At 33.0% G+C, this 134,358-nt stretch overlaps 13 protein-coding genes, 3 long non-coding RNA genes, 1 other non-coding gene and 1 pseudogene across 40 annotated transcripts; 8 read left to right on the forward strand and 10 right to left on the reverse strand.

The window, feature by feature from the left end:
• Window positions 1-786: 786 nt before the first annotated feature.
• On the reverse strand, window positions 787-2,455 carry LOC7465826 (leucoanthocyanidin dioxygenase). Its single transcript, XM_002304416.4, has 2 exons — window positions 1,832-2,455; window positions 787-1,551 (listed from the first exon to the last, which is right to left on the reverse strand). Exons 1-2 carry the CDS (start codon window positions 2,341-2,343, stop codon window positions 978-980), a joined length of 1,086 nt encoding a protein of 361 aa, XP_002304452.1. The 5' UTR covers window positions 2,344-2,455; the 3' UTR covers window positions 787-977.
• Window positions 2,456-8,298: 5,843 nt separating this feature from the next.
• On the forward strand, window positions 8,299-11,313 carry LOC7479243 (PGR5-like protein 1A, chloroplastic). Of its 2 annotated transcripts, none has more exons than XM_006385685.3 (11): window positions 8,299-8,600; window positions 8,858-8,973; window positions 9,087-9,183; window positions 9,317-9,417; window positions 9,682-9,738; window positions 9,896-9,972; window positions 10,200-10,251; window positions 10,453-10,563; window positions 10,672-10,769; window positions 10,855-10,930; window positions 11,088-11,313. In XM_006385685.3, the coding sequence occupies exons 1-10, from the start codon at window positions 8,396-8,398 to the stop codon at window positions 10,922-10,924; spliced, it is 984 nt and encodes a 327-aa protein (XP_006385747.3). In that variant the 5' UTR covers window positions 8,299-8,395; the 3' UTR covers window positions 10,925-10,930; window positions 11,088-11,313. The 2 variants fall into 2 exon arrangements, with proteins under 2 accessions (XP_006385747.3, XP_052307059.1); XM_052451099.1 differs by having other exon boundaries at window positions 11,145-11,313.
• Window positions 11,314-13,253: 1,940 nt separating this feature from the next.
• On the reverse strand, window positions 13,254-15,494 carry LOC7465827 (histone deacetylase complex subunit SAP18). Its single transcript, XM_006385687.3, has 6 exons — window positions 15,302-15,494; window positions 15,167-15,199; window positions 14,131-14,241; window positions 13,896-13,991; window positions 13,592-13,660; window positions 13,254-13,509 (listed from the first exon to the last, which is right to left on the reverse strand). The coding sequence occupies exons 1-6, from the start codon at window positions 15,440-15,442 to the stop codon at window positions 13,477-13,479; spliced, it is 483 nt and encodes a 160-aa protein (XP_006385749.2). The 5' UTR covers window positions 15,443-15,494; the 3' UTR covers window positions 13,254-13,476.
• A 3,069-nt stretch (window positions 15,495-18,563) lies between these two features.
• LOC7479244 (uncharacterized) lies at window positions 18,564-20,095 on the forward strand. Its single transcript, XM_002303518.3, has one exon. The coding sequence runs from the start codon at window positions 18,990-18,992 to the stop codon at window positions 19,920-19,922; it is 933 nt and encodes a 310-aa protein (XP_002303554.1). The 5' UTR covers window positions 18,564-18,989; the 3' UTR covers window positions 19,923-20,095.
• A 751-nt stretch (window positions 20,096-20,846) lies between these two features.
• LOC112326814 (uncharacterized) lies at window positions 20,847-21,544 on the forward strand. The gene is made up of 2 exons (XR_002980717.2): window positions 20,847-20,937; window positions 21,041-21,544. It is a non-coding gene; the product is annotated as an uncharacterized LOC112326814 (long non-coding RNA).
• Window positions 21,545-25,028: 3,484 nt separating this feature from the next.
• Window positions 25,029-29,168, forward strand: LOC7465828 (protein FIZZY-RELATED 2). Its single transcript, XM_002303519.4, has 10 exons — window positions 25,029-25,689; window positions 25,814-25,936; window positions 26,035-26,139; window positions 27,025-27,204; window positions 27,434-27,496; window positions 27,595-27,789; window positions 27,984-28,085; window positions 28,166-28,228; window positions 28,353-28,421; window positions 28,693-29,168. Exons 1-10 carry the CDS (start codon window positions 25,165-25,167, stop codon window positions 28,744-28,746), a joined length of 1,479 nt encoding a protein of 492 aa, XP_002303555.1. The 5' UTR covers window positions 25,029-25,164; the 3' UTR covers window positions 28,747-29,168.
• A 114-nt stretch (window positions 29,169-29,282) lies between these two features.
• On the reverse strand, window positions 29,283-31,164 carry LOC7465829 (protein STAY-GREEN homolog, chloroplastic). The gene is made up of 4 exons (XM_052451279.1): window positions 30,704-31,164; window positions 30,428-30,601; window positions 29,958-30,125; window positions 29,283-29,863 (listed from the first exon to the last, which is right to left on the reverse strand). The coding sequence occupies exons 1-4, from the start codon at window positions 30,824-30,826 to the stop codon at window positions 29,519-29,521; spliced, it is 810 nt and encodes a 269-aa protein (XP_052307239.1). The 5' UTR covers window positions 30,827-31,164; the 3' UTR covers window positions 29,283-29,518.
• A 5,824-nt stretch (window positions 31,165-36,988) lies between these two features.
• LOC7479245 (agamous-like MADS-box protein AGL19) lies at window positions 36,989-43,022 on the reverse strand. 5 transcript variants are annotated; one of them, XM_024596706.2, is made up of 9 exons: window positions 42,857-43,022; window positions 42,697-42,768; window positions 42,300-42,489; window positions 39,233-39,314; window positions 38,810-38,871; window positions 38,623-38,722; window positions 38,085-38,126; window positions 37,926-37,967; window positions 36,989-37,472 (listed from the first exon to the last, which is right to left on the reverse strand). In XM_024596706.2, the coding sequence occupies exons 3-9, from the start codon at window positions 42,479-42,481 to the stop codon at window positions 37,344-37,346; spliced, it is 639 nt and encodes a 212-aa protein (XP_024452474.1). In that variant the 5' UTR covers window positions 42,482-42,489; window positions 42,697-42,768; window positions 42,857-43,022; the 3' UTR covers window positions 36,989-37,343. The 5 variants fall into 5 exon arrangements, with proteins under 5 accessions (XP_024452474.1, XP_024452475.1, XP_052307240.1 ...); XM_024596707.2 differs by having other exon boundaries at window positions 42,685-42,768; XM_052451280.1 differs by adding an exon at window positions 39,934-40,009 and having other exon boundaries at window positions 42,697-43,014.
• Window positions 43,023-49,926: 6,904 nt separating this feature from the next.
• On the forward strand, window positions 49,927-58,673 carry LOC7479246 (uncharacterized). 6 transcript variants are annotated; one of them, XM_024597808.2, is made up of 12 exons: window positions 49,927-50,251; window positions 51,477-51,589; window positions 51,685-51,791; window positions 51,861-51,948; window positions 55,032-56,094; window positions 56,219-56,273; window positions 56,389-56,470; window positions 56,642-56,722; window positions 57,102-57,206; window positions 57,306-57,355; window positions 57,478-57,613; window positions 58,324-58,673. In XM_024597808.2, exons 1-12 carry the CDS (start codon window positions 50,053-50,055, stop codon window positions 58,411-58,413), a joined length of 2,169 nt encoding a protein of 722 aa, XP_024453576.2. In that variant the 5' UTR covers window positions 49,927-50,052; the 3' UTR covers window positions 58,414-58,673. The 6 variants fall into 6 exon arrangements, 5 of the variants coding, with proteins under 5 accessions (XP_024453576.2, XP_052307469.1, XP_024453574.2 ...); XM_024597806.2 differs by having other exon boundaries at window positions 49,928-50,251; window positions 51,477-51,595; XM_024597807.2 differs by having other exon boundaries at window positions 49,929-50,251; window positions 51,477-51,595; window positions 58,327-58,673.
• An 8,974-nt stretch (window positions 58,674-67,647) lies between these two features.
• Window positions 67,648-69,327, forward strand: LOC7465830 (bifunctional dTDP-4-dehydrorhamnose 3,5-epimerase/dTDP-4-dehydrorhamnose reductase). The gene is made up of 2 exons (XM_002303521.3): window positions 67,648-68,246; window positions 68,608-69,327. Exons 1-2 carry the CDS (start codon window positions 67,791-67,793, stop codon window positions 69,058-69,060), a joined length of 909 nt encoding a protein of 302 aa, XP_002303557.1. The 5' UTR covers window positions 67,648-67,790; the 3' UTR covers window positions 69,061-69,327.
• Window positions 69,328-69,883: 556 nt separating this feature from the next.
• On the reverse strand, window positions 69,884-72,769 carry LOC7465831 (subtilisin-like protease SBT4.3). 2 transcript variants are annotated; one of them, XM_024597582.2, is made up of 8 exons: window positions 72,688-72,769; window positions 72,461-72,601; window positions 72,273-72,372; window positions 71,683-72,196; window positions 71,260-71,585; window positions 71,050-71,161; window positions 70,745-70,958; window positions 69,884-70,647 (listed from the first exon to the last, which is right to left on the reverse strand). In XM_024597582.2, exons 2-8 carry the CDS (start codon window positions 72,528-72,530, stop codon window positions 70,007-70,009), a joined length of 1,977 nt encoding a protein of 658 aa, XP_024453350.2. In that variant the 5' UTR covers window positions 72,531-72,601; window positions 72,688-72,769; the 3' UTR covers window positions 69,884-70,006. The 2 variants fall into 2 exon arrangements, with proteins under 2 accessions (XP_024453350.2, XP_052307713.1); XM_052451753.1 differs by having other exon boundaries at window positions 72,461-72,768.
• Window positions 72,770-73,845: 1,076 nt separating this feature from the next.
• LOC112326948 (transcription factor TCP9-like) lies at window positions 73,846-75,497 on the reverse strand (annotated as a pseudogene).
• Window positions 75,498-76,328: 831 nt separating this feature from the next.
• On the reverse strand, window positions 76,329-97,022 carry LOC7479248 (hydroxymethylglutaryl-CoA synthase). Of its 6 annotated transcripts, none has more exons than XM_052451758.1 (12): window positions 96,785-97,022; window positions 95,433-95,539; window positions 95,199-95,331; window positions 94,538-94,681; window positions 94,174-94,332; window positions 93,979-94,052; window positions 93,803-93,878; window positions 78,179-78,234; window positions 77,987-78,074; window positions 77,461-77,601; window positions 77,177-77,326; window positions 76,329-76,728 (listed from the first exon to the last, which is right to left on the reverse strand). In XM_052451758.1, the coding sequence occupies exons 1-12, from the start codon at window positions 96,845-96,847 to the stop codon at window positions 76,525-76,527; spliced, it is 1,395 nt and encodes a 464-aa protein (XP_052307718.1). In that variant the 5' UTR covers window positions 96,848-97,022; the 3' UTR covers window positions 76,329-76,524. The 6 variants fall into 6 exon arrangements, with proteins under 6 accessions (XP_052307718.1, XP_052307717.1, XP_052307716.1 ...); XM_052451757.1 differs by lacking the exons at window positions 93,803-93,878; window positions 93,979-94,052 and adding exons at window positions 78,337-78,412; window positions 78,513-78,586 and having other exon boundaries at window positions 96,785-97,017; XM_052451756.1 differs by lacking the exons at window positions 93,803-93,878; window positions 93,979-94,052; window positions 94,174-94,332; window positions 94,538-94,681 and adding exons at window positions 78,337-78,412; window positions 78,513-78,586; window positions 78,708-78,866; window positions 79,073-79,216 and having other exon boundaries at window positions 96,785-97,004.
• LOC112327022 (uncharacterized) lies at window positions 91,527-92,174 on the forward strand. Its single transcript, XR_002981065.2, has 2 exons — window positions 91,527-91,852; window positions 91,939-92,174. It is a non-coding gene; the product is annotated as an uncharacterized LOC112327022 (long non-coding RNA).
• A 3,497-nt stretch (window positions 97,023-100,519) lies between the features above and the next one.
• LOC7479250 (uncharacterized) lies at window positions 100,520-102,864 on the reverse strand. Its single transcript, XM_024596919.2, has one exon. It carries the CDS (start codon window positions 102,581-102,583, stop codon window positions 100,664-100,666), a length of 1,920 nt encoding a protein of 639 aa, XP_024452687.1. The 5' UTR covers window positions 102,584-102,864; the 3' UTR covers window positions 100,520-100,663.
• A 5,226-nt stretch (window positions 102,865-108,090) lies between these two features.
• TRNAL-CAA (transfer RNA leucine (anticodon CAA)) lies at window positions 108,091-108,174 on the reverse strand. The gene has a single exon. It is a non-coding gene; the product is annotated as a tRNA-Leu (tRNA).
• A 3,983-nt stretch (window positions 108,175-112,157) lies between these two features.
• LOC127905126 (uncharacterized) lies at window positions 112,158-112,693 on the forward strand. The gene is made up of 2 exons (XR_008058844.1): window positions 112,158-112,324; window positions 112,434-112,693. It is a non-coding gene; the product is annotated as an uncharacterized LOC127905126 (long non-coding RNA).
• A 3,827-nt stretch (window positions 112,694-116,520) lies between these two features.
• LOC7479251 (SPX domain-containing membrane protein At4g22990) lies at window positions 116,521-124,174 on the reverse strand. 8 transcript variants are annotated; one of them, XM_024597377.2, is made up of 14 exons: window positions 123,913-124,174; window positions 123,740-123,810; window positions 123,574-123,613; window positions 122,403-122,470; window positions 122,245-122,303; window positions 121,564-121,684; window positions 120,997-121,308; window positions 120,761-120,868; window positions 120,164-120,615; window positions 119,427-119,728; window positions 118,552-118,736; window positions 117,714-117,904; window positions 117,449-117,582; window positions 116,521-116,911 (listed from the first exon to the last, which is right to left on the reverse strand). In XM_024597377.2, exons 5-14 carry the CDS (start codon window positions 122,295-122,297, stop codon window positions 116,673-116,675), a joined length of 2,097 nt encoding a protein of 698 aa, XP_024453145.1. In that variant the 5' UTR covers window positions 122,298-122,303; window positions 122,403-122,470; window positions 123,574-123,613; window positions 123,740-123,810; window positions 123,913-124,174; the 3' UTR covers window positions 116,521-116,672. The 8 variants fall into 8 exon arrangements, with proteins under 8 accessions (XP_024453145.1, XP_024453143.1, XP_024453146.1 ...); XM_024597375.2 differs by having other exon boundaries at window positions 123,513-123,613; XM_024597378.2 differs by lacking the exon at window positions 123,574-123,613.
• Window positions 124,175-134,358: the final 10,184 nt, after the last annotated feature.

The raw sequence follows: 134,358 nt of genomic DNA on the forward strand, positions 1-134,358 counted from the left end.
ATTTGTCAAAACTTTTAGTGTTGAGATCGTTTTGTATTTTAATATCAAAGCGTGGGGCGGAAGTAAAATTATGAATAAAGACAAAATAAATTAAACTAAGATAAGAATCTACGAGATGTGTTATTTTTTGTATTTGAAAGAGAATCTGTAAGTGTTTTTAGAACAATAAAAGTTGGAATTTTAGCTAAAAATGAAGTATAAACACCAGAGTGTAAGTTAGCATGAGATTTATATAGTTCAGTGAAGATATGAGAGATAAATTTGGGTTTAAAAGTTGGTATTTCGGCATATTTTTTTATGTGTTTGGGAAGAAAATAATAAATAGTAAAATTAGTCCTTTTTAATCTGAGTTAAATCTTCATATTTGAAATTTTTTTAATTGAGTCTTTAATTGAATCCATAAAACTTATTATAAGTGTAATTATGTCTTTAAAATTAATTAATTGATTCTTTTAATTTTTGTCCAATTAGCTTTCAAATTTGATTTTTAAGCTTCAATTACATCCTTAATTAAATCAATTAAACATGTTAGAAGTTTAATTAAGTCCATAAACTTAATTAATCCTTTTAACTTTGGTGGATGTATTCGTTAAGTCTTTCTTCAATTTATCTTGTTATAATATCCCAATTTAATTATTCTTCTTGTAGCTTTTGGTGGATGTAAACCTCAACTTATCTTTTCTTGTCTAGAAAATATTTTTAAATTTTTAATTTTTAATATTTTTTTAGGATTTTTGAATAAAAATATATCTATTTCTAAAACAATTTTGTAGATACAAAAGTGGGTTATGAAAAATAAGAAGTAGCAATCAAGTCTTTATTATTCAATGAAAGCAAGTGCATCGGAATGATCAATTGAAAAAAAAAAGGAAAGACAAATCCATCGCAATGAATCTTTTTTATTTTTAACAGTGTCTCGTAGATGATCCATTTCAACGACATAGCTTGATCGCCTTGAAGAACAGGATGCGCTGCCATTAATTAGCTTTTCTGGGTAGGAGAGAATCTTGGGTCTTCCTGAAAAGCTTATGCTCGATATGCTGAGAAAAGGTGCGGGGAGGGAACAATGGTGGCTCAGCTTCAGTCACAATCTCTGCCAATGGCTTGAGGATGATTTTCGCCTTTGGTGGCTCGCAAAAAACTGCCCATGAAATCCTTACCTTCTCCTTGTTAACAAGTCCCCTGTGAATAATACTCTTGTATTTTCCATTGCTCAAGATCTCAACAGTGTCACCAATGTGCATGATGATTGAGTTGGGGACACATTTTGCCGTTATCCACTTGCCTTCATATAAGAGTTGTAGACCAGGCACCATGTTGTGGAGTATAAAAGTGAGTGCACTTACATCGCTGTGAGCTTCAACCCCTAAGGCTAGATCTGGTTGAGGGCACTTGGGGTAGTAGTTGATCTTCATTTGGAGTAGCAACTCTTCCAGACCACCGACCTCCTTTTCTAGTCTTCCTTCTTCCAATCCCAGGCCAAGTGACAGTACTGACAGAATTTTGGTTGCTAAACTTCTCAGCTGCCTTGCATATTCACTAGTGACTTCACTGCAAATTAAGTAGACAATTTTATGATATTAAATGTAAGTTTGGAGATGATGTTACATGGAAAAAATTTGACTTTACTAGCAATACTTGTGTTGCTTCCACCCTTATCTTTTCCTAGTAAGGAAAAACTGAAGAGAAATTGGAAGGCATGGTCGAGTTGGACGTGAATGTGACTGTGGGATACGAACCCATGTAGGATATGGATCTTGAGTCTGAGTAACAGGCAATTAACAACTAAAAAAGAAGTATTAATTGTCTCAGAAAGATAAAGAAAACATACGTATAATCACTAGGTGTCTTAGGCCAAATGGAGAAGTCACGCTTGTCCTCAGGAAAAATGAGATGGAAGAAATAGTCCTCCCACTCAAGCTGCCCACTAGCATTGTTAGCTAGCTTGCTTCCATACCCTTGAACATTTCCAGAAGCCTGATCATTAGCATGCTTCTCCTTTTCCTCAATAGGAAGATCAAAGAAAGCCTGTCCAGCTTTCTTGACACGATCAATCAAATCATCAGGAATTCCATGGTTAACAAGGTGCATAACACCCCACTCTGTAGCTGCCTTGACTAGCTCTTCCCTGCATTTCTCACGGACCACTTTGTCCTCAGATTCCATTTCCTTCAAATCAATGGTTGGAACTTGAGGCCCTTCAACTTTCTTCTCTTCTTCGAAAACATCGCGAATGCTACTTAGCTCCTCCTGGGGCCGAATATATTCTTTTGGGATTGATTGAATCCCACTGCTTGCCAGACTCTCAACTCTTGGAACTACGAATGATGAAGTCACCATCATATAGCAACAGTACTCTTGATGTTGTATGACACTAATCTTTTGCGAACACAAAATCGTTTGATAGGATGCTGAGGTTTGAAGAAACGCTAAGCAAATATAAATAATAAGTATATGGATTATGTTCTTATATAGGGACAACGATCAGAGATAGAGACATGGATCTGGGTCGGTTAATCACGTGATTAGACATTGTACCAGACTCTTTAGCACAGTAGACAATGGGGGGTAGAGGGATCTCGAATGTCAGAGTATATCTACCAGTCCTCTTGTTGTTCACTTCCAGATGTATAGTTCGACAACATTAAAATTGTGTTTGAGTCTGTCTCGCGAGATGAATATACGACCTGAGTGTCTTAATTTCGGGATTTGGAAACTCCGTCCTAACTTGTATTTTTAAAAAGTTTTAATTTTTTTTAAATCAATTTTTTTTAATATTTTTAGATTGTTTATATAAGTTAATATCATTAAAAATAATTTTTAAAAAATAAAAAATATTATTTTAATATATTTCTGAGTGAAAAAAACTTTTAAAAGCAACCAGAACAACACTCCCAAATATTTCTTTCAATTATTTCCTACAAGTCTCATTATAGTTTCAATTTCCTGTCTTTATTTATTTTTTATTGACAATGATAAAGGAAAATGTGAATAAATTTGAATACTATTCCTGAAATTCCCCAAATATCATATAAAAGAGAATTAACAAAATGAAATTTTAAAAAATATTAAATAAAGAATTGTATTCAGTAAAACAAGTATAATAATTAAAGGATTTCTTTTCGTCAAATACTATTTACCAGTTCTTTGATTATACAAGAACAAGGTTAATTAAGTTATAAATAAATATAAAAAAAAAATCATCATAAATTACCGTTGTCGATGCATCTCCTACACATCCTCATCAATGTATTACATATATATAAACATTATATCAAATTGTCTATTAAGATCTGTTAGCAAATCCTGAATAATAATTCTAAAAAAAAAGAAAAAACTTGAAATCTCATGTAGTTGAAATGATAACTTGAGGATGAGATGATTAAGTTCAACGTCAGTAAGAATTTTGAGTTTTTGCAAATATTCAAACACCATTGATCATATAGATAGTGCTCTTTCATGACATAATCTCAGAGAAAAAAGAACATGTGATAGAGAGGGTTATCATTGAAAAATTGAGAGTTAGACTCATTTGAATCTTGATTTTATTTAATTATTATATATATTGAAAATGGAAAATATGATGTTGTTACTGAGTGAAAATTGAACTACGTAGGATTAGAAAAACATCTTGAGAAATTAACTCTCAAGTTTTATGGTATATATTCTACTAAAGAAGTTCTTGTGATTGTTTTTTATTTTTATTTTTTATTTTTTTTAATTTCAAATTATTTAGTTTTTGAGATAATATATCCATCTACTTTTATATAGTGGGCGTATTCCTCCACATACCCTTTAAGATTTTTTCACTTCCATAAGAGCTCATATATCAATAATTTTTCTCATATACCCTCTGGCTCATTTTTATTTTTTTTAATTAAAAGTGTCCCTTTGACCACCAAAAATAATTTAATTTTCAAAACATAAAAAATATAAGAACTTTACCAAAAGAAAATAGCTTATACAAAAAAGGTTTTTTTAAAAAAAAATTGAAGCCATAGAACGTAGAAATCAGAGCCTAAAAAATTAAAATAACCCAAAAAAGAAGAAAAGTTAGACATTTATTACTAATAAAAAAGAATTAAATCCATGTCCTGTAAATTTATATTGTTTCGATCGGCATATATCTATTTTTGGAGATTTTACAAGTTATTTTTATGTTTATTCTTTTGCTTTGAGTAATGTTATATATGAATTAATTAGAATTCTACATTTCAAAGCAAAGATTAATAAAAGGTGTAATTTGATCTTGAAAGTTCTCTAGACTTTCTTGCTTTTCCTTGGGTGCGTGAGAGACTCTCAAAAGAGGGCGAGCACTGTACTGCCAGCATGGTATTAAGGTAACACGTCCATTACATGCAAAATCCGAACACATATTTTCTTGTCGATCAAAAACTAAGTCAGCAGATACACATCGTACTGTGTTATTGTGGCACCAGTGGAACCCGAGATTGGCCAGTATTACCCCTTCGATTTTCTAATTAATAGGATGGATTAATGTCACAATTAATTATTAATTGCCGACCAAGCATGCAGCAAGTCCAACAAGTGGTTAATTTCTCTTTGGAAACTTTATATTTCTTTATGCGAGTTGTAAAGCTCCAAAAGCTTGGATCATTTGGATATTAATGAAGACATTAATTAGTTTGGGGCCGGTGGATAATCACGTGATGATAGATCATACCAGATTCATTACCACAGCGAAGGCAGGCTTATTAATTAGCATATGCAGGATTGGTTGACTGGACTGGAGGGTTCAAGCACGAGTGGAGATGGGAACTCGATCGTGTCCTATCTAACTCTATCAACAACACGCGCTAGTACGTACTTCAATAATGTAGAGTTAGCTAGGAATGATGATCTGTATATAATAATTTACTTGTTAAGTTGTTTTTGTTTGGTTGCAAGTATTATAAAAATTAAATTTTGTTTTGTATAAGATTATTCTAGTCTGAAAAATTTTATTCTATTAAAACAAGTAGGATAAGTTTGTTCAATTCCATGTATAATGGTTAATCTAGTTGATCCGGATCAATATAAGAATAAAAATAATTATTATCGTAATTTTTAAACTCGACTAGGAGCCGACCCGGGTCACGTGTCGAGTTGACCATTGATCCTAGTCAACGTATGGATAACAATAGTTATTATCGTTGTTTAAAAATCCGATCAGGGGGTCGACTCGAGGCCAGAGCCGAGTCACGGGTCGGGTTGATCATTGATCTAGGTCAACATAAGGATAAAATAATTATTATCATAGTTTTAAAACTCAACTTGAGAGCCGACTCGGGGCCAGGCTCGGATCACAGGTCGAGTTGATCATTAACCCGGGTTAACATAAGGATAAAAATAGTTATTATCATAATTTTAAAGCTTAACTCTCTTCTAGCGTTTACCAAACACAAAATAAAACAAATTGTCCAGACCAATCTAAAGCACATCAAACACAGGACACAACAATTATTTGTCCACTCCTATCATGTCCAGTCCACTCTATCAATATTGTCTAACATACTAAACATTATCTAATACTCTATATATGTTGGTCATGATTTAATTTCTTTTCTTTTGGACTAACAATATTTTAGCATAAATATGTAAGATTCTTGAGTTTGAGAATCTTCAATTGTTTGGCAAGATGAATATATATCTTTTCTCTTAACATTTTTTATTGTTTGACATCTTAAAAATTACTCTAACAGGGTATGTTTGTTTTAATTTATTGATTGCATCGTTTCTTACTTGTGAAGCTATTAGCATAAATATGTAAGATTCTTGAGTTTGAGAATCTTCAATTGTTTGGCAAGATGAATATATATCTTTCCTTTTAACATTTTTTATTGTTTGACATCTTGAAAATTACTCTAACAAGGTATGTTTGTTTTATTGATTGCATCGTTTCTTACTTGCGAAGTTATTAGCATAAATATGTAAGATTCTTGAGTTTGAGAATCTTCACTTGTTTAGCAAGATGAATATATATCTTTCGTCTTATTAACATTCTTGATTCTTTGATATCTTGAAAACTACTCTAACAAGGTATGTTTGTTTTATTGATCGCATCGTTTCTTACTTGCGAAGTTATACTATACTCGTAGTTAATTCACATTTAATTTAATTTTTTTTTTTTACATATGTCACATTTAATTTTTGTTGGTGCTATATGTCTCGTTTAATTTAACTTATATGGTTTGCTGAAATTAGAAATCTGATGGAAATATGATTTTCTTTTACTTTCAAAAGAAATTTATATTTTAATTCTATGGACTTGATGTGGTAATTAAAAATCTACTTGAAAAGGTAGAAAAGAGAAGGTTTCATGTTCAATATATTCCATAATTTCATATTTGATGTTTTTTTATAACTTTCATCTAAAATTTAATTATGCATTATTTACGTGAACGAAATAGCGCATTGCATATACATAATTGGAGATACTATGACATGTATGATCTGATCACAACTAACCTTATGATAGGTATAGTGGTCGATCAAGAAGGTATGTTGATGTTCTTGGCTTTTTATATTTAAGTATATAAGTTAATACTAAATGAATTTATTGAATATACTAAGCTAATATGAGAGTTATTCATATTAGCCTTTAAAATTATTCAGAGTCTTATTGACGCACAAAATAATTCGAAAAAAAATCCCCTTTAAAAAAAAATACTCTAAGCCCTTTACTACCAAATAACATGAAATCTATGTTTCACTTTTAGCAAAATTCAATTTTACCCTAATTATATTACAATTGCAATATAAACTAAAATTAGTGAGATTTTTCTACATGAATATATCAACAGTGTCAGATCAATTTCTTCTAATGTAAAAAAAAAAAATTAAGTGTTGTTAATGTTTTTTTAGTAGAAAAAACAAATTAAACCATGTGAGGGTTGACCCAATATAACTTGGTCGACTTGATGGATCTAAAAACAAAATGAATAACCGATAAAAACATTGTTTGACTAAAAAAATTCAAAATGACATCCTTTTTTTAAATATTAAGATAACAATATATTGGATCAATCCGGATCAATTTAGGTTAATATGTCAAATTCACAACTTGGATCATGAGACTATAATAACCTCATATAAAATAAATAAAAATAAACTATAAAACCTAATTTTCAATCCACTCAATATTAAAAGATAAAATTAAAAAAATAAATTAAAATTTATAAAAAAAAAAAGCATCCGAGTCAGTTGGAGTTAACGTATAAAATTCACGACATGAGTCATGAGACCAATATAACTCCATAAAATAAAATTAAAACAAATTATAAGCACAATTCTCAACTAACTCAATGGTGAATGATAAAATTAAAAAAATCAATTAAAAAATAGCTCGAGTTACCCTATCAAACTCATGATCTGGATCATGAGACCGAGATAACCTCATAGAAAGCAAACCAAAAAAATAACTTGGGTTACCCTATCAAAATCATGACTTTGGTTATAAGACTAGAATAACTTTATATAAAGCAAATTATAACAAATTATGAAGTACAATTTCTAATCAATTCATTGTTGAAAAATGAAATTAGAAAAAAAAATCCATTTTGAAAAAAAAATGACATAATAAAATAACATGATTCGACCCATATTAACCCACAAAACTCGTGATCCGGGTCATAAGACTTGGATGACCTAATAGAAAGTAAACCGAAACAAATCATAAAGTTTAATTCCTAATTAACTTAATATTGAATGATGGAATTGAAAAAACAATCTAATTACAAAAAAAAAAAACTTCAAGTTAACTTAATTGACTAAACCCGCGACATGGATTATGAGAATGGAATAATATGAAAAGCAAACCACGACGAATGATGAAATTCAAGGATAATATATATATATATATATATATATATATATATATATATATATATATATTAGTAAACTCTTCTAATTTTGTCTATAGATAGGCTGAAATGTAGGATGATGGGCTAAATATTTGGGCTGAAGTTGAAACACAGCTAGAGCCGAAAGCACTAAACCCAACCCAAACCAAAAGCACGTAACCGTAGCCTTTACAACCAAGCCTAGATCATGACCACCATCAATGCCCCATGTGCAAAAACAAATCCCACAAACGAGCCCATTACTCCACGTGACGACACGTATAAGAGCACGTAATCATACCACCCATGCACACGTCGGTCCGAAACAATGACATGGCAGATTTTGTAAGCTGCATTGGCTAAACAAAAACACAGTATTTGATCTTTTGAAAAAGCCGTTACATTTCCCTCCACACATTTATCCATCGCCTTATCCTTTTCCAATTCTTATATCACAAAAACGACACCCCCGTTAACCAAAATCCACGATACAAACTCTCACCAGAAACCACACCACAGAGTAACCATACTGTTCTTTTTTCCCTTCTGTTTCAATGGCTAGCAAATTAGCCTTCAATTTGACATCTCCTCGAGTCTTCACTGCTCCTATTCAAAAACCAATCATCTCTTCATCTTCATCATTGCCATCCTTATCATCTCCTTCTTGCTCTACCAGGGTTCAACTCAATGGAAAACAGTTTTCTCTTCGCGGAAGAATGCTTTTTCTTCCTACCAAGGCCACTGCTGACCAGCAAACTGGTTTGTGTCGTCCTCTCTTTTCAACCATGCATGTTGCTTTTAAATTTTGTCAATTATATTAGTTTTGTTTTATCACAGTGATTTGTTTGTTTGTTCTATTAGAGATTAATCGATCAACCATTTTTTTTGTGCTTACATAGTTTAATGACATTTCTTCTGATTTGGTGCCTTGATTATAAATGAAATTCATCAATATAAAATAAAAAAGAAGGCGGCAAATTAAGGAGCATTTGCTGACTCCCAGCATTCTTTTTCAGATCAAGTCCAAGAAGATGACATGGATGATGGTAAGATCCTGCAATATTGTAGCATAGACAAGAAAGGCAAGAAGTCGTTGGGTGAAATGGAGCAAGATTTTCTGCAAGCGCTACAAGTAGGGAGAATCAGTATTTTCCTAATTTCTTTCCTCTGTGTTCTTCTCTCTCAAATGCATAATGACTGTACAAAGAACAGGTGTGATGAAGTTTACTTCTGTGCCCTTTGTAGGCATTTTATTATGAGGGGAAAGCTATAATGTCAAATGAAGAATTTGATAATCTCAAGGAGGAACTAATGTGGCAAGGAAGCAGCGTGGTTATGCTAAGTATGGGCTTTTCATAATCAAGTCCCAGCAGCCCTATTTGTTTATGGAACTAGTCCTTCTGAATTGGAAAAGTTTTTAACACCTATTTCCTTTTAATTAATGGCTTTTGCTGTATTTCTATAATGCATCACAGGTTCTGATGAACAGAAGTTTCTTGAAGCCTCTCTTGCTTATGTATCAGGGAATCCAATCATGAATGATGAAGAGTTTGATAAACTGAAGATCAAATTAAAGGTTATTAATTTCACTTGGCTATTTTCATGTCTCTGCGTACTTTTCCACAACTATCACCACACCAATGTTAAATTTCAACTATACCTGTGCTTGACAGAATGCAAACATAAAGTTTGAAAGAATTCAGTTATCAGTCATCATCCTCTATACTTCAGTCATTCAGATCAATTTACTACATCTTTCCAACTATAAAATGTTTGCTACTTGAATTGAGATTATGCTGCTAGTTCTAATTATAAAATGTTTGTCATAATTGTCATACAGACAGAAGGCAGCGAAATAGTTGTTGAAGGTCCAAGATGCAGTCTTCGTAGTAGAAAGGTGCGTTTGTCTATAAATATTTCGTTACTTCTTCTGCTCCTAATTCTGGGCAATGACCATGCGCACTACTTTGTATTCTGGACAAGTAATCTCTGCATGTGTTCCTAACGACAAGCAGGAATTAACCTAACGTGTGCTGCCAACTTTCTTCCCACAGGTTTATAGTGACCTGTCTGTTGACTATTTGAAGATGTTCCTGCTGAACGTCCCGGCAACTGTTGTCGCACTAGGCTTGTAAGTAACAAATATTCTTCTGTCTCTTGAAAGAACTAAAGCTCTTGGGTAGAATCTGATAAAAAAATACAGTGAATAATTAATTAAGCCTTCCCTTCCTTCTGATTGTTTATTGTGTGTAAATTAAGGAGGCTCCTTCCAAATCTTGGCAAAAGTTTTACTTGAAGATTTTGATCTATTTTTCTAGCAACTGGTGGGATGTAATTTTCCTTGGGTTGTCTTGACAGGTTTTTCTTCTTGGATGATCTCACTGGTTTTGAAATCACTTATCTTTTGGAGGTAAATCACAATTTCCTCTCAAGACTTTATGATTAAAGCACTGATCACCGGCGAGACTGGGCGTCTTTCTTTCATATTAGAGAGATACTTTTGCACTTACAAATGGCCTGTCAAAAAGTTTAAAAAATAAAATAAAATCATTACTTGGAGCTTCAATTGATCTTTGACATTTCTATGATTTTGTTAATTGATGCGCTGCAGCTCCCAGAGCCGTTCAGTTTCCTTTTCACCTGGTTTGCTGCAGTGCCCCTCATTGTTTGGTTAGCTCTGACACTAACAAATGCGATTGTGAAAGACTTTTTGATCTTGAAGGTAAAATTTGCGCTAATATCTCTTTTCCTAAGACTCTAATAAGCAGCAGCCACAGTGTCAACAAGCTGCACATTGCAATATTACTGATGATGAATGCCATGTTTATAGGGCCCCTGTCCCAACTGTGGCACGGAGAACGGCTCCTTCTTTGGAACCATATTGTCTATTTCAAGTGGTGGAGCCTCCAACACCCTTAAATGCTCAAAGTAAGTTCCATGTTATTTGCTGACCACATTGCTCAATGGACCTTGTGACTTTGATTAGTGACGTTGCTGCAATATTTTGCTTCAGTTGCTCAACTGAATTGGTGTACGATTCAAAAACACGCTTGATTACACTGCCAGAAGGAAGCGAAGCTTGATTAGAGGTAAATACCGTCTACCCTCCAGTCTGCTTAAACTCTGAAGTGTCTCATGCTTGATACTTGATATAAATAGCTAGGACTCAAAACGTTGTTTCAGTCTTCATCCTTGAAGAGACAATATGCTGTGCATCATGGTAATATTCATGGCTATCGAATGCAGGAACTGTCCATTTAAGGGATATACAGTACAACTGCTACTAACTTGTAAGTTTGGCAGCGAAGAGTTTGGCGAACAACCGTGGAGGAGAGATTTTCAGATGCTGTGTACACTGGAGTGTATCCTAGTGATTGTGCTAATATTGTATATGCAAGTATGTACATGTTTTATATATACATCGACCTATCACAGGCTTGTTAATTAGAAGCTGAGAGCAGTTTGCATGTTATGAGCTCTATAATCCGCTGAGTGTGTGCTGGAATAATGAATTATTCTCTTGCTGTTATCATTGGCAAAAGGAACACCACAGTTGCTGCTTGGCTGGGTTTTTTTTCCGGCACAGCTAACACCCAATACTAGAACTATGACAAATCTAATGTTTTCACAAGTTCATCGATTTCCTTGGTGCCAACAGTTTGTAAGCATAACAATGCCGGAACGTCAAGCGCAACTTCAAGTATTTCTTCATCATTTACCATGAGAATCCATACACTTGAAGAATCCCTAAAACATAAAACTGGCTTGGGTCAGTTTCACTGTTCAGTGAGAATGGTTAATATATTTTTTTAATCATTAAATAACAACTCTTAGCGTATTGATCTGATGAGAGATCACCGGTTTGAACTCCTCAATGAGAAATATTCATTGTAATTGAATATTATACCTTTAAGAAATTATATTAGTAAGATGGCTTGTTTAAAATATATTGGCGTAAATGATAATCAAGTTCATGTGGCCAAGGAGATAGGTGAATATTTCTAGGCTTGGACCGCAGGTTCGACTTTTATGGTAAAATTTATGTTTATTGGCTCACTTTTTAATTTTCTTTTCTTTTTGTTTTATTTACAAGAGTGTTTGAGAATATTATGTTACCATAGAATTTGCTAATAAAAAAAAGTTTATAACTACTCAAAAATAAATAAATAAAAGCCCGGGTGCATGGAGTTTTATTTATTTATTTTATACTTCAACATTATATTTTTATTTTCTTATTTTATTTGTTTTTTCTTCTCAATTTCTGATCTAAATTTATCTTCATATTTAGTTAATCTCAACCTTGTATTTGTTTTTTTTATTTTTGAAGGAAAAGGATGTTGTATTTAATGCTTTTTTTTATCGCCATATGTGTTTTCTAAGTTAGCTTGGATTTCTTTACTATGTTTTTCTCCTCACTTGATAAATAAAATAAAATAAAAATAAAAAATATTTAAAAAAATTAATTAATGTTCCTACACATAATAAGAAATTTAAAACTAATTAGAAATTCACAAAACACATAGAAACATCACAAAACAAAGTTGGTCGAAACTAATACAAAATTAGTAGTCTTGTTATCGAAACTTCATAACCCAAATAAGAATGGACTGTATCCCTCTTGCATATGGATTAAATATATTAAGGTGTCCTCTTAATGCTCCAAAAGATCTCCAAGTTTAGTCTTGATCAAAACTAGCACAATCATTCCATTCAATGTTTCTTTTAAATCTTTCGCTTTGAAGCTTTGAATCTTGTGATGAGTCCATTTGAAACGTATAATAGATTCTTAATGTTTATGGATAGGTCTATTTAGAACATGTAATAAGTCCTTAGTATTAGTAAATTGATCCATATCACCATCATTTAGTTAGTTCTTGGTTTTTTCTTTTTATTTTGGATTTAGATTTAAATACACTATAAAAATTATTTTTCAATTTTGTCATGTCTCTCATAAAATACTATGGGTTTTTATAGGAATTTTAATTTAGTTTTTGTAATTATTATATGCCTAATATGAATAAAAAAAACTTAATATTTAATTACACATAAAATTTATTTGTGTTGTTTAAGAGTTTTAATACATTTTTTATATAATTTTATCACATTTATTAATATTTTTTCTTCAATCATATACAAAAAAATGACTTTGTTTGAATGTTTCATTTTCAATTTGTTTTTAAGACTACAATAACATTTTTTTTTAAGAAACAATGCTTACAATTTATAACATATCGTTAATTTTGCATTTTTGTTTTTTTATTATGTTATTAAATAAAAAATAGTTTCGAAAAATACTAAGTCTCATATGAGTTTTCAAATTTAATTTACTGGATCATAACCATGCCAAAAAAAAAACCAACCAATTTTTTTATGTTTTAAAAAAATTTGGTACAACTTGTGGGAAGGCTAGTATAGACAAACCATAATGTGATAATATTGCAATACTAGCATTCTTACAGAAGTTCATTGTAACATCCCTTCGGCATTCATATTCCAAACACAAGCAAAATGAAGTATATGGACACCTGTTCTGGTACAATAGCATCAATCCACCTTGAAACTCTAACAAATGCTAGCCTTTCGAAAATCAGTTACACAATAGCATTGGTACTACATTTATAAAAATTCTTCCACCTCACATGATTGCGACATCCAAGTAATCTCCGATCTACAGTATGGGAACAAAAACAATGAGAAACCCAATATTAAGCTTTTGGATGATTCTGCAAACTAGGACATTTTAGTTTTACCTGGAAATTGAGTTCGGCCAATGCCTTGAGATCATCTGGTCGTCTCCCACTTGAATGTGTCATCCCCACCTAAAAAAATTAAAGTGAAACGCAATGAGGTAGACAACTTTCTATAAACAATTGGGAAATTTCTTTATACATGTGTTTAAAGTAACTTTTGTAGCATGCGATTTGTTTGAATTAATGAGTGGGGCTGTATGCCCAGAACTCTGGCAGGTAAAACATGGCATAAGATAGTTCAGAACTAGGAAAAGAATAGGGGATTTGGGGAAATAGAAACATCAGTTAAAAAAGATGCACATACCACTCTCAACACAAAACGGCCATGTTTATCAGGATAAACAAAAGCAAATGACAGCTTTGCATTTCTTCTCCTTGCCTCTGGAGCAACCTCTTTGACCTGATAAAGAAAAACTAGAATTAACTACACAGAAAAATTGCTCTCTCAACCATTGATGGGAAGGTCTTTGTTTTTTTCTTTTTCTTTATCCATCTTATTTTAGAAAGGGGCTAAACAGGAAGGATAAGAACCAACATACAAGATCAGTTAACTCGCGAAGTGTTGCATCTTTCCATGTATAAATTTGAACCTCATCTTTTGGTTCCTTGCCTCTCACAGCAAAATCTTCTGGCTTATGATGACTTCCAATCTGCAGAAAATTAGAATGAAAATCAGATACAAAGTGAATTCATCAATTTAGTAAGTGATTCCATTCAAGCTTGATGCTTATTCACGAGGTCAGATAATATTTGATTATTTCAACAAGAAGTTCGTGGTATCTATTCATTAATAAATCACAATTCAAAAAATTGGCTGTGTTATTACTGATCTCTGATCCGATTCCAAGCTATTTCTTATGAATCCAAAGGTGAGATTGCTCACGCTAACTCTAAATTGAATGGCAGAATGATCCTTGAAGAGCTTGATAAAGGAGAAGGGGAAGAAAAAGAAAACGAGGGAAAACCCCTTAACTAAACCTTACTTCACGCTAAAGGTAATAGCAAAGCAAATTCCTTTGCACTATAATATAATCACCCAAAGCTATATACATTGTTGGTTCAAAGAAATAATGTTCTTTGAACTGGCTACCTGCCTCCAGTTCTTTTAGAGCCTTCTTTTGGAAGGGAAAGTTACCATCACCAATATCTAATATCCAAATTCTTTTAAAATTCATGAAATACATCTCACGAACCAATTCCAATGAGTTTGGTAGCTTTCCTAAGGGAATTTTCACTACATTTAAATCAATTCCTGGAATTTCACTAGAATCCACAGCTTCTCTACCCTAGTACCTACACAGACTGCATCACTCCAATTCTCAACTAAACCCTAAATCAAATGCCTTAATTTCAAAATAAGGCATAACCAGATGCTAAACAACTAAACCCTAGAATTTAAAAAAACAAAAGCACTTTCGGTTATTTACCCATTTCAGAAAACACATTATGCATGCAGTTGTAGCTTTAAATTACTTTGAGCAGAGAAAAATGAAAAGAAAAAAAAAACACCTTTCTTAGCATTATAGAACACTAAAAATCGAAGTCGAAATCTCTATAAAAAAAAATTGCAAGTACCTTAGTGAAAACTCGAAGTAATAAAGGACAAGTCTGCATTTTCAACAAATAAAAAGCATAAATATCAGTCCACGACTTCAAAAATATACACTATTGAAAGAGAGAACAAACAGTACTATATAGGCTAAGGTAGACCTTTTCACGATCGATAGGTTCGATGCGGGGACGAGGAGGAGGAGGTGGAGGATGGGCCCGACTGGGAGGAGGAAGGGGTCTGGCATGGGCTGCGCCACCACCCATCTCGCCGTCTCTGTCTCTGCTGCTCTTCTTCTCCATTCACTCTCTCTGCTTTCTTTTTTCCTCACTTTGAAGAGGTAAGGACGAAGACTTCAGTTTTGAAAACTTTATTATGGGCTCTCACCTAGGTCTATCTTCTTCGGTGACCCACTTTTTGTTTATGGGCCAATTAATTTCTGCTAAGCCTAAGCCCCTCTCTTTAGATTTTTTTTTATTTTCTTTTTTTATATATATATAATTTCATATTGAATTGGGATTGGTTTAAAATGTCTCTAATAAAACTAATATTTTTCGATAGTCCTTGACTCGATTCAAGTTTTGGTGGTCAGTTTTAGATAATTTCGTTGGTATATTTTTTTATGTGGCGTAGAATAAATAAATAAATATATATAAATGGGTTTTCAAATGAATTTATTAAAAAAAAATAGATATTATCTCTAAGGTTTGAATTCAAGCATTCAAAGAATGAGACGTACCTAATTAATTAATTACCATATCAATCCCTTAAATTATATGTTTAGTAAAATAAAAGCTTTCACTTGTCTGGTTTTCTACATTAATATATGATTTTGATGTCTGAGTCAATGCTTATTAACAATTTTTTATGATATTATTTGAAAAAAAAACAATAATTTGCAGCTAATTATTCAATATCAAAATCATAGTTTAAATAGTCTTCCCTAGTTAACCATATGCTGCAAAAAAATAGTTAAGGCTTGATAAAGCAATAATGTGTGTTTTCCCTTCCAGGTTGTATTTTTAGGCTTCTGCCTATCAAGTCGGTCCATGAACTCTTCAGCCACATGCCCTACGTTAATCTCCTGCACTTGTAAAAGACTCAATTACGAGTAAAAAATAAGCTATAGATATAATGGAGTATTACTATATGCTTCATAATACATATAAATATTTAACGCGTTAAAAGTACTTGAAATTACTTAACCTTTACCTAAATGTCTACATCTGCTCGGTAAATATTTTTTGCAGTAGCACTATAACTTGGACCTTTTGTAATAATAGCTAGTTCCATAACATATCTTGTACTCCATGTTAAAAATTTATTTTAATTAAATAATTTATTAGTGAATGAGAAATTAATCTCAAAAAATTTCTGGTTTTTCTATTCAAAAAACACTTTTTTTAAATTTAATTCTTGATTTATGGTGATTAATTAAATGTTGATATGGTGAGAATTAATTCTTTAACCACTTAGTGTAACTTGAATTTTTTAGATTTTACACACTCTTTCTCACCTCATTTTTAGTGTTTTTCTAATCTTTTTATGTTTTGATTTTCCTTCTAGATCTAAATTTTATGTTCATCTCATTGAGAGATATTTGAGTTACATAATCTTTGGCTCAAAGATTTTGTTTAGAAGTGCATTTGAACCACGATGATGTTGTTGGAATCTTGGGAGGCATATTGCAAATATCCTAGTTGCACAAGTGAGGAGCAATAAAGCTTTAAGGACAAAGGATTTATCCTTGACAACAATAAAAATCTTATATATTTCAATAAGTAAGTACCATTTTTTATTTTAATTTAAACATATATATTTTAATTTATTAGTATATATGCTGGGACTTTAAATTAATATCAATTATAAGTTTGGATATATAATTAGTATACAAGCTACTGTTATATTTATATTAATAACATGTTTGTCATGAGTTATTATATTGCATGCTTATAAATTTAAATTTATAAAAACTCCAGTACATAAAAATTAAATGATTGTATAGCGTGTTAGATAAGCATAAACTTCTTGTTTAAGGTGTTCAAATTCATTTTTTTTTAAATGATAAATTTTTTATATACATTCATGGGACGTCCACCATTTGACTTTTGAACCTGCAGGAAAAAAAAACTGGAATGTCATGACTAGCCAAGCTACCATGAGACCCACAGAGTTGTTGAAGTGGGAGACATGTCATCAACACCATTAGAGCATGGAGCCTCGCCTTGAAGAGGGACTACGCCCTCATTTCTTTCCCCTGAGCACGCCTTTCCCTTTTTTTTCCATTTCCTTTTGGCACCCGGCGTCATCATCAGTCCACGCTCCGAATCAATTTCTCCCCTACCCTCTGAGACCTGACACTTAACCCACTTTACCTCCTCAAAAGTTTACCTTCTAAGACAGACAAACAAAATATTTGCTGTTATACAGATTTCATATCATCGCTGATTTGAGGTAATTTGACTCCAAAATGCATGCATGGGTTGGGGAAAAATAAAACATATATTTCCTTTAAGGTGTATTTGACTATTTAGAACCAACAAGAGATACTTCTACTCCCTTATTTGTGGTATATAAAATTGAATCAACTCAGGTCAACTCGACTAACCTATGACCCGATATATAAAATTAAAAAAACCTTACAGAAAAAAAGTGACAAAACTCATGAAGTTGAAGAACCTATAATATAATATTGAATGATGAAATGAAAAAAAATAATTAAAAAAAAACCTAAAAAAAACTGAAGTCAAACCAGGCTATTTACAAAACTCGCAATCCGGGTCATGAGACCAGGTTATCTCATAAAGGCAAACCTAAAAGAAATAACGAAGCTAAATTCCAAGTCATCCAAAATAAAATTTAAAAGAAAAACACAAATAGCAATAAAAAAAACAAATCTGGTATAAAATTAAATGAAATAAAACAAAGAGGAACGGAATTGAAAAATAAAACAACCCAAGAAAAAGATTAATAAAAAGTCGCAATCAAAATAATTAGGACCAATTTTGATATTAATATTAAATGAAATAAAATAATGGGGGGAAGAAATAAAAAAATAAAAAAAATCAAGAAAACAATAAAAAAAATAACAATCAAAATAATAAGGGTCAAGTTTGATAGATAAAAAAAATAAAAAATAAAAAAAATAAAAAATTATTCTAATTTTATAAATTATGTCAAATAAAATAAATTGTAAAAAAAAAACAATGATGAATTTTTAAAAAACAAATCAAATTAAAAAGTTGGTTTGTAAAAGAAGAAGGTGGTTTGGCAGGGGAATCAATAGGGAGAAAAAGAAAAGAAAAGAAAAGAAAGTTATGGGCCACGCTGAATGATTCAATTACATTTGAAAGAGAGCAAGTAGTAAATATCGAACATCTGCCAAACCCTGCTTACAGTTTGACCGTTCTCGTATCCTGCAGTAACGTAAAAAGTAGAAGAAATCTTCAGGCATGGTTTGATACATACAGCAATCACAATTCACTAGCAGGGACATTTCTCCTTGTTACTGATATTATGCTGTGGAAATCGCCACCTTGGCATGAACCCTCTTTTGCATCAAAACCACCTAACTTTTATTCCTTACAATCCCTACTATATACAAAGCAAAAAAAAAAGTGAAATAAAAAGAACTCTCTTTTCCTTTTTGCTTGTTCTTTAATCTTCCAAAAGTTCATTTCACCATAAATCTTCCTATTTGCTCTTTGCAACTTCACTTCTGTTACATCCACAGGTAAAGAAAGTAGCTGATCCAGAAATTGAGCTCTAATTCTTTTTATGTATCAGCAAAGATAATCACCACACTGCATTGCTTTACAGCTCCATCTAAACCTATCTCATAATTCTGAGATGGGTTCTCCCTTCTCTCTCACATTGATAATTCTTCTTTCATTAACTTCAGTGAGAGTTGAAGCTCAAGGGATCAAATCTGCTCGTTTACTTGATCTACTCATCAGAGACTACACACTTAAGTCCAGTGGCGTACGCTTCAAGACAGGCATGGTACACACTGTACACTTGCCAGCAAATTTCTCCGGCATCAAAGTCGATGCGGTGAGGTTTCGATGTGGCAGTCTAAGAAGATACGGCGCTCAAGTTAAGGAATTCCATCTGGGTATTGGTGTAACCTTGCAGCCATGTGCTGAGAGACTCGTGGTAATTAGACAAAACTTGGATCTTAACTGGTCCCCTATATATTATGCCAACTATGATTTATCAGGATATCAACTTGTGTCACCTATTTTAGGCCTTTTAGCTTACAATTTTGGTAGTGATGTGAACGTTAGCGACTCTTTTGAGATCGGAATTCATGCTGGAGAAAAACCAATTACTATAGACTTCAGCAATGCATCAACTACTGCCAATGTATCGGGAGTTAGGCCATTGTGTGCTAGTTTTGAAAATGATGGTAGGGTGATAATTAAAGTCCCAGAATCACTTTTTGTTTGTGTAGCTAAAAGGCATGGGCATTATGGTTTGGTGATTAAGTCACCGCCAGCGCCACCACCATCAATGCAGATGATAAAAAGGAAGATCAGCTTGTGGAAAGTGGTGGTTGGGAGCTCAGTTGGGACTGCGTTGGGTGTGTTTTTATTGGGGATGCTTTTTGTGGCAATGTTTGTTCAGGTAAAGAAGAAAGCAAGAATGGAGGAAATGGAGAGAAGAGCTTACGAAGAGGAAGCTCTTCAAGTATCGATGGTTGGACATGTCAGGGCTCCTACAGCAACTGTTACTCGGACGACGCCTATAATTGAGCATGGGTCTAGACCTTATCCTTCTTGAACTGTTCGTTTTCTTTATGATCATTATTCTTTTTGTAATATTAGATGCAAGGACAAGTAATTTGTATTGAGAAGAAGGATAGATTAGCCAAATTCTTTTTGAGTTCTTTATATGGGTGCAGAGACAAACTCTGTTTCTTGAGTTCTGTTTTCATTTTTGTACACTCCCTTTAATTCCTTCTCTTCTTTATTCTGTTTTTAGAATACAATCCCTTTATGATTCATACAAGGTAATGAGGCAATAATCTTGGTTTACGGCAGACAATTTCTCGATCAGAATAACCAATTCAAATTTTGAATCTTTAAATAATATGCAGAATTCGTCTCTTTTTTTCTCTGCTGATTCACTTGTTTGTCTATTTTCTTACAAGTTAATTAAGCATTCAGAAATGAAAAATTGTAACCTTTCTTCTTCTTCTTCTTTTCGGGTGGGCGAGGGTAAAGCTGCTAAAGTCAAAGTTCGCCTAATACTGTAATAGTTGTTTGAGAGGTAAAAAGAAAAAGAAAAAGCGACACGTTCTATAATGCTGTTTTAAGATAATGTCTCCAAATATCATGGCAGTACAGACATGTCCGATGTACCTTTTAGAATGAGCATAGACAAAAGAGTCAAAGACTTTTGTAATAGTCTTCGTGATCTGAGGAAAAGTCAAACCTCATACTTGAACACAGTGGCAAGTAGCGTTCAGTATAGTTGCTTCTTTCTGTTTTTTTTTTTTTTTTTGCTTGAAAATAATATTTTTATTTTTTAAAATTTATTTTTAATATTAATATATTAAAATAATTCAAAAATATTAAACAGCGTTTGAACCGCGTCTGCCTTTTAGCTTTCACTTCAGAAATGCTGTCGATATTGGCCCACTTAACATCAAAGTTACTATAAGAATGATCAGTCAAAATGTTTTAGAATTTGAAATGTGCTCCGGTAATTTGCTAAAAGGTTTTGAATTTATAAATGCGGGTTCTTACATGCGTCCATGGAAAAAGGTGCATTTCTGATTGGAAACCCATAAAAGGTGTGCCTCTGAGTTTACTACTACAGCTTCTGGATTTTGGTACTTTTGTATGTTAATCTTTCTATGACACTTGAGCAGCTTCATAATTGTGTTTCAATTGCAGTATCATCTCAGAGTGAGCTTGTGAAACCTCTTCTTGCAGCAGAGGTATGCTTTTCAACATTGTCTTTATCTGCCCAAAGCTGGAGTAAGGGTAACTGGGAGGTGCTTGTGAACAAGAAGCAAATTCGTCATAAAAATTTCTAATAAATTGATGACAACAACTAGCCTAAAGGTTTCGGATAGCTTAAACTGAAATGATAACCAGGAATCAGTTTTGGGTTGTTGTTAATTTTGGGCAGTGTGTTTGCAGGATTTGTGGTGAAATATTGTGGTAGAAGACGATGAAGAATTATTGCTGAAAATATGAATAATTAATTGTTGCTAGAAATTCCTTTAACCAATTAATGCTATAGAATTTGTTGTTTTTGTTGGGTTGAAATGGTGAGGAACTGTGGGGAAATCTGTTTAAGTTATGCTCTTGAGTTTGATATTTTTATTTGCTTGAAATGGTTAAGAATTGTTGAGCAATCTGTTATAAATATGAATTTAGTGGTATTTTTATAAATACTAAGACATTGCGGCAATGACTAGTTTTTCAAAATAATAGCCATATTTTTGTTAATTTTAGTCATTAGAGTCACTTTACTCATTAAATTAAATATAATGACAAACCTATAAATCATGTAAGTTTTTTTATTAACTTTTTTTGCGCTAAAACAAGAGAAGGTAAAGTATTATGAAGTTATTAAAATTAAGAAATAAAAGTGTAATTTTTCAAACCATAAAAGAAAAGATAAAAAATCGATGAAATTATATGAGAGTCAATGTAATTATTTATAAACAAAATATGGATTTAGCTTGAAGGTTGATAAATCTTGAGCTTTAAGGTAAATGTTTTCTATTTATTGAAGAGTTGTGGATTCTATGATCCTATGAGAAGTGGGATTTTTATTTAATTTGGTTTTAATGTTGTTTAATGTTTTATATTTTATTTATCAAGTTAAACTATTGAAGTAAAAAAAAAACAAAAACATAAACTCTTCGAAGTATGGTAATAAAAAATTAAAAACCTAAGATGAAACGTTGCTTAGAAGTGGTCTTATTTTGATTACCCTTGTGAGTTAAGCTTAGGCGTGTCCAGAAAATTGCTAGGCCAACGAGATTAGAGGTGCAAATTAACTAAGATGAAAGCATCAGCGAACCTTAATTTGTACCAAAACAACACTCATAGGGAGAAACAACCACTTCATGGCTGCCCACAACCCGCAGTAAGCTAATGCTTAATGGATGGGAGCCATCATGAATTGGAAGAAGGGATCTAAATGACGAGCATGAATTTGAAGTGCTAAGATAGGCTATGCCCGAAATTTCAGTAATCCCAAATGATTAGAAACATCGACAGAGCATTTACTCTAAGACATTGGCTTTTTTTATTAGTTTGGAATTAATTTTTTATTGATAAACCTACATCTTTATTGTTAGAATGTGGGTTTTCTTAGTACTGAGAGAAAAACTAGTTGATATTGCTTCCTCTCACGAAAATAATTGATTTTTAAGTCAAAAAATTTCATTTGATGAAATAATTTTAATTTATGTGTTTTTTTTAGAGTGCTAAAAAAGATTTGAGTTCGAGAATGTTTTTATTTCAAGTTGATTTCAGGTTTTAATATGAGTTTTTGGATTTTTTTTTAATGTCATGGATGGATCTATTAATATTCCTAAAGTATTTTGATTGAAAAATAAATTTTTTGATCCAAAGAGTTTAATCTTGATTTTTCACCCACCACAGTAGCTGAAATCTAAGTTAAGTCAGGCGACACGTTGGTTGACTCTTTTTTTAAAAAAAAAAGTTGAGGTGCACAATATGTCATCCACCCCAATTATATCTTTTTAAAGAAAATGGACTCGCACGCAGGCCCTTCTAAGTTGAACAAACCTAACTGTGCCTGACCTTTTTTTAAAAAAAATTAGCTTTTAAGTAAAAATCATGCTTTTTATATTTTTTTAATATATTTTTTAATTTATATTTAAATTAATACCCGTTTATCTGATTTTCTTTCTTTATTTTTGTATTTAGTATTTTTTAAAAATAGTGGTTGTTTTTAAGTGTTTTGTATATATTTAATTTTTGAATAGATTTTTCTTATTCATCTACAGTATTTTTATATTTTATATAGTTGAACTTTAATTTTTGATTTTTTTTTTAATAAGTGTAACCTTGTGAGAGTTTTTTTTTCCTTTTGATTTTATCCAATTAATTTTATATGTGTGTTTATTTATACTATCATTTGATTAAATAAAAATAATAATTTTATTAAACAGTCATTAAACACAATCGAGTAAATAAATCATGTTTTGATGTCAAATATTTTGATTTACATCCACCTCTTGACTTTAGTAGATATGTATATAAATATCTTTAATAAATTTTTTTATTTGTTGATATAGAAGGTTCTCGTTTAATTTAATTAGATATATGCACAAACTTTTCGATTTACACTTGATATTTTTTATGCACAAAAAAACATATCAAAAAAGCCTAAATGTTTAGTTTTTTTTGTTGGAATAACAAATATTCAATATATGACGAAATACGGGTGCTAGTCATAATCTAAAAAGCAAGTTTCAAATAAAAAACTTAAAAATAATTTCTTTATGATTTTTATATGGCCATATTAAAACAAAAATCAAAGAATAATTAATTCACGAAAATGATGTAAAAAATAAAAAAAAATTCATTGAATATTCTGTCTTATTTGTTCTTACAATTTATTGCTTAACATGATCATATATAGTTATTAAAAAAGTTATTGCAAATATAAACTAATATCATTTATAAAATATACATAATAGAATGATTTTTTTAAAATAACATTATAATTATTATTTTAAATAAATATTTAACTTAAATTTTAAAAAACAGGTTTTCCAAGCCTAAAAGGCCGAGCTTGGACCAATCATGTGTGGGCATGTCAATTAGTGTTTAGTTTTTGCTCATGCAATTTTTGGAGGAGAGAAGGGTGGCTCTCCAATTCAAATATACTGCCCGTGTATATTGTCAGGGTGTGTGTGTGTGTGTGTATACAGTACATTACCCAGGAATACAATGTCAAAATACTCTGGAACCGAAATATATATATAATATTCTAATAAAAAAAACAGAACACTATCCGAAATGTAATTGACAATGCTGTACCGAGATGAACTTTTGCTAGTCACTATTTTTTTTTCTAATGAATTTAAATTACTATAATCCTTGGAAATATTTTTTTAACTACCTTAAAGTTTATGTTGTTAATGAAAAATACATGTTTTGTCTTTTTTTAAAAAAAGGAAAAAAAACATAAATAAAAAATAAGGATTTTGACTAAAGAAATATACCTTTTCCTCCATAATTTAAATCCTTTTACTTTTGAATATTTATTTTAATTGGTGTAGGATTAAATAATTTATTTTTAAAAAAAATAGTTTCTCTTCCTTTACTCTTTATTATATTCTATAATTTATTATACTTATGTTACCCTTACCTAGCAAGATTTTATATAATCTATACATATAAAATATTTATATATGTATTTATTTTTTGTTTTTATCCATATTTTTTATATGTATTAAAAATTAATTTGGAATCCTAAAAAAAAAAACCATAGCGTGGCAACACAGTGGGGATGATTACTAGTAAACTAATAAATTGCTATTATCTTAAACTTAAAATTGTTGCTTTCTAATTTTTATATTCCAATTTTTGAATACTTTGATGACCCTATCACTAACTTATCAGTGGTTGGGCCTGGGCTAATGAGATGTTGAGGGTCCGTGGGCTCAGTTAATTCTTCCCAAATAAGGTTAAACAACCCAACCCTAGCTGAAAGAAGCAATCCCCTGTCCAAGTTTCCAAAACTAACATACCTTATCCTTCTCCGAAACTGACACGGAAACATATTCAAAAAATACAATGATAATTCCACAAAGCAAACGGTATTCTTTCTTTCATTCCAAAACCTCTATATAAGCTCTCTACACCTAACCAAACGTTCGCTCGCAATAAAAAATAATAAAAAAAACCCACCATTACTGCACTGTCTGTTACTCACTTTCTATTATTTCCCGGGAAAATTTACTTCCTTCGACACATCATCATCATCTTCTCCATTCTCCCTCCCTCTCTCTTAGGGTTTCTTCCCAATGGCCGATCCCACGATGTCACCGCCAAACCAATCGCAGCTCAACGTTGCAGCTTCCACGACGCAACGTCGTCAACATCATTTAAATCTTGAAAGCCTAGCTCCATCACCGTCATCATCGGAACATGTCAACCGTCTGATTAATTCTAATCATTATATTTCCCCCTCGAGACCTATTTACTCCGATAGGTTTATTCCCTGTAGATCCAGCTCGAATTTCGCTCTTTTCAACATCTCTTTGCCCTCGCCTTCTGCAACCGCGGGTAGTTCGCCGGGGGACGGAGGGAAGGAGGACAATCCCAATGCGTATGCGGCGTTACTCAGGAATGCACTTTTTGGTCCTCAGACTCCGGATAAGAAAGACTGGGGGACAGGGGCGGCTGGACGGAATATTTTCCGGTACAAGACGGAGACTAGGCAGTCAATGCACTCGCTTTCGCCTTTCGGGTTTGATGGTTTAAGTGGTCCTGGTGTTAGTAATGTTGCTATTAAGGCTCCTAGGAAGGTTTCTAGATCACCTTATAAGGTTGGTGTTATCGTAAATTGTTGTCGAATTTTGAGTTTCTTGAGATTTGATGAAATATGGGTTTTATTGAGGTCGTTTTATTGATTGATCATGCGTTTTTTTTTTTTTTTTGCGTTTTTTGTAGGTATTGGATGCCCCTGCATTGCATGATGATTTTTATTTGAATTTGGTGGATTGGTCGTCGCATAATGTGTTGGCAGTGGGGTTAGGGACTTGTGTGTATTTATGGAATGCTTGTAGTAGCAAGGTTAGTGTTGTGGGTTATGAAGTTTAATGTTTTTTTTTTCCTCTTAGGTTTTTCTTGATGGGTTTTTGACTCTAAAGTTGGTTTACGGTGTAATATAGGTGACCAAATTGTGTGATTTGGGGAATGATGATGGTGTATGTTCAGTAGGATGGGCTCATCGTGGTACACATCTTGCTGTTGGAACCAGCAATGGGAAAGTTCAGGTTAGTTATAGTTTGCATTTGTGTTGAGATTCTGATACATGTACTTGTTGTGTTGATTTCAATATGGTTTATGGATATAGAAATGCTTTATGATTGCAAAAATGAATGTAAAAAAGGCTGAGTCTATAGGGGGGATAAGAAAAGAAATTGATATTTCAAAAGAATGTGGTGGGCAAGGATTATTGCATTAGCAACATAGGTGAGAGGTAAGTAAATAGTAAGAAATATGGGTGTCGATCAAATTAGGGTCAACAAATTTCAACTTGGTATGTGGCTGGAAGAGACTGTCTGTCTCACAAGTGTTGATTCGCTGGGCCTTGAAGGGTTTTATTCACAGTTTTTACTGCCACAGGCAGGTAAAACTGTAGGGGGTTTCTGAACTAGATCTTTAGGGGGTATATGGTTTATTGGAAGCATTAGGTGTTTTGTGCCCATAGATCATGTTCTTGGCCATACTTGAACCTAGACATACAAAGGTCTAGGGCACCAACACCAGAATATCTTAGAAATTTATCATCAAACTGAATATTTGCATGCAGGATGCTCTAGATCTTTTTCTAGAGAGGAGACATGAAGAAGGGAAAATTATAATTTTCAAAATCCCAACCATTATTAGGTAGCTTTTTTACATGCATGATCTGGCTGCTAATGCATACCATAAGCATGACGTCCTCACAATTCAGCTGATGTTTATTCTCTATTTAATGTATTATTGTTCAATCCCATACTGTTTTGGCATCTTGGTCCGCTGCATCTTGTTGCGGTTAATTGTAATCCAAGAATGGAAGTGGATAGTGTTGTTATGTCCAACCACCTTTAGATTTTAGTATATTGCTTGATCAACCTAGCAATATTTTGATGATATTCTCATCAACTTATATGTAGATTTGGGATGCTTCACGCTGTAAAAGGATTAGAATCATGGAGGGTCATCGATTGCGAGTTGGGGCCTTGGCCTGGAGTTCATCAATGCTGTCTTCTGGTAGCCGGGATAAGAGCATTCTTCAACGAGATATACGAGCACAAGAAGACTTTGTTAGTAAACTCTCTGGACACAAGTCAGAGGTTGGACTCCCCTACATTTGTTAACACTGATTTAACTTTTTGTTCAACCATTTTATGCTGTTTACTTTGGGCTTCCCTAGAATTATCATTCTTCCTTTGCATTCTTCTCCATTCTGTAAATGCTAGTAGCGGGCATTTGTTATTACATATTATAACCTATCTATTCTATTTTTATTCTGTTTATTGCTTTTATGTTTCCCAGCCTAATAATCAATTTGTTGGGATCTAGGTTTGTGGACTGAAGTGGTCTTATGATAACCGTGAGTTAGCATCAGGCGGAAATGATAATCGAGTGAGTAGTTTTTTCTCTACAGCATATTGTTATGATCGCTGGACATTTGTTCATGGTTCCCTGCATGGAAAGACTAATATGTTGTCATCTATATGTAGCTTTTTGTTTGGAATCAACATTCAACCCAACCTGTGCTAAAATACTGTGAGCATACAGCGGCTGTAAAAGCAATTGCTTGGTCACCCCATCTTCATGGACTTCTTGCATCCGGGGGTGGGACTGCTGACCGGTGTATACGATTCTGGAATACAACCACCAACTCACATCTCAGCTGCATGGACACCGGCAGTCAGGTAAAATATATGTTTGCTAATCACTTCTACTGTACTTCTTAGATATGATATGAAATGTACGTGGTTAGAAAATCCTTACTGGCAACTCATATCTGCATTTTCTTTTTTTGGAAAGTAACGTTTTACTCAAAATTTACCCCCGGCTCTCTCTCCCGTACCAAAACTTTTTACTCTTCAGTTTTCATCCATTTCAGGTGTGCAATCTTGTGTGGTCTAAGAATGTCAATGAACTAGTCAGCACACATGGATACTCCCAAAACCAAATAATAGTATGGAGATACCCCACCATGTCAAAGGTACTGAAGTCGGTGTATTTGTGATGATAGCATATTATCTCTCATCACTCATTGTATTAACATTTCTTCCTTTCTTGCAGTTGGCAACTCTGACAGGCCATACATACAGAGTTCTTTATCTTGCCATCTCACCAGACGGACAGGTAGCTGGTTCTTCATTCTTGATAACTGTAGCTTTTCTTCTTCCAATAAATTAGCAGTTATGCCAACCATTTCTTTTGTTTTAATGTTTCTTTTCTTAACTGTAACAACTTTTAACCGATTCAGACAATTGTCACTGGAGCTGGAGATGAAACTCTGCGGTTTTGGAATGTGTTCCCTTCCCCTAAATCTCAGGTAATAGTTTTCATTGAATGGTGATAATGATTAATTGAGTCCATGCTCATATTTATACCCATAATTAATTTTCTTCTTGGGGGGGGGGGGACCAGGTGCATGTTCTTTCTAGTAAATGACTACTTTTCTATACCTCATATCAATAATGTGTGCTAGCAAGATTTAAGGATAGGAAAGTGTCAGGAGTAGACATGCCATGTCAACATTTTGGTTTTGCGTACCCTAACCCAGCAGAAGACTAACTCAGTATATGGTTTGACTGTTATTGTAGAACACAGAGAGTGAAATTGGAGCATCATCTCTGGGTAGAACTACAATCCGGTGACTCCTTCAGCTGTTGCTTTTCGAGAGTTTCTTGGCTGTGCAGACTTTGTTAGTCCAGAGTTTCTTGGGCTGTTTTAGCATGGGGAAGGAACGTGGAAAATGTGCTCATAACCTGGAGATTATTTCCGTGCGAATGGAGTTCATCAGTTTGGTTTTCTCGAACCAGCCCAGGACATGAAAATGCTATAAGCGGGATTGGAGGTGATGAATTGTCATATGATTCTCGGGAAATTATGAGTTTCCTTCTTCTCCCCGTTTGATGCATGGCATTTACCATTAAATGCTTCTTGCATTGTATATCGACAGATGACAGTAAAAGATGATTCGAGGTGTCGGTTTACCATTTATTCATAGTTTATGTAAATAATTATTACTTCCACATATATCTATCTATCAATGAAATATTGCATTGCTGGATCCGAATTCATTCGCATATAGAAAATAATTTTGCAAATCCCAGAATGATCCTTTCAAGGCGTTATAAATTCACTGTATGATCGCAGCTTGTTTGAATATAAAAAAAATACCACCTTTACATGACGCATAACACCTTTCTTTCTTTTTTTGGATAAACGACTCGCAAGTCGCAACACGGTCGCCGTGTCTTACAACAATGGCAAGTTCATCTATATTAGAACGTGCTCGCACGTATAACTAGGGATTCTGGGATGCAAAGAACAAAAGACAAGTGTCTCAACCCCATTGCTCAAAGTCTTAGTAGATTGGGTAATATTTACAATTTTACATAAAACAAAGTCCAAATAGGTAGATCCTTAGGGTTGTTGAGCTTGTTGAAAGCTCTGCTGGGTGCTTGGATTATTCTTGTTCTCTTGGGGAACCATTTCGGACCATGGGATCAAGCTCATTGGTGGAAAGCAACACTTACAGTTCTCTTGGCATGGCTCAGGCAAGTTCCAGTTGCTTGCTTGCTCCTTGTTCTCAGTGGGCCCGCCAGATTCAGCAGTACAAGGTGCTGCGGCATCCTTGAGTGGACCCCAGCACTCTACCTTGTTGAATTCTGGAATGTTGGAATGAAAGTAAACCCAAACTAAAGCCTCCTGCAATTCAGGATAGCTGCTAAACAAATTCCCATCTCCATGAAAGAAGGCCTTCAATACCTAGTCATCCCAATATTTTTTTCCATGTGATTCAAGAGACTACTTGTGATAATCAAAATTGAAAAAAGAAGCAACAAACAATTATTGAACATACCACAGGAAGTTCTTTGCGGAAGATGAAATATCTAAGTCTACAACATAAATCTAGGAGAAAATGGCCTCCACTTATATGGCAGTGAACATGGAGAGACATCTTTCCCTTTACTTTCTTCCACTCTGCCACCACTTCATCTCTGTACAATTTGTTGGACCATCCCTGCAACTGCAAGAAAACCTCAGTCCCTTTCTATCCTTCAGTTCATTAATCTTATTAAGAAAAGGATCTACAAAATCAAGCAACTCTGTAAATCCCCTGTTCCTTCCGTTTATATTGTCTAGAAACTCAGATCCTGTTGATTTAAAAGTGAAATCATGTGCTTCCAGTCATAAAGTCCCCCCCCCCCCTGGTTTTACTGCAATTTAAGATTCCAGCTTAAAGGGGAAATATAGTTTAATTAGCAGATTGAATAAGTTTGATGATCTCTTAATTCCAGAAAGGTTTTTGGTATAGTAAAACAGGATTACCTGAGAATTGTTGATGGTTTGTGAGATGGCTAAAGTAAGTTTAGCTGTAATATCACTATGTGTTAGTGTATAAGTCCTTGGCAGATTCCCTGGATGTTTCTTCTCATCAACCCCTAAAAACAACACCTTCAGTTTTGATGCCTCAAAAATAGATGGCCCAAATAACCTTGCCACCTGATACGATCAAAACAGCACAAAACACACGATAAGAAGAATAACAACAAAAAGAATCCAAGAGAAGAAAAATGAAAAGAATCCAAGAGAAGCAAGACTTACAGGACTGATAGATTGGTTCTTCCTCTTGAGTTTTTTCTTTGAAGGAAAGAGAGAGCTGTTTTGATCAAATATAGAGGGTCTTAGCTTTAAAGGAAGAAAGGGAGCAACTGCCAGAGAGCCCATCTCCAATTCCTCTCTGCAATTAGATCTTAGCTCCGACTTATGAGGCACCCCAGAAAATTGGAAGGACGCTCTGCTAAAATACTTGCAAAGTACAGTATTAACTCTCTAAAGTCAGCAAAAAAAAAAAAAAATAGAGAAAGTTTAGGAGACTTGAAATTGGGGGATATTTTTCGCTTTTGCTTTGCTTGCATGCCTTAACTTGATAGTTGAGAGGATTTCGAGTTTTGAACAGAAAAGCAATGGCGTGGTCCAAAAAACCAACCCCAGAAGTAAGAAGATGGTGTCTATCTTTTGAGCTAATAACAGACTTTAGGCTCAAATAATAATAGCTGTTTTCTAGCATTGATAGCGGCGAGACAGTTTCTTAAAGCAACAGACTTCTTGGAGGTCCTGTATGTAAGACTGCCACGTTGTGGCTTCATGCAATTATCACACGTGTAACACAATCACATTCACCGTCCGAGTTGGTTTTAGGTGATGCAATTAATTAATTGATGATGTGAACCAAAAGAAAAAAAAAATTAATTAATTGATGCATGGATAGTTTATTTTTCATATAAACAATGCTCTCCATTTTTTATTTTTTAGTCTAAATGAAGAAATATTCACCTGTCCTTTTTCACTGATCAAATTGATCGACAAATTGATCATGGATGATGTGGAAATTTGAGAACTGTTCATCCAAAATTAATGTTGACCGTGTTTCACTGCTTGACATGTCAACCAATCAAAAAATCTTAAAATAATATCTTGTGCTTTCAGGCATGATGCTTAGGATTACAAGAATTGGAATGTTATGTTGCAATTAATAAATCAATTGTTTAATTAATATATACCCAACTCTTCACCTTCTTTACAAAATCTCTAATTTTTTATTTTTTAAAAAAAAATTCAAAGATTTCCGGACAAAGAAAAGAATCCAAGAACCCTATACTTTCCTCTCTTTTCAAACACAGAGGATGACATCTTCAAGCTCTGCTCTTTGAAGGCCTTACCTAGATATATAACTATGGCGATTAATCATAGATATTTCATCGAGTATTAGATGGTGTGGGACGATTTATTAATTTAGTCCGTATATTTTAAATATGATAATATATCTATAAAAAAATAGATTTCCATACATGTATTAAGTATAAAAACATTCAAGTTCTATATTATTTCATATATAATATGTTATTTTTTAGTTTTTAAGTAATGACTTGTGGTGGACCAACATCCCTAGGAGGAAGAGATCTGCCTTCTCTCATCAGTATTATTTGTAATTTTCTTGAAATCTTATTTGAATGATCGAATATTAATGTGTTGAAATTTAATTTGTGATACTCAATTTAGGATTATAAAGACTCTATGGCTGACTTTTCCTTATTTTTTTCATAATTAATTTTTTTTTGTATTGATATAATAAATTATCTAGCTTAGAGAGACCAAAGAATATTCACCAGGAAAAAAAATTGAAACCACCTAAAATAAAATAAAAATGTCGAATAATAATTAAAGAATGCTTTTGTCTTGTAATCGATTTTGCGGTTCCTGAACACGCCGTGCAGCTGCTATAATTATTAGCAACTATGCATGGCCACGATTTATTACCAATCGCTGTCTGCTGCTGCTAAGCATTTGGGATTTGTTTTTGAAAAATAACACATGTTGATAAAAGTATTGATAAAAATAACACTAGTTATAAAAATAATTGAAAAATAATTAATAACATAATTATAATTTTAAATATTAGTTTTGTAATAACTACGATTAAAAACAACACGACGGTTGTTTGTTCAGAAATCAAATCTACATAGCAAATTAATTAATATATACATAAATCAATATAAGTATTTATAAAGATTCAATGATAAAAATATAATATTCAAGATTTAATAATCAAGAAATAATAATAAAAAAAGATAGACTAATGTGATATGAAATAGAAATAAAAAAGAAAAAGTGGGGAAAAAAAATAAGTCACCAATAACACATCAAAACTCTATTTTTTATCTATTCAATATTTTTTTAACCTGTATTATTGTTTTATATATTTTTACCGACATGTGTTAAAATAACAAAATACTTAAATATTTGTAACCATGCATTTTTTGAGTTTGTAAAATTTTACAAGCTCCAAATTGCAATTGATTTCTTCTATGGAAAACAAATTGACACAAAACTATAAAGAATCACAGCATGTTCCCTAGCAAATTAATCTTGCTAGTAGCACTAAAGTAAGGGGAACATCGTTTTCCATCACGCGGGGGTCTATTTATAATGATATTCCTATTTTAAAAGTGTTTTTAATTTTTTTTTAAATTAATATATTTTTAATGTTTTCAAATTATTTTGATGTGTTGATGTTAATAAATAATTTTTAAAAAATAAAAAAATATTATTTTAATATATTTTATAATAAAAAATATTTAAAAACAAACAACTCTAATTACATTATCAAATACCCTCAATCGACTTGTGAATTTCTATTGTGAGTTTACGACGGTAAAAAAAAAAAAACGAAACAAACAAACTTGGCAATAAAACAAAAATATTAACTTTCTCGTTTTACCTTTATTTTTTCACGTGGCTTGCAAGCAAAAGGACCTGCAGGGACATTGTTTCGCTGTCTCTTATCAGAAGGTATCTCTGTTATAGCACGGCAGATCAACTTCAGATTTGAATTGTGAACATCTTTGTACAGCTGGATTCTCTAGTAATTAATTATCATCAGGTCTTGTTTTTGTTTATTTGTTTTTGTTTTTTTATTTTATTATTATTTAGATGATTTTATTAGGAGTTATTTGAGAGTGTTATGGTGTTGTTTTTAAAATGTTTTTTTATTTAAAAATATATTAAAATAATATTTTTTTATTTTAAAAAAATTATTTTTTATATCACCACATCAAAATAATATGTAAACACTAAAAAATATTAATTTCAAATAAAAAAATTTAAATTTTAAATTTTTTCAAATGTGTTTTTGAAACTAAAAAACAAATAGGATCAAATCTCGTTTGTTTTTGTGTTTTTAAAATATTTTTTAAAAAATATTTTTTATTTTAAATTATTTTGATATATTAATGTAAAAAATAAAGTAAAAATTAATATATTTTAAAAATAAAAATATTTTAAAAAATATCCAATAAATACCATAATATCATGAGAGCTTCAAGACGAGGCAAACCACGCAGGTGTTTTCTATCAAAGATAAGGCTATCTAATCATCAATTTGCATTCACTAGTGGCATGTTCTGAATACAATTTTACAAGGCTAGATGTATAGTATCATAGCATTTGTTGCTGTATATTCAATTTTGGATAATAAATTCGATTGCGTCAGAAGTCGAGAAAAATTAACTAATTAATTTATCAAAAAGTTTTGTTTAATTTTGATTGTCTAATATAATGAGTATTTATTGGAAGTTATTTTTATTCTTATAAAAAATTGAAATATTTCTTTTTAGATTTTAACAATGTGTATAAATAATCTTTAAATGCTATCTTTTAAGTGAATTTTCGCGAAACTATCTTTCTTTTTATTATCATACACTCGATTTCTATTAGGTCTACCGGACGATTTTGTCTCCAACCACAAATCCGGATCGAGTTCCGGATGAGTCAAAGGATCGTCTTCATATCCCTCTCTTTCAACCAGGTGTTATATGTATCATAAAAAAGAAAAAATCAGCAAATTCAAAAACATAATAACTCAATTAAAGAAATTGTTGAAATCTAACATACCACAAAGCTTTGAGTTCGACTATCAACGAGTTGTTGCACCCCTTTTCGACAATCATCATTCTACACATGCATTTCTATAAAAAGCTTCCTTAGTCTTGGTTCGCGTCCAAGAACTGTAGCCTGCAAAAAAAAAAAATGTTGTTAATTAAACATATCAATATAAAACGACAAATTAAAAAAAAAATCTTACCATCCGCTTCGCTTACAAAACAAACGGAATGAATCTGCTAATGTGCGTGGTAATGAAACCGTAAATCTATCGATTTTGGTTCTTTGCAACAAATTGTGACCATTGCATGAAATGCTTGGACATCATGTGCTGAATATATTCCGCCTATATAGCCTCTGAGACGTACGAAGGTCTAAAATCCTTCCAAACCACCACGTACTTCCAGCTCGGAAGCTCTTTTTTTCCAAATATTTTTACTTTTTTTTGCGTCTCATACCAAGAATCATGCAACCTATATGTACAAATGAATTATCTGTTAACAAATAAAAAATAAAATTTTAACATTTGGATTAAATTTTTTATCTTGATTTCAATCTTATTACAAACTTACATTGAGTGGTCGCCCTTCCACTAAGCATCATACTTCCTATTAAATGGATCCCGCTCTAAAGAGATTGATCTTCAAATAAGGAAGCACTCAGAAAATACTTCGTTTTATCCAATTGTGAGTCAAACCAAAACCAGGAAGTTTCTGCTAACCGGATTTTTTTTAATACCATCTTTTCCCACTGGAATTCCCTTAGTATATACCGAGAGAATATTCCCGTCGGTGTTTACCGATGGATACAACGAGTGACTATTTTGTCGGTAAAGTTCACCGCAATCTACCAATAAAAAAATTTCATCAGTATTTCTGTTTGTATTTATCAATTTTCTAATAGTGTGAAATACTTATACAAGATAATTTTTTTATAATACCTTTACAATAAAATAAATGCAATTACAAGTTTATATTAAATTGAACTAACATGATATTTTGATTTTAAATAATGAATGTTAGTTTTTTCTTATTAATTTAACTGTAAAAGAAATATTAGAACAATTCTATTAAACTCACAATACTATATAGCTTATTATCAAACAATTTACTTATTCTGTTACACCCTCCATGAAACATCACAGCAAACACAACAGAGCTCAACAGTCAAAGAACAACGAGATACAACACAACAGAGTAAGAGCAAACAATAATGAACCATCTAGTAGGTGCCCCATGCTAATAACTTAGGATTAAAAGGTTTGCTCCCCTGTAATCTCAGGTTCGAGCCTTGTGGTTGCTAATATGATGGTTACTGGAGGCTTATATGGTCGTTAACTTCAGGACCCGTGGAATTAGTCGAGGTGCGCGTAAATTAACCCGAACATTCACGTTAATAAAAAAAAAAAGAAAAAAGCAAACAATAATAAAGAATCCTTGCATAATTAGAACTTAAAAAGACTTTAAGGGATCGCTTTTAGATAAATCCTTTTGTGTTCACCAAAACAAATAAGTGAGTGGAAAGACCTTATACCTGCAAGCAATACTTCGGAGAAGAATCAAAATATTATCCCGAAACAATTAAAATAAATAAATAAATAACACCAGGGAGGAATAAGAGATGTGACGTTGATTTTTATCACTAGAAACAAGACCCATTGGGCTTCTTATATTTAATCTCATTCCATTTCCCCTTGATCTTTTCGTTTCTTGGTTTAAAAAAAAAAAAGAAAAAACCCATTTCCCAATATATATGTTTCTTCTCATCAAATGATATCTTATTATATTAACTTCACCATGTACGTACATCGAAAATGGAAATTGTTTAGTCTTTCGAGAGAGACTCTGCCTCAGATCCAGTTCCTGTTGAACCCGTGATGACACAGTATGGCATATACTAGATAAATGGTACGCATTTCAATTTCTTAATGTAATAATAATAATAATAAAAAAAAAGGATAACAGCCGGTAATAATATTTTTAAAGGAATAAAAAAAATTTGGGTTCGGAGTCATTCATTCAAATTAATTCAATAATAATCTTTGTTAATAACATGATTAAAAAAAATTCAATGTCCAATAAAATAAAATAAATGTTCATTAATATTATAAAAAGATATCTTTTAAATATTCTGAAAAATATCTCAACAATCTTATTTGATAATAAAATAAAAACTGAATAAGAATTAGATAACCTCACAAATAAAAAAAATAAAAGAAAATCCACACTCAATTACCCATAAAATCAAACATTGAAGTCTAAATTTAAAAAAAGAACATTTTTAAAAAAGAACAAAAAAACCTGATTCAATTCAATATGCCATATTCACAGCTTAGTCGTGAGACTAAGATAACCTCGTCAAAAAAAAATAAACAAAGTTCAAGGTCCAATAACTTAATGTTGAAGAATAAAATTAAAAAAAAAACAATTTAAAAAAAAAACCTAAAAATATTCTTGTCAAAGTTTTCATATCTCACTCAAACACAATGCATCCACAGTATTCTTGTCAAATTATACAAAAATATTTTTTTAGGCTTCTCTTTGACTCTCTCATATGATGGTACAAACAAGTTTAATAGCATGGTAGAGAATCATATATATATATATAATCTTCCAACAGATATTTTAACTCATCGCACAATGGTATAGTTCAACTCCCTTTTTGTTATGTAATATATTTGGGAGAGTTTATTTGACTCGCGACATTAGCTATCAGATGCAAATGATTTGAAAAAAAGAAAAAACCATTGACACTTGGGAAGCTGGAACTGTATTGCAAATTTGAAACTGCAATTATTCAAGTCTTATGGTTTTGGGGCAAGCCGTGTCTCTGGTGGTCCTATAAACAATTCTGTCTCCACCTCCGTAATTTGTCGGTCTTCTAATAGTTGTTGCTTCCTGGTTGATGAGAGGTCAGGTTGTTGCATCCCACACTGCAAAATCAGTTATCAAACAAAATTATTACCACCATAATCAAAAGAATATGTCTCCCTGAATTATTGTCCGACGACCGATCCGGGGACTGTAAGGAGGGCAGCCACGACCACCAAAAAAATCATAACTGGTCCTAGCTTAATAGATCTTTCATACAAATTTGACATTTTTGACATGTAAGGGTCCCTGTGGAATTAAAAAAAAACCTACTCTGTGCCCTATCTATACAACTCATAAGTTCATCCTCCGTGAGAATAAAATTTTCATCTCCACATATCATATCGACACCTCACATAAAATTCTAAAATATTGTCGGCATTGTAAAAATATGTGTTGAAAATCCTTGTGTGCTATGCTATGCCAAACACAGTGATGCACTCCTCAAAATCACTGCTAGTGATGATCGATAACGTAGGATCTGAGAGTTCATAGAGCATGTATAGTACTATTACCTTCTCCCGTAACCTCGTGTTTTCTTCCAACAGGATTTTCTCCTGAGATACGTCGAAAGAGAAAGATGGTAGCGAATCAGGAATCTCTAAACAAATCAACATCTAATATATTTTTTAAATAAGCATGCACATAAAACATTACGAATCATAAGGAATTACCTCGCCTTTGAGCTTCTCAATCCGCTCCCTAAATAACTGGTTCTGCAGGTGCACAAAGTAAAGAGAATCAAATGTCCGGTAAAGTTTTCATAAATAATTTGAGTCCCTTGAGTGGTGCTGACGCTATATATAAGAAAGATTAAAGAAATGGAAGAACTTCTAGACTCACTGGACCAGAAAAGAATATTACTTTGATAAATGATATGTGCCGTGAGATACTTTCTACATCTTAATTGCTGTTTGGCAATTGTACCACACCAAGTGACTTGTACCAATAACCAATTGATACTTTCTAAAACTTGAGAATGAAGTTTTGGAATCAGATTTATCTATGACTTTTGGTATCCAAATGGGTGGGATTTTGACGTTTTGAGTTGAGAAATTAAGCAGTAAACCACTCAAAAACCCAACCGAAAAATGAAAGCCAAATGGACACTAGCCGAATCCAGTAATTACAATAAAAACACAGAATTGGTATTGACTTTAATCACTCAAAGAAATTAAGTATGGTGCGGTCTGATTAATTGATGGGACATACCTTTCTTGCCCTAATTCTTGTTAAGCTTCGCCCCAACTGGTTCTCCAACTGTTGTAGGTCATCAGTGGAACATGTTTCCAATCCCTCTCCTAAGAGCTTCCTGCAAATTATCCAAGTTTTTAGTTGTTTATTACAGCAGATAAGTAATGATTTTAGACGCAATAAGTTTCAAAATGAGCCTTGAAACCTTTTAGAGACTTCAAGAAGCTCGATCTTCTTGGCCAGAGTAAATGTATCTTCCTTCACAGGCTGCATGCAAAATCAACAACTAGGATTGAAAAACTGACCCAATAAAAAAGGAAACAAAATGGAATTAATATTGTCATGCATGGTTCAATATATACAAAAAATTGCATGCTTTCATGCACAGTGAAGACTTTGGTATGGCCAACTTTTCCATATGATCATCAAACACGATGGTCAATAGATCTTTCTCTGCCCGAATATCTCAGGAAAGAAAAGGTGATGGTGTGCTCCTACTATAGAAAATGCATGATATTACAACCATGTCATAGTAGCTATATTGACCTTAATGGGAGAGAGTTCATATTACATTTACTTTTCAATTTCATCACAAATTTAATTCGTTTGAAAGCTAATTGGTTTATACCTGTATATTGTCTTGAACCATCTTGCTGCTGATTCCTACGTCCTTGGCTCTCTTCTGATACCGTTCTATTGTTCTATTAATACTGAAGGATCCATAGCAGAACAATTGGAAAATAACCGAGCAGTTAGTAAATATTTAAACATGGCTCAACTAACATCCAATGCAAATCATCACTACAAAAAAAAAAAAAAAAAAAAAAGATCACGCGCTCGGTTCACTTCCAAAGCTGCTGAACAATCCTTGAAGTTGCACATTTTCCTCCAAGTAGAATTCGGGTTATTGATACTTTTAGCATATATTAATCCATTCAAGTACAGAGATACACACTCAGGTCACCATAAAGCGTAAAGTTTTGAAATTAATAGAGGATGAGAACATGATGGTTATCATCCCGAACAGAACGCCACAGCAATTAAAATTAATGAGGATTGCTACCTAAAAGTCGAAAGGTTATTCTATATATAAATAGTCCAATGCTATGAGCTCTCTCATTGAATAAAAAGAAAATAAAACTATTTTTCTATCCTAATAAAGCAAGAACTTAATGATATAAATTATTTTTGCACCTAATATCGTACACTATTTTTTGCAAGAGCATCATCATAATGAAACTATTTTTCTATCCTAATAAAGCAAGAACTTAATGAAGAAAAGCATGAAAAAACTGGTTATTCTGAAACCTAAAGCATAAGATAGCTCACCATACAACTTGTGCTAAGGAAAGGATATGCTTAGGATTTGGTTGAAGGCTTGGGATATGTTGGGCTTTGTTGTTGGCTACAATGGAGTATATACACAGTTAATATACATCATATATGAGACAGAAGCAATCACAACTGCTTTTACTAAAATATTTTTTCCTCATTTCTGTGCAATAACGACATCTTGATCAGAAAGGTTGAGAGAATTTGGGTTTTAGGTAATGCACGCAGTTATGTAATGGCCATTTTTATAAAAGGAACGATATTTCCATTATTAACTTGAGTTGAGTTGTAGAGTAATGACAGCAGTTTTATATTAGAATGCAGCAACCAATAAAGGAGTTTAGTTGAATAATCAATATAATAGCTTAATTATAAACAAAGATCATCTCATGGTACGGAACATATGCATTAACCTAGCTAATATACACTTCAGATTTTGTTAATTTTGAGTTTCAATGTATTTAAAAAATTTAAAATTTGATCTTAAAATGAATGATTGGATCATAAATACATGACCTAACCTGTTACTTGTAATATGAACGATCATGATGCATACACACCTTAATTATAAACACAGTGCTGTTTGTTTAATTATTAATCAATTCCATGTTTTTATATATATCATGAAAATTAAATAAAATATTGCAGAAGAGAAGCTTTGTTTATGAATGGGCAGAGTAGCATAATTAATCTCTTATGTTCACCTATAAATTAACAGCCTTTATAATATATCCAGTCTTTTTGACACACAAAATGAATAAAGACTCTATAACCTAATTAAAATCCGAAACAACATTTTGAACTTCTGGATTGGATATGAGTTTCTTTGGCAGATGTCCAACCCTATTGCAAAAACAAAACCAAGAAAGCATCACTTGATAAAAGCTACGTGCATTTGCTCCTTGGCGAATCTAACACCGTAGCTATTGACCCAATAAAGCAGGAGAGATATCTTGAATAAGGTAGCAACAACTGTTTCGTGAAGAACTAATAAACATATGGCATATCTTCTCGAGTGGCTCTCTTGCGCACAAGCACAACCAGCAAAAAGGAAAAACACAAGCCATTGATTTAATTAAAGAAGTTATATATTCATAATTGGAGAAATGAGCGTTCACTAAGCATACGTGTGGCTTGTCCCAAGTTATCGGGAAGCAAGTCTCGTTTGAGTTGATAATTAAATTCCTCCTTATTAATTTACCAGGTCTGGTTAATCATGTGGTCGCTAATCAGAAAATTACACTTGAGTACAGTAACATCAAGAACAAGAAAACTTTTACCAATATATAGTGATCACAGTGCTTACCTTGGAGAAAGCAGTACGTTTCTTTTCAGAAGCAATGCAATATAAATACAACACATAAAAGGGCAGGAAACCGTGAAAGATAAAGAACACAAAGTACACCTCTATCTCAGAGCCCTCAAGCTCCCCCACCCCACCCCACCTTCCAACAGTCAGCTAGATTCCAGGTTTTTTTTTTTCCTTTCACCTGGTTAAAGATGAAATTCGATTTTTTTATATGGTCTAAGGCATGATAATTATAAACTTATTGTCAGTCTTTATCGATCATTAAAACCCTTTTTCAAGTTCTCTTCTAGAGCTCAGCTAGAGAAGACTTGGATGATTACAGGATCACCATCAATTAATTTATCATGAAAAAGAAAATATGTTACGGTTCCATGCTAACAGTACTCACAGACATTCTTGGGTACGTAAACTGTTTATACTTCTTGATGAAGCAAAGAATAGCACAGGAGAGCTGTTTAATTAATTAGTAGATGTGGCAAAAAAACCAAGGAAAAAATTCATCATCATCGTTTTCTTTCGGGTGAGTTTCGAAACGAAGGAATTAATAGGTCATGCACATGAACCCTAGTGGAAAATGTTTTTTTTGAAGCACACTGATCTCTAACCTATCTTCAAACATAGATTGACGGCATTGATGGACACAGTAGGTAATGGAAGTTAAAGCTCAGTACATATAATATATAGGACACAGAAATCAGAAGATTATGACAAATCAATATTAAACCCAACGGAATAAAAACACCAGGTTAGATTTGATGAATAAAGAAAAGAATAGGTGAGATCGGACCCCTTCATCTTGACAGGTAAAGTCTGAGAGCTCGTACGATTGTAAGAGTACTTGCTTTGCCATGCTAGTGGAGCTTGTACAGATTTAGAATCAAAACTCAATCAATTTTTTCAATAAGACAGGAGGACAAATTCTTGAGATGGACAATTCAATGCATCATCACATGCTTACATAAAAGAATCCGTGAGACAGTAATTAATAAAACACACACGGTAGTATAAACATGTTCATGTAAAAAATAAAAATACTGAAAATCAAGTACTTTACCTAGAGCTGGAAAACTCATAGAGCTTCCCTCTACTGGAGAAAACAATGAGTGCAACTTCAGCATCGCAAAGAACTGATAACTCAAAGGCCTTTTTAAGCAGTCCATTCCTTCTCTTTGAAAAGGTCACTTGCCTGCTTGTTGCATTCTCTATTCTCTTCATCTGAGTCTTTCCTCTCACCATTATTATACCTAAAAAAATAAATAAAATCAAAAGAAAGAAAGAAAGAAATGAAAATGGAAAGACCCGGAAAACAAAATGGCAGATTTGGGGTATCTGTGAAGTGAAACTGATTGATATCAAAGATTGCAAACAACTAAGCAAGACCCGCTTATGGTTTCCAAAAATAGAAAAGGATAACTAAATCTGAACAAATTAGGAAATACCTGACTACTAACCTTTATGGGCAACAGCTAAGAAGCATAAAGACAAGGAAAATCTTGCTTGTGAACTTTCAAATCTCAAGAGACCTAATAAGGAGAATTGAAAAGATCACACAAACCCTAGAAAGAATATCATCAAGGGAAAGATTAGCTGAGATATTTGATGAGTGATTACCTTAGTTCTAGCAATATAACCCTAATGGGTATATAAATCAATAAAAAAATAATAAAGAGGGGAGCAACTTCTCAAGAACATAATCTCTTTCTTCTTTTGGTAAATTCAGGAAAAAACACAGATGCCTCCCAAATAAGAAAGAACGGAATAATACACATGTAAAAGCAAAAAATTATCAACATGTGATCCCCATTATCAGTCCCACTCTATTAAACAACACATCTAGATGCACCAAAAGTTTGATACCATGCTGTCATGTGGCGACACCTGGCCTAAAGAGTGACTGACAACTTCCCATTCCCGGTACCCAACCAAGAGGCAACCCGCCCATGTGAAAGGAAAGACATGAACATTCCTGTCGGTTGCCAGTTTCTCTCAGACAAGTTTAAAAACACCTCCCAAGGTGGTAGCATGTAAGATCTGGGCACCTAATGGGGCACTGCCCTTTTGGTCCGTACAAGGTTAAAGACACGTCAGTTTTTTCCGTACAATAAAACATAGGGGTTAGCCAATCGATTGGTGCCAGCACAACTTGTCACGTGGGTAAGCCTTGTTTGGTCTTTCTCTTTTCCATGTAATGGCTTAGTATGGGGTTTTGTGCACCACCGAGGGTGCCCTTTTTTCTCTCTGGCTGTGGCTGGTGAAGGTCGAGTGGGGACCACAGATATGTCGTTGGACTTTGATGGAAGGCAACCCATGTGGATGATGGGCATGTGTCCATAGTGCTATTGTTTATTAATGTTGCTTTTGAAAGCATATTCAAAGCAAATGAACTGTCAAGTGTGATAACCAATAAATACTCTAATTGCTTGAGAGAAAAAATAGTTAACCTCTATTTATATTATATTATATTATGATTATTATTTAAAAAAAAAAACTAAACTCCATGTCTTTTACACGGTGGAGCAATAACACATTTTACTGTGAATTGTTATAATGCAATGACGACGTTTTTACCCTGTATTGCAACAAACAAATGATCTTTTATGAGGTAAAATAGTTTTTTTTTTCAAGTGATTCATTTGATATTATAAAACTAATCGGGGTATAATGGTTTGTTAACTTTTTACACAGTTCAATTACATAAATATTCTTAAAATGATAACAAAAAAAAGTATGAGAGGGCTTTTTGCGTCAATTCTTATTTTTTAAAAAAAAAATAATTACTCCATTGTCCTTCAATTAAAAAAAATTGGGTAAAAAGGTGTTTTGATATTTTTATTTGATTCATCTTACGTGCATATATGTTTTTTTATTTTATTTCTAGGACTACTTGTAATTATAAAATATGAAAATTTATTGGGTTTTGTAATTATGTTTTTTTGCTGTTTTCTTTTTAAGCAGGAATTTGTTTTTGATATAGTTTCTATATAAAGAAAATTCTATCTAAATTTTGTTAAAATTATAAAAATTTTAACTCTTTAAAATCATTAACAAAATTAAATGTCAGATTAATAAAGTAAATAATAAATATCATAAAACGCATTTTTTTGTGTTAGAATTAGATAGGGTAATAACCTCACTACCAACTCTTTAGCTCAATCGGTTGACCGATCGATCTAGTTGTATGAACTGGTTAATTAGTATATACAAAAACTATGATTCCATGAACTTAAGTTTTTTTTTCAAATATGTTTTATGAGTTAAAATATATATTTCTGTTTGGTTTAACTGACTATTATGAAATGGTTGATCAGTTCGTCATGATATTTAATTGATGTCGTAGTTATGAACTGTGACACCAATTATAATTTTATTGCGGTTCAAAACCGTAATATTTAATCAAATGTAATATTTTTGAACCAAAATATTAATTAAAATTAGTGATTCTAAACTATTATTACATAAAAAAAAATATTCTATTTCACTAAAAAAAAGTTTGCTGCTCTTTCTTTTCATTTTGTATGATAATTGTCCGGTTTATCCGTTTTTATCATTTGTACACCTTGGCCAATGGATAAAGTTAGAAAACCCAGAAATATATGGCTCCTACAATACTCCACTAAGATGTCTTTCGTGGTAGCATTCATGATGCCCATTTTGACTGAATGCAGAGTGGAAATCAAGCTGACATGACATCATGAGAACTTCCCTTCTCTTTTCTTCTTGCTTTTTGGTTCAAAAAAATTCTATTACTAGCTAGAACAAAATCATTGATTTATGTTGAAAAGAAAATGTTCATTCTTATGCCACTTTGTATAAGCTAAAATCATCCAAAACGAAGACCATGCCAGGCAATATATATGGATTTGACATGTTTCCATACTTGATCAGTCCTTACAACGGGATTAGCTCATATAGCCTTCTCCGGTCACCGTAATCTTGGACCCAGTGGACATGTCCATGTGGTCTCAGAGCGAGAGGGGCATCCAGGCCTCACTGTAAAGACAACACTTATCCATACAGCATCGATTTTCTTTTTATCTGGAATAAAACGTTGCGATTTTTTTTGAGTAACTTAGCTATCCCTGCTCAAATTGGCAAAGAGTAGCGCCTTAAAGGCACCATCTACGCCTGGTCACAGCTTTTCAAAGCTATCCATCACTTTCTACTTCTGTCATCCAACTCCACCTCATGCTTGGTCATGGGCTCACAAAGAAAGTGAACGCCCTTAATTGGTCCCTCTTCGTTCTACCTTTTTAGTTTTTGTCATCGCGTTTTTGTTCTTTGTGTTTGGTACTGTGCAAGGATTGTTTTATTTTTGTTTTAGAATGTGTTAAAATATTTTTTTATTTTTTAAAATTTATTTTTGATGTTAGCATATCAAAAGTAATGTAAAACCATTAAAAAAAATTAATTTAAAGTAAAAAAAAATAAAATAAAATTATTTTTTAAAAAATACTTTTGAAATGTAAAAACAATCAAGTGCATTGAGTGCATTTAAAAAATGGTCTTGACATACAAAATATTAAATTAATATTTTTTATGATTTTAATATACTGATATTAAAAATAAAAAAATTATTTTAATGTGTTTTTTTAATAAAAAAAAACACTTTTACAAAACCCATTACACTATAATAAAATAAATGGGAGGTTTTATACGAAACTCATTAAAAGCTCTCTTTATAGCTTTATTTTTTTAAAAAATATTTTTTTTAATATCCCGCAAAAGCTAAAACAATGAAAAACCTGCTTCAACCAGGAAAGGCCTAAATAGGATGTTGTTGTTAACGCTAATATTTTGTTGCTATGGTAATTTTTTATGGCGATGGTAATTATATTTATAAGTTCGTAGATCCTTATTGCAATGTATAAATGGGCCAGAAAGAATAGGACCATGACTTTAATGCTAGGCTTGTCCCATAGCTTGATTCTTTGCAGGCTGTCTACTGGCTTTGAAAAGTGAAAACCCCCCTTCAAAAAAAAAAAAAACAAAAACAAATTATTCTGAGAATATAAGTGTTTTAGAATCTTATTTTTGATTCATCCATTCCGTTGCGGGTTGAAACATTTATTTTCTCAACGCCAAAAAAGAGTGCGAATATTGTTAACATTTTTTTATTATCAATATAAATTTTAGTTTTAACTGGAAATTAAAAAAATTATGTATACATTTAGTAAAATAAATTGAGAATTATATATGTTAATAGATTAATAAATATATCAATTCCAATAAAAGATTGCATTAAAAAACTGAGATAAAGATATTATTTTTTAGAAAGAAAAGATAAAATATTTATTTTTATTTGAAATTAGATCTCTAAAGTTTTAATTAATTTGAATTAATAAAATTGAATTTTATTTTGCTAAATCAAACATCAACTCAACATCAAAACATATTTTTAAAATCGTGAGAAAAGCAACATATGCAACCCACGGTTAATTATTCCTATGTTCCATTTTCATTGTTTTTTTATATTCTATTGTTATTGTTTTTTTAATATTTTTTCTATTTTGTATTGCGTCGCGTGTTTATGATTCTAAATATCATTTTATGGTGTATTAAAAATTAATTTTGTAAAACTAAACTATTGAGCCGAGATAAAAAAAAAAGGATGCAAATGGAATTTTTTTTTTAAAAGGAGCTAATAAAAAAAGATATAGATAATATAAAAAAACTTGAGATGGTTGACTATTCGTATAAAATAGTATTTAAATGTGACTAGTTAGTTTTCTACGTTACATCGTGAGCCACCTTTTAACACGTAAGCGATGGATTTATAAGGGAAAGCAATATAAAATAACAAGGTTGTTAAAATCGCGATTTTAACACGGCACGGAAAATATAAAATAAATTCGGATTGTAAAAACGGATCGTAAAATCGTAAAATCATAAGGAATTTTAAAATACATTAAAAAAAATTCATGCTTCAAATAAAAATTCATACATAGTTCAAGCACCTTAAAATACATGCTTCAAATAAAAATATTTTTATTTTTTCAAGATTTTTAAACAAAAATATATATTGAAATAAAGCTATTTTGGAGGAAAAAATCAAATTAAATCTCATTCGGTTTTTGACCAAGTCAATTAGATCATGAATTGATCTACCAATCAACTAGGTTAGACTGGTTCACCTTACACTTGGTTCTATTTTAAACTAGACTCGAGTCAGGTTTAGACCGGCAGACCAACAGTTAACTCACCGTGTTGAGTTTTATAACAATGACTATAAGTTTTGATCATTATGGTTTATTCTAAATTCAGAAATTAGATTTAAAATTAGAATATAACTATCATTTCATTTCCAAATTGAATTTCACATTCTAATTTTATTTGAGATATAATAATAGCAAGATGAAGGGCATGGAAAAGAAAACAAACATGATTTTTTATGTCGTTTTGAATTCTTAAAAGAACCAACTAATTAAGCATGTACATGAGACCATGACTATCTCAGCTCAGAAACTGATGAGGTAAAAACAACATAAACTTTATTGACATAAAACTATTTTGCTTTTTAAATTTTAGTTTTCTAATTATTTTTTTGTTTTTATTTTTGGTGAAATTTTGAAAAAAACGAGTTTATTTATTAAAAATCAAGAGGAATTTTTTCAACAATAAAATAAAAGTTATATCAAAATTACAACTATTTTTCATAAAAAAATATAATATAAATTATAATAGTCTTCTTAATATTTTATAGTTATGATCGTAAAATATTTATTTTATTTTATTTAAATTAAAAATTACAATAGAAAATTTTTATTGTTAACCAAAAACAAAATCTTTACATTATATTCATTATAAAAATTAAATTTATAACACTAATTAAATATAAAAATATAAAAAATAATTTTAATATTTTATATTGCTAAAAGTGTGTGTGTGTAAACTATATTATTCATGCTTTTTAATTTGAAAAATAATGAAAACAATTGTGAATAACATTGAATTGAGTTCCGCTTTTAACAGGATAAATAATTCCTTTGCTTTTGATTTGTGTGTGTACTGTGTAATAGGCTTGACACCTGGAACTGGAGGGAACAGTGACTCACAAGTCACAATTACTATTTTGAGCTGAAAGCGAGAATCGGGGTGAAATTGTATTTTTGCGCGATTTGACCTATTTTAATGATTTTATCTGATTTTAATCTAATTTTACTTTTTTGAGTTTTATGAATAATTTAGCACGTTTAGCCTCTATTATCTTGTAAAATTGTATGATTTTACGAGTTGAATCGCGATTTTAACAACCTTGTAAAAGAGTCTATAATGTGTGTCCTAAGAGCATAGGTAACTGCTAAGTAAAACAACACAAAATGACAGTGTATGAAGAAGATCAACAATGCCTAGACAGAGCAAGAATCAAGAGACGAGGAAAAAAAGGACAAACCGACAACAAAACAATGAGGGAAGAAAATAAAAGAACCACCAGAAGGAAAGAAAAACCAAATGCATAACTTCAAATGGACGGCGAAGCACAAACAACAAAACATTGGTAACAAATGTCTTGAGATAAATCCACTAGCTGTCCCACTCTGCATTTTCTATACCACAATCTCCAGACCTCTGGCTGAAAAAGGTTGCGTGACGAAGAAATAAATTATGACTTCTGAGTAAATAAGACGCGTCAACAAAAAGTCATGACTCGAGGTTTCATTTTTCTTGCAATTATGCGTAACTTGTGTTTTCACAACCCACACCGCCTCCACCCTGTTGTTTAAGGATTTTTCTTCATCCTTATAGCTATAAGCCTCCAGCCTAAACATAGTCATGACTCGAGTTTGTTTATATATATATATATATAAAAGAGTTACTTCAAATAAATTTATTTAAATGATATTTAATTGAAACTTGCCCTTAAGAGTGTGATAAGTCTTAATTTAAAAAAACAATATTTATATAGAAATGTCAATTTTTTCTAAAAAACAAAATGAATAATAAAAGGGATATTTAATTAGAAAGTATATTTTTTATTCATTATTTCAAATCAATAGAATTTGTTTTTGTAATTTCTATCTTGATTTACTTAGTTTTCCATTCAATAAACCATATTACCAATAAACCATATTTCAAATCAATATATATATATATATATATTTTGTAATTTCTATTTTGATTTGCTTAATTTTTTATTTAATAAACCATATTACCAATAAAAAGTTATGTTTTTTTTAACAAAATAATATATAAACAAAAAAAATATAATATTGGCTAAAAAACAATTCTTTTTATTTACAATTTATATCATTATCTTTTTTTAGGAATACCAATTTGTATTTCCACTTATTTGAAGAATTTCTTGTTTGAAAAGTTACCCATATAACTATTAATATCAACAATTTTCTTTTATGAATTATCAGTTCATGTATTTAATTTAATTCATAAAACATGAACATTATCTTTTAATTTATAATTAAGTTTTTTATAATAGCCAAAAACATATCCACAACATCCAAACATGTTTTTTTTTTTTTTTACGTTTAAGCAGTAAATAATAAACCAACTTGATATAACGTAGGGGTATTTTTTATTTTAATCAATTGAGATCGACCATAACTAAGACATGAACGAAAAAAAAAAGACATTTAGAAAAAATAACAAAATAAATAAATAAATAAATATGACAGCGTTGATATCACCGTCAGAAGACTAATTATAGAAAAACAAAATTCAACTACTGATAACAGAAATGTCAAAACATCCCCTCTCTCTTTACCATTACGTAAGATAGATTATTATCGTTTCAACCCCCTACTGTCTCTCGATCAAAATCAAAATTTCACAATTGTCTCATCTCGAAAAAAGAAATGGCTTCTACTTCTTCTCCAGGCGAAGAACCACAAAACCAGAATCAAGATCAGCAACAACAACAACAACAAGTAGTAGTAGCAGTGAAAGAGAGAGAGAAAGAGTGCCTTCACAAAACCAAAACGATACACTTCTTAGGCCGTACCACTCCTATCGTTCTCCAAAACGACAATGGACCTTGTCCTCTCCTTGCCATCTGTAATTCTTTTCTCTCTCCTTCCTCCTTGTTAACTCATTTGTTAGGGTTTTTAAATTTCTTTTGCTTGATTTCCTGCCAAGAACTTGAAAACTGAAACTTGAAATGTTCTGTTTTATCAGGTTTCCGTGAAAATAGGAAAGCTCGTTTCGTTTAAGCGTGTTATCTAATATCATTTTAAGGAAATTGACTGGTTTAGGCAAGTGTGATTTCATTCTTGGATATTCTCACAGTAGCCAAACTGAAACTTAATTTGGATCGTAAAATCTGCCTAGGAAATTAAGATTAATTGCTTAACTAGGGGTAATTTCGAGGTGCTGATGATGCAAATTGAAAAACTCAATAATTTGGATCAATTGCTTGTTACCTTTTCATGTTGTTGAAGTTTAATGCAAAAAATAAGCTATTGATTTTGATGTTGTGAAATAGTGCTTTTCACCATTGAAATTGAAAGAACCAGGCATTTAGGTACATTCTCAATGATTGTAGGTTTTTTTTTTTCTTCCCATATTGTTAGTAATTTGGAGAGAAAACAGAATATGAAGGGAGTTTAGCTAATGTTGGAATACTGGTTGATATAACCTATGGAGAAACAGAACCTATGATATGCGATTTTTTATTGCTTGTTTGATAATTTGGGAATTTGATTGCTAGGATTTCATTCTTTTTGGTAAGAAGGTTTCAGTACACTACTGGGGATAGTTGAGTGCAAATTCTAACAGAAATTTTGAGTTCTATCTAATTTACTGTTGGGATTCACTGCATTGGTGTAAATGTTCTTTTCTTTTGTTAAGGTCGTCATTATTCTGGCAACACAAACTGGTAGGATTGATTCTTTAGAGGAATATCATCTTTTCTATTGTTAAGGTAATTGTTGTTCTGGTGCCAAGAAATTTGACAGTTGACTTCACTGAACCCAAAACAATCCTGTTAGACATAGTCCACCAGACACTGGTTAATAAAATTTGTGTTTTTATCCTTAACTACCATAGAGGAGGCTTGGATTTTTGATTTTCTCATTACTTTAGTTTATTGGTCAAAAGAAGGGATTACTTGTTTAAGCATCAAATGCTGTTTTGGATGTATCTTGAATGATTATTTTATTTGCACATTTTCTGCAAATAGATTATTTTATAAAATATCTATAAAGGATCATTCTTGTCAATTTTTTTGGGGGAAATACAACTAGAATTGTGGTTTGATTATGAACATGTGGGCTTGCTATAGGTAACGTCCTTCTGTTAAAGAATGATCTAAATTTGAGCTCAGATAGCGCTGAAGTTTCGCAGGAGAAATTGCTATCCCTTGTTGCAGAAAGGTTGATTGATTCCAACAGTAATGTAAATGTAATAACTATGAGCAGATTATCTTGTTTGTTTGATATATTCATTATTAATCGGTGCATATTATTTTGACTGCTTCTCTCACCATGCAGAATAAAGATGCAGGATATGTCGAAAATCAACAGCAGAATATTGCAGATGCCATCGATTTGCTTCCAAGACTTGCAACTGGAATTGATGTAAATTTAAAGTTTAGGAGGTTGGCCTCTCTCTCTCTCTCTCTGTGTACTTGTACTTCTTTCTTTAATTAACATATATGACCATGCAGGATAGATGATTTTGAGTTTACCCGAGAATGTGCCATATTTGATTTACTTGACATTCCTTTATATCATGGTTGGATAGTTGATCCCCAGGTATGCTCTTTCCAAGCATTGCATTTATATTTCAGTTAAATTATAAATTAATCACGCCCCAGTTTTGTTTCTCCTAGGAATAATTGATGCCTAATTGCCTGTATGGTGGTGTTAATAAGAGGGTGTTTTCCTAATTATACTTGATATGCCCTTCCTTCAATTTTCAACTTTGCAAGGGTGATAACTGCATGATGGAAATTTTTGGAATGCTCTGCCCTTTATAATTTAGAGGGCTTGATTCATGTTTATTAATACCAGTGGGTTTAAGCCTAAGTATGGAGAACTGAAGAAGTTTTAAGCTATCTGGTTCTACCTATCTTAACACTCTTATTGTATCTTTTAGGCAAATGTACTGGTTCTTTGAGTTTATCAAACACCCTCTTCCATGCAGGGGATTATTGATTTTTCTCAGATTGTGGCCATGTTGTCCCATATTGCCATCATCTGCTGCATTTTATTTTAAGTAGGTAACTTTGGTGTAGGTTCTGTTGAACATTCCCTTTTTCTCTGATTTTCATTTATTTATGTTTTACATTAACATCTGAGTAAATGTCTAATAAAATGATCTTTTCATGTGAATGTTCCACATGTATGTCTTTCAAGGTGTAGCTTGGATGCCTCTCTAGGTTATGGCCGGCATGCATATTAGGGAAAATGACAAAATGAAAACATTTGCATGTTTATATAGTTGGGCACTGAATAACATCGAGGATGCTAAAATGCAAAGCTTGGTGTTTCTTGTAGATCATCAATGTCAATACATCTTAAACTTGGTTGGCTAAAGGACAGGAAATCATGAGAGTTTAAGCTTTCCTCAATGGAAATGCGTAGGATAGATTCTTGATTGTGGAGATTTGAAAACAGTTTGTGAATGAAGCCTCATTCTTGTAGCCTCTCTTTTCAAAGTTACCAGAGGAAAAACTTTCTGGCACTATCTTCTTGTTACCTATTGAATATCTGATTTTTTTTCCGGAATCAATTTTAAGTCTGTCTAGTCAGGTTCTGCTTGTCTTGAAAGGGAAACAAGAAGTTGTGGATAGGTGATGTAGGACAAGAGAGCAAAATCACCAAGAAAAAAAGAGAGTTGATGTAGAATAAGAATCAGAATAAAAAATAAAAGAGACACTCGATCTTGGAGAAGCAATGCTCGATCTTGAAAGAAAAACTCAATTTATTTTAATCAGCCATTCAACAATTTAATAACTAATTTCTAGGTGCTTTCTATATCATATGAATTACATGCACCAAATCAGATAAAATAGGAAAACCTACCTAATAAGTTTTAATTTAAAAAAGAAACTAAAATTCTAATTTAACAACCAAGTAATAAATACTAATATTCCCAAATAATGAAATCTAGAATAATCATACAATATTAAAACTCTTAAATAAATAAAAACCAACTCCCATTGCTGCCCTTGCCCTTCATTCTCTATCAGTAGGCTACCCGTTGTGAATTTGGATTTCATCAACTACATGTAATGGAGAAGGCTTCACTGATAATAGGTTTTCATGAATAAATAAAAACCAACTCCCATTGCTGCCCTTGCCCTTGCCCTTCGTTCTCCATCAGTAGGCTACCCGTTGTGAATTCAGATTTCATCAACTACATGTAATGGAGAAGGCTTCACTGATAATAGGTTTTCATGGATGGGGGTCGTCTGGGAACCAGCCTCATTTATGGGAATAATATGTTTTAGTCTGGATATTGAAATCTTGCATATTTTGACATATTCACTTACAGGAAACACTGTTTTCCTTTTCCTTGTGGAACCTGTCAAATGGTTACTTAAAATAAAAAGAAGCAAATGAAAATACTTGTGTGAAGCAGTAAGCACCTGTCGTGTTAGGTATTTTGTTTTGTACCTTTTGCTGCTGGTGTAACTTGTTTGGAAGCCAAAGTAAAATTTATTAACATCATATGAAAGATTAGGTAATGCTGACTAGAATTGGAGGCTTACAGATTTTTAGAAATTAGTTTTAGTTTTTCACTACTGCAATGTGAATCAACTGTTGTTGATTCAATCTGCTGTTACCTTTTCAACTTGTATTGATTCAATGTCCAGTTGCCTTCCAAGAAATATTTTTGCTCGGTATATTGAAGCCAATGGATGGTTGTTTTGCAATAGGCTCTGTTCTTGATCAGATTTATTTGTTGCTTTGTTTTTTTCTCTTGAATACAAATATTCCTATTTCAAATGAAGGCCTTATTATTTGGGCATGGTTTACCACTAGGCTAAAGAGTTTAGTTAAAACATTAATATTTGGGCTTGGTTTACCTCTAGGCTAAAGGGCATAGTTAAAACATGTCAGCAAGGCAATGACACTTGAGATTTTTTCCTTTTGTCTTGTTAGATAGTTTCTAAAAGCTATGCTGTGCATGTTGCTTAATCTCTTGTTTGAAAGAGGTCCTTCAGACAGAGATTTATTTCATAAACAATGAGCTGCTGAATCAAAGAAGAATGAAAACCATACAAAAAATCATAATTACTGAGGCTCTGTGCATCACGTGGCATAGAAAGCCTCGTTAGTATGCCTGGTGGTCTTAGGGTCTACTCTGTGGAGGTCTCAGATCCTAAATTATGTCATTGAAATCTTGTCTTTTACTAACGATTGTGTAGTTTTAACTTTTGCATTTGCTTCCTGTATCACTCAATGTTAAAGCTTAATTGCCTTGTCACCAGATGAAACCATTTTCTTATGTGTATGGTTGTGGGTTCTTTTAGTTTGGATATATCTCAGTTATTATGTTGTTGCTGAGAAAGGATATGATATTTCACAATGAATTTTACCAATACATCTTGATAGGCATTTTTCTTTCCTTTTGCTCTCTTTTATATTTTATTATTTGTAAGTTGCCTAATTCTTAAAGTTTTTTGGAACCTTGTAATTGAACAAGCATATTTTGTTAGTTGCATTATGCTTGAGAAATAAGTGCTTAAAATTACCAGGATGTAAAATCAACAATACATGTTCCCTTGTTCCTTAAATTGTCCTTTTTTTTATCAGAAAGCCTCTAGTGTTGAATGTCTTGATCTGGTTTTAAGATTGAGATGATTAATTTTCTTTATTCAATGCACTAGGACTATGATACTGCTAATGCCATTGGGCCAAAGTCCTATAATACTCTTATGGGGGAGCTTGTTGCTCTTGAAACAAGAAACATGGAGGATGAAAGTAAAAATTTGACCGGGGAACATAGTAAAACTAAAACCGAGGAAGATTGCATTGACTTTGTTGCTGCAACAACTGCTACTTTGGGTGTTCCTTCTCCTTGTCTTTCAAAGGCTAGATCTTTTGATGATTCTCCACATTCAGTCTCTGATCATCAAAAAGTAAGAAAAGGGGATTTAGAAGAAGAAGCAGAGCTATTGAGGGTCTTAAAATTGTCAGAGACTGAGTTGCCAATTTCAGTGGATGATTTTGTAGCCGATGTTGATGGAAGGGTTGTGTCTGTTGGCTCACATGAAAGCACACCTATGAAGGGGACCATGGTTGTGGCTTCCTGGGATACATCAGAGGGGCATGTCGGTGTTGATATCAATCTTAGTGCATTGAGCACTGATGATAATAATAATCTGACATCTTCGGAAACTCCCCCAGGGAAACTGACAGGCTCTTCCTTAAAGACTGATCTGACCGATCATTTTGATAAATCAGTTTGTACAGAATCTGGAGAACATTTCTCTAGTAATGATGTGATTGAGAATAGTAGTGCTGACACAGTTGTTGAGATTCAAGGTGCATTGTCCCTTTCTTGTGCAAAAAGTACTGGATCTTTTGATGGAGACCCTACAGATATTTTGCATGATGGTCAGAAGGTTGAGAATCAGTCCACTTCTATTACCGAGGTTCACAAACCAGCAGATATTTCAAGTGGGCATGACATGTTGGATTTACCAGGGTTAGCTTCTCTAGTTCCAGAGTCAGATTCATCTAGTGGTAGAATGCAGAATTTTGATACACCTGATAACTTTAATTCAAGTGTTGATGGAAGTGAGCCCATATACGAGGGAGAAGAATGCATTTTCGATTCAAGAACTTCAAATTGTGAAGATAGAGAGCCTATGTATGAAGGTGAGGTGATTCTTTCTGAACAAGCTGATAAAACTGTGAGGTCTAAGGATGAAATCACTGCACAGCAAGGTGAGTGATGATTCGTGTTATAGCATTGGATTTTACACACTACCATGTGCATATATTAGGTGCTCAGTTAACAAGTAATGTGAATATATTTGACACATTTTCATATTCTTATCAATTCTATTAGGGGAGCTGATAAGGAACTTTTTGAAGAACAATGCTAGTCAGCTGACCTTTAATGGGTATGTTGGCCCACTGCTTGGCTATATAATCTCTCAATTCCTTGTGGATTTGATTATTTATTTTTTTGTGCTGGGTCTGGAGATGTTCATCTGATTTCCTTAATACTTTTTGCAGCCTCTTTTGCTTACAAGATGGGCTTAAAGAGCGTGAGCTGTGTGTTTTTTTCCGTAACAATCACTTTAGCACGATGTTTAAGGTTAGTTACAGGCAGGGATGCACTCTTTTGTGGCTTAGCTTTCAATGTCAAAGCTTCTGATTTTGAATTAGACCTGTTTAGCAAGCAGTTTAAAGAAACACTATTTAGTTCCCTGTTTTTCGTTTTCTGAACCTCGATTGTATGATGTATCTACTCTTGTATGGTTTGCAGTATGATGGTGAACTGTATCTTTTAGCCACAGACCAAGGTTACATTAATCAGCCTGATTTGGTGTGGGAGAAACTCAATGAGGTTAGACTGTGAGCTCAGATATCTTCAAGTTCTAGTCTAAACTAGAATGCAAGTACATATTTTGTTATTTTCAAAAATTGGATTGAGGTTTGTTATTCTACATTTTGTCAAATTAATTTGATTTTCTGGCAGTAGTGCTGTATTGGTGTGTTAATAGAAGGCAATGGTGATAAAGATTTTCCTTTAAACTCCTAACTTTCAAAAGCCCACGAGTAATAATGGCATTTTCTCCGTCTCTTATTTTCAATTTTCATCTGTAGCGTTAAAATAGAAAACAAAACTATTATATCTCAGATTTCTGAATTTGCAACAACTTGGTGAAGTTGTAGGCATTGTTTGTGGAGTTTGGTATGCTAATCCTGACATCCCATGACTTCAGGTAAATGGGGATACATTGTTTATGACAGGAAACTTTAAGGAATTCAAGGCGGAAAGTCATACAAATGACCCATGGGATGAGCACAATGCCATGACCAGTACTGCTGTATGCACTTCTTTCCTTGTCCAAAATCCAAAGTATTCTAAGTCTTCATTTTTGTATATTTTGCTGCCATGGAGCTTATTTTTAATTCACATGTCTCAGGACTATCTTGCTAGCATTGGTAGTGCTGCACAAGCGGGTGTGGATATAAAGTAATCCTTTTACTTTTTTCATTGTCTCACCCATTTAATCTCATTTGGAATGTGCATACACGGTCATTACTACTAGTGATCTCTTTGCATAAATATATGTACTAACTGTGCTATTATGGCAGCTCTGATCTGCAACTGGCAATAGCTCTGCAGCAACAGGAGTATGAGCAGCAGCAACAGCAACAGCCACAGCCGCAACACCATAATGTGCAGCAAGCATCCACCACTGGTGGTTCAAGACTAATCACAGGGCCCCAGGTAAATCATTAATGATTTTTATGCTTTGGAGGTCCTGGATATTTTATTGACTATTGAAATAAGAAATCAATGCTAATAGTTTTTCTGTAGATATTGTTTACTGGCCTCCCTTAGATGTGGTCAGCTATCTGAGGTGATATCTAAAAACAGGAGTAAACGCAATATATAATTGTATATGCATGCTTATGTTCATGTATTAATTCCACAATTGTTCTCCTATGAAGAACTGGAAATTTCTATTAAAAAAACCAGCATTAGGATACTTCATCAATGAGGTTTAAAGAATTATGTATATTAATTTGAAGCCATTTGACCGATCAATAATTACAAGATGTTCACAAATTACACGAGTTTCTAGCACTTGTGCATCTAAAGTCTTAAGTTGACATGGCGTTTGTGAATTCCCCCCCCCCCCCCGGGCCAATTTGGCAGTTTGATCAATGATTTATCATTCATCATGGATGTCAATAAGAGCCTTCCATTTAGCAGCATCTTAGGATGGCATAAAGTAAAAGGGTGAGATAGTGCCCTATATAGAAATGAATTGTTCAGACTGTAGATCTTTTTTTTTCCTTGTCTTTTATTGGAATACCATTTGCAATCATGCAATCTTTTTTGTTTCAATCTCTATTCTAATGAGGCAGGCCAGACTTTTTTGAGTTAAAACTTGTAGGCATATAGGACTGCTGATTCACAAGATGTTTTTCTAGCAGGTGCCAAGGAGCAGTGGTAAAACCGCATCTTCTTCTTCTTCTTCAAGGCTTGACACAAAACCAAAAGATAAGTGTAACGTCATGTGAATTTTGTTGGAGGTACCGTGGAAGTCTGTTCTGTAAATGGCGTATATTTTGACCCATTGTATCCTTGAGAACAATAAACTGCAGGAGTCAAGATTTCTCTTGTAAAAAGGCAGTATATAGCACCCTAGCAAAATCCTGCGATTTTATTAATGTTTTCTTTTTCTTCACCCCACACTTGTAAGCAGCTTAAATTTTTTTTTTTGGAATAGTTGACAGATTGAAAGAGGTCCGTTATATGCAGTGATGGCTTTAGTTATTCAGTTGAAATGTCTATGGAAGTGGCACAGGCAGGTCCATATGGAGGACCATTTACATTCCTATTCTGCAACTTTGCCCTGCCCATGCAATTTCGCCTGGCCGGATAATATCTTGTCAAAAGCTCAATGCACGCTCGAAAAGTTATCGGGATGTTTTCGAACTACAGGTCTGGTGTTGACGTGGCACAACAAATTGGGATTAAATTTTGGATTTTTCTATGAGAGCTATTGCTTCTCCTATCAAGTTTTTAATGTATAGAACGTCAGTCATTTATTGGAATGTCAGCTTCGAGTGTTGATGGAATCATGGAAGGGACCTAACCTTTAGAAATGAGAATCCTTGGTGCCCAGATCGAATGCAATGTGCTTTCGATGGTTCATGTTGTCTGCATGTCCTGGTGAGAATATTTTTTACCCTAAAATCAAATTGACAATGGGGACTACCTGTAGGCTTATAGCCGATGTGCCTGTGTTCTTTTATCGTTATGTGACCCAGAACCAATCAATCTTCAACGCTTAGGTTAGTAGCCATACAGCGACACAGATTCGAATAGTTCTGAATCAGGTTCAGGCGAGTTTATGGCAGGCCTTGGAATTGGCGGCTTCCACGGGGGATTTCTATTGTCAAGCTGGTGCTAATGTTTTGTTTTGTGCATGATATTTAGGTTCAAAATTTTTGGTTTGGGGGCTCTGGTTGCAATTTGTGTGACAAATAGCTTGGATACCAGCATGGACACAAGTATTTCTTTACATTAGGAGATGAGTTAGAGAGTAAGGAGAACATCTACGAGAACTTTGCAAGAGAGCTCCATGACGGAGCAATGCTCGTAGGAGATAGCTCAAAAGAAAAATTTACAACTTCGATAATGAGTTGTCCCGGCTACTAATGCAGCATGTAGCATTCTTGTTGGTCCATAACCTAACCCATCTCAAACAAGATTGCACCATTACAGAAAAAACTAAATGGTGGGGGTAAAACATTGTGGATGTAGAGAGAGATCACCGTGGACTCAAATGGTGTTTTCCCACTGTTACGAACCAAGAGACATGATGATGAAGGCTGGAAGGAGAGCAACAAGAAGCAACAACAGCACTGAAAGAATAACGGTTAGTCTGGTGGAATTCTGTTAGCTGGAAGTTAGAAAAGCAGTTGAGTTAGTTAAGGAAGTAGTTAGAGTCAGTACTCAGTAAGCTTGAATATAATTACAGTCAGTAGAAGAATAAAAGCTTGTATATAAACTGGTGTATGAAACATGTGAGGGAAAAAAAAGAAAATACAGAAGATCAATCTCACTTCTCTGCTCATTCTCCTCTGCTCTCTCTTGTTTCTGTTCCTTCTCAATTTATGTTATCTTTTCTTTCTATTCTTTCTAATCTTGTTAAGCTTAGCTTAACAATTGGTATCAGAGCTTGTAACAAGCTGCGAACCTCATTCAACAGTGGTGGACGGTAACAAATTCAAGATAGTAGATGAACATTGCAAAAGGTTAGACAACCAGCTGCAGACTTATCATCTAGAATGGCAGGAATCCATGGCCGAAAACAAGGAGCAAGGGGCCAAGATTGAGCAGTTGGTCATACAAATGGAACTATTATCCTCACAATTCCAACAATTTGTAGTTGCCCAAACAGCAAGGATAGAGACGACGGGAGGCCACTCCAGAGGTATCCTAGCAACACCAGGGATGGACAGGAACATGGAAGTGAATGCATCTACTGAAAAAATAACACCAGGACTTAGAACTCAGAGTCGAGGTGAGCAGATGACAGGGCAAGAGTTTCATAAGTCAGGATTCCACATGCCATTGCCAAGGATGGAGCTATCAACCTTCAGAGGCGAGGATCCTCGAGGATGGCTGCGAAAATACAAGAAATACTTCAGGATACACTCGATACCTGCACATCAGTGGGTAGAGGTGGTTTAGTATTACTTGGAAGGCAAGGCAGATGTGTGGTTTGAAGGGTTTGTGCGAGGGAATGAATCATTGATTGATTGGGAAGAGTTTTCCCAATCTATCTGCAGAAGATTTGGCAATAAAAAGGATGTTGTAGAAGAATTTAACAAGCTTTTGCAAGACAGAGGTGTAAAAGAATATGTTGAGAGGTTTGAGGAGCTTAAGTCATTGATGAATTCTTTAAACCCTTCATTGCCTGAATCCTATTATGTTTCAAGTTTTATCAGTGGACTCAGGGAATATATAAATCCAATGCTTAAGATCCTCAGGCCAACAACACTAATGCAAGCATTTGAACAAGCCAAGTGGCAAGAGGAATCAAATAATGCCATGGATAAAAGGAGTCTATTCAGTCCAAGAACTGCTCTCTCAGGTAGCATGGATCGACAAGCAGATTCTTAAGGACAAGAATCTCTTGAAGAGGGGAGTATTGTTACGAACCAGGTGACATGATGATGAAGGCTGGAAGGAGAGCAACAAGAAGCAACAACAGCACTGAAAGAATAACGGTTAGTCTGGTGGAATTCTGTTAGCTGAAGTTAGAAAAGCAATTGAGTTAGTTAAGGAAGTAGTTAAAGTCAGTACTCAATAAGCTTGAATATAGTTACAGTCAGTAGAAGAATAAAAGCTTATATATAAACTGGTGTATGAAACGTGTGAGGGAAAAAAAAAGAAAATACAGAAGATCAATCTCACTTCTCTGCTCATTCTCCTCTGCTCTCTCTTGTTTTTGTTCCTTCTCAATTTCTGTTCTCTTTTCTTTCTATTCTTTCTAATCTTGCTAAGCTGAGCTTAACACCCACCCTTTGTTTTTTTTTATCTGCGTTGACATGAAAAAGAGATAAAAAGAAAGAAGAAAGGTTTTAAGATGATTCCCTCTAGGCATGGTTGATAGAAGATGAAAAAAAAAAGTGCAGTTGTCTGCATAGGTTCAAGGCTTAATTGTGAGTTTGGGCTGTAGCTAAATTCAGTTTGGAGTAAGGAGATTATTGTCAAGAAAAAATGTTTGCTCATGTTTGAAGCGATTTGGTTTGGTGTCGCATTTTAGATACAATAAGCGAGGAAGAAAAGGTGCGCCGCTATCCCCTCCTCGTATTTGTATGAGCAGTGCTTTTGGGTATAAAGAGATGTTTTCTGTGTGAAATATTTACCTATTGGTAGGCTATTACTTAGTGAAGGATCTTCATTGACTATAAACTAAAATGGGTCGTATGACAGGTTAAATTAGTTTAAGTTATATTTTTTTTATTTCATCCTTTAATATTGATTTGATTGAGAATTAAACTTTATAATTTTTTATTGTTTAGTTTTCATTAGATTATCCTAGTCTCATGACCTGAGAATAGTACTTAACAGATTAACCCGAGTTAACTAGAATTATTTTTTATGTCTTTTATTTAATTGATTTTTTTCAATTTTATCATTCAGCATTGGATCGGTTAGGAATTGAGTTTCATAATCTGTTTTGATTTGTTTTTTATGAGAATATATTGATCTCAAGATCAAGATCACGGGTTTTGACATTTTAATCATGGTTAAATCTCAGGTAGTTTTTTTTATTTTCTTTCTAAGAAGTTATATCGGTCTCATGACCCGGGTAACATGTCTTTCAACATTGGACTTACTTTTTATTGGGTTGTCCTCATCTCATGACCCAAGTCGCGGGTTTGACGGGTTAACTCAATTGACTTATTTTTTCTCTGTTTTTTAAATTAACTTTTTTTTTCTAATTTCATCAATTAATATTGTATTTGATTAAGAATTAGACTTCATGATTTGTTTCAGTTTGTTTTTCATTAGATTATCGTAATCTCCTGACTTGGTAATAATGCTTAACGGTTAACTCGGGTTGACTTGACTTATTTTTCATGTTATTTTTTTAATTAAAATTTTTACAAATTTCATCATTTAACATTATGTCCGACAAAGGTGATTGAGAATCGAGCTTTATAATTTGTTTTGACTCTCTCTCTATGGGGCTATCTCAGTCTCAAGACCAAAGTCGCAGATTTGACAAGTTAACCCGGGTTAAATTAGGTCATTTTTTTATTTTTTCTATAAAATTATCTCGATCTGATGACCCGGATCATGAGTTTGGTGGATTGACTCTGGTTGTTTTTTATGTTTTTTTTTAATTGATTTCTTTTTTAATCTCATTCTTCAATATTGAGATGGTTGAGGATTGAAATTCGTAATTTGTTTCAATTTGTCTTTCATGGGGTTATCTCGATCTTGTGACCTGGGTTGCAAGTTTAGCTTATTAACTCGGGTCATTTTTTATTAATCAATTTTTTTTTTCAATTTCACCATTCAATATTAGATTGATTGAGAATTAGACTTTATAATTTATTTTCATTTGCTTTTTATAGGATTATCATAATCTCATAACCCAAGTCATAAAGTTAACACGTTAATCTGGGTTGTCCAAGGTCAATCCAATATGTTGTTATTTTAATATTAAAAAAAAATATCATTTTAAAATTTTGTTTAGTCAAATATTGTTTTCACGGGTTGTATTGGTTGTTTTTGAATCAATAAAGTCAATCGGGTTACATCAAATAAACCCTCACACAATTTAATTTTTTTTTGCTAGGAAAAAAAACAAGATTTAAATATTTATTTTTATGTTAAATAAAAAATTAACTTGATCTACAATGCAGGGGTCCCAAAAAGAAAAATGATAAAAAGTTCCTAGATTATAATAAATGAAAGAGAAAGATATCGGATTGTGACACTTCAACCAAAAAAAATAATTTTAATATAAAAAAGTTATAAATCATAATAGAGAAATTATTATTAATTTTGTTTTTGAGGTTTTTAAGTTAATTGATTAGTTTTGATAGATTCTATTAGTAGTGTTTTTATATAAAAAATTGTTGAAAATTAATTTTTTAAAAAAATAAAAAATATCCTAGCCATCATTAGATGCAGACCTCAAATCTCAAAAGTTAGTTTCGTTCAAACATTGCTCACCGAAAATGACATTCATCTTTTCCAAAAAGTCCAGTGCAACTTTAAACAGTGACCGTCTATACTATATTCGAGAAAAAGTGCCCCATTTATCAGAAAAAGGATTGACTGTCCAAAGTATCGGTGATCCATGCCTTAACTTGATTTAATTAAATTCTCAACCTTGTAATTTAGTGGTAATTTAAAAATTGAGCCCACTAAAAATTACCTTGTATTTAAAAGATGATATATCATTATAAAATTAACACAAGCAAACAAGAATCTAAATCTTCTGGTAACGCAAGATCATTTAATTGCTATTTAATCAAATTCTCTTCTGATTAACCTATATTGAATATATTACTTATCATATGCCTAATTAAACCGGATAAATAAATTGGGCAATTAGCACTTAATTTTTTTTAAAAAACAAGTAAATTCACACAACATTTATTAAATAATTTTAAACCATAATAATTAATTATTATCATGGTTTTAAATCGTAACAATTAATCATGTCACATCTGAAAATTGCTTTATCAATTTAATTGATATTGCGAATCTAAACCGAGATACCTTTCACCGGAGACTTGAAGCTACTTTGGCTTCTGGTTTTTGTGTATCTTTGGTTACGAGATTGGCCTTCTCTATCCAGCTCGGGAGAGGAGAGGGAGAGGGAGAGAGAGGAACAACACACGATGCTCTTTCTCTTCAACAGAGCAGGTAGAGAAAGGCGCCATTGGTTTGATAGAAAAATGTCTAAAAACCATGAGTTTGGCCTTTCATGTGCATTGGATGCATACGTATGTGTCCCAAGTGCTGTGTCACTGGGAGACATGCATCAGTTCTCAAACATGCTACTTTCTTACTGTGCTTGTCTTCGATGGGTTTCTCTTCTAGTTCATGGTTTTTGCTTGAGTGGTTGGTGGTGGTGGTGGTGGTGGTGGTTAGGCATTCATTGTTGCCTTTTCACCGTTTTGCTCAGGCTCTTTCAACTGGTAGACAAACCATTAAAGAATACCAGAGCAAAGAGAAGGAAAGAAGGGAAAAGGGAAGACAAATAAAGGCAAGGTTCGAAGGAAAGAATGACAGAGTAGGCTTTAAACTTATTTATTTTCTAATTCAATTAAACATATCGTACTTTTCAAGTATGACATATTTAATTATTATTTTTAAATATGATAATTACTTTATTATACTTGGAAATAACTATATTTAATAAATGTTACGATAAAATAAAATATTTTTATTTTATTAAAAAATTTAATATATTTTTATTTTATTAAAAAAATTTAATTGTATTATTCCATTAATAATTTTAAATACTATACTAATATTTTTAAAAAATATCCAATTAAACCCCACTTTCCATTTATTGTCGAGCTTATACGTACTTATCAAGACCCCCTGAACAAAATACACTTAATTAGAATAATAAAAAGAAAAAAAAAACAATAAAAAAAATTGTCAGGCCAGGCCACTGGAAGCAGCTTTATCTGATCTCTCACCTCCTGCCCTTTCGTATACAGTAATTATCTGATCGCACCTGCTTCGTGCTTTTAAAAATTTCTGCAACATATCGGAATTGGTACAGAAAGTTTTGTGTCTCAGATCCCAATAATTTCATGCGGAGGAAATTGCGTTGGGTTTGGTATAATAATTTGGTGATATATATTCGGGTACAAGCTTATTATATATTCTTAACAAGTACATGTATTTCTCCTCAAAAATTAAAAAATATACCTTTTTAAAAATAAAAGTTCTTCGTGTATCTCACATCAATATATGATGAAGATGGTGAGTTATCCAATTATAATCAGCATGCCTATCCAAACAACTAATGGAATGCAATTGATCTCTCGTATCTAAGTTAGACGAGATGTGTTGTTTAAAATCAAATTGTCGCATCACACGATCCGGACAATGCAACTCAACAAGCTTAAAAAATATAAGAGGGACAACTGATGTCCATAAATCTATGGCTGATTTACCAATAATAAGAGTAACTACCATATCCTCTGCTAAATAAGGATTCCACATGACCTATTGAAACATCAACAATGCAATTATTTCTCATCATTTACCAATATCAACCCAAGAAAAATTATCTTCTAACATTTATAAATATTAAAAAATTTCAACCCTTGTGTTATTGGATTGGAAGATTGGGATCATCCAAGCCCCGGTTATTAGATTTTATTTATCTTTATTATTGGACTTCAATTTATATTATTTTGTTAGATTTTTATTAGTCAATGGGTTTTAAGCTCAAAATTAATTATGATTAGGGTTTTATTATTTATATGTAGTTTTTTTGACATTACGGAGAGTTTTGATAAATTGAATAAAATTGAAAAGTTGCAGACTTTTCCAACCTCTATTCTTATTTTCTCTGGCTTCTTCTTATTTACTTTTTCTTTTCCTTCTTATTAGGCTTTAAATCCTTTTTTTTCTATATCAACTTTGGTATCAAAGCCTTTTTTTTTTTAATTGTCCTTACAATTAAATAATGTATAGGCTTGTTCAAATTCTCGGTTGATAAATACTAGATCTTATGAAAAGCTTTCATCAACAGTGGAAAAAAAGATTAATTCAATTTAAAAAACAAAGAAAAAAAAAGTAAACTTACGTTAACCTTTTAAATCGGTGATTCTAGTTATGAACCTGGAGCTAACCTCATAGAATGCAAATCGTAAAAAATAACAAATCAAAACTAAAAAAGAGGATAAGAAATAAGAAAACATCAACCTAAAAAAGGAAAAAAAAAAATCAAGTAAACCCGGATGAACCTCCTAAATATGGTTCATTCTCTAAAACTCGAAACTCGTGAAATCCTAGACTTGGATTCAATCAAAAAGCTTAATTTCTAACCAATTTAATTCTGAATGATGAAATCATGGAAAAATATTAATAAAATTTTTTTTGCTAAAGCAAAAAAGATAGCAACAAAAATGATGATAAAATTTGATGGAAAAAAACCAATGAAGATGAAATTGTAAAAAAAAAAACAATTTAAAAATAACCTCAAACATATCAAATATCAATCAAGAGAATAAGAACTAAATTTGAAATATTAAAAATATAAGGGGGTGAAATTAAAAAATATTTATAATACGATAGATTAAAAAATGGTAGGGTGAAATTGAAAAATATTTGTAATTTTATAAATAATTTAAAAATAAAAAAAATAATAATCAAAAGGTTAAAGATCAATTATGAAGGAAAAATAAATCATAGGAGCTAGTCTGAATTTTTTAAGTGACTAGTGCAGAATTCAAGGTGGAGAGAAAGAGAAAATTGGTTGTCGACGCCAAACCCGTGGAGCGCATGGGGCACACACCACCCATCACGTTAGGGACACCGAAGCTTTTCATACATAGCCATAAAAGACGACGTTTAGTGGCCAAATAACATTGCACATGCTGCTCAACGGCACGAGGATTGTCCACACGTCATAAGGTATTTTATTATATATAATATATATCAATTACAATAATGTCCATAAGTAACCTTCAAATTTATAATAAAACCAAAGTAAAATGACAAAAAAAACCATTGCAAGAAAGTTATGTTGTTTTTTATTTTTAAAAGCATAAAAGTAACTACATTGTCTTAAAAATAAAAAAAAGGATCAAATTGCCTATAAATAGTAGGCATTATATTATTTTATTATAGAGTTAAATTAGTAATTTTATTGTATAATAAAAAACAAAATGATTAATCTAACTACATATAATTTATAAAATATAATTGCATCACGGTAAAAAGATAATTTTATCTTTAATATTTAGTTCAAAATTTGTTTGAATCAAGAATAATTTTGTATCATGATAAAAAAAAAAACAACCTTGTTTTTAGTTCAAATTTTGTTTAATTCAAGAATAATTTTATCTTTTTGTAAAATATCCGTTGGAGGACGACAATTTCCCCTTCAACTTAATTTTTTTAATTAAAGTACTTTCCAAAAAAAAAGAAAAAAGAGAATAGAATAGGGGAATTCCTATGGTAAAGGAAACGATAAACGATTACAAACCACCAGTAGCAAAATACACGACCCCATCTGTCGCTGTGCGAAAGAACCAAAATTGGCAGCCAATATCTCTCTCTTTCTATATATACAAACGCACCCTCGTAGATCCAACACGCATTTCTCCTCATTTCCAGATCCAAAATCCTTTCCACCTCATTTCTCCTCCCCTCCCCTCTCTCTCTCAAAATGGGATTCGAAACTTCAAACGGCACCGCATCTACAAAACCACTTAAATTCCTCATCTACGGGCGCACTGGCTGGATCGGTGGACTCCTAGGCAAGCTTTGCCAATCCCAGGGCATCGACTTCACCTACGGTTCCGGTCGCCTTGAAAACCGACCCTCCCTCGAAGCCGACGTTGCTGCTGTCAATCCCACTCATGTTTTCAACGCTGCCGGCGTCACTGGCAGGCCTAACGTCGACTGGTGCGAGTCCCATAAGGTCGAGACCATAAGAACCAATGTGGTCGGCACGCTGACGTTGGCTGATGTGTGCAGGGAGAAAGGTTTGGTCTTGATCAATTATGCTACTGGTTGTATCTTTGAGTATGACTCGAGTCATCCTCTCGGGTCGGGTATTGGTTTTAAGGAAGAGGATACTCCGAACTTTATCGGATCGTTTTATTCCAAGACTAAGGCCATGGTATGGTAATAATATCATTGTTTGTCTTCTTTTTTGTGTGTGTGTTGAATAACATTAGAATTGCTTTTACGGTAAGATTGTTTCTTTTTTTTATTAATAATTATAAAGATCTATTTAATGTGTGACATTTGATTGGTTAAAAATGCAGTGGATCTAGGCTTTTTGGTTTATGGATCTAATCAGGTAGTACTTGCTTACCCCTAGTAGAGTAGGGGGGGTTAAATCGCAGTCGTGCATGTGATTGATACATAATGTTTGGAACCATTAAAGTAATAATTACTTGTAACATTGAATTATTGTTATTGATGCTGCCATTAAATCTGATTTATGGTTTATTTTGTGTTTTGCTGATATTTGAAAGGTAGAAGATTTGCTCAGGAATTATGAAAATGTTTGTACATTGCGCGTCAGAATGCCCATTTCATGTGATCTGGCCAACCCTCGCAACTTCATCACGAAGATCACTCGATATGAGAAGGTAGTAAACATTCCAAACTCCATGACGATCTTGGATGAACTCCTTCCCATTTCCATTGAGATGGCAAAGAGAAACCTTACTGGAATCTATAACTTTACGAATCCTGGAGTGGTCAGTCACAATGAGATTTTGGAAATGTATCGGGATTACATTGACCCCAAATTCACATGGAAAAACTTCACTCTTGAGGAGCAAGCTAAGGTAATTGTTGCCCCAAGGAGCAACAATGAGCTTGATACTGTCAAATTGAAGCAGGAATTCCCTGAGCTCTTGCCAATAAAGGAGTCCCTCATCAAGTATGTCTTCAAACCAAATCAGAAGACTACTGCTGCTTGATGCTACCGAAGGGAAGTAATCGATGAACTATTGTCCATTAAAGAGTCCTTCATTAAGTATGTTTTTCAAGCCGAATGGTGCTTGAATTTTAGGTTTGGATCTTTTTGGTTTCCTTATTTCTATTTATTAAAAATGGGTCCTGTGGGTTGGTGTGATCTTTCCACCTAATAGGTTCTTCCAAATGACATGCATATTTCACCTATTTGTATTTGTATCTTGTTATTGTAACTTGATCATGAATAAACTAGTTAGAGGTCAATTGATTTATCAAGTTCTAAATATATGTTTGTGAGTTGATGGGTTAATGTATGGCACAAGCTGCTTTGCCTTTTGGCAAATATTAGTTTTCCGATATTTTTAATCTCGGTTCATCATTTCAACCAAATATCTGATTTTAGCTACAAATCTTGACTAATTGTCTTCCTTTCTTACTGGGAATTGCTCAAACGTTCAGAAAACACCTAATACGTTTGATTGATGGAGATAGAACTTCAAGGCAACTACACTAGAGATGTGATGATCTGTGTGTTATTAGGGCTTGTGGCAGCAGCGTTGTCGAGAATCTTAATTGAATTATTTTTCTAAATGGAACATCTTGATAGAAATTTAGCTGTGCTGATTATGGAAGAACCTGTAAATGGTAGTGTCTTGAACCTTTGTCCTTGTAGTGATTTCTGGCAGCAGATGCTGTGCGGGCCGAGTTGCAACCTAGAATTGTACAAGAGCAAAATAATTGTCGTGGCCTGCCTGGAATCGCAGCACCGTCACGTAAGTCAAGCACACAAGTTTAAACAAGAATTTTAGAAGAAAAGCATTCAACAGATTCAAGTCGAAGACTTCGGAGTCTGATCAATTTTATTTCAATCAAGCTGGAGCAGTACACATTTGAAAGCTAACTGGAGTAACAGAAACCTCAGCGTAAGAAATCATAAATGGGTTTAGTGCGTTAGTGGCGTCCGAGGATACCGGTCTTGTGATACATGGAAGGGCCTTCAAATTTGTCTGTTTTCTGTGTTGTCATGGAGGAAGTGGGTATCCCATACTCGTAACCAGGGAGGATATTGTATACAACCACGGGGCTTCTCACCTCATGACCGTTCCCATCTTTCCAGGTGATTGCACCTGACATGATTGGCTGCTGCGCAATCACCGGTCCATAGAGCTTCACTGTGAACGTTTTCATCTCTCCGATTTTAGAGAATGTCAGAACAGAGGGCTCCACAGTGATGCTAACAGAGTATGGCATGTACGTGCTGACAGTGTAGGTTGAATAGCTATTACCAACATTGGTAACTGTCCTAGTAAAGACTCCCTGAATTGGCTGGCCATCTTCCACGGCTAGGGCAAAAGTTGGGTAGTTAAGATCCCAGGCTCTTCCAGGTGTGGTGCTGTTGCAAACACTGCTGTTGGAACCAGTGATCATTCTGAGAGTGGTAGTGTTGTAACCTTGCTTGCAGAGGAAGTTAATATAATCTGCTTCGGATGCATTGTAAACAAGCCCAGGGTTTAATGCATGCTCTGGATTGATCTGACCAGATCCGTAAGAAAACTCAAGGTCAACGTGCTTCCTCGGGTCCATTATAGTAGCTTTCCACGGAAACAAATGGGTTAACAAAGGACACCGAATTGAAGTATCTTTTTCCCAAAAAGAAAAATGTTAATGCGAAGTCAACAGGTTTCTCACCTGTTGTCATGAGGGCTGATTTAATGGCAGCAGGAGACCAGTTAGGGTGGCCAGCCTTCACATAGGCAGCAGCAGCACTAGTGTGTGGACAAGACATGGACGTACCGGAGATAATGTTGAAATTCACGCTCCTGGTGTCCTTGTAGTCGATAGAAGGAGGTGCCACAGGTGACCAGGCAGCGAGGATGTCCACACCAGGGGCAGTGATATCAGGCTGTATCACCCATTTAAAATTTCAAGTCAAGTCTAGCACAAAGACAGAATAGGCGATTCTGTTAATTATAGCTATTGAGTCTGTTGGTTACCTTGAGAATATCTGGGGTGATCGGGTTTGGTCCTCTCGAAGAAAACGATACAACTGAAGCAGCCACAACATCCTTCCAACCCTGAGCAACCAGAATAGTTGCGGTCGGATTCCTGAAAGTTATGGTTATTATTTCAGAACAGCAAAACCAATAAATTTTAAAGTCATTATAGAGGTGATCCAATTAGAATTTCTATGGAGGTTTGCTTACTCTGTTGTTCTGATGTAATTCAAGACTTTGACTCTATCTTCATTGCTGATTACTGTTGCTGGTACCGGGAAACTGAAAGCAAAATCTACACTGTAAAATGAATCTGACATTATGACACCCACACCATTAGCGATCAGAATGTCAGAACCAGTCACCATCGTATCACAGAGAACAATCTTCCGCTCCACTTTATATGAATTGAGAGCTCCAGGAAAGCAATAGCCTGCAATTTCCGTGTTAACACCTGCTGAGAAGTTAACTGCATCTCCTCCCCAAATCAATGGATATGTGGTCCCGTTGAGATCAAAATTATTTATCGAGAGTCCCTTTATTAGTCATCCAATAAACAATATACATGGTATAAGTAAACGATTGGTGAGAAATCTGTTGTTAATGATGCTACTGCAGTACTCATATACTCACACTTAAGGCTAGTCCGTTGCCTAGGACAACTTGTGCAACAAACTTCCTGTCAATGGTGCTGGCAGCTACCGTCAATGTCCATGGTGCGCAGTTGGAGACTGAATATGGATAGGGTCCAGAATTTCCAGCAGAATTTGAGGTCAGTATACCGTTTTTCATGGCATGGAAAGATCCAATGGCGATGGGATCTTCCATATATGGGAATGGAAAGTCGGAACCAAGGGACACAGATATAATATCAACACCATCTGCTATGGCATCATCATATGCTGCGAGGATATCTGCACTTGAGCATCCATACGACCAGCAAACTTTGTACATAGCAATTCTTGCATTGGGAACTCCACCTCTTGCAGCTCCTTCAGCTAGACCGAAGTAGCTTGCTCCTTGCACCTCACGGCCAGCTGCTGTTGAAGAAGTATGGGTTCCATGTCCCTCGGAGTCTCTAGGGGATGGGAAGTCAGTAATGTCAAAGAAGTTCTCGCTGTTGTACCACCGGGCTCCAATGAGTTTGCTGCAATTTCAAAAGTTTCATTAGTTACAGTGTTGAAGTGAAGCACCGGGGAATGCAATCAAGAATATAGTCCTACTTGTTGCAGGTGAAGTTGGCACCAATGCATTTTCCTTTCCATTTAGCAGGTGGAGCGCTCATTCCTTCATCATTGAAGCTATCAGATTCTGGCCAGATTCCTACAATGCAAAGACATGAAAGCTTGTTAAGTAAAATACATCGTCTTGAGTTTTAGCCAGTGAGGCAAATAAATTTCAAAACATAAACCTGTGTCCAGAAAACCGATAACAACATTTCCTTCCAAGGGTGCTCCAAGTTTGCCTTTAGAGAAACCCATGAAGTCCCATGACCTTGTAGTGTGAAGCTTTAAAATGTGATTTGGAATGACTTAAACAACACCTTCCATGTCTGCAGAAACATTTGATCCTATTCAGCATCGATCGAACGAAGCTAATAAAACCCTAAATCCCGGTACCATTCGTTCGACAGCTCACCTGATAATTTTTCAACTTCTTCATCTGATAACTTTGCCGCAAATCCATTGAAACTCCTTCCATAGCTATATACTAGAGACTTTTTGGCTGATTCATAACTGCAGTCAGAGAATTTTCCAACGCTTGATCATGTTATTCGAGATTAAATGCATACATATGGTGCCTTGGGAGGAGCACAGAAGCATTAAAGAAACATGAGTTGTACTTATAAGTACAACGAAACCTTATATTCAGCTGAAAAGCGTGACAATATTCTTTCTAGTTTTATAGCACAAAGTCCTTTTCCAAACGGTTCTGTGAATAAGTTGGACCGTGCGCAGCCATCAAGCAAGATCGACATACAGGCCTATCACTCTCCGTATAGTGTTGTAATTTCTTACCTTAGTTTATTTACGTAAAGGTAATTCACAACGTGTTAAATTTCAATAGCATTCGAATATAATATTATAGCAGACCGGCTTCTAACCTTCCTAGGATGCCCGCTAGCATCGAATGGTGGGTCGATGCAGGCGAAAAATCTCCCTGGGGGCGGCGCTCTCCCATGTAGACAATGTGAACCTGTGAATGAAAGTGACCGCTTACATATACTACGCGTAGGAATTTAGGTACTTAAAACACGTAGAAGAAAAAATTCTACCTTCTGCTCACTGGCATGGCAAAGCACCAGAAATGCTGCGACTAATAACGGGCACAAAAGAGAAAGGAGCCCTGCCATGGCCATTGAAACCAAATCTTGACCACTTCAGGTTTTAGTTGATGCTCGAAATACAATGTATGTGGTGCTTATATATAAGCAAGTTTAGTGTTTGTTGTTATCATCGAAGATAATTCTTAATCATTGAACTCATTAATGGCTTTGTGAGTGTCGAAATAATTACAAAACGACCAAATTTATATTTTTCTCAGAGGTCAGCTCATTTAGCAACAAAATCTGCTCTGTTTAAAATATGAAGACGAGTCACTCTTCTTCGGGGACTCGAGTCGGCGTTGGGGTCATCGTCTGTCACCTTTTTCTTCGTCGTCCGGATTTTTGTTTAGAATAATTAATATTTCTCTTTCGATTTGTGCCTTTAAGACATTTGAATAGTTACAAGTACTTTTCTAGCAGTCTCCGTCAGAAAGTATGGTATATTGCCGGATAGTAAATTAACCCAAATACTTGGTAAGGACCAAATTTATATATAATACTATTTTGTACTAAGTAATAATAATAAAAGAAAACCCCTAAACTTGAAATTATTTCTAACAACGTTAATTTACATTTGTTAGTGCGCACATTAACACTATGTTCTAACGATTTTAACCATAACATATGCATTATGGTTGATTAATCCCAGGACGCCCCGTCAACTGCAACTCCAGCATATCATAAATCTCTTAACATCTGGGCCTTCCCTCCACACTACCACTACCACTTCCAGAACTCGCACTAGGCGCCACGCCATTGTCGATTTCTTCGCCACTTGAACTCCAACTGATGTGCTAGCGACCACCGGAGAAGGTGCCCTAAATTCAACCCCGCTAGGTATTTCTACAACACTTGCCACTGCTATATTTACTCCTGTTTGATTCCCACCATTTGTTGATGCCACAAATGGTGATATGGGCCACGCCGCCGCAACGTTAAATACAGGAGTTAGCGAAGGCGATAAGGCCCGTATTTGTTGATTAGAACAAGCAGCAAATATTGGAGCTGCGGTGGGAGTGCCCGCGGCCGCAGCGTGTAGAATCATCCAAAAGGCATTTGCTGGCACCATCATCCAATTATTTCCCACAGCAAAAACAGGTACCGATCCTTGTGGTGTCGGCAGCAGCAACTGGTGCTCTAGGCGTTACTGGGGCTAAAGTAGATGACTGTGAAATCGAAACGGCTGTTGCTTCACTCATATCGCAAAACTCTGAATTCGAAGGGCGCTTCCGTTTCATCGGTGTTTCAGTTAATGAATTGCTGTTGTTAGTGGCTGCTGTACGGATTTTGAGAGCCCCTCCACAGCAATAGCAAGAACCGTGCCCGTGCCGGTAGCTTCAATAATAGCTTGTTCAGCATGTTCAAGGAGCCATCTAACGGTTTCGCCGTCTGAACTGTGGCCTAATTCTCGAGTCAATTGGAAGATCCGGGCAGAACAGGTGGCGGGTATTCGGATCCTACGACCACGGCCTTCCACTTTTGTGTGGCGGTCTTTGGTGGATGAACGTCTGATTGTTGCTATTGTAGTGACTGGCATAGGCATTGGAATTGACATTGGCATCGGCATCTGCATAGCTAGCGGGACTACACCCATTTTTGGGAGGGTTCTTTTGTGTGGTTAAGAAGAAGGATCGGAGTCAATGGGCTCTTCCTTAAGCGGCATGACTTGAAATTCTTCTGTTTCATCAATTGTTGATATTTTTAAGGACCTATTATTGCCGCTGTTGTTGTTCCTGTTGTCTTCTAGGTCACCAGCGTTTGTGCTCAGATCAGAAGTGCCACCTTCATCATCTAGGTCCACTTCATGTTCTTGAAAGGATGCCATTTCTTGAGGGTCCAGTGGAGAAAAATGAAAGAAACCCACAGGGTAATTTGGATGTTTTGTTTGTTTCCAGGGAAAATGAATAGAAAGGATAGGGTTTGGTCAAGATGATGAAGGATGAACTATGATATAAATTGACAAACAGAAAGATATTGTGGAAAAGTTAGGGTACGAAAGCAAAACCATAGAATTTATTTACATTGGTCATGTGTTTCTAATAAGATTATTTTTTGAAAAAATGATACAATTTGGTAAAAAATTTGAAAGAATGATATAAGTTGAAAAAATATTTGGAAATAGCATATTGAACTCAATTATATTTTTTAATATTGATTTTTTACATAAATTCTCAAAAATAATTGTTTAGTCAAAATTAAAATACATTTTTTATCTAAATTTTTCTATGATGAAATCATCCTCGATGATCCTGGAATTCACAAAAACACCTATATGAAAAGATCAAAACACTTTTCTATGCATTTATCATTGTACTGTTTTTTAAAAAAGAAAAATATCAAAATATCCCTTTAGCTAGTTTTACAATTCTGATTTGAAGAATAATTATATAATACTTAATGATAAAATTAAACAAAACTTAGAATAATAAAAAAAGAAAAGGAAACCAAGTGGGCAATAAAAAAATTGTGGGCTTGTTAAAAAAAACCGGGCGTGGGCCTTAGCCACCCTTCTTTTTTTTTTCAAATGAAAATATGGAATTTAAACAAACTCCAGAAATGGTAAAAAGAGAGAACTAAATTTAGGGGGACGCAATGCAGATTGTAGTATTGCCTTCTCCTTTGAATTCCAGATAGAAGCTATGCAATTGCAATGCCTTCTCCATTGTAGAATGGACAGGCGCTCTGGGTATTCAAAAGAGCAAGATAGAGCAGGGAGAAATGGCGAGGAGAGGGTGCATCCTTCTTCTACCGTATCAATCAGGGGGTTCCCCCCCTTTTTTTTAATCTCCTGAAAAGTACAGAGCTTACTGCCAGCAAGGTGGAAGAGCAGGGGCAGCACATGCCCATTAATTATATAAAATCTCTCTTTTAGCATGTAATGAAACGAACGTGCTAATGAGCACATGCAAACGAACGTGCTTCTTGGCATAAAATAAAATAAAATCTTACCGAATAACAAAACTCTCATAGAGAGAGATTTTATTAGGTGGAATGAAAATTACACTCGGAACCCTTGCTTGCTAATCAACCAACTATTTGATTTTAAAATACGAACCTTAAAGGAAGCATGAATATTCTTCTTAGGACTTGACAACAACACCTATCTAAAAGTAAGAGCCGAATCCTTGGCCCATTGCAGCTGTAGTGGCTTAGTGACCATTGACAAGTGAACCATTCTCGCAAGCACCATCCACAGGCTTCTTGGCATAAAATCTTCGGTACATAGAGTCGACTTCCGTCAGATAGTACGTTCCTGGAGCCAAGAGGCTACAATCCTTGCTCGTCACAAAGTCCTTGCCTCCGTACCTGTGCTCCATTAGATTTATAGTTTCGACAAATTTCACTGCAGAAAACTGCACAAAAAGTAAAAGTTCAGTGAAATGCATTCGATGATATTGCGCCTTTATAATTTAACATATAAGAAATGTTATCTCTCAGAGAGACAAAGCCCTTTAACCTTTATCTTTTCTGGATCAATCCAAAGATCCCAATGTTTTTTATTATGATTCCATCAAGACCATAAGGAACGCATGATTACTCACCAATCACCTTGTAAGTCCAGGTGAAAGCACACGAGAAACGGAAATTAAGGGTTCCAGGATTCAAAGGCCTTTAGATTGCTTATCTAGAAGATAGATGTGCACAGGTGTGTGTGAGAGAGTGTCTACTGAAAGCGGTGAAATTATGTTACAAATCCAAATATTGAGGCAAGCAGCAGGCAGATAGGTTTGTTGCATCAAGGAGAACAATATATAAGGAACACAACATCTTTGGCCATTCAAGAAAAATATTCAAAATTACCTCATGCCTTGACTTCAACTTCGTTGAGACATTCATCACGGTTGCAATGTTTGACAAGCTAAATGGCTTTTGACCTTCATGTAATTTCAATGAGAACATTGTGGCTGTCGAACCACTTCCATATGAGAACAATATAACCCTCTTGCCCGCCTGCAATTCATCCAAACTATCTCGGTAAGCACTAGCATCCAATATAAATAAGCTAATATTAAAGTCATCTTAATGATGAAATATAGGCCATGATAAAGGTAAGTCCAAAATTAGAAAATGGCAACAGCAATTACCAATTCACTACTTTTATTGTGAAGAAGGGATATAAATGCCGCATAGAGAGATGCAGTATACATGTTGCCAACTTGCTTGGGTATCAAAGTGGTTGGTTGCACCTTTGCGTCATAAAGAGGCTTTGCAACTTGCTGGGATACCTGTAGATGCATGACATCAAGTGACCAATCAGCAAGATGATTGAATCTCATCAACTAAACAATTATAACACCGCAATCTCTGCAATTTAGAAGTCAAGAAATATTCAGCCCCGCGGCTTTTATATAGTTGGCTTTCAGAGGATTATAAATCCTATATTTTTTAGCACATTATCCGATAAACATCCCAACAAAGATTTGATATAGTTTGAAAGAAAAGAAATATCCTTAGAAATCAGGGCTCAAGAATTCAAACAATTTCTGTCTCTCCACTGTCTTGTAAGTGTCTAACTACGCAACCACCAACCCTTCCCTTTGCAGGGTGGCGGATATAAAGCAAAAGAAAGAAACATGTTCACTTTTTTAACAGTCAGGATCTTAAATGCACCTTCTCAAGATCCCGGTTTTGGTAGCTTTCATCACCAGATAAAGTTGAAAATGGTGCTAGTTTCTCTTTAGCAGCCTCATCAATAGAGCTGCAAACAGTATCAAATAAAGGTAAGCACTTGATATCACTTGCAGATTTTACTTGTAAAAAACAAAACAAATAAAATTCTTCAGAGTGGAGAAAAGACAGAACCTGGCATTTCTCACAGAGTCATCGAACACCAAACGAGCAAAACTTTTCTGTACAAGCTGCAATAATTCAACATACGGAATTAATACAAATGCTGAAATATGTCACTTTAAGTAAAGTAGGCAAAGGGAGAAGTTGCAAATGCAAAATAATCAATTTACCTTGTTATATGGAGAATGGAATACAAAATAGGCAGCATCAGAAATAGAGAATTGTTTGCCTGTTGATTTCTCGTACCTAAACAGAACAAGATAGGAAGGCATTTAACATCACACATCACCTGTATCATCAAAATTCTACATCGTGAAAAATGCATTTTGTAATTAATATATCGTACTTGGCACAAAATTGTTTGTAGCAGGAATCAAGGGCCATGAGGTAGCATGTTTGGGAAAGCTTGCCATCCACAACCTACAATTGCATTTGTCAGCATATGGACAAAGTGTTGAGAAACATAAAAAGGCTATTGAGAATTATAGTAGTGAACAGGTTACGCAGAAAAAGGAATCATGTAGAAGGGAATTGGGGTTACCGGATATTCACTGGCAAGGTTGGGCTTATAGAAATCATAGACATGAGACATGTGACTCCCCCTAAATTTGCTTTCAAAAGTAATAGGTGCATCCGGACCGACTAGCATGGCAATGGCAGCAGCTCCTCCAGTTGGTCGAGCAGGCCCTTCTGCATAGACCTGATAAATAGAAAGAGACCTCAGGTAAGAAAATAGAAACCAGTATACGCTCCAAACCACTGAGATGGAAAATATGGAAGTATCTAAGAAATTCAAATATCTGGTCTTGTTTTAAAAAATAAAGCTGATTTTAACATCAAGAAGTTTAACAAGTGATTTTAAGAAAAGGAAAGCAAATATGAAGTAGTTCAAGGATATCATCATACCGCACTGTCAGTACACACAACAAGCCCATATCGTCCATCCCATGAGCAACTCTCAACCCAATTGACACAGTTGAATAAAGCTGCAGTTCCTCCATAGCATGCATTAGTTGAGTCAACGCCTTCAATGTCAGTGTTTCCACATTTCTGCTTGTTTTTCAAGAAAGAGCATTATGTTACAAAAGAGTTTTTTGTTTTCAAAAGCAGAGCTATTGAATTAAATCCAGAAGTGACCTCAAAATTAATCTATTATACATGACAGGTGGTGAAAATGAGATGCACAGTGAAGGATCAAAATCTAAATATCAGGAAAATCCAACTTTAGCCACTTGCTACTGGCCATTATGTATCTTCTTCGTTCCATTCTAAATCAAATGTTAATTCACAAGATTAAACTAAAAGGGTTTTTGTGTGACACAAAAAATAATGGTTTAGCGACGCATGTTTCAGGATTTCAAGATAAATAATCTCCTAACATATTTACTTTCATTAGCTTGGAGTTTTAAACCATACACTCCATCAAAGATCCATTCACAGGTCCGTGCAGCCATATAAACATTAAAAATAATTAAATACCTCGAAGATTTGCATCAAGAAGGTCTTAATGGATTTGCTCTTGTCAATAACGGTCTCACTGCCAACTTCTAAGCGACCAATTTGTTTTGGATCAACATTGTACTTCTCAAGAAGTGAACTCACAACTGTCAAACTGAAAATCCCAAAATATTGAAGATCATCACCGGCTAGAGTTACAAGGCACAACCATGTATAGAGATGTAAAGAGATCACAAACCTCATTGAGATAACATCTTCCACTTCTGTACAAAATCCCATGCAATCTTGTCCAAGTCCAATTGTGTATTTCCCTTTGCTTGCACCATCGTGGGCCTCCAGGGCTTCCTGTTTTACATGTAAAACCCAAATCACAAAATTGAGAAAACAAAGCAGATATGCTCTTGCATGCTGCAGAGACAAGCGATTAATGAATCTGAAACTCCCTTTTCTTTGTGAAATTAATAGTTATGAAAATAAATAAGTAAAAGAAACAAAAATGACAATTATTATCATAGTTAATTAATCTCAATCAAAACTTTAATCAATAAATACTAAAATTTCAAAAAATGATGGGGAAGATAGGCAAAGATCTCCTCCTTTTATTTAAATATCAAACTTTCAAAAAACATACTCTAAACTAAATGTGTTTGTTTTTTCGGTGGCAATGTATTTTTTAAAAGATTTGAATTTTTTATTTTAAATTAATTTTTTAATAATATTAAAAATAAATTAATATATATATATATATATATATATATATATTATTTTAATATATTTTTAAATAAAAAAACTCTTCAAAAAACCAATATCTACCGAACAAAACACTACCTTAAATATCATGACTACAAATTATTAGAATCCTGATTCTAATTGAAAACAAAAATTAAATTAATTTCTTGAATTTTCTTAAAACCTCCATTCCATGTAAAGAAAACAGAAACAAGATTGATGATATTGAGAATGAGAGATAGAGGGATGAAATCTAAAATCACCTGTTGAACACAGGTAGGAGGGAAGTAAATATCCACAGCGAGGATTCCCACATTCTTTGCCATTCTTGAATTTTCTTTAAATTCCTCAGGAAACAAACAAGTCTAGAAATCAAGAAACTTCAAAAAAATAGAGCCCAGAACACCAAACTCTCTCTTTCTTGAAGTATTGCTAGGGAAAAGGAGAGATTCGGCTTAATTGGTCGCTTGTAAAATATGAACAAATATGCTTAAAAGGGGAGAAGGATGAGGAGCCTCTCAACAAGTTGCTGGGTTTTTATAGAGAGGAAGAAACTCTTTTTCTAATTTTTATTTTTTTTAACAAGTGTGGGGTCAGGTTCTTTTCCTTAAGAAAAATTGTTCGAATTGAACATTAGTTTTTGATGAAACTACCATGTTTGCCATTATCAAATTTTATTTACCTCTTCTATGTCCTGGATTATTAATTATTTAGAGTATATTTGTGATTATTGTTATTTAAAGTATTATTTTATTTTGAAGGTTATTAAAATAATATTTTTAAAAAATTATTTTTAATATTATTATATTAAAGTAATTTTAAAAAAATTAAAAATAATTTAAATAAAAAAATTTATTTGTTACCAAAACATTTTTCAACCACAAAAATAAACAAGTCTTAAAGTGTGTTTGTACATTTTTGAGATTTTTTTTAAAACAAATTTACTTTAAATTATGTTTTATATTTTTTATTATTTTAATATATTGATATTAAAAATAAATTTTAAAAATAAAAAATATCTTAAAAAAACAATCTCTCTTAACGTCTCAAACCTACATTAGTAATGCTGAGGTTAAAACATGGAATCTTGGATTTGAGGGAGTTTAGCTGGCTCTTGTTATTTAGTTGCTGCGGTGGGGACACTTTTGGATGTTTAGGGGACATCACGTGCTCTCTGTCACTACTTCTTAGTTTTAACACGTGAGCTGCTTTCTACTTCTTCTTCTTTTAATCCTCTGTATTTTCCATGTTACCCTTCAATGAGACTACATTCATTTTCCCGAATTAAATAAAGACATTGCTCAACCAATCATTTTACCGTGTTATTGTCAATATATATATATATATATATATATGGAATAATTACAGAAAAAGATCATCTACTTTAGTTTATTTTTCAATCTAATATATATTTTATTTCATTTTTGTCAAAATCATGTAATAAATAGTGTTTGTCACATCTATTATTAGTGATTTATGATGTGGAAAAAAATGAAAGAAATTATAAATGTGAATTAGTGGATCCTACCATCTAAGTCACACCATCAAATTCTCCCCATTCACATGTGTCACACGTGTTTCTCTTTATTTTTTTTTAAAACATATGAGAATTGAATTAGATTTGGCAAAATTCTTGATAAAATGATTTTTTCGTTGGAGTTTTGGGTGTATGCATCATGTGTGTTATAGAGAGAGGACTCGTAGAATCTGTTAATTTTATAAATAACTAGATTATTGGCCGCATTGTATAATCATTTTTTTAAAATAAAAAACATTCATGTATTACTAACATGTTTTCTAAAATAAATATATAAACTTAAAATATGATGCATGTTGAATGACATCTTTTTTAATATTAATACGATGATATATTTGATGATTTTTTGAAGAAAATATTGAGACGATAATATATTGGATCAGCTCGGGTTAATCCATCAAATCTATAACCTGGATCATGAAATCATGATAAATTTATAAAAAACAAATCAAAATAAATTATAATGGACAGTTCCTAATCAACCAAAACAAAATAAAAAAAATAAAAAAAAAATTACTCAAATCGACCCAGGATAACTTGTCAAACCTCCAACTTGGATCATGAGATCAAGATAATCCTATGGAAAGTAAATTGAAAAAAATTACAGAACTCAATTTTCAACCAACTCAATGTTGAATGATGAAAATGAAAAAAATAATAAAAAACAACCCAAGACAACCTAAACTAACTTGTTAAACTAACGACCTAGATCATGATATCAAGATAACTGCATACAAAAAGAAAATAAGAAAAATCATAAAACTCCATTCCAATAAATCCAATGTTGAAAGTTGAAATTGAAAAGAAAAATTCATGATACCAAGGTAACTCTGCACAAAACAAATTGAAAACAAATAATAAAGCTTAATCCCCAAATAACTTAATATTAAAGGATGTAATTGAGGGAAAAAAAATTGAGTTGTTAGATGGTGAAATTGAAAAAAAAATTAATTAAAAAAATTAAAAAAATTAATCAAGGCAATTGGTTGAACTTGTTAATCTCGCGATCGAGATTATGAGATCGGAATAACACCATAAAAATCAAATAAAAAATTACAAAGCCCAATTAAAAAAAATATTCAATTAAAAATGGATTAGAAAAATAAACATAGTCAACCCTGTTCAAGAGATTAGGATAACCCTATGAAAAAAAATTAAAAAAATCTATGATTCAAAATTTTTAACCAACCCAATGTAGAAGGATGAAATAAAAAAATAATTAGAAAAAGCAGGGGAAAAAATGACCTGAATCCACCCGAGTTAACCTGTTAAACCTGCGAGCTCGGTCACGAGATCAAAATAAATTCATAGAAATCAAGTAAAAAAAATATAAAGCTCCACTTCCAATAAATCTAATGTTGAAAGTTTAAATAGATGAAGAAAAACTAAATCAATGAGACTAAGATATAACTCAACCAAAAACTGTAAAAAAAATACAATGCATAATCTCCAAAACAATCTAATATTGAATGATGATGAGATTGAAAAGAAAAAATAATTGTTGAAGGATGAAAATAAAAAAAACTAAAAGAAAAAAAATCATTCTATTGAATAGTATTTTGTAGGTGTAGCTATATTTTTTAGTGTTTTGTTAATTTTATTCATTTTCTATATTGTATATTATTTAATATTAATTTAAATAAATTATTATAAAAAACTTTTAAAGATGTGGGTACTCCTTTATAGAAATTCATAGTGAAACACTTATTTTGCCTTTCCAAATAAAAACAAAAAAAAAACTAGTTATTAGAGGTAATTCAATAATTTCACAAGTGTCCATTAGTCATTGTCGAATTAAAAGGGCAATTAAATATTTTAATTTTTATAATGCACAGTAAATGACTATTCTACTATTAAATTCAATTTTTTTTTAAAAAAATTAGCATTCAAGGATATTTGTGTGCTCTCTATTTTTTTAAGCATATTAAAATGACTTAAATATTCTTAAAAGTAGAATTTTTTATCACTTGATGATTTTTATATGATTTTTTATTTATTAAAATAATCTAAAAATAGAAAAAGAATTTTTTATAATTTCTAACAAAACACTTAAAAATAACTCTAAGAACATCAATGTCAAATGATGCCTGGAATATAAACAATTATAAATCTTGTAGCCCAGAGCACGCTGATGCGTGAAAAACGATGTTGAAGACACCCTTAAATGGAATAATGTTTTGGTCCCCAATAATTCTTAGCTGTCCGATCATTTGGATTGGTAGTTGATAAACGATCAAGGGTAGTTTGGTGAAACATGTGAGTCACGAGGAAGCTAGTTGATAAACGATACAGAAATATGAACTTAATAGAAAAAAAAAGGTTAAGGTACCAATTTATTGTAACGTCGATATTCGATAACTACATTGTAATAATCGTTTTGCTCTCTACAATGATAATCAAGGAAGTAAAAATTAAGAGGTAAAATTATATTTTCATGAGTTTCATTTAGTATTATCAAATTAATGTATTTATATTTTTTATTTTTTCATATTAAAATGATTTAATTTTTCTTTTAAAAAAATCTAAACTAGAACTAGGTTTTTTTTTTTTTTTAAAAAAAACTTTTCAGTTCTATTAACATAACATAGTGAAACAATGAAGTTGCCCTTAAAATAATAATAATAAATATATATACTTGTGTACAAGGGTATTTTTTCTTTTACTTATATTTTTTTGTAATAATTAAATTTATTTAGGAGGTTATTTGATGTTTGTAAAAAATATAAATATTACTAAAAAAAATGTCAGGCACGTGGGGAAAATTTGCGCTTTTAGAGCGACGCGTGTGGTGTCTTTTAAATAGCCATACACTGCCTTCCACAACAAATTTAGAATCCTTGCAATGACCTCTCTCCAATGTGGGTGCGCGTGTGACCATTGAGTTTTTAATTTGGTGTTGGTGGTATTTCCCCCTCTTTGTTTCTCTCACTTCCTCAGTTTTTGTGCTGACATTTTAATATCTCAAAGCAACTCTTCACTTTGTTTGTTTCTTCAGATTTAATTTATGTTTTTTTAATTATTATTTGTTTAATATAAAATAATTTATAAGATTATTTTTTTAAATATTTTTTATCACCTTTCAATTATTTCAATGTTAGATATGGTCTTCATTTTTTGATATGATAGAAATATTAAATGGTTTTTTTTTTTCTAAAATACGTCATTTTCTAATCAAATTTCCTATCTCACCTCTCCTTCATTTTTAATGTTTTTCAAAACAAAATAATTGGAAAAAAATGCATTGACCAATAGATAAAGTCATTAACATACTAGAAAATATAAATATTAAATAAAAGTTCTTGAAGCCACAATAATTAATTAATTAATTTGATTAAACTATGGATTAAGTTATAATTAATTAAAAGTTATTTCCAAAAACCCTTGACCTCGAGATGTAAAAGGAAGAAAAAAAGACCCAGCAAAAATGAGCACATGTATCAGAAATGCATCCTTAATTTGACCGGAGACTGTTCTCTCGACAATCATTCAGCCAAAAACCAAAAAAGTTCCGAGCGGCGAGGGTGGCTGCCTAAATATTTTGTTTTTTACTAAGCTGAATTTTTCAAATATTCCCTTGTCATCATCCCCTCAACAAACTCATTAAATTGCCAAGGGTCCATGCTATTAATAGATTGTGTGAACAAATTAATCCTCATGTGCAGTGAGAAATTTTATAGTGATAGTAAAGTAATTAGTAATATTTTATTAATTATTTTTTAGATTTAATTTTTTTAAAATAAACACAACTAAGAGAGATAAATTCTAAAAGAAAATATTCTTTATTATTTTTAATGAATTATAAATTTTATTTTATTTTTTCTTTTTATGTTTGTTTTTTTCTTTAAAGTAAACATAAGAAATAACTAATAAAATATCACTAGTTACTCCATGATCACCACAAAGTTTCCATCAACAATTGCAATTTTATTTTTCAAAGATAAATAATATATTTAATTAAACCTCTTTAAAGACATAATGTTACATCATCCGGTTGATTTTAAAAGAACTTATTAAAATTTCTAAATGCTGATCCTAAAATTTGAATTCAAAAAATAAAATAAACATACCTCTTTAATTACTAAACTAATCTTCTTTTGAAGGTCGTAGAAAAAAATAAACAATCACCACGCCTAAATATGATGTCATGTATCAAGTAAAACTTAGGTTTTAACTCGTAATTCAATGATCCATAGGTTAGCGGGATTCTCATGAATGAGTTTCTCACCTACAACGAGGTTTGTAAACGAAAATTCCACATTTTAGCCTATTAACTGTCCCTCTCTAGCTCGAGATGTCCATGTTTCTGGCCACCAAAAAAATATTCAACAGTGCTGTATTTAAAATGCCAGAGTGTATCTGCCCATGTAGTGTCTGACTTCTGCACCCAGGACAAGACCTTGGTGATTCTTTCAAGTTAGTGGAAAATAAACAACGGGGATTGCAAGCCATGTATCAATCAAGACTATTTCTTCATCCAACTTGGACATGAATTCAGATGTTTACTTTGAATCATACACCATGGCGGCCACTGACTTTGTGTAGTCTTTCTTGGTAAAACATGGAGAGTCGTCGGTCTAAACTGACAAACATGAATATATAAAAAATTAAGCTTATGAGACTGTGGAAAGAATCAAAAACTTGGTGCCTTGATGGGCATATCCTATGATCCTATCTTTTGGGCACAATATCCGATGGCTATTCAAGGAATTTAGGCTATTTGGATCTGTTATGAATTGTTCTTGGTCTTGTTGTTTTGTCTTCTGACTTCTTATGAACGCTAAATCTTGTCAATCGAATAAATTATTAGGTTAATTGTGTTAATCTTAAATTCTATTTAGGAGATAAATTAATTTTATCTACACAGTCCGTAAGTGCAGTGATGTTCTTTGTTTCTTCAAATTGGAGGCCAATTTGATCTTTAAATTACTCAAGAAGGGAAGCATTCTCGATATTTTCCCATCTCAATTATAATTTCAAACAAACAAAGAAATGCATATAAAGGAAATAATTCTTACTTCAAATCAATCGAAACCAATCCGAAATAATATTATCTATAAATAGAGAATAATAAGATAGGTTTAATGTCATATCTGCATACCAAAAAGTATATAAAAGAGATCTTACCCAAAAATTAATGTTTTTATAATTTTAAATTATCTTGGTGTGTTAATCTCAAATTTTAATTTAAAAAAATAAAAACAATATTATTTCAATATATCTTAAAAAAAAACATATTTTAAAAAATAATTACCTACTATCACAATCTACAACAACACCGGTAAATAATACGAGGCTGCAGTGTTAGGTTAATTTGCATGCTTTGTGTAAAGAGGAGAAAAGTCTATCACTATTAATTATGCCTAAAAAAATGTTTCAAAGGATGGAAGCAGTGCGACTTTGACTTGAGATAAGAGTAACGTGATGATGCTTGATTAATTAATTTATCTGGCGAGTTTGATAAATGCATAATAAATAAAAAGCAATAAATTTCCAGTTGTTGTAGTTACAGCTTCCTTGCATGGGTACTGTTCGGCCTCGCACTTTCTTTTTCCTACACATTAATGAATATAAAAAAATTCGAGCATAAACTATTAACAACGGTTTCGTAGCATAACAATAATAATGCTGTCTAAAGTTGACTTAGACTACATGCACAAAAGCTTGAATCAAAATAATTCAAAAGAATTTTCTTCTTTAATATATATTTTTTTCCGGCCCGTTGCAGCCGATAGCTAGCACGATGACTCAAAATCTCTATATCTTTTATCATGCAAGTTAATTAGTCCTCTGCTTATCCAATATTCAATTCCAGCAGCTCTTACAAGGACTAAAATATAAGGTTAAATATATATACACTGCCCATGAAGTTCTTCCATTGATTTCCGACGCCAGATTACGCTCGTCTTTTCTATCCTTGCCTAAAATGCAAAAGATAAGATAAAAACATGCAATGTATTGGAGAATGACCTATTCATGTGTGTGCTAATCACCTACTCTCATCACAGTACTGATCATTCCATCTAATTCTCTAAATATTATGAAGATGATGGAGCTTTGCCTAAGTATATATATATAATTCATCCCCACCTGCCTTCGTCACAGTCTGAATCACGATTTCTCTCTCTCTTTTCTATATCTTTTGTTCAATTAGTCCCGAACACAGCTGTTCGATCTCTGCTCTTTTCTATATCTTTTAAGACAAGCTAAAACCAGTTAGCATAAACAATCATGTCAACATGATATTTTTTCTTAAACATGGATGAAAATCGAAAAATAAAGAAGAAGACATAGCCAAACTTGCCCCAACATCTCTCACATAAAAATGGCATGTGTCGGGAATGTGAGCGTGTTTCGAAAATTAAGAAATGGGTCCAACTTGACAAGCCAGTTCCGAAATTCATTGCTAGATAGCCTTTTATATATATATATATATATATATATATTCACACACGCGCAAAAAAAAAAAAAAAAAATCTAACCAATATTATGTATCATAGTCAAGTGAATTCATCAAATGGTCAAAAAGCACCAACGAAGGAACTTAACATCTACTTATATTTAAATCAATTTTGTCATGCCAATACTTGGCTGTTATAAAATTGCTGAAAAGAGACTCTCAAGACCGAATTGCTCGAATTTAAAATCAGGGATAGAATGTGAACATCGTTGTATTGAATATTCTCTAGGATATTATTGTTAAAATTATAAGTTTATTTATAAAATTAAATTACAAGCGAACATGTATCTAACATATAATTAAATTTGGATTAAAAATTTAAAAATCAATAAAATCAAATTTAACATGTTCAAAAATCAATAAACTTGGTCAAAATTATAATTTTACACCTGAGCTTACAAGTTTATAAAATATATAAATAGTTTCAAATTAACTCTCTCTTTTCAACTCTAGCTCACCAGCCGATATTGCCACAGTGTCTCTCTCAAAACAATTTTTGTTTTTACATCAATTTTTAAATCTGTTCAATTTCCAGGTTAGTGTTTCTTAAACTTCTTGTTATACTATTGTTTTGGTTTCCTTTTACTAAAAGTCTTGTTGGGTTTTGTTTCCACTTGCTTCTCATGAATGAACCCTGAATTCTTTTTTCTAATCATGATTCTAGTTGATTTTGTTTCAGCTCACAAGCATGACTTTCTTTATTTATTTAATTCCTATATTTATGATGGTGGATCAAATCTTTATAAATCGTTGACCAGATATTTGTTTAATATCCTTGTGGATCTCCCATTTTTTATTTATTATAAAGAAATATTTTTCTATGTTCAACATAGACTTCTGGATCTGAGTATTTAAAAAGAATTTGATAATGATTATTGATGAAGCTTGCTATTTTTTTGTAGGAAGCTACAGATATGTCTCGTCTCCTTCTTTTTTTTCCCTCTCTGTTTTGACATGTCTGGTCTTTGAAAAGAAAATACAGAACGAATGAAAAAATTAGGAAATCCAATATTGCATTTTACCTCTGCTTTTTCAAAGATTTAGGACTCTCTTCTATTGCTTTGCATTGTTTATTCTATTTTTGTTTTAATTATTTTATAATATATATATATATATATATATATATATATATATATATATATTGAGATTATCAATAATTATATATAATTAGTTAAAAAATATTAATTGACTCAAATGTGCAATTATAATTATAATTATAATTTGAAAAATAGAGACAACGATGCAATAATCGAAAGTAATGACCACGAATTCATCATTGATACTAAAAAAGAACATGATCATAAAACAGTAAATGAACAAAACAATATTCGTAGTTTTTTTTACAGTGGAGAATTCATAAAAGTGAGTGATTAAGAAACACGTGTTTTTTTTTAAAAAAAAAACAATTTTTATTCTTATTTAGTAAATACGTTTTTTTAGTTTGCTGTCTCCTAGAATTTTTTTTTTTTAAAAAAAAGCACTTAAGAATTTTCCATAAGCAGACGGTCTAAATTTTCCTTCACTTTCTTGATACTTAAACACAAAAACACAATGTTTTAATGGAACCCCAAGATCTACAACTCAAAACACCACCTAATTGGAAATGAAACCAAAATATGAAACCAAAAAACTACACTCTTAGACTTAATTTCTTTCTCTCTATTCCCTTCCATGTTTAGCGTGAATTCTCCTTAATGAAATCTTTTGACAGTGTAGAGTGTATTTGGTATTACGGTTGCTATTATGGTTGTGATTTTAAAAAAATTATTTTATAAAAAGTACTTTTAATTGAAGTTGGTTTGGAAAAATATATGTTTGGTTAAAACTGTGGTAGAAATTGAGGTTGAACAAAAAATAGTTTAATGTGTTTGGTTAAAAAAATGCTTTTCAAATTGAGGTTATAAAATAACTAAAAAATATTTTTAATTTAAATATTGTAGATTTAACTACTATTATTACATCATGAAATAAATAATATTGATATTAATTTTTTTTTATTATTCCATTAAACTATATGCAATGTATTGATGGTTTTTAATTTAAATATTGTAGATTTAATTACTATTATTATGTCAATAAATAAATAATATTTTATATCAAATACTTTTTATTATTCCATTAACTTATCTACAATTTCATCACATATAAAAATCATCTGATAAGGACTATAGGTTCCATGGTTTTTTGAGCGTGCAACAAAATCAGGTAAAATATCATCAGAAACAAAATTGGAATTGCGATCAAATTCCACAAATGCTACGCTATCATGCGATGCTCTTTTAATTTATGTAGTGTTATTAAATAATATTAAACATTAGTTTTTGAGTAAAACATAATTTTAAAAAAATTAAATTTTTTTTACTAGGTCGGACGCGGTCCAATGAATTCTGCTCACGTGAATAGTGCAAAAAAAAATTCACCTGTCACTGTTTACGTGAACATGCCAGGTGAATGCTTCTCGCATTGCAGGTGAATTATAATTCACCTGGGCACTGTTCACTTCTTGAGTGAACAGTGCTAGGGTGAATTTAATTCACCTGGCATGGACACTGTTATTAACAGTGCCTAGGTAAATAAAGGGAAGCAGCTGGAGAGAAGCAGCTCCCAGCTGCTTGTGCAAAATCCGTTTGATGGAAAAAATTATGGGGCTCACCAAACAAAAAACTGCTTTTCTTATGTTACCAAACACTTAGTTTACACAATGAGTTTCAAAAACAAAAGCTACCGCATAAACAAACACCCTCTTAATATTAGATAACTTCTCATAAGAGTATAAATAAGCAGTACTGAAGTCTAATTCGGATCCCATCAAGTATCTCCTAGCTACAACTATTATAATAAGTGAATGTCTCTCCAGCCTTATTTTCTTTCTTACAAGATCTTCTCCAGGATTGTACGTAGCATTATTTTGTCCCCTAAAATTGTGTGAATAACTCCTACAATTTTATACCATTAATTAGCTATACTCTATGCTTCACCAAAAAAAATTGACTTTCTCCTTGTACAATCCTGTTACGTACTATATACATGATTCCATGTTTTAATGAGACTTTTGTTAGGCAGTGCGTAGAGATATTCCCACAAAGAGTAATTATATATACTTAATTGGTTGATAAAAACTTTTATTACCATTAAATTCTGATAGGTATTTTTTACTTTTAATATATCTTCGTGGTTAATAACAAGCTAGATGATGGTGTTACCTATAAAATAATCCTCTACTACTGAAGTTAATTTAGGGTTTTTCAAGGAAAATATAGTGTAAGAAAAGTAGATTAAGAGATACCTAACACAGTGGTAACTAGAGTAGTCTAAGCTGCTGCTGAGCCAAAATGGATTGAATACGAATTGAATGCTTCTCTTATGTCAGAAAAGCATATGCTGCTTATCATCTCTCTCGTTCTCTCTGGGCTACTAATTGTTTCCCTTTTCTGTGACATACCAATACATTTAGCCAGTATGTCTTTTATTTTATTTTAAACTCAGTGTGGTGCAGAGTGCCAAGGTGCTTTTTATTTCAATGGTTTTAGTTTAATAATATCTTGTTTTTTCATTTCATCTGAAGTTCTTGTTTTTTTTTTTGCCTGACAGTCTCTTTGTTTTTGTATTTCATCGGAATTTCACCGGAATTTGAATGATCCAATTTCACCGGAATTTGAATGAAACGAAGGCTGCTCACTTACCTCGACAGGTGAGGTACGCTTGATTCTGTGTCATGTTATTAATGCAATATAATGATGTGTTCATTACATTGAGAGGTTCAAATGTTACAGCATGAAAGAATAAAAGAATAAGTGTAAGCTAAACTTCTATCGTCATCTGATTTAGAGCTGTGTATCTCCATCTCTCTTTCTCCACAAAGTCTGCATCTCTCTATTTTTATTTAAAAAATTACGACTGGACTCGATGAGCTACCAGAAAGAATATATTTGATCTTATTCCATAAATTGATCCATGTCTGAAACAATGGAATGACTGAACACAACACCTTCGATGTCTGCAGAAACATTTGATCCTATTCAGCATCGATCGAACGAAGCTAATTAATAAAACCCTAAATCCTGATACCATTCGTTCTACAGCTCACCTGATAATTTTTCAACTTCTTCATCTGATAACTTTGCCGCAAATCCATTGAAACTCCTTCCATAGCTATATACTAGAGACTTTTTGGCTGATTCATAACTGCAGTCAGAGAATTTTCCAACGCTTGATCATGTTATTCGAGATCAAATGCATACATATGGTGCCTTGGGAGGAGCACAGAAGCATTAAAGAAACATGAGTTGTACTTATAAGTACAACGAAACCTTATATTCTGCTAAAAAGCGTGACAATATTCTTTCTAGTTTTATAGCAGCAAGTCCTTTTTCAAACGGTTCTGTGAATAAGCTGGACCGTGCGCAGCCATCAAGCAAGATCGACATGCAGGCCTATCACTCTCCGTACATCAATAGTGTTGTAATTTCTTACCTTAGTTTATTTACGTAAAGGTAATTCACAACGTGTTAAATTTCAATAGCATTAGAATATAATATTATAGGAGACCGGCTTCTAACCTTACCAGGATGCCCGCTAGCATCGAATGGTGGGTCGATGCAGGCGAAAAATCTCCCTGGGGGCGGCGCTCTCCCATGTAGACAATGTGAACCTGTGAATGAAAGTGACCGCTTACATATACTACGCGTAGGAATTTAGGTGCTTAAAACACGTAGACGAAAAAATTCTACCACTGGCATGGCAAAGCACCAGAAATGCTGCGACTAATAACGGGCACAAAAGAGAAAGGAGCCCTGCCATGGCCATTGAAACCAAATCTTGACCACTTCAGGTTTTAGTTGATGCTCGAAATACAATGTATGTGGTGCTTATATATAAGCAAGTTTCGTGTTCGTTGTTATCATCGAAGATAATTCTTAATCATTGAACTTATTAATGGCTTTGTGAGGGTCTAAATAATTACAAAACGACCAAATTTTTATTTTTCTGAGAGGTCAGCTCATTTAGCAACAAAATCTGCTCTGTTTAAAATATGAAGACGAGTCACTCTTCGTCGAGGACTCGAGTCGGTGTTGCGGTCATCGTCTGTCACCTTCTTTTTCTTCCGTCGTCCGGATTTTTGTTTAGAATAATTAATATTTCTCTTTCGATCTGTGCCTTTAAGACATTTGAATATTTACAAGTACTTTTCTAGCAGTCTCTATTATATTGATATCCTGTGGCAAAATAAAATAAAATCTTACGGGATAATAAAAACTCTTAGTGGCTCGGCTTGAACAGGATTGAATAGAGAGAGAGATTTTATTACGTGGAATAAAAATTACACTGGGAACCATTGCTTGCTGATCAACCACCTATTTGCTTTAAAATAAGAACCTTAATACAAATGCTGAAAATGTCACTTTAAGTAAAGTAGGCAAAGAGTGAAGTTGCAAATGCAAAATAATCAATTTACCTTGTTATATGGAGAATGGAATACAAAATAGGCAGCATCAGAAATAAAGAATTGTTTGCCTGTTGATTTCTCGTACCTATACAGAACAAGATAGGAAGCCATTTAACATCACACATCGCCAGTATCATCAAAAGTCTACATCATGAAAAATGCATTTTGTAATTAATATATCGTACTTGGCACAAAATTTTTTGTAGCAGGAATCAAGGGCCATGAGGTAGCATGTTTGGGAAAGCTTGCCATCCACAACCTACAATTGCATTCTTCAGCATATGGACAAAGTGTTGATAAACATAAAAAAGCTATAGAGAATCATAGTAGTGAACAGGTTACGCAGAAAAAGGAATCATGTAGAAGGGAATTGGGGTTACCGGATATTCACTGGCAAGGTTGGGCTTATAGAAATCGTAGGCATGAGACATGTGACTCCCCCTAAATTTGCTTTCAAAAGTAATAGGTGCATCTGGACCGATTAGCATGGCAATGGCAGCAGCTCCTCCAGTTGGTCGAGCGGGCCCTTCTGCATAGACCTGATAAATAGAAAGAGACCTCCGGTAAAAAATGGAAACCAGTATACGCTGCAAACCACTGAGACGGAAAATATGGAAGTATCTAAGGAATTCAAATATCTGGTCTTGTTTTAAAAAATAAAACCGATTTTAACATCAAGAAGTTTAACAAGTGATTTTAAGAAAAGGAAAGCAAATATGAAGTAGCTCAAGGATATCATAATACCGAACTGTCAGTACACACAACAAGCCCATAGCGTCCATCCCATGAGCAACTCTCAACCCAATTGACACAGTTGAATAAAGCTGCTGTTCCTCCATAGCATGCATTAGTTGAGTCAACGCCTTCAATGTCAGTGTTTCCACATTTCTGCTTGTTTTACAAGAAAGAGCATTATGTTACAAAAGAGAATGTTATTTTTGTTTTCAAAAGCAGAGCTATTGAATTAAATCCAGAAATGACCTCAAAGTTAATCTATTATCAAGACAGGTGGTGAAAATGAGATGCACAGTTAAGGATCAAAATCTAAATATCAGGAAAATCCAACTTTAGCCACTTGCTACTGGCCATTATGTATCCTCTTCTTTCCATTCTAAATCAAATGTTAATTCACAAGATTAAACTAAAAGGGTTTCTGGGGACACAAAAAATAATGGTATAGCGACGCATGTTTCAGGATTTCAAGATAAATAATTGAAGCATGGTTCCATAAAGTAAACATTCCAATGACTGTACGTTGGCCTTTCTGCTTAAACTATAACAGCCATCAGGTTTTAATCTCCCAGCATATTTACTTTCATTAGCTTGGAGTTTTAAACCATACACTTCATCGAAGATCCATTCACAGTTCCATGCAGCCATATAAACATTAAAAATAATTAAATACCTCGAAGATTTGCATCAAGAAGGTCTTAATGGATTTGCTCCTGTCAATAACGGTCTCACTGCCAACTTCTAAGCGACCAATTTGTTTTGGATCAACATTGTACTTCTCAAGAAGTGAACTCACAGCTGTCAAACTGAAAATCCCAAAATATTGAAGATCATCACCTGCTAGAGTTACAAGGCACAACCATGTATAGAGATGTAAAGAGATTTTTTATGTAGAAAAATGACAAACCTCATTGAGATAACATCTTCCACTTCTGTACAAAATCCCATGCAATCTTGTCCATGTCCAATTGTGTATTTCCCTTTGCTTGCACCATCGTGGGCCTCCAGGGCTTCCTGTTTTACATGTTGAACCCAAATCACAAAATTGAAAAACCAAAGCAGATACGCTCTTGCATGCTGCAGAGACAAGCGATTAATGAATCTGAAACTCCCTTTTCTTTGTGAAATTAATTGTTGTGAAAATAAATAAGTAAAAGAAACAAAACTTGGCAATTATTATCATAGTTAATTAATCTAAATCAAAACTTTAATCAATAAATACTAAAATTTCAAAAAAATGATGGGGAAGATATATAGGCAAAGATCTCCTTCATTTATTTAAATATCGCAAAACCAAACTTTCAAAAAAACACACTCTAAACTAAATGTGTTTTTTATTTCGGTGGCAATGTATTTTTTAAAAGATTTGAATTTTTTATTTTAAATTATTTTTTTATTTTTAAATTAATAATATTAAAAATAATTTTTTTAAAAAATATTTTTTTAATATATTTTTAAATAAAAAACACTTCAAAAATCAATATCTACCAAACAAAACACTACCTTAAATCATAGTTATTAAACCCTTCGACGGGTCGACCCGGTGGCTGGACCAGTTCGGGTAAGGTGGAAGACCGATACGAGTAAAAACCCGGCAAAAATCGGTTGACCCGAGCGATCCGGTAAAATTTGGTAGACTTTTTTTTTTTCAAATTTGTTTTTTCTCTTAGCCATAGACTTTTTTTTATATATTTTTTATTTGGTTATTAACCCTTTTCAAAGTTCACTATATAAAATACTATAATAATATTTTTTTTTAATGTGATATTTGAAACCCTTTATTATATATACTATATGTTCGCAAGAAAAAAATTATTTTTTTAATATGGGATAAAAAATATTTTTGGTTTAAATATTTCAACTTAAAATGATAACATAATATCTTTTCAATGTGGAATAAAAAACATTTTGAAACAATCTTTTAAACTTTATTATTTACAACATGTACAACCTATATTCATATAGATTATTTCTTAATTTTTTTATATGAAATATTAAAACTTTAAATATTTTTTTAATTTTTTTGGGTTGATTTGGATTGATCTTGGTTAATCCATGTAACCCAAAACCTGACTTCTTGACCAGGTCAATTCCCGAGTCAAATTTGATAACTACGTACACCTTAAAAATCACGAATACAAATGATTAGAATCCTTATTCTAATTGAAAACAAAAATTTCTTGAATTTTCTTAAAACCTCCATTCCATAAGATTGATGATATTGAGAATGAGAGATAGAGGGATGAAATCTAAAATCACCTGTTGAACACAGGTAGGAGGGAAGTAAATATGCATAGCGAGGATTCCCACATTCTTTGCCATTCTTGAATTTTCTTTAAATTTCTCAAGAAACAAACAAGTCTAGAAATCAAGAAACTTAAAAAAAAAGAGCCCAAAAGAACCGAACTCTCTCTTTCTTGAAGTATTGCTAGGGAAAAGGAGAGATTCGGCTTTAATTGGTCGCTTGTAAAATATGAACAAATATGCTTAAAAGGGGAGAAGGATGAGGAGCCTCTCAACAAGTTACTGGGTTTTTATAAAGAGGAAGAAACTCTTTTTCTAATTTTTATTTTTTTTAACAAGTGTGGGGTCAGGTTCTTTTCCTTAAGAAAAATTGTTCGAATTGAACATTAGTTTTCGATGAAACCTACATTAGTAATGCTGAGGTTGAAACATGGAATCTTGGATTTGAGGGAGTTTAGCTGGCTCTTGTTATTTAGTTGCTGCTGTGGGGACGTTTAGGGGGCATCACGTGCTCTCTGTCACTACTTCTTAGTTTTACACGTGAGCTGCTTTAACGTTTGGGAACGCGGCTGAGGCGGTGTTCCTAAAAAATTTTAATTTTTTTTTTTACTAAAATTTAATATGATTTGTATGTTTTGGATCATTTTGATATGCTGATATCAAAAATAATTTTTAAAAAATAAAAAAACATTATTGGCATGCATTTTGGTATAAAAAATTATTTGAAAAACACCTGCAACCACACTGACAAACACTCTTCTCTTACTCTTTTCTTCTTCTTTTAATCCTCTGTATTTTCCATGTTACCCTTCAATGAGACTACATTCATTTTCCCGAATTAAATAAAGACATCATTTTACCGGGGGGGCGGGGCGGGGATTAATTACAAAAAAAATCATCTATTTTAGTATGTTTTATTTAAAAATTTATAAGAATAATAATTTTTATTATTTAAAATATAGTTTTATCAACGATACATCAAAACAACCAAAAAAATATATATAAAAATATTTTACAGCAAAATTTCTATTTTCAAGAATTAACAAAGCAACGATTCAAAAGCTAACATTTTATATGAAACAATGAATTTTATATGTGGCCAAAAAGAAAAACAATGAATTTTCATCTTCAATTACCTTGAAAATGAAACAACAGAACCCCGTTCTCAATTGTCTTATTAAAACTCCTGTTATTTTCTTCATTTAAAACTTGTTTTCAGCGTCTCCGTTTTCCACTGAAGATTCAGTGGATCCTGATATGTATAGTAGATGTTATCCCTGAATCTCAATTTCTATCCTTTTTTAAAATCTGAATATGAGATTTGTAAACGAAAATTCCACATTTAATTTAGCCTATTAATTGTCCCTTTCTAGCTCGAGATATCCATGTTTCTGGCAACCAAAAAAATATTCAACAGTGCTGTATTTAAAATGCCAGAGTGTATCTGCCCATGTAGTGCCTGACTTCTGCACTAAGGACAAGACCTTGGTGATTCTTCCAAGTTAGCGGAAAGTAAACAACGGGGATTGCAATCCATGTATCAATCAAGACTATTTCTTCATCCAACTTGGACATGAATTTAGATGTTTACTTTGAATCATACACCATGCATGGCGGCCACTGATTTTGTGTAGTCTTTCTTGGTAAAACATGGAGAGTCGTCGGTCTAAACTGACAAACATGAATATATAAAAATTTAAGCATATGAGATTGTGGAAAGTATCAAAACACTTGGTGCCTTGATGGGCATATCCTATGATCCTATCTTTTGGGCACAATATCCGATGGCTATTCAAGGAATTTAGGTGATTTGGATCTGTTATGAATTGTTCTTGGTCTTGTTGTTTTGCCTTCTGACTTTTCATGGACGCTAAATATAGGCAATCGAATAAATTATTAGGACAACAGGTTAATTGTGATAATTTGGATCTGTTATGAATTGTTCTTGGTCTTGTTGTTTTGCCTTCTGACTTTTCATGGACGCTAAATCTTGTCAATCGAATAAATTATTAGAACAGCAGGTTAATTGTGTTACTTTTAAATTCTATTTAGGAGCTAAGTGCTCTTATTTGCTGGGCAAGCTGTTAGAAGTCCATCAGAACTGACGAGGATGGCGAGAGGTCAATAATTCTTTGTTTCAGTACTGTTATCCGTTCTAAAACCTTTAGAATCAGATACAAATGAGTGATAAGAAAGATTATGACAGGAAATAAACAAGGTTTTTATTTAGAATTCTTCACAGACAGTGTCATTTATAAACTGATAAAATTTTATTAGACAACTTTCTTCATGGTTAATAACAAACTAGATGATGGGTGTTACCTGTAAAATAATTTTTTAATGCTTAAATCAGTTTAGCGTTTTCTAGGAAAATATAGTGTAAGAAAAGTAGATTAAGAGATACCTAACACAGTGGTAACTAGAGAAGTCTAAGCTGCTGCTGAGCCAAAATGGATTGAATACGAATTGAATGCTTCTCTTATGTCAGAAAAGCATATGCTGCTTATCATCTCTCTCGTTCTCTCTGGGCTACTAATTGTTTCCCTTTTCTGTGACATACCAATACATTTAGCCAGTATGTCTTTTATTTTATTTTAAACTCAGTGTGGTGCAGAGTGCCAAGGTGCTTTTTATTTCAATGGTTTTAGTTTAATAATATCGAGTTTTTTCAATTCATTTGAAGTTCCTTTTTATTTTTGCCTACAGTTTCTTTGTTTTTGTATTTCATCACCTCTGAGACCACTTTAAGTGATCCAATTTCACCGGAATTTGAATGAAACGAAGGCTGCTCACTTACCTCGACAGTTGAGGAATGCTTGATTCTATGTCATGATATTAATGCAATATAATGATGTGTTCATTACATTGAAATGTTCAAACAAGGGGCGGAGGCATGTTTAAAGTTTGGACGGGCTATAGTTCAAGTCAAGATTTTATTAATATTTTAACTTGTTTTATGTAAAATAAAAAATTTATAATTCTCAATTGAGTTATCAAAAAATTCTGAAAATATGTGTGGAGCCTTCTAATATGATGCTTTAACTTGGGTTAAAATTTTAGAATTTTTGGAGAAATTCAGAAATTTGATGAAAAATCACAATTTGACCAGTTTTACGTTATTGGGCGTAATTTTCAATCCGACCATCAGATTGAGCTGAAATTTTATGAGGAATCTTAAAATATATTGATAAATCTGGTTAAAATTTTAGGATGAACGGAGATTGGTAGTGCTAACAAAAAAAAACTGTCAAATAAAAACAAAACGACTTATTAAGAGTAAAATGATTATTTTCCATTAAAAACAAAACAAATTAACTCTTTCTTCCTTTTATATGTTGCTGAATGGGCAGAAGCAGAATAGGAAAATAAAGAAAAGAAAAGGCCAGGGAAAAAGAGAGAAAAGTAAAGGAAAAACATAAAAAAAATCCAAGAAAAAAAAATATAACCTTGTAAACTTACATATAAAATACTAATCTAAGGAAGAATTAAGTGAAGGAAGGAGGAATTGAGAGAGGGATAAAATTTAATTACTTTGCTTTTCAGTTGACATGAGATTGTTATTTTATCCCGGTTGAGGAGTTGTTACAATATCGATTTAGATTTGATTATAAATAAATTATATTCCACAAGATATTAAAGGATGTAACTTTAATAGTGAATTTATTTTTATTTTCACTTTAATTTTATGTATTTTCAAGTTTATTTTTAATATTTTAGATAATGTATTTGAATTAAAACTTTACTATTAACTTTAAAAATTTATGTAGGTGAGTTAATATATAATTTTTTAAAAAAAATTATATATTTATTTAAAAGCTCATGATAGGAAAAATTACTTGCTACTCCCTTGGGTTCAAATGTTACAGCATGAAAGAATAAAAGAACAAGTGTAAGCTAAACTTCTATCGTCATCTGATTTAGAGCTGTGTATCTCCATCTCTCTTTCTCCACAAAGTCTGCATCCAAGAACCGTGAAACAAATGCCCAGAGCCTGTAAATGTCCTCAAAGTTTGTCAAGAACCCGAGGGAAGCTGTGACAACAGAAATTCCTGAATGAAGTTTCTCTCTCGTCCCATTTAAGACTTTTCCTCCTTTACTTGTCCTTGTCTCTATTATCTGTTCCCTCTCATGTTCATACTCATCTGGGAACCAAATGTGGAACAAAAATCCTTTGCTTAAAGAAATATTGTTTCGATCAGCAAGCTTCTGTACAATTGAAGGGTCTATCTTTTCTCCTTTCCAATCAAATACGTTGAATGCCACTGCTGGTCCTCGATCAAATTTAACCTTCGGTCCGTAGATTCTGACTAGGGGATTCCTATTTTCTGAATGTGGATGTTGAAGACTCATTAATGCATTTACCAACCAGTTGATGAGGTACCTTGCTCTGGTACTGATTAGTATCAGGCCCAACGAGTCTGCATGATCCAAGCCTCTACATTCAAGATGTGAATGCCCACTTCCATACCCAGCAATGATTTGGGATTTGGAGGATTCAAATGATGCCACTGATTCCTCAATTTCTGGTGCTTCATGTTTTACTGAAATCTCTTTGGTTTCTTGCGGGTCAGAAGTTACCTCACTTGTCTGCTGCCTGAAAATAGGACCTGAGGAGGAGCCCTGCAAATTGTCATCAACATGTATCTCTTGTTTAGTTCTTTCTTCAGTTTCTACGTCGTCATTAGCCAACTCTTCTGAAATTTGAGAAGGTCTCCTAGCTGGGACAAGCCTCACTATACATGTACCAGTTGAATCCTTTAAAATTGAAGAACTGGATTTCTTCACAAATAGACAGCAAAAACCAGATGGGTTTTCACCAAAAACCTTGAAAAAAGAGCAGACCAGGAAATCTGGCTTAAAGAGGGACAGGCCCAGGGTCTCCATATCTTTTGGTCCTAAGCCACAAGCATCAAGTAAGACATGCCATCCATTTTCCTGAGCCATGGTCATCCAGAGGTATGAATACCTAGCTCCTGTCATCCTTGATTGAAGTGGGAAAACAAATAGTCCCCTCTTGTTCTTCCTCTTACGCCTTACCTTCTTTAGCAATTTTCCTGACTTTAATCTTAAACTAGGCCATGAGAATTCAGCTGACATGACCCGTGCCCCTTTGTTCTTGGAGCTTTCAATCATTACTTTCACTGCCTCATTCTCATAGTCATATACCGTAAGAAGATTTTGATTTGACTGAAATGGATAAGAGTCTGCCACAAGTTTGAATGCGGATAACTGGTTGGCAGTGAAAACCATCGTGTAATCATCTTCGGAGAGATTCATCAATGCCATAATTCTTTTCTGCATCTCGTATTCCAATTCTGACATTTGGCCACCATGTTGTATTTGCGAATGTAAGTTAGCTGCCTTGTAGGAAATATCAAAGAAGGGCGGTTCTAAACCTGAGGAATATTGGCGTGATGGAGGAGAAGCAGATGATGTTGAGGCAAATGGAGCTTCCCAAGAGTGACTTCGTTGCTGAGAGTATGAGAAGAGGCCGTGGCCAATATAATCGAAACAAACATGGTTGGACAGGGAGAGATGGTAGTATTCTTGTTCTCGGATTTTGTCAGCCTGATCAGTCTGAGAATACTGTGGAAATGCTTTTGTGAAATTGGAGAATGACTCTTGCAATGAAGGGAGGGACTCGTGATTGGTGAATTGAGAGTTTGGATATATCAATGATCCCATGGCAACTTCAAGAACATGGCGGGATGCAGAAACAGTGGTTATGGATGTTGGACTCTGGGGCTCAGAAGGCAATTGACAGAAATTATGAAAGCAGGCTTGTGAGGCCTCTCTAGTGCAAGGTGAACGCATCTCCTTCTCCCCTTCCTTTTCTGTCCACACCAGATTTATTGATCGTGTTTTTCTCCCTCTATTTTCTTCACATTTGATTTTGTCAAATCAAACAAATCATTGAGCATTTTCTATTTGTATAGGTTGAAAACGTCCGATGGTGGGTTTCCTGTTCGGTGGGGCAGTCCACCCTGTCTTTCGTTATGCTCAAAGTTAGCTTTCTTTTTTCTTATTACCAATGCGAAACCCAACTTGGTCTTCGACACTATCTTCTGGCTTGGAATTTTATCGACTTTTCAAATACGTAAAAGCTGTAATATAGGACCTTTTGCCTGCTCTGTGATTTAGTAAGCCGTATCAAATAAGTTGATCAATTGGGGTAAATTAAAAAGAAACTTATCTACTACTACTGCAACAACAACAAAAAAACCTCAAATGTCCGATCGATGCCCTCATGTCTTGCTCCTTTTCTTTATCCCGTTGATCTTGAATTTATTAAATCTTATGCCTACTCTACCAATAAATCAAGTGGTTGTGATGCTTTTCGAAAGGATAAAAAAGCTTCATTCCATTACCATTGAAATGGTCTATCTCGCAGTTCGTGGAAATATAAAACAAGCGGAAGGGGGCAGGGGAAACTTTTGAAGTGGCCGGCATTATCTATCTAGGTCTCAAGTTCATTTGGAATGATTCTCGGCGTTCCAACTTGCGGGACGTTAACTTTAATATAATTGAGAAACACAAAAAAGTAAAACCTCTTTTATTATTATATGATATTTTAGATCCCTCGGGAGGTCATTGTCTTTTCATACCTTTTGACCCTCCATCACATGGTCATTTCTCAATAGAGTTATTATGGAGGACCATCTTACTATATTAGTCAATTCTTCCGAGTCTGAAAGTTTTGGAAGTAAATGAGAAACCTCCCTTTGGTTTCTTGAAATATTATCAGCTTACATTACAGAGTTTTCAACTGTGAACAGTCCAGTCCGGGTTACCAAGTGATTAATGCACCTACAGTGTCTGTAAGCTTCTTTTCTTAACTTTTGTTATGAAGTGGTCATTTTCACCCGTGATTTAGCAATATTTGCTATTAAGTTGGCTGTGTCACATGCTTAGATAATACTAGACCACTATCTCGGGAAATCCGAGCTGAGGAACTAGGACAGTTCATCATTGAGGACTGTCATAAAATCAACCCAAGTTCTTGTCTCAAGCTGATGCATGGAGGGACAAGCCATTTTGGCTGCTAACTCTTTTTTCGGGGAAGAATTCATGAAATAGAAATGAGCTCGGAAAGACTTTCATGGTCCGACTAGTAATCTATAGTGGATCTGCGGTCCTTCTTGTTTCATCCAAGTCATTATTGTCCTCTAGGGAGGAAAGGGAAAGGTTCATCTCACCGGTAGAAACGCATCTGCCACTCCTAAGATCAACAAGGTTCCAAACGAAGAAAAGAAATTAATTACACAAACATGACTCACCATGAGCTCACAAATACAATCATGTTAGATTCATTTGTTTATGCGAGTTCATGTAGATTATGATCTTGGTCAAGCCTCAGAGGGCTGCATTTTCCAAGCAATGAGCTAGACGCACCAAGAGGGAAAACGGAGAAGGGGAATGCTTGCGAGCCACCACTTGGACACTCGCTAGCAACAGTCTCTGCTTTTGTATGGCCACGTTGCAAATAGCATATCAAAAAGTTAATGATAACTAGCCAAAGCTGTCGATTTCTTCACATTCACAGATATTTTATTTTATTTTATTTTATTTTGATTCCCTTCTTTCTCTCTGTTTTTTAGATCTTCACGGTTGATTTCTTCACGCTCACAGAAATTATTTCTGTGTAAACCCTCATCATCAAAGATGAGTGATTAGCCGTCTGATTTATTGATTCTAGTTTTTCGTTCTATAATCACTTCTAGAACACCTGAAACGTCAAAGCCATCATTTACGAGAAACCCAGAAAAACACACATCAATTTTCGAACCACCATAATAAATCTTCCAGTTGCGTGGTCTTCAGGGTGCCATTAAAGTAATCCTTATAATTGGGCATTCAATAAGACAATTGGTTTGTGCTGTCGTGGGTCTCGGACAAAAAAAAAATTAATTAAAAAAAAATTATATAATTTTTTTTAGTATAAAATTAAAATTTGGTACATATATATTACAAACTATATAAACTAATAAATATTAAAAATAATTGTTAATGTTAACTCAAGATTAAGTCATTAATTTAAGAAATAAATATAAATTAAGATACTCAACTTTGTGTCACCTTGTGCTATTTATTTAATATTATGACAATAATTTTTTTATAAAAAAAGTAATAATTTATATTTCATTGAAGAGACTAAAAATATTGAAGGCAAAAAATCGCAAAAAGGCACGTGATGAATAATAACAAAAGAAGTCCTAGATTTTGGCCTCATTATCAAATTAGGTCCTATCATTTTCAATTTTTTTCAAGCAATAAACCAAATTGTTTTCTATAGAATGGAGTACCAACCCAATATTGGAATATTTTTTTTAAATCACAAAAATTCCATAAAAAGAAAATTAAAATAACTTACCAAGCTTAATTTCTAGGTAATGCAATGAGAAAAAAAATCAACGATAAAAAAAAAAACACTAAAAGACCAAAAAAAAAATCACAAAACATTATGGTAATTTACAACGTTTGTTAAAATGGTGAATAATGAATTCTCCAGCTCTTTTAGGTTCTTTTGTAATATTTCAAACAATCAACTGTGGCAAAATTTTGTTAGGAGTTTTGAAGTACCAAAAGGGCTTAGAATCAACTAAGCATTGACGTTTTCTCTTGATTTTCCTATGCTTCACGAATTAACATCTTTTTTTTTTTTTTTAAGGTGAGGGAATATCTGCATGTGGTGCATCAACAAATTAAATTCCATCTTCAAATATTTTAAATGTGCATAAAAAGTCTTCTTAAAAGCCCAAAATCCTATGATCTAAGACAACATATCCAAGCCCAGTTTTCAGTTTTCATAAGCTCAGGTTAGGAATAAAGTCCAGCTTTGAAGCTCAGCCTAAAAAAATAAAATCCAATTCCATGGAATGGAGAAGAGCTTAATATTATAGGCTCAGTTCAGGGAAAGAGCCCACTAATAATGGGTTCAACTTTAGAGAAGAGCTCAATGTCATGAGCTCATTTTTTAAAAAAAACTCAATCTTTATAAGCTTAACCTCGTGGAAGAACCTAACGTCATGAGCTCAGCTTTAGAGAAAAGTTCATCCCTATTTAATTTAGAAAAGGTATTTAGCTACATTTTGGATCATATTTTTCCTACATATTTAAGTATATGAAAGTCATTTAAAAATTTACCTTATTTTTATTGACATTAATATTATATAAGAGATAATATGTAAAAGACCTATAAGAGTCCACCATATTGTTTTTAAATAAAAAAACTTATCATAATTTTAAAGACAAGTTTTAATTAAAAAATTACAAAAAAAAACATGAATAGATCTTAATGTGATTTTATTAAAAAATTAAAATTAAAATTAATATATATATATATATAAAGAATTCCTAATAAAAAATTACAAAATAAATATTTTATTTGCACTATATATTCATGAGCAAATTGTTTTTAAAAATATTGCATATTAGGCTTGTATATAATTATTCATAAAATAATTATTATATTGCCATAAAAAGCTCAAAAAATATTTGAAAATCTTGGCATAATCCGATAATTATTCAAATATTATTTTAATAAATTTATTTAAAGATAATCTTAATATAAAAAAAAATTATAGGTAACTTTAAAAAAGAGGCAAGCACGTTTGGCCCAAAATTAAAAAAGGGCACACTCTCACTACTCTTTTTTAAATGCAAATGACTCATCATTCATCCCTATTTAAAAAAAATAGAATGGGTGACTGATGTATGATTCGCATACAATATTTTCTGGTCATTGGAGATGAATCCAATTGTTAGAAAATTAGTGTACAAGTTTTTGGATCAATCTTTTCAATAAAAAATATTTTAAAAAAACACAACATAAATCTTTAAAACTCCATTTCTAACTATAAAAATACATTTTAATGAGACTAAACACTCAAAATCAAATTAAAAAAAAAATCAAGCCCCAATCTATCTCTTTGGATATTATTGGAGGCACAAACCACTTTCGTTGAGTTCTTCTTTTAAAAATAAATCCATAGATACAAAAATCATAGTTGTTGATGGTTAGAATTTGATCACTCAAGAAGTTTTTTTTTTTTTTGATGACTTTCTCTCTCATTTAACTCTAGTTATAAAACTTGTACTAGGCTAATGGAAAAACCCTTTTTTTTCTTTAAAATAACCTCGTTTTAGGTTTTTTTTAAATAATAATATTAAGTCAAAGATTGGGTTGACTTCAGTCAACCCCAAACCCATAACTTGAGCTTTGAACTAGATGGTTCGAGTCTTATGACTATTCATTTAACAACAATAGCAGATTGAAATACAAAACAAATGGAGTTTCACTACTAAGATGAAAAAGTTTGAAATAAAAAGGATTACCCCCTAAGTGGGGTCTTTAACAACCATTAGTGATTAAAATACAAAACAAATGAAGTTTCACGAGTAAAATGTAAAAGGTAAACAAAAAGAGCAAATATGCATAATATGAGATTTGAAAGACCAAATAAAAGTTTTTCCGTGCCTTTTAAAAAGTATAAATGGGAAAATGCTATGCGCTTTTTTAATGTTAACTTTGATTCTTGTTTTTTTAATTTTTATTTTAAAAATAACTCAAAATCCAAATTCCTAAAATTGTTCTTTAATTTAAAAAGGAAATATTCAATGCTATATAGGGTAAGTGAAAGCATGCTAATGAAAACAAAAATCAACATATAAAATTATTTCAACATAACTTACAATAATAAAATTAAAAAGAAATAAAGTTTGGTCATCAAAGTATAACTCCCAAGCCTAGAAAAAAAAACTTGTTATGAAACGGAGTGAAAAACCCAAATGTTTGTTGTATAATATAGTAATTATATGAAAAGAACTAAAGTTAGCCCCATTTGCTAGAAAGTAGTTTTCATGAAAAGCAAATTATTTTTTAATATTTAACAATATCATAAAAAATAAATTGGAAAACACTTTATAGTATTTAACTATATTATGTAAAATAACCTGAAAAATAATTTATTAATTTTTATATTTTTGAAGTTTATTAAAATAATGATGATCAAATTTGACAAATAAAAAGGTTGAAGGGTGATGGAATTAGAAAAAAAAACAAATTTTTATAAATTATTTTAAATCAATTAAATAGCAATAAAAAATAGGGACAAATATGATAAATAAATAAAAACTAATTAAGAAAAGACTAAGATAAAAACAAATAAGAATCAAAATTAATATAAAAATTAAATATTAGAAAAAAAAATTAAAAAATTTCAATCAAAATATATATCAATACCTTTTTCAATCAAAATTAATATAAAAATTAAATATTACATATATCCAATATAACTCTCCTAAAAAGCTTAATATCAGAGTGTCAGAAGTGGGATTTGAACCCACGCCCTCTCACGAGGACCAGAACTTGAGTCTGGCGCCTTAGACCACTCGGCCATCCTGACATATTTGATATTACAATGTTGTGAATTAATTATATAGTATATTAATAATTAACGATTTCTGAAACAGATCAAACGATAAAGTTAAAGATCGTTGAGCGTTGGATTCGAACCCTCATTGTGTATATGCTTTTGATGTAGTGGCACTGAAATAAGGTAGACGAAGCACGAGCACACGTGCGAATCCTTTTCACATTTTCTATAATTATTGTTTTTTTTTTCCTTTCTTAATCGCATTCTCTTTTAATTATAACTTGGATGTACGGCACTGATTTTATCCAACGAAAATACTTCAAACAGAATGTTAAATAAATAACCGAAAATACGAACAAATTTACCGTAAGAGTCATCGTGTCCATTTGTGAATACTTTGTCGATTTTTTTCCCCATGAGCTGGAGACCTGCTAAAAAAGCTATATCTCTGCCTCTGACGGGAGCTTCACAAAAATGACATAATTGTTTTTAGATAGTTTTTGTAAAATTAAATTTTAAAAAAATATAATTAGTTATGGTTAGTTGGATTTAGATATATAATTGATAAAAATTATGATTGAAGTTTATGTATAGCAAAAAACATGTATAAAATATTTGATAATTGTGTTTGAAAGTCTGGTTGCAGTTATATTTCAAAGTGTTTTTTACTTGAAAATACATCAAAATAATATTTTTTTTATTTTTTAAAATTATTTTTAATATCAGCGCATCAAAATAATCTGAAAACACCAAAAAAGATATTAATTTAAAGCAAAGTAAAAAATAAAAAAATTTAATTTTTTTTGTAAAACGTTTTTGAAACACAAAAACAAACAGGGTTTAAAGAATTTTTATGAAATTCAATTAAAAAATCATGTAAAAACTATTGCATAAAAATTATATTTCAAACTTAATTTTTTAATGGAATAAAATCCTAGCTTTTCTTTCCACGTAAATTGAAAACATAATTTATAAATCATCTCCCAATCTTAACTTTCGAAAAAATAAAAGGCCATTTTTGTTTCCAAATTCCCTTTAGTATCCTATTTAATACATTTTAGTCTCTCAGCTTTTTAATATTTTTCATTTTGGTACACAAATGCCTTTTATTGTCCAGTGAATTGAAAAATGCCATTTTCCCCAAATTTTTCAATCCTTTTCATATTTGGCCAATCCGGTATTAAATTTAGTCAATTTTGATCCCTTGTTTTTTTCATATATTTTTTAATATTTTGGTCTGTTAATATTTCATTATTTCTATTTTGATCCCAATTTTTTTTATATGTGATTCCTATAGTTTTCATTAGAGTCCATTTCAGTCTATCTTTTTTTTTTTTCTGTTTCTTTCATATTTTGTTCACATAGTTTTGAAAATTTACATTTCAATCTCCTCACCCTTTAGAACTCAAACTGGCTCAAAAGCTCAAAGGTGTCACCTAGAACCTGGCCAATCCAGAACTTGAATCAGTTCGGGTTGGAAGGAAAATAAGGGAAGGTATTGACCCAGCCTAACCCGGATAGAAACTTATAACCCAGTCAAACCAGGTTATAATCTGGTAACTGAGCTGAATCACCATGTGTTTTTTTTTTAATATTTATGGAATAAGCCAAAGTTTCATAAACAATATAACAGGGCTTAATGTTTAAGACTTCGAAAATTTTTTCAAATTTTCTCGTCCACAACTTTCTTAGCTACCAAAAAAATTGCCATTGTTATAAGAAAACATTAAGATGCTAAAAAAAGATTCAAAACAAATAGAAAAGAACCCTAAACGTCACAAATTCAAGAACAACAAAGTATCCAAGTATTATGGAAGAAGAGTGAGAATTGAAGAGAGGAAGTGTACCATGGTTACTGAGATAAGTTCTTTGATGGCGAAAAGAGTTTTGAAAGCCAAGGAGAAGAAGAAGCTGTTGTTAAATAAATCCATAATCCTACAAAAAAAAGTAGATGTTGTTTATATATAAATACATATAAGTGGGCTGATTTGGCAAGGTTGATTTCATACGGGCTTGGACTTATATTTGGGCTTGTAGTTTGTCATTCAGTTTATTAGGCCCATAAATTATATAAAAAAAATTTGATTTGATTTTAGATTTTTCAACCGATTATAGAGTTTTTTTAAGTTAAAAATAAGATTATTAAAGTTTCAACGATATTTTTTATGTAAACATATATTAAAATTTGAGTTTTAAAGGTTCTAAAACTAGTAGCCTGAAAGCCTGAATATTTTCTCATTAAAAATAATATTTTAAAAATCTGCTATTTTTGTAAGAATAAGATTGAAACTTTTGATGATAATATTAACAATTACTTTACGAATAATTATATATGAACTTAATATGTTGAATTATTTTAAAATTTACTCATAAATATTCAATAAAAATAAAATATCTATTTTTTATTTTTTACTAAACTTTATTAAATAAATTATTCTCTTATTTTTCGTACATTTGCTTGAAGATTATTTTCTTAATTGAAACTTGCTTTTTAAATCATTGTATGTTTTTATTTAAAAAATAATTATCCTGATAAAAAGATATTTTTATCAAAATAAAAATAAATACTTGAACAAGAAAATGAAAAACTAAAAAAATATAAAAGTGTCGATATAATGGGACGAGGAATTACTATGAAGTTGCCCACGAAATTAATTGTTTGTCAAGTATTTGATTTTTCTTTAACTTGACGCAAAAAGAGATGTTCAATATTGTTCTAATTAAGACTAATGTTCTTAGAAATTCCTTGGCGAAAAATCTAAACTGTTGCACAATTATCACCGTTGTACGTGTAAAAAAAATCCAAAAAAAGTTAAAAATTCTATCAAATTAAGGAGTATTGTATGGTGGTAACTAGCAAATATTTGTCATCCTGAGAAAAACAGAGAAGGGATGAAGGAAGGAATTTTAAAATCACATAGCAGAATATAATCTAGCTAGCTACAATATATTTCTTCAAGAATTATTTTCGAGCAAATTTATCTCTCCAGCTTCTACAAAAGCTTGGAAATTAACTTGAAACAAACGACTAAGGGTTTCAAGACCTTTTGTTTAACAATTATATATGAAGCGGGCATATATATATTGCAATTTGCAAACGTTCTTTTTGCATGGTTGTGAATAATTAATACTCGGGATTGGAAATATCGTAACTTTTTTTTTTTTTGGTTCTTTTCCCTCTCCGCAGGAGGAACTGCGAGACGGGAAAACATGGAATATGCAAATTCTGTAATGGAGGCATAAAAAGATACTGAAGTGTAGACAACCACTATAGTTTAGTTTGTCTGAGCTTCCTTTTGGGTTATGTTGTCATTAATTATAAACTTCTCTGGTGCTTTAAAAGAAAAAAAAAAAAAACCTTCTCTGCTGCATTAAGCAACATGCATGCAGTTTTCAGTATAACATTTTATAAAAATTAGGATCATTTGGCAGGCACGCATTATTTACTAGATATATAATATATGGGATTAACTGGTGATATATAAACTCAAGGGAATTCTAATTAATGCAAACCTATGCATTCCCAATAAATTAACAAACGTGATTCAACACAGAAAACAAGTAGAACTAGCTAGACTTACCTCTGGCATGAGTTAACAAGCAGTGGCCCCTAGCTAGCTCTTCATATTATAATTAATAAGCTGAGGAAGTTAGAGGGCAACTCTCCTTTGGCGGGTAACTGAATACTAGATTAAAGCTATAAGTTGTAATCTATACCATCACCTGCCAAAGAAGAGAAGCCATTTAACTAGTTCACTTAAGGATTTTTGCACTTTTTGGAGCGCATGACCATCACCTTTGGGCTCTGGTTATGCAGGCAATGCGCCACGAGGGCTTTATAAGTGCTTGATCGTGGTGTTAACTAAGGAATAAACTGTTGAATAAATAGCATATGCTACGTGGATATCCATATTGCGGTGCCTGCTTTCTACGCGTTCCATACAATGATCCTTTTATCTGAAAAGTCTATTACACAAAGTAGTGCTCGAGTGATTCTACTTGCATGATTTAGACCCTTCTGTATTATGCCCATCTCTCTCTCTCTCTCTCTCTCTCTATCTATCTATCTATCTTGCCCTATATTGTTTTGAAGGTGAAGGGAAGAGTTGAAAAGGCAATGAAGACGAGAGAGATGCCTTCCTTCGCCTTGGAAGGTGGCAGCAAAACCTGGGCCTGAGAGGTATATCCTGTGTCATATTCTTTCTCATTTTCATTCACCTTTTATGATTTTTGTTTCTGTGGTTTTTCTTTTTCTTTTCACATCTAAACATTGAAATATCTTGGATTAGATTTCCATCTTCGTCCAATCAGAATCCAAAAGGGAGGTTAAACTATCTTCAATATTGCCTGTCTTCCATGTGTCTGGCCTTACGAGAACTCCTCTCTCTCATTTTTATAAGGCAACATATCTTTCTGTATCCAACTAATTGGAAAAGAACTAGATGCGTCATACTGATTGCTTTGGTTTGCGATGGTAGAAAAGTTTTGTATTCTATGATCTGTTCTCTTTTTGTTTGATTAATGCTTGCTTCGGCTTGCCTTGGTTGCTTAAGTGATAGTTATTCTTTCTGGCCCAAGTAAGCATTTTCAGATACAAAATGCAAAGAAGTGATAACAAAAATTACAAAAAATTCAAATTAAGGATAGATTTCTACGTTTAACATGCAAAACCCTTGACAGAAATAATGTTTCAACTTTAATATCTGAGTTTCCCTGCCAATAAAAACTTCTGATAATCATATTTTGATCGTCTTTTCTCTCTCTTTGTTCTAGATGGTCTTCTATTTAATTTGCCATCTGGCCTTCGCTTGCAGATCTCTCCCTCAAAGTACTGACTCTCCCATGTATGTACCTGTAGGAAACCAAAATCCCATCACATTGGCTCATCAGATCATATCCATGCATGGTCCATTTTTAGTTTTTACTTGTCCCATAATTTATTTCCACAGTTGAAAAGTCGTTTAGTAGATTCCATTCACAATTTTGTGAATTTTACATGTGTAAATGCAAGAAAAAAGAGAGGAAGAACTTGATATATGTGAACGCTTTTTTACATATGTAAATGCAAGAAAAAGAGAGGAAGAACTTCATAAAATGAAGATAGCATTGATGTATTGAACAAAGTTATTGGCGGTACTGCTGAGAGTTGACCGAACTGCACCTGCCAAGAAAAACTTGTAGCACCAAATTATTTCTTGAGCAAATGCCAGAAGGTATAATTAGAAACTTCTTGTTTAAAGGTTTTCAGAAATTATTGATAGGCCCACCAACCCAGGTAGGTTTAAGGGCTAAGAGCAGGACTAATTTAGCCCCAGAGGTATAAAAAGCCCGGCAGTCTTAGAATTCTAATCATATTCATGTCTTGCCTCAGGAGTTGGAGTGATAACATGGGCCAGATGTAGCAGCCCAATGAAAAACTTTAGATAATACTAGAAAGGAAGGTGTCCAAGGTCAATTTTTTTCTAGCATTGAAAACAAAAATGCTTAGAAGATGATAGCTTTTTTAAATGAATAAGAAGACTCTGGAACCTAGTTCGTTGATTTGAATAAATTCAATAAACTTGATTAATTAAATAAAATAAGTATAAAAAAATATAATCATAAAAATTAAAATTAAAATTGATATAAATATAAATTAAGATGATAAATTTAATTTTTGAAATGGCATGCGCAAAACTTAAGGTGAGCAGAAGAAAAATTCTAACATGGCTGAACTGTTATGCCGTCTTGTACACATACCTGGCCACCGAGAAAAGGATGTCGGGATGCTTCCAACGTCATCGTTAAAGGTGATATTTGGCCATCAAGAGATGCTTTACACGCCATTCAAAGAATGAGAAAACTTATATTAAAAAAATTTAAAAAAATTATAAAGTTTAATACATAGTAAATCCAATGTTAGAGAATGATTGAGAAAAATTAAGTTTGATTTTTTTAAAGAAAAATATCCTAAAAAATTTGAAGGACCATAATAAAAAAAAGAACCTTAATATTTTACAGTTCAGTCAAAAACCAAATTCTTTTGGTATATGTTAATAACAATTTTATTCTTTTTGTAAAATGTATAAATAGGTAGGTTTGTCTTTGGAGATAACATCCCATGGTCTCTTCGAGGAGAACCAGCGAAATCTTCACCGCTTGCAGCTTCGATGTAGTTACCAAACCAAATTCAGTGACGCCAGCAACTTGACATGAGTTGGCCAATCATGGGCTGACACAACACGACTGCAATAATATGGACCCTAACCTGGTCAGAAGGGCCCACTCCACTCAACATCGAGAGTTGTGGGCTTTCTAGTGCACTCAGATGATATGATAAGTTCATTTTTGGAGAGGCTCTCTATATGCCACCACTCCATGGGCCACTGGCTTCGGTCTTACTGTTCAACCCTCCAGCCCTTCCCTCAGCCGATTGCCATTGCCCCATTTGCCGCTCGAACGCCACTGTGCCTCCACCCATTGGTATGACTCATTCACCAGCAGACCGTCTGATCATATATAAAGTTGATGTCACTCATATCAATTTCTTGATCTTAAATTGACTGAGATTATTAATTTGTAACTTACTTTACATTGCTCCCATTTACCGGTATGGTAGCTTCTGTTTTTTAAATAGTATTTCACTTGAAAATATATTAAATTGATGTATTTTAAGTATTTTTTTGTTAATTTAATGTGTTAATATATCAAAATAAAATATTTTAAAAAGATATCATTTTTTAATATATTTTTAATTGAAAAATATTTTTAAAAATTGCATCACTAATTACAATAATTCACATGCCTGGTTTTAAAGTGATATATTATAAATACCTTACATATTCTGGAGCAATACAAGAATAAAACACAACGTTCAGACAGCTTTCACTGCTACGTGGAACACGAGCATGGACATTGATCACTCCATCTTCATAAATGAAACGTTGAGAGGGGGAAGTAGGAGAGATTAGACAGGGCAACACCGAAATTGGCTAGGCTGGTAATGTTAGGGTTGCCATTGGGTGAGCCGCCATGTTCGAGAACCAAAACGCTAGCGTTTTGGGAGAGAGTGGCAGCTAATGGACAAGCACTAGTTCCACCACCCACAATTATGTATATGATATCGTCAGAGCTGAAGTTGCATTGTGCATGAAAGAGTAATTTGGAGCTGGGGAAAGAGAATTTAATTAATTAGTGGTGGTTTTTCGAGTAATTAGTGTGTGCATGAAATTAATAAAGGCTAATATTTATGCTTTGTTAGATGCGTTAATTAGTTGTGGAGGTCAACTATATGACAGTATTGTATATATTCAACAGTATCTAAAATTAATTTATTGCAAAGTCGTCCTTCTGCAGTAGGGCATCACATTTTCTTCATTTCTTGAATCCTGGGATGCAGTTTGCTGATCATTGTCAAACTTCGTGCGTGTTTTTTCGCCGAAGCAAGAAATCTTTGCACCCGCAGAAGTTATAGCCGTCGAGATTGTTGATTTTCTGCTTATATAAGCACCACGTTTGCTGGCTTGTTTTTGTACACCAAACCAAAATTTGAGTGCTTGTTCATTCAAAGAACGAGTCTTGGGTGGTGCAGATTCCTTGGTGCTACTGTGATTGTGTTCTTCTATAGATAAGTCAAATCAATGTGTATGAATATATTAATTACCCACAAGTAAATATTTTATGAGTTTTTATTTTTATTATTAAATAATTAAATAATAAATTATTTTAGAAAAATAAGTTATTATATCTAAGTGGATTATACAACTCGAATCTGAGTTCTACATGTTATTCACTATTATTTTTTAATTTTATCATTTAATTTAATTTTTTTTTTTCCTACCAAATTAAAGACTAAGTGAAGAAATAAAATAAATAAAAAACTATCTGGCTCCTGTAACATAAGCGCTGAGTGAGAAAGTTCACCACGATGTGGTGGCGTGTGCTGCAGATTGAGAGCTCAGAAGGCAACCTTCATTGGAACCATTGGAATCATTTTTGGGGGTTCCACCTTACCTTGCGACGCTTGTTGATGAAAGAGCTTTGGTTTGGCTCCATCATTTTTATTTTCTTTTCCTTTTTATTTTTTTTCTATCCTCAATTTCCATACCTAGCTCTTTCCAAATTAGCAAAGAGGACAATTAATTTTTTACTTTGCTGTCAATCTTATCATGTTAATTTTAATTATTTTAATTGTTATTTTTAAACAAATTAAACTTTTTAATATGTTTTATTTGTTTTCTATAAAACTATTATTTGCTACTAGTTCCATGAATTATATAATAAATTTAGCTAGTTCACGGGAATTTACTTAGGTAATTTTATTAATTTATTTTTTGTTTGTTAATTTTATCTTTTAATATTTTGCAGGAACATAAACTTCATTAGACTCCGATAATGTGAATGAATGAGATACCTTCTTACAATTTACAAAACTGATATATTTTATACAAGTATTAACAAAAATAGAAAACCAGGTAAAATAAAGAGTGAAATTGAAGGGCTAAGGTCCTGAGAAAAACGCTGATTTACTGCAAAATATGGATCAATACTCAATAGAGAGAGTTGTAGGTAAAGCAGGTGGCCACAATGGAGGCTACACAAATCACCAGTGAAGGAAGAAGGGTGACATTCAAGAGCTTACTCTCGCCCAAGTACCCAGCAAGTGTAATTGTGCCATCTGCAACTACACGGGCTAATGTCCCGGCTTCTGTTGAGAGCAACCCACCATTATAGGTTCCGCGGGAAAGCCTGGATGACATGACTCGAGAGAGCAGCGACAAATTGACCCCTAGATGAAAAGCAAAATCCACAAAACTAGGTTAGCAATTAACCTGCTTTGTTGTAACAAGGTAGTTCAATGCAAATGCAAATAGGTCTTTCCTCGAAGGAAAACATCAAGTTATCCTTCACGTCTCATCATATTTTATTGTCATCCACAAAAGTTATAATAGTTGGACCGTACTGTCTTGAACAAAAATGGATACCCCAATATAATGTATCAACCACTTCGGTGAGGGAATAGTGGAAGTCACTCCCTGTTGGTTCATTGCAATTCCACAAGTTAAATTTTTAGCTTGTTTTTTCTTCTGATTTGAGTTCACAATTATTTGATTGTTGTAATATGGATTAAAAAACTAAGATATAAGAATAGCAAGGTATATCTTTTCAAAACATGTGTGGAATGTCCCAGAAAAGCTTATGGAGAGCTGCAACCTGACCCATTGCTTGTGTTTTTCCCCTTCTTGAGGAGAACATTGCCCTCAACTCCCTCATTTCTTTATGTTCATCATTACGAGTAAAACAGTAGAATTGAACAGTTCCTCACCTTCGAGTACTTCTGCAGAAACAAACATGATGAGTCCAGAGCAGACATACTGTGGGACAGTATACGGGCTTATTATATGGAAGCTCAGTAGTATTCCTATGCAAACCATAATTTCTGATGTCAATAAAATTTGCCTGCAATTGGATCAACGAGGAAAAACTGTATCAGTAGGATATGACAAACAATTCCAGAGGTTTAGATAAGCAAAGATAAAACATCGGAATTCTATACAATTCAAAAGCATGCTTCATGTACGAAGACTTACCTATCTTCAAACATGTTACTAATGTAGCTTCCAACAACAATGTTTACTGGAAGGACTGTTAGCCCTAGGCATGCAAGAAAAATTGCCACCGAGCTTGTAGACCAACCGAAGTAGTATGTGGTAACAACACTAGATTCTGAGAGTAAAACCTCCATTGCATATTTGAGCATGAAATATATCAACAGCTGAACCTGAAGACATTAAAGAAACTTAAGCGGGCAGTAGCAGCTATGTGACGCTAAGAAGCAGGCACAAGTCCCAGTCAGCCAATCCTGGCTGACAATGACCAGTATATTGAAAGTGAGGTTCCATTCCACAAACCGACTACAAACTCAGTAAGAAGTGTATAAATCTCAGTATAAAATGCTACACTATCTGCTTAAGGGATAGTCTTGATGCAGTAGGTATAGGAGGCTGGTAAAGCCAACAAAGAGAATGACCACAACCTTTGGATTGAATTCCTAGGTCACCTATTGGGCCAAGCAGCCACCTAAGACACAAAAATTATCATGAAGCCATACTAGAATCTCCTGAGAGCTTTCTGCCAGTCCTGACCGGTGGTCTTCAGAGAAAATGGCCTTTACAATGTAATGATCATATCAATTCCTCCATAATGCCTAATCATACCATTGGGGAGATATCACTGATGACAGAGATGAAACTTCTGCACCATCACTTCAAGCATAGTTCCAACAAATTATAATCGGTTCCTTTGCCAAATAGTTTTACAAACTAACATCCACACTCACATCTAATGCAAGAACTAATGAACTTAAATTCCTCCATGTAATCTGATGAAACTAGTGAATTTTAGATTTAACATGATATAGTCTCATACCTTTACAGAGGGTGTAAGTAGCTTATATGCCGATCCAATTGACGTGGCTGGTCCCCGGGATTCCTCTGGAGCTCCATCACTTCCATCAAATTCTCCATCACCGTCTTCAGTCTCTTGCTTGTCTTCTGAATTCAATAATAATGGTTTTTTAAGACCCTTCTCGAGGGCATCATTTTCTACCGGTTCTGTCAATCAAAAGAATCAAAATCTGGATCATACATTTTAACACAATGGTGTCAATATTTTGATATTTTTCAAAGTAAATAATTAATGCAGGGAAAAATATTAGTCATGCCTCCTAAACCTAGCTAACCCCAACTCATGCCTCAAGCACAAACAGGTCTCTCCTAGCTACAAGTCTACCTTTAGCCCAAAATCTAGCAAGTTTTGGGACCCAGCATTTCAATTGCTGGATTACAAAACAAGCATGTGGTAACAGTTATTCAGCCTTAAATGACATTTCCAAGCATGATCCTATTAGGCCCTACTTGGTGGATAAGAAGTGTTGTAGGTATTGACCAGCACATGATTATGTAGTATAGTGAAATAAGTAAACCTATCAACTCTAAATGCCCGATAAACTTGTTGAGATGATAAACTATGTCTAAACTGTTTGAATAAGTTGAACCTTTGGTTGAAGTTTAGTATGCTTTCATCCAACCAAAAAACAAGATATGCTTCATATCAAAATTTTCTTACTATTTGAAATAAAGAAAAGGAAAACAACAGTAGGGTCAATAACAAAGTGAAACAAGGAGTTCTGATCCCCTCTTATAAATATACAAACATATGCAGTATGATTACAGATTGAAAAGGTCATGAGAGTATATGTGCAAGATCAAACTTGAGGTGCAGTGTGAGAAGAGTCAATATACCAGTAGTAGATTCCTGCGCTGCGCTGCTCTCTTCAGTCTCAAGACAAGGTTCTCTAAATGAGATCCACAGCCATACTAGATATAAAAGCCAAGCCAGAGACATAACCCAGCCTGGCAAAGTTTCTTGATTGAATGTAAGCTTGTAAATTTTAAAGTTAGTTTGAAGTAAGCCAGCAAGAGCAGGACCACACGCCATTCCAAGAGCACTGGCACTAACAAAACCTGCTGATGCCTGCATGCGCATTTTAAGTGGTACGCAATCACTGATGTAGCGCCGATTAACAGCTCTAGCAGAGCCCAATCTACACCATAAAGAGTATGATTAAGTCAACTTGGATAAGGTAGACGTAAGAAAATACTGTAAATTTTATGAAATTTCCACCATGTAGCTTGAAATTCTATGAAGGACCTCAAGTTATATGGTTATTCTCTTATACTGAACTTTAGGATGTTCCCCTGCATGTGGGTGGGTGTGTGGGTGTGAGTATGGGTGTTTAAAGAGCTCCATGTCATACAACAAAAGATTGGTTGCTCAAGTCTATCATAGTTTAGAAGTCAAGACCACCCTTGTGATAATCATTCAAGTCTGTCTGAAATTCGTGATGATGCCAAATCACTCAATTTGTAACATATAGTACCTACAAAAGATGACTACTCTACAAACCACCTAGTAGAAATTATTCCCATCATGTAAACAGACATAAAAAATGACAAGTAAGAGGATGAAGATTGCTTACCCACAGAAAAGACGGCCAATTAGAAGAATAGCTATAGAATTAAAGTCATATGCCAATGCATACATAACATTTCCGATGAACAGAACAATGCTGCTAAATACAAGAGGTTTGAAGTATGACTTATTTGACCAAGCACTAAAATACACAGAGGAGAACACCTGTGCAACAGCCATTGACCCAATCACAATACCACAAACTGTTGCTGCAGCTCCAAGGCTCATAGAGTAATCATCTGCTGTAGGTACAATAATATATGTATTGACCATATAAAGAAATGTGTTGACTAAGTTCAAGAGAAGCGACATAAAATGGTATCTCTGATCATCAACAGGTCCCTCAGAAGTCGGTAGCTCTTCTTGCATGATGAGTGCATGTTGTGCCAAGAAGTTGAGGAAGTTTGTTGAGTGGGTTAGCCTGTCAACAGCTGCTTTCATTGAATCAACAACAGGTTCCTGCAGATTAACACCAGCAAACACCATAGCAACTTGGTCAGTTCCAAACCTTACGGCCACTAGACTGCCAAAATATAAAGCTTCAACATGGTTTGTTGGAAATCTCAAAAAGGAAATGGATTGAGTATGGAAAACCAAAAGAAACCTGGAAGGGAAGAGCAGGCTGATCATAAATTGATAGGTAGCTTCCCTGATGTTCCTCCTGAAGTTCATGAAGATTCCGTGATATGGCTCCAACAACTGCCCCTAGACCCTGCACAAATAGTCAGTAGCAACTCATTAACTCAACATATATAGTTCTCTTTCTTGAAATGAAAGATCTAGAAAGAATTTCAAGCATTAGAATAAAAAGAAAAATAGTGAATTTCTTAGGCATATTACCACATGCTTGAACACTTGCTGCAGCTGGGAGTAAGGATGATTAGCACGAGTTTTGACATAGTAATCAGTGAATCTATATCCAAAACGTTTATCAAACTTCTTCAGTATCTTACGCAGACCAATGGCATTTATCTCAATAAAAAAGAGAAGCTTTAAGAGATCTCGTCCCACTTCTCTATAAGCTTCTCGTAACTGAGATATTTCAGATATATCTGGCTGCTGCTGAAGAGCCTCCTGCTGTTCATTAAGCTTGGCTATTCTGCTTGCAAGCAGCCCTTGTTGTTCCAAAAGAAAAAGGACAATCTTCTCAATCTGGAATTGGAATTACAAAAAAAACTATTACACCACATTTTGTTTCAACCTCAAGTGAGGGACTCAGTTTGGAAATGTCACAAAGACAGCAGAAAGCATCATATTGACAGGAGGCTTCTGACTTCTGATATAACTTACAGTTGAGAAGTGACAGTTGCAACACACTCACACGTGCAAAACAAGAACACATGCATTGTACATAAATATGTGGGGTTTGATATATCTACATTGCATTACCCAAGTACTTCTCTATACCTGATTATCCAACATTCTTGAGAAATCCTTGAGCACATGCCGGCGATCTTGGGTTCCAACTTCAATTTGTTGAGCATACTGTCTAACTTTCTTCTTCATTAATTTGTAGTTGATATAGTATCTACAAGAAAGCAGATCCATGAACAAAATAAAACAGAAAACTTGAGGAAGCTTGAGGAGAATGCTTTACAATCATGCATTACAGTGCACAGAAACAAGGGACTTCTTACTGTCACCATCAGAATGCTGCAACAACATGCATAATCAAGTGAAACAATTCTCACACCATATGTACAACCCTCTAAAGTTCTCTTTTTCTATCAACCTAAAGACCTACATGTGAAATGAAAATGTGTGATTTAATTCAGATTACTGGAAATAAACCCAAAATTTGATTTGGTTTCCGAATTTAATTAAGGAATATAATCATAACCCAGTTGAACAAAAGCTACAAGTGTTACACTCCCGCAGAGATGGACTAATGGCTCCAAATCAAACACATTAAGCACAGATACCATTTGACATCTCCAAATAGATTTTTGATCCGCCAAAGAAAAAAAATGGTTGGGGAGGGGGGGGGGGGAGCGGGGGGGGGGGGGGGGGGGGCGGTTGTTTCTTTTCCAAATAAATGGACTGACAATATACAGTGCTTATTAGAATGTTCTGATATATCATACATACCCTTGCCATTCTTGAATTTGTCTTTCCTTCAACTTTTTCCCGAAGGCAACCATTTCTTGCTGGAAAAAAAAAGAGGTACACAATTTGAGGGTGAGAAGGGAAAGGCAGCACAATATAGTTGCAAGAACTCCCATTCAACTAAACAATGACAATCCTACTTTTGATGCCAAGAAAAGAAAATGGCAGTTGATGGATATAGAAGCTCTCTGCAAACCTTGAAGTGCAGCTGTCAAAGAAAACCATTAGACATTTCAAACTGTTGCCAACTTCCTATCATGTCAAAGGATATAGAAGTGTACTAGCCAAACATGAATGGGAACAACAATAGTCAGGCCCAAATCTTGTTTGAAGCAGAGCTGACAGCCCTCGTTGCATAGCCAAATATCAAGAAAAATGCAGGAAGTCGAAAATGATCAGACCAGCATATAAGACACGAATGAAGTGGAAAATGCAAAGTGGATGTGTGTCAGACATAAGCAACTTGACATGTAATCTTAAAAAGCCTGTATGCAAAATGCATAAACGAATGCCTTCTTGGATCACCAGAATCTCTAACTTAAACATTGTGTTGCTATTCAAACCAATCAAAACTTCATCTCACATAAGCCGCAGAAACCTCAAAATTGAACTCCCGAAAAAAAAAATTAATAATAAGAGGATGCCTAATCTGTTTTATGAATCAATTAGTTCCTTCTGTTAAATGAGTTGAACACTGTCACAATTACGCAAAGTACACGAACACAAACAACAGTGTAAAGTTAAACCATCCCATAAGGAAACACGGTCATTTGACAGCCAAGCAAGCCCTCGATTCCAAATGTCTTTCAATTGATCCATCATTAAAAAAACAAGAACACAAATTTCTCCAGTTGGGAATATTCATCTTGAAAAACAAAACAAAAAAAAGTAAAAGTTGTGGATCATTTCAAAGCAACATTTGACCCCAACCATTGGCCCACAGGAATAAAAGTATGAGATTACTCAAGTCAGCTTTATCTTTGACTTGCTCATCGCTGTCTGCTTATCAGTTTCTTATTATTATTATTATTATAAGCAACTTAATTTGACCAATTTCACACAACTAGTCCAGCAGTCAGTTTCATTTATCACCATTTAAACTATAAATTATTTTATTTTTAAAACGTACGGACTTAAACAAATTTATATAACACCCCCATGACGTTTATTAACTTAAAAATAATCCTTCTTTTATAAACTAAGATATCGAATAAAAACTAAAATCATTATCAACAAGTTCAGTGATTAACTTTTAGTTCCTGGCAATCAACTTCACAGAAAGGAGCGAGCTGTACTACGCTGTTCGGTTACCGAGAATAAGAAGAATAAAATCCAGCTTCCTTCCACTCTCCTGAACAAAGGTGAGGAAAGACAGGAAACAAACATGACTTAAATCCAGTAAATTAGAACAAGAAAATGCATTTTCTGTGTAACCAAACAGAGGTTATAGAATTAGAAGAGAAAAAAAACGTAATACCGGATTGAGTTTCCAAAGAGATAATGTGTTTTGTTGAAAAGGAGCTTAGATGACCATCAGCGAACCAACACCTAAAATAACAAAGAAACGAACACGAACACAACGTTAATTGCTATTATCAAGCGGTGAATTCGGTTTTGGCAGCAATACGAAAATAAGAGAGATTTATTTACCTGAAAAATGAATTCTCTCATAAATCGGATCTTTATTTATTTTTATTTTGTTCTATTATTGTTGTTGTTGTTGTACAAGAAGAGTAAATACAATTCTGTTGAAGGATTTCAAGGAGGGATTGCGAGAGATGAAATCGAAGTGAAGAGCAGAGAGTGTCGGGGGATTTCTATTCTGTTTCAATCATTCATTCATGAGAAAGTGGGAGAGGGAGGGAGGGAGGGAGGGAGGGAGAGGAGCTTTTATGAGGATTTGATTGCTGTTTGTCTGTCTGTCTGTCTGTATGGCGGCGTCCTTTTTAGCTTTTCTTCGTCAGCTTCAGTTCTTACGAATATTAAAATATTGTTTGGGGACCTCTATGCAAAGTGTAGGAAAGTTCGGTGGCTCTTTTCACAGTTCATAAAAGACACTCTGCTTCTGTGGCTGAGAATGGTATGCCACTGCCACTGCCACCTTCCTACATTTACTGTTTACCCTTCAATCTCAACTAATTCTTTCGGACCTCAAGGGCTGTTGTCACCATAATCATAATTTAATGAACTCTTTTATGGATATGTACTAGGAGTTTTTTATTTTTATCTTAACATTCAAGATATATTTGCTGCTCATATTTAGGCAATGAGATAAACATATTTCTCAATTGGTTTTAGTGCCTGTTATAGAAAATATTTTAAATGTAAAGTATTTTTCAATAATAATTATTTTGAGATGATAATGGTAATACCAAGAGGATGATAATGATAAAAAGATATGGTCAATGAGGTGGTGAAATAGAATTATCATAATGATATTTCTAAAATAATCAAAATTTACAACACGTTTAGGAGTGCTTTCCAGATGAAGGTTGGTAAAATTTTATTTTTTATATTATTTTATTTTTTTAACAACAAAAATAAATTTTAAAAGATAAAGATATATATTATATTAATATATTTATAATTAAAAAATATTTTAAAAAACAATAGCTATCAACATCTCGTGATAATTCAAGGACAGGCTGGTGTACCGTGGGCCTCTTGATTTAGGTAGAGTCCCCACAGTCTATCACATGGCATGCTATAACCAGATGTGCCGTGCCTGCTTCACCAAATAAAATAGATATATAAAAGGTAGAAAATCAGAAGAGGTCTCGTGGTGCTGTCGTGGCAGCTTTCCTCGCCTTGAATTGGAGGGAGGGCTTGAATTGGAGGGAGGGCAAAAGTAAGGCCCAATCATTCATTCGGGTAAAATCTAGCCATCGCTACCTTTCTTTGCATGGTTTATATGACTGGTCTAAACCTTCCCCCCTCAAGGAACAGCGATACCTTTATGAAAGATAATAATTATTAAAAACAGGCACTGTATACTGCCACGCATGTGGCTGCTGATTACGTGGTCAATCTATTTTTTAAAGTTTTTTTATTATAAAAATACTTTTTTAATATACTAATTTAAAAATTAAATTTTAATACATTTTTATATAAAAAAATTTTAAATTAAAAAAAAAACCAATAGATAATTACCACATTCTTCAAAAAAACCCAAATAACCAAGAGAAAAAAAATATCGACATCCACAAAAATCTCACTTTTCCAATCGAAATTATAAGAATTAAAAAAAAAAAAGTGCGGGAGTCAGATCGATCTGAAGAAACGAAGAAATTCTCCACTAGGAGGAGTAAGTTAACGCATGGAACCAACGATTCATCTGAATCGGGGTTGGGTAATCCAGATCTTGGACGATTTTTGCTAAAGCAAGCAAGAGATTTGGTTTCTTTGGGAGATAATCCCTAGAAGGCTGTTGAATTAGCCAGATCATGGTTCGCTTTTACGGAACGGACATCTCACTCCTTGTAAAGATTATCACGGGAATAGCTTTTTTATTTTACACGAAATCTGATGTAAATGGAAACCTTGCTTCTACTTGTGGAATCCTTTATCTATCACTGAAATCTTTATTTACTTGAACAAAATTTGAAAGATTTCTTTTGGCTAATTCAATCCAGGATGCTGGGTTTTGGGAGTTGAATTTTGGAAGGCAAATTCATGGTCTGGATATGGGTCACAGTGAGAGAAAAACTTCATGTGGAAATGTAGTGAGATTCTTGCAGCTGCATCAGATGGCAAGTGCAACTAGTCGATTGTTGTGATTTACTAGTTTAAGAGATTACTGACCCATGCTTCTCATTCAAGGCTGCTCCATCATTTCACCAGAGTGTCAATGGCAGAAGTCACCTGCTGCGCTTTGTTCTTGGTGAAATGGCAGCTGGACTACTCATAATTTCCATCTTTACCAAATTCCCTAGTGAATAGGACCTTCACAGTTTTTATGTTGGGATTTATTTTGTTTGCTGGAAAAAAAAATTTTAAAATAAATTTTGAGAAAAATAAATTTTAGGAAAGTGAATTTCAAGAAAGTATTTTTTGATATTTAATAGTATAATAGAAAATAAGTTGGAAAATATTTTTCAGTGTTAGGTTATGTCATGTAAAATGAGCTGGAAAATAATTTATTAATGTTTTATTTTTTTCAAGTTTATTAAAATAACGAGGAACAAATCTTATAAATTAAAAAGTTGAATGAGAATGAAATTGAAAAAAAAGTATAATTTCATAAATTATCTCAAATAAAATAAATAATAATCAAAATAATAGAGATCCAATCTAAAAAATTAAAAAAATAAAAGATGAAGAAATTAAAATAATAATAATTAACATTTCATAAATTATTTCAAATAAAATAAGTAACAATCAAAAGAATGATGATCCAAATTTGATATATAAAAATTTTTAATAAAAAATGATAATGAAAAAGCAAATAGCAATTATAAAAATAAGGACCAAAGTTAATATAAAAATTAAATTTTAAGAGATGAAATTGAAAAAATAAATATTCAAAACAAATTATATATATCAATCAAAAGTTTGAGGACCAAATTTGATATAATCAGCAAATAATGACATTTCTAAATTTTTCACAACTTTCAGAAAGTGTTTTCCGTTCAAATTTTCCAGGAAAACACTTTCCTGAAAACCAAGCCAAATTTTTCTTTGACTGGAATGTGTTTTCCGTTGACCAACTTTTCTAATAGCAAACAAACACAGGAAAGTTTGGAAAGTGATTTCACGGAAACCACTTTCCGGAAAACAAACACAGCTAAAAGGGAAAACACTTTCCTAGAAACCAAACCAAATTTTTTTTGACTAGAAAGTATTTTTCTTTGACCGGAAAGTGTTTTTTGTTGACTAACTTTTCTAATAATAAATAAATACAAAAAAAGTTTGGAAAATAATTTTTCAAAAACTATTTTATAAGAAACAAACATGGCCTTGGAAGTAATTTTGATTCAAATACGTTGTGATATATACGATGCTCGCTCTAGATAGAACACGTTGTGATATATACGATGCGGCCTTGCCCTGTTCAGAGCTGTTCTTGAGTTAGAATTCTTGTCTTGCTAGAAGGGGTGGAACAAACTTGTGTCCCTACGGAGGGTGGTGGGCAGAGGCTTATCCGATACTTTGAACAAAAGTCATCATTTCTTAATTTTTTGTATCGTCTATTATTTATTAATCTCACATTTATTTATTAATCTTGCTCAGATTTGGCCAATGCGTCTTAATTGTAAAATTAAATTGATTTAAGAACTAAATTGTACATGCCATAAAATCAGAGGGACAAAAAGGTTTTCAACAAGGACTAACATATCATAAAAACAATATATATAAGGACTAGAATGAATTGTTAAGAAACTTCAACAATCAAAATGAATTTTTGTAGCAACTTGATTTAGCTAGCGTGCGTAGAACATAAGATAAGAATATATAATGTTTAATCAATTCAGTCCACTCCATTTTTCATTTGTAATATCCAGTCCAGTACAACATATTATCTTAGCTTCTTAAACATCATCTAGTCTCTAATTAATTAAAAAGAACAAAAGGGATTTAACATATCACCCATGGACGACACTCTCTTGTATCTGATCTGATGGGGTGAACTTTCTCCGGTTTGTTGACATTGATTTTTTCATGTTGTTTTTGTGTTTTAAAAATATTTTTAAAAAAATTAAAAATTAATTTTTTTTTATTTCAGATATTTTTTTTGTATTTCTATATTATTATTATGTATTAATATTAAAAATAATTTTTAAAAAATAAAAAATATTATTTTAATATATTTTTAAATAAAAAATATTTTAAAAAATTACTCTAAACCAGCATGGAAGAGATTGCTAACCACGAAAGAGGTAAAAACAAAAAAGATGATGAAAGTGACTGTGCTGAGCTTTAACGTTTTTCTTATCAATAATGGCTTGCGTTTTGTCTGTTTTCTTTGGGGACATTACGGATCATGAGATTCTATCTTGGTGGGCCCAGGGAAGTCCAACAATCCTCTTGAAGAATAAGATGCTGGGCCCTCAAACCACTAATAAAATTAGAATCTTGATAGCTTTCAGGCCCACATACTTGGTCCAAGCTCTGGGCTTAGTGCCAATAATTCTGAATCTCTGTAGCAATCTTACTGCTTCTTTATTTCTTTCCCATGCCTTTCAATCGTAGCAATATATCTGATCTCTTTAAAACAATATCTTATATATTTTCTTGTCCACATTACACGTGCCAAAAAAAGAGAAAATTTCATGATACGCAAGGATCAACTAATATTATTATATTAAGATATTTCTCTCCTGATTGTATTTTTCTATTTCTTTAAAGTATGAGTTATCTATTAAAGTAGTCTAATTGTATTTTTATTTTTATTTTTTGTGGCTGCTGCCTGCTGGGGTTTGATACCAACCGACCTCCATGAAACCTAACAGTGAATTATCGCTCGCATCTCATGCTGAACCTTTAAAGTAGGCTTGGGGCCATGCTCGTTGAGGTCCATGCTTGCACAAAAATGAATGCTCCACGCAAGCCTTTCGTTGCTGCTTCCAGTAAGACCTTTCGTTGCTGCTTCCAGTAAGACCTGTTTATTTATTGAAAAGTATTTTTTGTTGATTAACTTTTTTAATGGCACAAGAAAATTTAAAAAATCATTTTCCAAAAATCATTTTCTAAAAAACAAACACCCCGAAACTCCATTGCCGCAATAAAATGTTGGGCAAAAAAGTTATAGTGGAAGGAGCAAAAAGAAGCTCGGGAAATGGACTGCCTCCATTAAGGACAATACTACAACCACCAAAAAAAAGGAAAGAAAAGGACTTGTTCTGTCAAGAAGAAGACCCCCCCTGTTCATCTAGCTACTACCTTGTCCTGCAGATAACTCTACTTCTATAGAAAATGTACAGCTTTCAAAAGATAAAAATGCTACAACCATTTGATGTACTGCTGCCTATGTTAGTAGCTGAACTACGTCAGTTGTCCAATGGCAAGTCAAGACAACTACTGTCCCTTGCGGAGGCCTTGGATGTTAAATATTTTCCACCATACCTTCTGGCCTTTTGAGGAGAAATGATCTCAAGAGCCCTATTGAGACATTTGCGATATGACAAGTCCTCAATTGTCCCATCTGTTCGAACCAGTGAAAAGCAGCGGGTATCTATCTTCATATTCAGGGTGATTTATTATAACCTGTAATGAAGGGTGGGGAAGGAAGAATCATCAAACCATAGGACAAGTTATGCACTCGTACGTCAATCACAGTACATCATGAAAATTGCTGTAATTATATCAGCCAAAATATTGGGACAAACAACAAATTCAACAAACTAACTCATTTCTCTGAACATATTTGTCAGCCCAGCAGGTACGTAGCTGATGTTACATGCATTTGTCAATCACAAGGGAACTAATTTTAACGATGACCAAGATTTTATCAGAGCAATATGGAATGCAATCCCATTTAACCTTCAGTTTGTCACAGAGAGTGCAAACCTAGCAACTCTGGAAATTGCTATTTAACCTCCAATAATAATAATAATGATAATTGCTTGATAAAATTTAACCTCCAATACACCAACTCAGGGGTACTAGGTAACCCACCTTAATAAATAATCTCCTACAAAATGGTTCGGTAGTCCCTTGTTATCGTTAACTTCGTAACAATTTACCTTTATTTTTAAAATCGTGTCAAAGCTGCCTAAGCATAAGTTTCCAAACAAAATTTAAATGAATGTTCCACACCATGGTATGTTGCTGGTGACTTTAACATTATCAGGAAGGATGCTGAAACCACTGGTAACGCCACAAAATTTCTCTCAGCCATGAATTTTTCCAATACTTGTCTGGATGCTTGTGATCTCGATGATCGCCTCTATACTGGTCCCTTTTATCATGGTTCAACAAATATAGCCAATCCAATCTTCAAGAAGCTTGACAGAGTCTTTGTTAATGAAGGTTGGTCTTCTACTTTTTCCGCAAGTGCAGTAAGTTCATCAATCCTGGGATCTTTGAGCATTGCCCAAGATACTTGAAAAGTTCTATCTTAATGCCATCCCTTTCAAACCCCTTCAGGTTTTATAGCTTCTGGACTTCCCATTCTAGTTCTCTGCAGATTGTTTTGAGAAAATCTGGAATTCTAAAGCTGATTGGACAACCATGTTCCAAGTTTGCAAAAATCTGAAAATGCTCAAACCTCATCTTAAGAAACTTAATGCGACCTTTTATGGCAGTATCACCAGTAAAGTTTGGAAAGCTAAAGCAAGGCTTAAAGCTGTTCAAATGGCTCTTTTACCACATCCTTTACCTTTATCTATACATAAGGAAAGGGAGATTTAAAACTTACTTTAGAAGCCTATTCCAAGAAAACGTCTCCCATCATCTGGCTTAATAAAGGTGATCAAAACAGTGGCTATTTCCATGGAGTCAAAAAGGCCAAGAAAGCAAAAAAATCCATTCGATCCTTTCCCTTTCCAATAACAATAACTGCTCACCAACTCTGAAGATATACAAAATGAGGCTATTTCTTTCTTCATGAACCTTTTTTTGGCACTGAAAATGAAGAAGTCTATGGTGGTTCGGTTCAAGGCTTTGATAGGTTGCTCACGCATAAATTGTTTGATGTCGACAAAAAAGATAATCCTTTCTCTCAGTAGCCAGAAATCACAAGGACCGGAGGCTTTAAGGAAACCTTCTTTCAAGCATCATGGAGCATAGTAGGAGAGAATATCGTGACTGCCATCTCTGAATTTTGCTACAATGGTAAACTACTGAAAGAAGTAATTGCTACCTCAATCTCTTTAATCCCAAATTAAGGTCTCAACTGCTTCAAAATATCAAATTTCAGCCAATCTCGTGTTGTTATACTTTGTATAAATGTATTTTAAAGATCCTCTCTTACATTTCACAATCAATCAGCGTTCTTTCTTGAAAGAAGAATCGTAGAAAATGTCCTCCTTGCACAGGAAATGGCAAAGAATTACCAGAAAGGGGATCTATCTCCTAGAATTTCCATGAAAACCGACTTTATGAGACCATTTGACTCGGTTTCTTAGCAATTTCTTTGGAGTTCATGCTAGCCACGAGGTTTCCTACTGCTTTTGTCAACTGGATCAAACTTTGTGTTTCAACTACAAGCTTCTCTATCAGTATTAATCGTGAGTTACGCGGTTACTATAAAGGAAAGAGAGGTATCTCCTTAATCTAATTATCATAGCAATGAAAATTTTCTTTTACTTAATGAATGAAGCTGCCTACACTCACCCAGAAACGTATCACCCTAGCTAGATGCAAGGAAATCAGCCTGTATCGCCTATGTTTCGCAGATGATCTAATGGTATTCATAAATAGTGATGTGGAATCCATGCAAAAAGCCACAATGGTGCTCCACCAATTCTACTTGATCTATAGCTTGAAATATAATCCATCAAAATGTGATTTTTTTTGTTATGAAGTTTCAAGTGCGGACATTCAGCGCAGTTGCAGAATTACTCTGGTTTTAAGTTAGTTCATTTACCGGAGAAGAATCTTGAGGTTTCACTTATTACCAGGAAACTCTCTTTGGTAGATTGAAAACCATTGGTGGGTAAGATCTTTCGAAGAATGCAAATCAGGTTCATTGTGGGTAGCTTGGGTCATGAATAATCTCTTGAAGTGAAGAAGTTTTTGGGGAATTAAAGCCCCTTAAGATTGCACTTGGGGGCCGTGGAGTGAACTACTAGAGATCAGGCCACCTGTATGGGATTGGATCCATTTTTGGCAATGGAAATTCTGCTTACTTTTGGTGGGATCCATGGCATCCAGCAGGTCCTTTCATCAAGAAATACAATCGCAGGATCTTGTATGACTCTAATATTCAAACACATGTAAAAGTGGCCTTTGAAATTAAATTCATGCTCCTTTTCAATTTATTTATTTTTTCTCTTCTTGGAGATTAAAGAAAATAGGAAGATTTTGATTGAGAAAGAACATCTATTTTTTAAAAAACAAACTAAATTAAGTATGATCAACGTTGATTAAAACACAATTTAATTATTTTTTTATATTTTAAGTACTGATTTATTAGTTTTGATAAACCATAGGGACTAAGTTATGATTAACTACCATTTTATCCATAGGAAGTCCCATGCCTCTCTTTTTTATGCGTGAACCCTAGAATTTATCTGAACCCAATTACAGGACTCGTGAGCCAGATAACTTTGAGGCCTTAAAGATGATAGATGAGTCCATTCTGGCTCATGCCCTAAAGAACGAGGCTTGTCAAAATCTCTCAGCAGAAAGTTAGGGCTCCGCCAATCTTGACACAAACCATGCCAAGAAAAATTTAGAGCATCCATCAGATTGCAAAACCAGCAACCGTTCTCATCTTGAATCTTGGTGTTCGTTTTCAAGAAGGCCAAATAAGTTCAGGCGATGCTCTCTTCATATTTTTCTCCCTTGTGTCGTTTATTTCATTTCAAACAGGTATATGCAAATACAAGGAGCCATTTCCCTCCCGTCTCTTGCGAAGAGTCATGAATGAATCCTCGTACCCTCCGATGATATAGATAACAAAACTTCTTCAATATTATCCACTCACCTATGAAAATATATTCTATCTTTATTACTAATGTGGATTAGACTTGTCGTTCTACTTACAACACGTACACATGTAAGTCTTCTAATCTTTTTTTAAAAAAAAAATGAAGTGCTCCACGTTTTCCATTGCCTTGCCATGATGAGCATCACTTGGCTAAATAATTATAGATTTCCTTACTACTTTACAGTGTTAGGCAACCTTCCCCATGTATACACGCAGTAGTTACATGTGAATCACGTTTTATTACGGGTTAAATATTTTTATTTTTTATAAAAACATTATATATATGAGTTTTTTTAATGTATTTTTATAGTTTAAAAATTTAATTTTTTATAAAAAAAATTATGCATACTTGTAATTAAATAAATCGAGAACCACGTGTGTGAATAAATAAATAAAAAGTTATTAATGATATCTAAAATTAAAACTTGAAAAATCAAGAAACATGTGTGGATCAAGATATTTAATCTTTGAAAAACGAGACATTTACATTATTATGTTTGCTAAATTTTTTATTCCAGTAAGCGATAATAGAAATAAAGACATAAATTATATTGATCAAAATAAATAGATGGGAAAAATAACATCATATAAGGCTACATATATTAGAAATATTATCTAAAAATAATTTTTATTTTATTTTAAAAAATAAAATCCATCCATACAAAAGATAAAAAAAATTATAGATAAATTAGAAAAACTCTTCAAATTTAAATACATAGCTAAAAAAATAATTGTAATTTAAAAGAAGCTCTTCAAACAAAATGAAAGAGAGAAGGGATACTAATTTAAATATAAGAAACAAATTAGAGAAATAACCATAAAAAAACATTAATTTAAAAAAAAAATTAGAAAAAAAAAGAGCTAAGACCAGAAGCTATTATGCCCGGCAAACCAGGCCAACCTGTCTAACCCATTTTATTAGGGCCCACATGACCGAACCCTTATTTTTTTTTGTTTGAAACTGGGGCAGAAGATATATCATTAGGCCCAAATTTTTTGAAAAAAAAAATTTAGATGACTCATTTGCTCAAATTCTGGTCATAGTAGTAGCCGAAAAATTACAGCTTAAGTTGTTTTGACCAAAAAACCCTTTTTTCAACTCATATTTAACCCAAAACACCAATAAAAAACTGTAGGAACAGTCATAAACTTGTATATGGCCTCAAAACACCCAAAAAATCGCTCAAAAAATTGAAATCAACCCGAGACCAAAAATCAACTTAAACTCAGATCTGTTTGTTCACGAACTTTAAAGATAAAAAAACACATAATATGAATTCTTCTCATCAAATAAAACTATTTGACATAAATATTGTCTGTTTTTCGTGGTCTAAATTGGTGTCAACAATACTTGTTTTCTCTTTACCGTTGAAATGTGACAAGCTCTTTCTCTACTCTCTTAACCAGGAACTAAAAAATAAAAAATAAATAAACTCTTGTACTAAAATTGAATTAGAAAAATATTGAGGTGCTGAAATTGTATAATTTACATGATTATTAAAGTT

The sequence above is a fragment of the Populus trichocarpa genome, chromosome 3 (assembly GCF_000002775.5).
Source record: "Populus trichocarpa isolate Nisqually-1 chromosome 3, P.trichocarpa_v4.1, whole genome shotgun sequence".
Taxonomy (NCBI): domain Eukaryota; kingdom Viridiplantae; phylum Streptophyta; class Magnoliopsida; order Malpighiales; family Salicaceae; genus Populus; species Populus trichocarpa.

Excerpts from the sequence above, each read along its gene's own strand:
- LOC7479245 (XM_024596706.2), bottom strand. The coding sequence starts at position 42,481 with ATGGTGAGAGGAAAGACTCAGATGAAGAGAATAGAGAATGCAACAAGC. Across the intron at positions 38,723-38,809 it reads CTTCTTGAAGTCTCTAAAAG|GAAGCTCTTAGGAGAGGGAT; the intron begins GTTTCAAGGCTC and ends GATAATTTGCAG. Across the intron at positions 38,127-38,622 it reads CAAGAATTAGGGCAAGAAAG|AACCAGTTATTTAGGGAGCG; the intron begins GTATGTCCCATC and ends GTGCACCTGCAG.
- LOC7479244 (XM_002303518.3), top strand. The coding sequence starts at position 18,990 with ATGGGTTCTCCCTTCTCTCTCACATTGATAATTCTTCTTTCATTAACT.
- LOC7479251 (XM_002304425.4), bottom strand. The coding sequence starts at position 122,297 with ATGGTTGCCTTCGGGAAAAAGTTGAAGGAAAGACAAATTCAAGAATGG. Across the intron at positions 121,309-121,563 it reads CAAGAATGTTGGATAATCAG|ATTGAGAAGATTGTCCTTTT; the intron begins GTATAGAGAAGT and ends TTCCAATTCCAG. Across the intron at positions 116,912-117,448 it reads TTCTGCAGAAGTACTCGAAG|GGGTCAATTTGTCGCTGCTC; the intron begins GTGAGGAACTGT and ends CTTTTCATCTAG.
- LOC7465827 (XM_006385687.3), bottom strand. The coding sequence starts at position 15,442 with ATGGAGAAGAAGAGCAGCAGAGACAGAGACGGCGAGATGGGTGGTGGC. Across the intron at positions 15,200-15,301 it reads AACCTATCGATCGTGAAAAG|ACTTGTCCTTTATTACTTCG; the intron begins GTCTACCTTAGC and ends TTGAAAATGCAG. Across the intron at positions 13,661-13,895 it reads GCCGTTTTGTGTTGAGAGTG|GTGGGGATGACACATTCAAG; the intron begins GTATGTGCATCT and ends TAATTTTTTTAG.
- LOC7479248 (XM_052451758.1), bottom strand. The coding sequence starts at position 96,847 with ATGGCAAAGAATGTGGGAATCCTCGCTATGCATATTTACTTCCCTCCT. Across the intron at positions 94,333-94,537 it reads TTGTGTGTACTGACAGTTCG|GTCTATGCAGAAGGGCCCGC; the intron begins GTATTATGATAT and ends TCTATTTATCAG. Across the intron at positions 78,075-78,178 it reads GACTCTGTGAGAAATGCCAG|CTCTATTGATGAGGCTGCTA; the intron begins GTTCTGTCTTTT and ends TACTGTTTGCAG.
- LOC7479243 (XM_006385685.3), top strand. The coding sequence starts at position 8,396 with ATGGCTAGCAAATTAGCCTTCAATTTGACATCTCCTCGAGTCTTCACT. Across the intron at positions 8,974-9,086 it reads ATTTTCTGCAAGCGCTACAA|GCATTTTATTATGAGGGGAA; the intron begins GTAGGGAGAATC and ends TGCCCTTTGTAG. Across the intron at positions 10,564-10,671 it reads AAGACTTTTTGATCTTGAAG|GGCCCCTGTCCCAACTGTGG; the intron begins GTAAAATTTGCG and ends CCATGTTTATAG.
- LOC7465828 (XM_002303519.4), top strand. The coding sequence starts at position 25,165 with ATGGCCGATCCCACGATGTCACCGCCAAACCAATCGCAGCTCAACGTT. Across the intron at positions 27,790-27,983 it reads GCATGGACACCGGCAGTCAG|GTGTGCAATCTTGTGTGGTC; the intron begins GTAAAATATATG and ends CATCCATTTCAG. Across the intron at positions 28,229-28,352 it reads CCATCTCACCAGACGGACAG|ACAATTGTCACTGGAGCTGG; the intron begins GTAGCTGGTTCT and ends TAACCGATTCAG.
- LOC7479250 (XM_024596919.2), bottom strand. The coding sequence starts at position 102,583 with ATGCGTTCACCTTGCACTAGAGAGGCCTCACAAGCCTGCTTTCATAAT.
- LOC7465831 (XM_024597582.2), bottom strand. The coding sequence starts at position 72,530 with ATGGGTTTCTCTAAAGGCAAACTTGGAGCACCCTTGGAAGGAAATGTT. Across the intron at positions 72,373-72,460 it reads TATCGGTTTTCTGGACACAG|GAATCTGGCCAGAATCTGAT; the intron begins GTTTATGTTTTG and ends TTTGCATTGTAG. Across the intron at positions 71,586-71,682 it reads GCAACGGACTAGCCTTAAGT|GGACTCTCGATAAATAATTT; the intron begins GTGAGTATATGA and ends TGACTAATAAAG.
- LOC7479246 (XM_024597806.2), top strand. The coding sequence starts at position 50,053 with ATGGCTTCTACTTCTTCTCCAGGCGAAGAACCACAAAACCAGAATCAA. Across the intron at positions 50,252-51,476 it reads TTGTCCTCTCCTTGCCATCT|GTAACGTCCTTCTGTTAAAG; the intron begins GTAATTCTTTTC and ends GGCTTGCTATAG. Across the intron at positions 56,471-56,641 it reads ACTTTAGCACGATGTTTAAG|TATGATGGTGAACTGTATCT; the intron begins GTTAGTTACAGG and ends TATGGTTTGCAG.
- LOC7465830 (XM_002303521.3), top strand. The coding sequence starts at position 67,791 with ATGGGATTCGAAACTTCAAACGGCACCGCATCTACAAAACCACTTAAA. Across the intron at positions 68,247-68,607 it reads ATTCCAAGACTAAGGCCATG|GTAGAAGATTTGCTCAGGAA; the intron begins GTATGGTAATAA and ends GATATTTGAAAG.
- LOC7465826 (XM_002304416.4), bottom strand. The coding sequence starts at position 2,343 with ATGATGGTGACTTCATCATTCGTAGTTCCAAGAGTTGAGAGTCTGGCA. Across the intron at positions 1,552-1,831 it reads AAGACACCTAGTGATTATAC|TGAAGTCACTAGTGAATATG; the intron begins GTATGTTTTCTT and ends CTTAATTTGCAG.
- LOC7465829 (XM_052451279.1), bottom strand. The coding sequence starts at position 30,826 with ATGGGCTCTCTGGCAGTTGCTCCCTTTCTTCCTTTAAAGCTAAGACCC. Across the intron at positions 30,602-30,703 it reads AGAACCAATCTATCAGTCCT|GTGGCAAGGTTATTTGGGCC; the intron begins GTAAGTCTTGCT and ends TGATCGTATCAG. Across the intron at positions 29,864-29,957 it reads TCCGCAAAGAACTTCCTGTG|GTATTGAAGGCCTTCTTTCA; the intron begins GTATGTTCAATA and ends TGGGATGACTAG.